This window comes from Amia ocellicauda, chromosome 10, assembly GCF_036373705.1.
Source record: "Amia ocellicauda isolate fAmiCal2 chromosome 10, fAmiCal2.hap1, whole genome shotgun sequence".
NCBI classification, from domain to species: Eukaryota; Metazoa; Chordata; class Actinopteri; order Amiiformes; family Amiidae; genus Amia; species Amia ocellicauda.
Genome location: NC_089859.1, coordinates 25,808,855 through 25,953,033, shown reverse-complemented (window position 1 = coordinate 25,953,033; position 144,179 = coordinate 25,808,855). Strand labels below are relative to the sequence as shown.

At 37.5% G+C, this 144,179-nt stretch overlaps 5 protein-coding genes across 8 annotated transcripts; 2 read left to right on the top strand and 3 right to left on the bottom strand.

The window, feature by feature from the left end:
• Window positions 1-5,777: 5,777 nt before the first annotated feature.
• On the bottom strand, window positions 5,778-21,942 carry lrrc3b (leucine rich repeat containing 3B). The gene is made up of 2 exons (XM_066715737.1): window positions 21,687-21,942; window positions 5,778-11,463 (listed from the first exon to the last, which is right to left on the bottom strand). Exon 2 carries the CDS (start codon window positions 11,298-11,300, stop codon window positions 10,530-10,532), a length of 771 nt encoding a protein of 256 aa, XP_066571834.1. The 5' UTR covers window positions 11,301-11,463; window positions 21,687-21,942; the 3' UTR covers window positions 5,778-10,529.
• Window positions 21,943-46,484: 24,542 nt separating this feature from the next.
• On the bottom strand, window positions 46,485-49,136 carry oxsm (3-oxoacyl-ACP synthase, mitochondrial). Its single transcript, XM_066715736.1, has 3 exons — window positions 49,046-49,136; window positions 47,357-48,392; window positions 46,485-47,082 (listed from the first exon to the last, which is right to left on the bottom strand). Exons 2-3 carry the CDS (start codon window positions 48,319-48,321, stop codon window positions 46,680-46,682), a joined length of 1,368 nt encoding a protein of 455 aa, XP_066571833.1. The 5' UTR covers window positions 48,322-48,392; window positions 49,046-49,136; the 3' UTR covers window positions 46,485-46,679.
• Window positions 49,137-49,356: 220 nt separating this feature from the next.
• On the top strand, window positions 49,357-57,519 carry ngly1 (N-glycanase 1). 2 transcript variants are annotated; one of them, XM_066715734.1, is made up of 12 exons: window positions 49,357-49,492; window positions 50,034-50,148; window positions 50,334-50,576; window positions 51,166-51,328; window positions 51,593-51,812; window positions 52,247-52,368; window positions 52,731-52,876; window positions 53,014-53,124; window positions 53,526-53,696; window positions 54,026-54,211; window positions 54,678-54,855; window positions 55,772-57,519. In XM_066715734.1, the coding sequence occupies exons 1-12, from the start codon at window positions 49,392-49,394 to the stop codon at window positions 55,945-55,947; spliced, it is 1,932 nt and encodes a 643-aa protein (XP_066571831.1). In that variant the 5' UTR covers window positions 49,357-49,391; the 3' UTR covers window positions 55,948-57,519. The 2 variants fall into 2 exon arrangements, with proteins under 2 accessions (XP_066571831.1, XP_066571832.1); XM_066715735.1 differs by lacking the exon at window positions 49,357-49,492 and adding an exon at window positions 49,500-49,639.
• Window positions 57,520-58,412: 893 nt separating this feature from the next.
• On the top strand, window positions 58,413-79,942 carry top2b (DNA topoisomerase II beta). Of its 3 annotated transcripts, none has more exons than XM_066715721.1 (37): window positions 58,413-58,947; window positions 62,739-62,933; window positions 63,402-63,492; window positions 64,012-64,075; window positions 64,734-64,879; window positions 64,986-65,083; window positions 65,673-65,885; window positions 66,120-66,293; window positions 66,437-66,538; window positions 66,651-66,788; window positions 66,895-67,033; window positions 67,352-67,509; window positions 67,873-67,998; window positions 68,117-68,227; window positions 68,347-68,452; window positions 68,595-68,704; window positions 69,124-69,216; window positions 69,768-69,882; window positions 70,136-70,257; window positions 70,363-70,511; window positions 70,823-71,054; window positions 71,225-71,359; window positions 71,499-71,699; window positions 72,070-72,265; window positions 72,608-72,699; window positions 72,820-72,975; window positions 74,167-74,250; window positions 74,501-74,698; window positions 74,826-74,970; window positions 75,366-75,401; window positions 76,804-76,962; window positions 77,195-77,375; window positions 77,629-77,708; window positions 77,793-77,891; window positions 78,226-78,348; window positions 78,722-78,816; window positions 79,427-79,942. In XM_066715721.1, exons 1-37 carry the CDS (start codon window positions 58,906-58,908, stop codon window positions 79,583-79,585), a joined length of 4,863 nt encoding a protein of 1,620 aa, XP_066571818.1. In that variant the 5' UTR covers window positions 58,413-58,905; the 3' UTR covers window positions 79,586-79,942. The 3 variants fall into 3 exon arrangements, with proteins under 3 accessions (XP_066571818.1, XP_066571820.1, XP_066571819.1); XM_066715723.1 differs by having other exon boundaries at window positions 79,364-79,441; XM_066715722.1 differs by lacking the exon at window positions 75,366-75,401.
• Window positions 79,943-81,541: 1,599 nt separating this feature from the next.
• On the bottom strand, window positions 81,542-141,253 carry LOC136760356 (retinoic acid receptor beta). The gene is made up of 8 exons (XM_066715720.1): window positions 140,545-141,253; window positions 130,287-130,435; window positions 116,714-116,855; window positions 103,545-103,705; window positions 91,283-91,459; window positions 86,844-87,048; window positions 85,162-85,320; window positions 81,542-84,626 (listed from the first exon to the last, which is right to left on the bottom strand). The coding sequence occupies exons 1-8, from the start codon at window positions 140,699-140,701 to the stop codon at window positions 84,409-84,411; spliced, it is 1,368 nt and encodes a 455-aa protein (XP_066571817.1). The 5' UTR covers window positions 140,702-141,253; the 3' UTR covers window positions 81,542-84,408.
• Window positions 141,254-144,179: the final 2,926 nt, after the last annotated feature.

Genomic DNA, 144,179 nt, shown 5'->3' with positions numbered 1-144,179 from the left:
CTTTTTATAACATAATATCTGCCTTCTTGAGTCATTCACTTGAACAGGGTCTGAGCAGGGAACAAAGTTTTTGGTTAGGACTGACCACAAGTGTGTAATCGAAATATTGAGGTTCCTCTTGCTCCAGGGGATTCTAATAGGTGGCATAGTTTTTGTCCTGTAAAAGTACCCTCACTGCTACAATAACTAAAACTGGTTTAAAATGTCTTTACTAATCTAAACCAAAATAGGGAAGAAAATATAATAATCCTAACTTAAAGCCCTAAAATTCTAAACTAAAACTACGCCCTCTCTCATCAATAAAGTGACTGTGCACACATGCCCCTGGGCTTGTCCCCACAGACAGCAACACCATGCACTACCACCTAGTGATAGATAAGAATGATATCGGGGCTCTGTGGGATTTTCTCTTCGCAAGCCGATTACCTTTTTACCTCGCCAGTTGTCTTGTACAGATGTCGTCCAACCAGACAGCGCTCTCACCACTACAGGTGAGTGCCTCCGCCTGGTGCCGTGATCTAAAGGACAGGAACAAAATGTGCACAACACGCAGTTTCTTTTCTTGTGCAAAACACGCAGTTTCTTGCGTGGAGGCAGCATGGAGAACTACAGGAGGCACAGGCAGCGGCAACTTTTCCACTTGTTATCTAACCCCATGGCATCTTCCACCACACGTCAGGGATTGTCATCTTCTGACCATGGGTTCACAGTTCTCACCAGCCATTCTCCACCTGCCCCAGGAATTGCCGTCTTCTGGTCACAGTTGTGCCATCCACTGTACCAGGGAAAGCCATCTTCGACACCACCACCACACACTGCCACCTCCTGTCTCATCCAAGTCCCATGCACTGTGCTCTGCTGCCTTCACCCTGGCTCCAGTTCAATCTGCAGCGTGACCCTGCTGCCTGCTGGAGGCGGGGCTCTCTCCGGCTGGGGGTCTTCAGGCGCAGAGGACAGAGACAATGCGACCCCGGGGGCTCCCGAGAAGGTGGTCAGGGATTCAGGAGCCCTGGAGCTGCCCATCTTCCGACTCATGCAGCCACAAGCTTACACTCTTTGAAACGCACCCACCTTTACTCTGCCATCTCCCATCCACTCTGCCCTCGGGCTGGTCGCCTCTCCTCTCTGCCCTCGCCTCATGCACTGCCCAGACCCATCTACTGCCCAGAGAGAGCCGCCACTGCGCCACTGCGCCACTGCGCCACTGCTGCGTGTCTCTGGTCTGTTCTTTCGTCTGCTTCCACCTTTCACTTTCTCTACTGGACCAACCAGCCTTTATCCACCTGGGGTTTCGGGGCACGATTGAGGAATTCCTCATTGAGGAATGACTGTGTGGTGTGTCCAAAGGAGGGCAGGTGATTTGCAGGGTGATGAAGCAATAACAAAAACACACATGCAATAATAAGGCAATTTTACAATTAAATGAGAAAGTAATTAAAGCAAACCAAGTGTAAGTGAATAATTGAAAACAAATGCAAAAGTAATATAATAGTGAAAACCCAGCTGTCACCATCTGTGACATATGGTCTATGTAAAGTTCCTTTCACTAGCTGTGTAAGACTCTAATTATGTATGATCTTCTTGTGGTATTTATTAAATACATTATGAATTAATGTCTAATTCATTGAGTGAGGAAAGAAATTATAAATGTAAGAAATTTTAAAACCACGTACGAGTATAAATATAACTAATTACTTGTATTCTAAAACACCAATGAACAGGAAACTACTGATAAGCATGTGACTTGAGTTTTATAAATCACCAATCCTCTGTGAAGACACTTGCATTTTCCCAAAACTTTGTAATCAGAATCAAATCAGATTTCATACATTAAGAAGAAGGAAGAAAAAAATAAAAAGAACAAAAGAAAGAACAAACAAAAGAAAGACAGAAAGAAAGAGACATGCCGCAGAGGTATTTATGCATGCAGGAAATAATAACAAAACATTTGCAGAGATCAATAAACTTTAATAAAGCAAATGGGTGTAAATTGTCTCTTCCGCTACACAATTACAGAGAAATTAAACTGGAGAGGAAATTAAAGGATAATATGATCATTAAAATAGAGTCACATTACTGTAGCATGACATTGTGACACACATAAACTGAACTTCTTTGGGAACCAAGGCAACAGCAAAAGCAAATGAGACGGTGGTGTCACCTGACTAGCAAATTGAGGCATACTGAAGATTGCTGAAAATGGCTTTAGATATGTGATGTAGGGAACACAATGATAACCTCTCAATGAAAGTGACAGCATTGCACATTCAATGCTTATAAAGGCACATTTTACCAATGTGCTGCAAATTAGTTCTTTAAATAGCCTCTATTCAAACTTCTGTCTGTCTATAGCACACAAACATATGTAGAGACATGCCACACAAATTATTACTACTATTATGGTTATTAATAGTAATAGATAGCTTTGTGAAGCATAATCTCAGAGAAATGCAACACTAGTGACTCCAAAAATGAGACTGCAAGTAGCAGGCTAAAAAGAACTGAAGGAAAGGTATATTTGTTGGTGTGGATGGACCAGAAGTTATTTGCTCTGACGCTGTTTTATCAGCTATGGTGGTTCTCCCAAGAAACATTTGGAAACAGTACTGTAATGACCCCTCATTACAAAGCCAATTCATACCCATGTGAATGTGGGGAATTAGTGTCATAGAAATCAGAGCGGCATACAAACTCAGACTCTCGACAAGTACAGGTGCTTTCAATTAAGTAGAGCAGTGTTTAAAAAGAGCCTGAACAAGGTCAGAGGAGAGACTAAGATCAGGCAAAGGAGGCTGAATTATTGGGTGGTTCTTTTATAGTGCTTTGTGTATTTATTGCTTGCCTTATGAGTGAGTGGTTTGGTTTATTTAGATCAATAAGTTCTCTTCGGAAGTGTGTGGTGGTTTTCTTATGATTTGGTGTGTATTGTGACTTATATTAAGTGAGGGTTAGAGACTGCCTCTGACCTTGCTGTTTTCCCCATAACCCAAGTATCACTTTCTATTTTTATATGGTGTTCAAATAAATTACTCTTTTATAAACTGTTCTCTGGCATTCTGTACTTTGTACCTAAATGTATAAAGTAAAATTGGTCTCCTTCTGTCTTGGTTTAATCCTGTAGTCCAGACCATACTGGGTATAAAAAGGTGCTGGCAGTGAACCCGATAGTTAACACACCCACTAGTGGGGGCGTAACAATACTGACATGCAAAATCATCTTGCTGCAATCAGGCTAATTCCCTGTTTATCACTAAGGATTACAACAAAGAATGCAACTGACCGGAAATTGACATTGCCTCACCGTTCGTCCTTTAAACCAAGAGAATTCCATCATCAGATAAACAACTTTCAAATTCAATGAGCGTTTCAGTCTTCAGAAATACGCTGTATGTTAAATATTCCATCTGCAAATGAATGCTGTATAAACTGGAGGCACAACATGAAAAGGACCAAATGACTGAATAATAAAGTGTATTGGCTCCAAGTAAAATAAGGGCAGAGTTTAAGTGATTTTGTGAAACAGTCTACCAAGGAAGCCCACATGAATATAATCACACTTGGCAAAACAGAAAACTAAACTTGAGTGTAAATTCAGATGAGAAACTGAGGTCGTTTTAAGCAGGTGACATCTTTTTGCTAGGAGACTGATGGAAACATGTAAAAACATAAAAAGGTAAAATAAAATCTCTGAATGGAAGAGATGGGTTGCTTTGAATGATAGCCTAGATGAGATCAATAGGCAGTTAGATATTGTGAAGCTAATACCAATTGAGGGCAGCTCTTTATAGTGGCCAAACCTATGACATAACCACTGCTCATTCATAAGCATTTACTGCACCAGTACTGTCTTGTTCTTGCTATTCTGATATTGTGCCTTTCATGCATTCATCAGTTTATAAATATGATATCTCTTCCCTGTTTATTTAACTTTGTGTTCACTTTAGCATTAATGTTTTATTACTAGTGGTCTTTCAGATAAATAAAGCTTTTTTTTTAACTATGGGAATATTTTGTCCTGAAGAATAACTCATAATAGCATAGCCACTGATTTATGAACGTATTATTGCTTTTCACCTATCTTTGATGAACAGCCTCTCTTGAAATGTATCATATTAGATTTAGTTTAACTACATCCATTCCTATGTTTACTTTTAATTTTAATTGATGTTGGATTAAGGCAGCATACTCTTCATGTAGAAACCCCTTCCTTAAGAAGTATCTTTATTAAATATCTACCGAATTCATGTAAAGAAAGTATCAGTGACTGCTGCTGTGTACACTCAGTTCTGATGAGGTATATAACCTCTGTGTTTGAGCTCTGATAAACACACACACCGGCGGGGATCTCTTTTGGTGGGAGTGTGATAGGATTTTCTCATTATGATCCTTGATCTTTGTAGGATGCTCATTTCCCCATCCAAGTTGAAGCCATGTGTTTCATGAGATGTTGATCTTTGGGTCTTGACATTGATTGGCAACTTTCATTTCCCCTAGGTTCCCATTACCACTGATTTCAGACGGTGGTCCTCTTGTGCAGGTATTTGTACTTGAACACCCATCTCTACCAGCCTTCCTGGTACAATACTTACATATCATGCCATGGTCTTAATATATTTTCATTAAGTTGTGAATGTAGAGTTTAGGATATTATGTTTGTCCAAGATTTCTGTCCTGAAATGTTAGGAGGCCTGTCATTTTACCTCAGAATCATCTAGCATAGATACAGGCCCCTCTAACATTTCTTCTTTTTCTTTTTTGTCCTTACAAATAACCTAATAATGAGGAGTACCCAGGATTCCAGCTGGGATTTAATTTAATTGACTATTACAAAAAGGCTATCACAAGGAAATCTATACCTACTGATATGGCACAGCCTGTCTGGGTGACTCAAATCACCTGCATGCTTGAAATGACTGTCCTTGATTGGCCAATCAATCAGTTGGCCTCCTGGGGCAGGAATTTTATAAAGGTATTTATTCACATATATTGTTTAAATCATAGTAAAATTCAACATGAATAGTAAATAATAGAGATGATGACAAAAACATAAGACAACTTCTTTCTGTTGAAAGATGAAAGTGAAATGTAAACACTGATTCTTCAAAAAATTGGACTGTAAGAATAAGAAAACAAAATACTTTGCAATCAGAATGCAATAGTTTTACAGTCAAATCTGTTATTCTTCAGCCTTAAATTAAGCAGCTGGAGATGACTTATAATTCGCTACTTCTGGAACATTACCCTGCAACCAAAGAATGTGCCCTTCTTCTGTCTGATAACTTATTCAGCCCTGCATTTCAAAGAAACTCCATGGTCTGTTATGGTTGATGTGTCATTCTTGTGATTAGAGTTCTTAAGCCTGCAGTAGTCAACCATACTTGGTAATTTCTGTTGATTCTTGATGACCGGGAAATAACTACTTTATAATTTTTGCAATGGCAGGCATGAATTCATTTCAGAAGACCAAAGGACAGTGGTCAGTTTGTGTGGTGACAAAACTACCTAACCATCCCCTCCTTTTCTGGTCTCTCCAGAACACTTCTTCTCAGAGAGGGTTATGTATATTTTCCTGCTTCCTGAATACCTACAGCATACAGGTGAAGGACTTAACTTTCCAATGAAACATATTTAGCAAAGTCAGTGATGACACCAGCAGAACAGAAGAAAGACAAGAAAAAACAAGCAGATGTGGGAGCAGTGCACTCACACACATAAAAAGCCCTACTGGCACTGAAACAAACCCAAATGTAAACAGTACATATCAGTATGGTAATCACTTTTCTTTATTTCTTTTGCTTTACAACATGCCTCATTAATGTACAATTTGTTAGCCTTTAATTCAGTGTTAAGGTCTTCGACACAAAAACAGTGAAACAAATGCCACACACTCGAGGAAGAGTTTCTATGTCTGGAGATCAAAAATGTTCATAAACAAACAAACAGACAAATAAATGTAACAAAACAAACATTGCTGCCATTTCAATAGGCACAGAAAACTGAGCCACACATTTACTTCAGCATAAGGCTGGCACCAGGAAAAACCTAATGATATGAAATTTCATTAACTTGCTATGCTAATTTAACAGCTTCCAGACATTGTATGTGTTTCCTGATAAGGCTGCAGCTGTTTTGTTTCTCATCTGAAAGGGAACTTTAGCAAGCTGTGCACTGCAGAACATCTCCTGTGAACTACTCCCGCTGTGTTGCTATAGATATTATCTCTTCTTTTTTCCCTTTTACCACGACGTTTGGCACCCATTTTCAAAATATATACTGCTGGCTTTATTCCCCTGTAATATTAGTGTATCTCTTTCCAAATCCCAGAATCACACTTAGTTGTGTAGTTGAACACTAGATTCCATTTTGAACACCAGCCCCTTCCTATCACAAACATGTGGCAAATAGCTGAAAAAACAAATCAATAAAAAGAAAAAAACATTGAGGAGAGTTGGACAAATCTAGGCACCTTGGTCCTTTCAGAAAATCAACAAAACAGACAGAAAAATATATTTTAAGAGCTTATACTTAAACTTCTGCTGGCTACTTCCTTTAAAATACTAAAACCTTTTTCTACCTTCTGTATTCAAACTGTATTCATGCTGGACATGCACATGCTTGGTCCCGGGGTGTATGGAATTACAATTTCTGCTAATTCAGATTGAAGTCCTTTCACACCAGAGGAGAGCTATTATTGGGTTTGTTGTGTTTATTTTTACATTTTACATACAGGTATAGTGTTACAGGACTGCCTGAGAAGTACTGAGAAAATGTTCAGTCATGTGCATGTTCAAAAGTAACATATAATAATGTCAGCAAAAAACAATACAATAGCTTTCCAATGTGTATGTTATTTTATCATTTATTTTTGTATTTGTCCAACCCATGCTAAAGATTTCTCTTGATTATTACTACACATGCTTCATTGCTATGTTCAACAAGAAGTGAGTGAAATATGTTACAAAGAAGCACTTCCATAAACCCACTGTGGGGTCACATATATTCCTTTTCATCAGCCAGAAGATATGTTTTACTACATCCATGTATGTTCCCAGGCTACTTCTATGGAACTCTGATATGTCGCCATTGGTTTTAAAAAAAATAAGACATTTAATTAATATTTAAACACAAACTTATTCTGAGGGTATGAAAAATAAAAGATAGAGGAAGAAAGAAAGAAAGAAAAGGTAAGAAACCAATGGAATAGACAACATTTATTTCAGGCACTTAAAATTAGCAATAGTTCTATGCTACTTTGTGCTTCTCTTTCAGTCTGCCTCGTGAACTGTCAAAATGAAATGTACGTATCCATTTTTCCTTATTTAGTGGTGCTTTTGAAAATCATGTTAACTGGCCAGAATTTCTACAGTTCACTGAACGAAAGGATCTATTGTCATTCCTACAATCTAACGTCATAATAAAGCTGGTATTCTTCCAAGTTCATTCCAAATGTTAATAAACAGCTTAACACTGTAAGTAGCATAATGCAATGATGACACCAATTACAGCAACTCCTTTATTCTTTTGAGTCTTTACTGACACTTCTTTAGAAAATATAATTGAACAAATTTATTTTCATTTCAGAGCTTGAACTATGTTCTGCCCTTGTAAGTCAATCAAATCAACACATTCCTATAAAGTCATGAACTGGAGCTTTCTTTAAGTTTGAGCTAAAAACCTCTTGGAAACTGCGCCCTTTGATACAATGTGGCTATATCTGCAGAAGATAAACACATAAAGCTGTCCTTAATAAAATAAAAATTCAAGACAGACTGTTGACTGCTAGCAGTAATTGTAAAGGGGAAAAAGATCCAACCACGTAGATAGAAATTTCAGAAACAATAAGCCTGTTTTGTTATTAAACAATTCTTAATTCAAAATAGACATTTATTGTTTCTGAAATTTCCATCTACTTGTGTAAACTGTAAGTTGCCCTGCATAAGGCTGTCTGTAAATTAATGAATACATAAATAAATAATACATTTCAATTTAAGATGACCTTTTATTTTACCAAGTAAAACAGAAGTAATTTGATCAAGTAGATGAAATTGTTGTATTGTAACCAAGAGTTTAAGGAATAGCAATTATTTGTAAACTCGTTGCTTTAGACTGTGCTTTACCATGAAGAGGGATGGCTTGTTTCTAGACTTAAACAGTAAACATGGGAGCCTGGCCATCCAACTGGTAAACCCCTAACAAGATCTTACAATAAGAAAAATAAGATGATTTTGGAACTGGAAGAACTGGAAGAACAAGGCTGCTGCAAGGAACAACAGCTGAATTTGTCATTAATAAAGCAGCTGAGACAAGATAGATGCCCCATACACACTGATAGCTGCAGTCTTCTTGTTTCAGATTATTCAGACATTAAATATGAAAGGACCAATGCTTTTACATTATTTTGTCCAGGACCTTAGCAGCAGGCCAGGCTAGGACATAATGTGAATCTCTCTTTGAGCTTCTAAAGACACGTTTACTCTTGTTTAAGTGGGAATGAACGTCAATACTCTGCAGCTATTGTATGCAGATGGGCTTTAACATTAAGCCAATTGTAATCGGAAATGACAGCTGAGTCTCTGTAATCAACTTTCAATACTGACTGCTAAAGTGGGTATATTTATATATGCAGGTATGTGTGTGTGTTTGTGTGTGTGTGTGTGTGTGCGTGTGTCTACATATACAGTAGCTACACACACACACAGGCAGATATTGTATATTTATATAAATCCAGTAATGAATAAAGGGCTGCCTTCCATTTAAGGGAGAGACTATTTTTAAAGGTTGGAAATGATATTAAATCATATTAACCCTTGGTATTTCTACTCCACTGTAAATTCTATTACATTTACTGGTCTCCAGCTCTGACAATGGATTGCTTTCAATTTTAGAATATTCTAGTCAAATAAAGTCTTAATTTATAGAAATTACAGGTAATTTTTTCTGGCTTTCCTCAGAGTTCCTCTAAGCTTTTTGCCAATCTGAGATTTTAGGGATAGGTACCTATTTCAGTAGCAGACACTCATCAAAGAAAATCTACTTTATCATTTGAAAGGTTTTTCTGATCAATACCCTTTACATCAGGTGTCACAGCAGTTTAAATTACTCCATATCGCTGAAACCCCAGACAAGTGAGAGAGGGCCGTTGTATCATCACTCTGCTCCTTCAGTCACCTCCACAAAACAGCATTAAAACATTTCTAAAACAAAAGCAAAACTCGTATCCCAGGCATTTATGTATGTATTTCTCTTATCTGCACTTAATCATTACATTTATAGATGCATAAAAGTAGCCTAGGCTGGTAATACTGCAAAGAAAGATGACAAAACACTTGTTTTTGAGAATTTGGAATACATTTGTAGGGCTAAAATCAGTCCATCATCTTCTCTCTTCCAGCAACAAATACAAATAAAACATATGGTGCAAGCTTTGCATATGGATCATCTTTTGTTTTTCAGCTGCCCACTCTTGGTAATTACAACAGTCTTGAGCCAAAAGTTCTCCTTAAGACACCTGTGTCAGCAAATGTATACACTAGAAAAACAGTGATTTGCGGTATCTAACCATTACAAACCTATAAAGAAATTCCTGACCCTACTCTACATTGTCTGTTTCTACCATATTTAGACAAGGGACAGTTAACCAGGTAAAGTGATGTGAACATTTCAACTTCTTGGATATAGGGATTTAACCTGAGATTCATTTCACCAGCTTGGTTCTCCATCTTGATATTGATCAACCATTCAGGTAGTATCACCCTACTGGATCCACCTTTGTCAAAGCTCCAGTCTAAATAACACACTAATGTATCTATAACTATATTAAGGTTCAGATGTGCATGATCTTATATTTTCTTTAGATCTCTGAAATGATATTTTATCTACACTACTTCATTCTGCCACCTTAAAAATGAATTGAATAACCACTATTATAATGACCTGAAATGCTAGACAGACAACACCATGCAAACACAATAGCTATCTTGTGAAATTATAAAAACTTATAAAATATAAAATATATTGTATTCTTCCACCAACTGGAGCAGTTCAGTCATTGGGCAAAGGTTTGCAGTATATGCTGCATATAAATATGTATTATTTTCTAAAAGAAAGGCATAATTCAGGGCAATGAACGTTTCTTTGCTGTTTCTTTCTCCTCACTGACAGTTCACATTAAAATGAAATACTTCTCAAAAATGCTTGCTATCTGTGAACAATACGCAAACTTTTGTCCATGCCTGTATGTATCATTGAAAAAAGTGGATCGAGTTGAATACATCACCCCTACATTGACGTTACTTCTTTCTAATTTAATTTTTTGCACACTAGCATTGTTTACTTAAGTCTGTTGAACTATGTATAACTGTTTATGCAGAATTTCACAACATGAGAACAATCCGTAAAGTCAGCTTTTGTACTTTTTGTTCTCAAAAGAATGTGTTCAATTTCATACCACTTTCTCCAGTGCTCTACAATTTTTAATCTACAGTACCTCCATTCTTACTACCTTGTTGTGTATTTCAATGTGTACAATGTCATACAACGGTGCTTATGTCATCAGCTTCGTCTGGTTTCTTCTGCTTGCTTGGAAGGGACTTTAAATATTCAAGATGTCTCCTGGCGTCCTCCTGGTTTTGACGCACATAATACACCACGTAGGAGATCACCATAGTGAACCAGCCAAACATGGTGACCAGCATGGCGTAGTCAGTAGTCCTTTTGGTCAGGTTGCAAAGGTCAGCGTCTGCCTTGAGGAATGCTCTCCCTGCATGATCTTGCAGCTCGGAAGTCTTGCATATGACCCTGCTGACAGATTCGTGGTTGTACATCATTTTCAGAACCTGCTGAAGCGTACAGTCACAGTGCCAGGGGTTGTTCTCAATAAGGGCCTTGGCCTTCAAGTTGACAAAAGCGTTCTTATGCACGGTTGTGATCTTGTTGTAGGACAGGTCCAGCATCTGCAGGCTCTCCTCCACCCCTTTGAAAGCCTGCTCGCCCACAGACCCAATCACGTTCCTGGAGAGGTTGAGCTCCCTGAGCTGGTGCAAGTCCTTAAAGATGCCATCAGGGATAGACGTTATCTGATTGGAGTCCAGGCTGAGCAGGGTAGTGTCAGGGGGGAGGTCCTTGGGGATCTCTTTGAGGTTGGCATTGCTACAGCTGACATTTAATCCACCGGAGTGGGAGCATGTACAACCCTTGGGACACATACTGGCAGAATGAAAGCACAGTATCATGAGGACAAAGCTCTGGAACAGCAGACACATGGAGAGCGAGCGCGTTAACCACAGGTCCACCAGATTCATGCTGGGCTGTCGGCATAATCACACCACTGCCTCCCCTTGTTGGCCCAACAGCAGGGTTCAAGCACGACACATACTGCAGGCTGGACTGCACTGTCCTCCCAGACAGTCACAAGAAACGATGTCCCACTGAGTTACTCTCATTGTTGGTATTGGTTACTCCAGCCTGAAAAACAAAGACACTGTTATTTAAAGAATGAGGAATTTATTGCAGATAAGTCAGTCCTGCCCTGTGAATTCTTTAAACTAGGGTGTTTGGATTATCAACTTTATTTTATTTCCACATCCATGATATAGGGAAATACAGTGTCCTCACAAATGCAATAAGCTACAGATGATACAGAGGATTTGCAATATTACAGTCAGAACTGGTTCAAGAATCACCACGTGTTTGAGCATCATTGATTATCCCAAAACAATGCAGATCCTTAAAAAGACATGCTAATTGGAGGCGGTGATGGAAGAATTATGGCACAAAAAAACTTCTCTAAGGTGAAAAATTAATAATGCCGCAATCATTGCTTGGTTGTTTACAGTCTGTTAATCAACAGGATAATTATTTTAACGTCATTAACCACTTCAGTTTCTGCTCTGCATGAAAAACAGATGTGGAACTTTGACAGCATTTAAGAAACTACAGTGCTCTCACTAACACTCGAGTGAATAACATGTTATATACTCTGTAAGGCCTGTATTACCCAAATGCTGGAGGTGTATTTCTTTGGAGTGATGTAAACAAATATATATTTTTGAAATGCTTTTAAACCCCAGACATCCCAAACAAATTATTTTCTAATTTATACATTTCTGAAGGATATCTCTATGATCCATTAGCATGTTTAACCCAGGTAGGAAAAGTCCAGAGAATAATGTGATTCTTTAAAATCTGCATTGTAAAGACTATACTGCTCTGGCGCACGGTGTGAGTGAATGTGTGTGTATGTGAGTTTAATTGTGTCTGTATGAGATTATGTGTGTCTGTGTATGTGTGTGTGTGTGTGTGTATGTGTGTTCCATCATGGCTGCCAAGCACGGTACCTAGCATATTAATTAGTTTTTTGTTATTACATCCTCACTAAATAATTGGGATCATCCTAGGTTTTTGCTTCAGCAGTCAGTTTCATAGCCCACTAAATATTGCTCCATCTTTAAGCCATTCTTTTTTTCTGTGCAATGCCTCATTCAGGACTATATATTCCAACACAATATAAATAATGTGAACTTCATGTCAAATGCTGCTATTTATACCATTTCATAACCCCCTCCTTCTCACTTTGCCAGTTTTCTCCTTGAATGGTTTTACCTGTATATAGCTGTTTCTCTCTATGTCTTCCCCTTTATAATGCCAAATACATTTTATTTCCAATTTCAATGCCTGTCCCAGACATGGCGGTATAATGAGAAACTGAAAATGAATGAAATGAAAGACTGTAATTGTATCTATTTCCTGGTAGTTCTTATTTACTGCATTACATGGCCTTGTTGCAATAGGGCACAGCTCAAGAAAAACACCTTAGAAACCATTAACCTTTTTATTCATTAACGTGTTTACCCATCCTTACCATACACCATGAATAAATAATTGGAGTCAGAGCAAAATGAATAATATCTTCTATTCTGGGAAGCAAAATAAAATACTGTAATCTATAATTCTCTTTAACACTAAGCCATTGTTCCAAAGATCTAGCTTTCTTTACTTTTACTTTACTTTTTATTTTACATTTGATCTAATGCACACCCTTATTTATCTATAATATGGTTGATTTGAGTTGCTTTTACTCAACAATGCCTACAAAATATTAGTTCGTCCCTGATAATGTCTTGATGTTTGTTTGTATGCAGGAGCACTCTAGTAATTATAATGGATGCTGTTATTACGTATCTCTGTTTACAATGCACTGAAAAGGCAGGGCCCGACTAAATAACATGGGTTATCTTTCAGTTTCGGGTGTTGGGAAATGACCTTTCACCTTGGAAACACTTCAATAAGCCTTATTTCAAAGTCGCAGATAAACCCCTGTGTGCAGTCTGTCACTTGGCCCGCCTCCTGCTCCAGCCCAAGTACAGATAACATAAAACGTTTACATTCCAGGATAAAACTTACACCCCGGACAGTAAAAAAAAAAAGGGGGCACCAGTAACGTAAACAAAGTAGCTCATTAGCCTTCTGTGTACAACAAAGACAACGAAAAGCACTCAGCTTTGAGCACATTTTTTATTAATAAATGATATAAACCAAAAAAGTTATAATAATTCAAGCATCAAAAGAATGGAGCTTACCAGTTGACACAATAATGAAGAACAGACAAATCTGTCAGACAGTTTGAACAAGGCAGGAGCTAAGTCATCAAATGAATCCGAATATCTATGCTTTCATATGCAGTTACACATTATATTATTTATACCTGTATATCTTTACTCTGTTGTTGAAGGCCTTAAACTAATACTGTTCCTAATAAGAATTTATTTATAATAATGGCATGTGTTGTTTGGCAGTTAAGCTTCCTGGTTATATTATATTTTAAGTAATTGTCTGCAGTATTTTCATTATTATAATGGTTACAACATCATTTGTTTATAACATACTGATTTCCTTGGTCCCTTGGGGTACATTATACGTGGAATGCACCTGTATTTCAAACCTGAAATACGATTTCATAATGCTGTATATGTATATAACTCCATCCTTTTAAATAATTTCATCCATCCAAAGTAATGGCACCAGAAAGCAAAAACACATTGTTGACAGGATCTATTTGAAAATAAAATCTTGAGAGCTATTTAAAGCATTCTTCTTAATGAATTAATGATGTGTGAAATGGCTACTTTGTAGTTGTAACATCTGGCAACAACAAAAAAATATTTCCACAAAGGTCTTGATCATCCCTGAAGCCATTTTCTCTTGACCACAGAAGAGCTTCAGTTTAAAGTGGAATGGCATTTTTTTTCAGAATGTCATATCTAAGCAATAATTATCATTGATAGTCTACAGTACAAACCTAATCTGAAATGCATAAGTGTGTAACACTTCACTAAGACCCTACAATTTATCAGAAAACCTCTGACTCACTCTAGCTTTAAATTGAATTTTACGAGCATGACAGAGATGTTATTAAAAATGGATGAGAAACAAATCAGAAAACAAACAGCAAAAAGGGTTCTCAAGCTTAATCTTGACCCATTTTGAGAGCTTTTTTTTTTTAATTGGATACTCTGATGAAAAACAACTCCATATAATGTTGAAACAGGCACAAGTGTTTTAAAATAGCAACTAATATGCACCCTTGTGTTATCTGAACATCGGCTACTGTTAACAGAACATATTACTGTATTGCAAATTGTTGATCTGACCATGCAATTGTGTTGCACCTTTGGGAATATGATATGGTGCTGTTTTCAACACTTGTTTGGGAAATATAAGATCTTCAGAAACATCTAAAATTACTGTACACATTTTGTAGGTATGGAATTATTACAGGCTTGTTGTCTGGTGAGATTCCCAGTGCAGAGTTAAGATATTTTGTTTTGTGTGTTTGTATGTGTGTTTTCACTGCATATACACTCTGTTTATCACAGTGTTTCTTGTAAAACATAAATAATGTCAAATCTGCATATCTGAGAAGGCTGTGCTCCAGCCACACATGGTATTGACAGAACACAAGTGAGAGCTGAAATGAGTCATAAGACAGATCTAGACACTTTCTGGTAAGCAGACCGGGATGTGCATTATTTTATTCTGTAACTCTACACTTAATTAAGCACTATCGTATCTCTCTTTGCTGCTGTACACTTCCCTGGCGTGATGCTTCCACTTTTTACAGGGCTTCTTGATTTGATCCTTTGCTGAAAGTCTAACTATCCATCTGCTCTCTCAAAATTCCTTTTATTCGCCAAGGCTACATAGCCTCACCAGACGTCCAAAAAAATCAATTTCCCGACGCCAAAGCAGATTCTCCTAGAATTTACACAGCCGTGCTTCTTTATGAAGACACCAGGCAATTTTTCTACCACTCTTCCTCCACACAATGTCTATTTTCATTAACAGTCTCATTCAGCTTAAAAGTAGAGATGGGAACATCTGAATTGTTTCAGGCTCAAACCCCTGAGGAAAGCTTAGCACAGACTGGGCCCTGTGTTGTGCTGTTTACCCACCTCCAGCTCAGGTGCAGAAGCCATCACCTTTACTGAGCAACGAGGCTGAAAGAATGAGTCATCGTGTCTGGGAACATGAAAGGTCAAGCTGCCACCCCATCTGAGCCAATAGAAGCATTTAAATGAACAAGAAAGCAGCCGACTAGTCCCGGTGCTTTAGAAAGGCATATTCAGGCATGTCAGTAAACATACACAGTCGAAGCAGCTTCTTAAGGATGATAACAGTCATCTGTTATTTATTAACCTTTGGGAGATCTTGTTTTTTAAATTGGGGATAAAGGGTGACTCTTTCAAGTGGTCTGGAGTCATGCTGGAGAATGTTGTTCAATCCTGACAGAATCCTATTATCCACAGGAAATTGCACTTTGTGTTTTTGTAAGTGTAAGGTACTGGAAGGTGCAATTACACACACATATATATGTATATGTACATGTTTGTGTTTATTTATCAATTTGACTGTGGATTCCAGAGACCTTGCCACAATTTTAGATACAAAAAATGTAACCCAGAGTTTCAGATACCCAGTGAATGAATAAATCAAAATGGAGATGTGTTTCAATAAGTCACTAACTAGCTTCAATGAGATACAGATAATCAACTGAGGGGGACTGTTACTTCAGAAAAAAGTATGGATAAAGATATCAGCTTTTTTTACAATTTACTTTTATTTAAACTGTCTTTAATGAAAAGTCTAAGCAGAACTAATGAGTGGGTAATTGGTAATGATAGTTGGTAAATTAGCTGATTAGCAAAGTGACTGAGAAACATAACCTGTCATTGAGCTTATATAACTGTTTTATTTGAATTTTTTGCAATAGTTTTTATCCATATTGATTCCAAAGTGATTATTTAAGGGAATATGCTATAATCTATTACAAATAGTATCCAGTCTCGATAAATACTACACACCAGCTCATATAGCTCCTGTAAAATGTGGTCACTGGGCATATGAAAATGTAGTGCCATGACGCAGAGCTAAATAAATGTGCAACGCAACATAAAGCACAACTGAGCAAAGCAGACACAGCAGTGTTTCATAGTGTTTGATAGTTCAAAAACATAATTTTTGAAACCCCATCTGCATCTATTACAGTGTTAATAGTTGATCTGAATCTGTGATTTGGTGTTGGCCAGTTTGAATTCCCAGTTGCAGGTCAGAACTGGTCTGATTGAGAATGGAGCACTGGTTTTGTCTGGAGTGTAGTGGGCAAGGGCATCCCAAGCTGTCTGCACATCAGTGTGATAATAAATAATAGCATAGTCAATTAAATGTATCAGTTGATACCAGGAAATAGTTTGTATTGTACAGTTAGTCTAGAAAGTTTTTCGTTTCATCTACCACACTATTTCACACCCAAATCTGATGCCACATTTCTGCCAATGTAACTCTAGCATTATCTTTACTCTGTGATAAAACATACAAAAAGACACACAATGCCAGCATGCTGAGGTCAATTTAGTGAAATGGCTCCTGGGAATGATTTTTGGCCCGTGTGGCCTTGTAACTGCACTTCAGAAAATCAGACCCATTGCAACAATCTCTTATCACAAAGTTCCCCATTGGGAGACTTAAGACTTAAGACTCTGGGAGCTACAGCCTCCATTATTCAAACATGCCAAATACATGAGTCATGACAACAAAGCAGTTGGGAAAATTGTACTGAGGATAACAGCATCCAAAAATGAGCTAAAATGGAAGACTTTATTAGTCAGACTATACTGAACATAACTATATTAAAATCTAATATTTAAAAAGGATAGAACAGTTAAGTAACAGTTAAATACTTTGGAAGCAATTACATTTTACTGTACTAAGATATTATATGTATTAGAATACAGAGTAGAGTTGAGAAGGATTCTGTGCTTAAGTTATTCAGTGATCCAGTGAGAACATGACCTATTATATTCCATTGAATTATTTGTTATTTTTATGAAGAGAATTTCTCCATATAGTTATATAGATATCTTCAAAAGAGACTGAAAGGAGAGGATATTTTACTGACACGCTCTGTCTTAGATCATCACCGATTCCAGGTGGACACGGGTTCTTGTAGGCCTGGTTCCTGTCAGTTTTTTTCATTTGGATCTGAAAGCTTGAGGCAGATAATAATAGAAAACATAATAATAGTTAAATGTTTAATAGTTTTTGATTACTTCCTGCATCCTAATGTATTTTTATCATACACAGAATGCATAACTGATAATATATGGAGGATAAACACAAAACACGTACTTAAAAAACAATACTTTTCTTTTTTGTAAAAATGATATCAAAAATTAGTTTGAAGAATTTACAGAAACATTCTTTATTAAACCTGCTTGGAAGTGCAGACTGAACTGAAATGACCCATTGTCTAGAGGGTTATATTGTCTTTATTTCTAGTCTGCTTAAAAACTCATTCTTAAACCTAATTTGTTTTTATTGCAGCCAACTCAATAGGGAGTTGTCTTTCGAGCGGAGGATACTACCAAAAGGAGGATGGGACATTGTCGTTACCATAGGAACTCAGTGCATGCATTTGTCTAACAAAGCTGCCTATAGGCCGGCGTGCCTGTCACTCAAGCACACCCCCATCTGCCTGCTTAACTAGTGACACTTGGGACTTCAATCTTCTGACTCATGAGAAACAACCTCTCCGGTCCCAATGAGTATATTATAGTGCAACACGGTGCAATTCAGTGCATTGTGGTGCAGCTTAGTGCAGGAGCCCTCTGAGAGAGTGTGAAACCACCCCTGAGGGCCACTGATGATGTGTCTCGTGGATGGAGTGCCGTTTGAACACCCTGGCGCCCACACTGGCCGACGTGGATTGTCACCTGCCTGCAAACTCCACTGAATTGCCTGATATTCACTGCCTATCAATATTAATATATCCTTAATATTTTGTTTTATAGATAATATTTATAGATTATTTTAGGTAGAGTTGTCCCAGACTAGTGCCAATCAAGCTCTATGAGAGCACCCATGAATGTTGTTTTTTGGGGGGCATCTTGGTTTTCCCAGTGGAGGCACTGGATTGTAAAGAGGTCCCCTGATGGGAAAAGTGTGGCAGCCCCTGCACTATTCAAGTCATTTTCCTAGTACAACTAATAGTAAGGTCAGCACAGATTCCATGTCCTAGAAATGACCGCCTGCACACTTAATTTTGTGTTGAGTTATAAGAATACAATGTTATTCATGCATATCTTTTTTTAAATTCTGCAACATCAGAAGAAACACTGAAAGCGCACTCAGCCTGGTATGAAAAATCCCCAGCTGTCACTGCTGACACCATGACAAAGCAGCCCTTCCCTAATCCACACAGCTGTTTCTGGATGGGAAGGGAAAAGGCTCCCCACCATTAGTCCACAGATTGATTTCACTTATTCTTGTTGTGTCCTGTTATCGTAAATGCAGCTAATGTTTAAGCACTATCTGCTGTTTCTATAATAAATACAAATGTATCACTTTAAATTGTTACCCTTTAAAACAGATCTATGTCTTTTACACATCCCAAACGTGCAGAGTGGTCTCCCTGCTGTTTTCAAAATATTGACACCAATACTTTCATATATCAAGAATCCTGTTTCTGTTAATATCGCTGAATTCTGGATACTTGCTTAAAACTAATTAAGGACACTTAGCTGACATTAAGCTATTTAAAAATCACCTCCAACAAGAGTGAAAAAGACATCAGCAAGATCACAATTTAGTCAATGTGGACTAAAACAACGGCGAACCACGACGTTAATGATGCAGCATATTTAAAGGCAAACAAAACGCAATGCAACAGGACGGCATTTCCCAAAGCAGACCACTGCAGCAACTGTTCTTAAAGAGAATGAAAAACTGATACAAACCGGCTTTCTTGCACTGCATTCAACACACCCGTCATACAATAAGGACAGCCCATGTTCTTCATCCAACACTTTTTTTAAATCTAGATACAAATACCGAATGTCTAATTTTGACATTCTCTCCCACTCTGTGGAATACTGCTCCTGGTAATCCGATCAGGCCTACTTTTACTATCTCCTTTCATCTGGAACAGAAATAGTTCAGTAATCTAAAAGTGCGCTTCTTCCAGGATTTCTCTCTCTCGCCCGTCCCCTCACCCTTTCTGTGCAGGTCCTCCTCCAAAATCCGAGCTAGCATTCCTTCTTCTCTCTTTTCGCACATGCTCTTACCTCCCTTCTTTCCTCCCCTCTCACTTCCAGACAAGGCATTGCTCAGATCGTCCTCTGTTTCCCATCCTATTATTCTGACATTTCTTCATGAATACAAAACTTCCCCTCAGCCATCTATTCCTTGATACACTGACATCACCTTCAACTCAACCGTTCTCAATCTGCCCTGCTGCACACATCCGTCTTTCTCCTCCTTCTTTCTTACCTCTCGAGGTAATTAAATACAAGTCAAGAATTAAGAGTGATTACAAGCAGTCTTTTCAAGTGTGTTTAAGATCCGACACGAAGAAGAGAAAATACAGGTGACTGTATTCTAGTCTTACCTCGAAAGAATCTTGCAGAAATACAGGCAAGGTCACAGTTATCCAAAATTGTCAATAAAACATGAAGCTTTTGAAACCCAGTTTAGTTTTGCATACTTAGCCATAATGGAATATAGTATAATTATCTCGAGTGGAAATTAAAGTCTTCTTTTAGCCTTTCCTCTGGTGGACATCTAGAGCTCTAATCTGGGGGAAAACAAGGCTAAATCATTCCCTTGCCTCAAGAAGGTAATTTCACTCTCTCTGTTGAATTGTATCAATACCGGACGCCTTCATTTTCAATTTGTGTGGACAAAACTGCAAGGGCTAGCATTACAGGCAGTTTTGAAAGCTAATTATGACAAGGACTGAACCAAAATAAAAATGTATTTTAGTGCTTCAGCATTTCAGCTACCAGCAGTTGCCTTTTCTTTAAGTAAAATAGTCTTGCAGCTCAAGGATATACATACGATCGTAATAATTAGTTACTTACATCATAGAAATCTTAAAAACTGTAATTCATTTTTCAACAAGCACCATTTTCTGTTCTGTGTTGTATGTTGTGGTGTTAGTCTGAAATCCTGATTCAATATGTTTTGTGTTTTTTTTAGGTTTTTTTTTGAGGATGAACCAGTAGTTTTTTCCCCCCAAGTTTTTCTTGTTACGATTACTTCTCAGAAGAAAAAAAAACATAGTCTTTATGAGAACATAAGATGGTGATTCTGTGGGTAATAATTCAACATAATTTTCAGCTGGCTAAACATACGTTTCTTTCTTTTTCCTGCAATGGTTGATTGCTTCGTGGCTAAGCTTACACAATAAAACTCAAAACACTCTCTTGGATGTAATTTCAACATGTATACTTCAACCAGGAACTGATGACTGCAATCCTTTCTGTACCATATGTGATTAATGCAGGTTTAATAATACATGTCATCGTTTTTCATTCAAATATTATTCTAAAGTGCTTTCTAGCCTGCAATTATGATGCAGAAGAGACAAGAACAAAATTATTTCCAGCAGTTACTCCATTCTGACAGATAATGATCTGCTGTCACTTAATATTTAGCACAGAGTTGAACTCCCCATGGTTTTTGCTGCTTTCTCTGTGTTAATGAATGCAATGGGTCTCCAAACCTGCCCCCAAACAGCTGCTGTTATGCTTTATGTAAACACATTGACATCACCAAACAACCCTACAGCAGCACCATGAATGAAACATAAAAAACTGTGCAATTATATTCACATAGCCTACAAATGTATAAGATCTAGTTATTATATTTATGTATGTATATACACACATACACAAAACATTTTGCTTGATTCCATTATAATAAAGATTTGTAAAAAAAAAGGATAAATTAGTAAAAAAACAAAATGCACTTAGCAAATACCTCCATCTATATGTATTAAAATGCAAAATTATAAACGTGCACAACAAATATGGAGATGAGACAGTCATTTACATATGCACAGACACTGAAATGACATATTATAAGTTTCCTTTTGCGATGTTCTTGAATTAGAGAGACGTGACAAATACAAAACCACACCAACCAAATGCATTCAAAATAACAAGTGATATTGAAATATACCCAATGCACGTGCAGGTGAAACCCTCTCTTGCATTGACTTAGAAATGCATGCTTTTGGTGGGGAACATGGACGAAATGCATAATTGGCAGACTGCAACAAGCAAGCCTGAGCACAGGCAGCCCTGGCACCGGGTACACAGTCCAGAGCAACAGGCGTCATCTGTTTTTCTTACCTGCATCGAGAGCAGCATCCGCACGCACCCATAGCAACGCTGAGCTCCTCAATGGGGATTATGCACTGAGCCAGGCGGACTTACAGTCTTTGTCATCATGCATTTTGCTGCAGGTGGTGTCATCCTGAGGCGGTGGGTAACTGTATCCTCTGAAACGCCAAGAAGAGTGAGTAAGAAAGAGAGAGAGGGAGAAGGGAGGAGTCCGGCTGTGCTTCTCCGGGTGTGCTGGTGGAAATGCATGCATGCACAGCCCTGGGATGTCGGCTGAGTGTCTGACTGGAGTCACACCGAATTGAATGCTCTTGCCTCAGCTGGCCTGCCCCTCCCATCGCACCCCCTGTGCCAGAGCCATTGGGATCAGAGTGGGGGGATCCTGTCGGGTTGCATGAAGTATTCTCCCAAATAAGCGTGCATGCAAATATGCTCCACAAGTAAGGCATGCACGGTGTTGAATTATATCTCTTAATTAAAACACAGGCTATTTGATATACTGAACATACATTTAAAAATCGTTGCATGTGTCCTAATTACAGGTACATAGTTTGCAGAAGACAAATTATATCAGATTAATTTAAATGATGTCTCCATTTTCATTTTGAATTAATTTAAAAACACAAACAGAACATGTTGAAATCATGATGATGATGATGATGATGATGATGATGATGATAATTTACTAAACTGAATTAAGCTGTACAGAAACTCTTGAAGTTCAAAGAAAATAATGGCCTTCTGTAGTAGGTGTATGGCATTTTAGAGTAACTATTGACTCGGTAGTACACATAGTGGTAGGAGGATAAGATACATGTAAATCCCATGGACAAAATATAAAGAGCTCTGTTTAGACCAATTAATTGGTGTAGAGTTACAGTAAGTGTATACAGTGTATGTAAGTAACTTTGGTAAGTACAGATACAGTGAGGGAAAAAAGTATTTGATCCCCTGCTGATTTTGTACGTTTGCCCACTGACAAAGAAATGATCAGTCTATAATTTTAATGGTAGGTGTATTTTAACAGTGAGAGACAGAATAACAACAAAAAAATCCAGAAAAACGCATTTCAAAAAAGTTATACATTGATTTGCATGTTAAGGAGGGAAATAAGTATTTGATCCCCTATCAATCAGCACGATTTCTGGCTCCCAGGTGTCTTTTATACAGGTAACGAGATGAGATTAGGATCACTCTCTTAAAGGGAGAGCTCCTAATCTCAGCTCGTTACCTGTATAAAAGACACCTGTCCACAGAAGCAATCAATCAATCAGATTCCAAACTCTCCACCATGGCCAAAACCAAAGAGCTGTCCAAGGATGTCAGGGACAAGATTGTAGACCTACACAAGGCTGGAATGGGCTACAAGACCATCGCCAAGCAGCTTGGTGAGAAGGTGACAGCAGTTGGTGCAATTATTCGCAAATGGACGAAACACAAAATAACTGTCAGTCTCCCTCAGTCTGGGGCTCCATGCAAGATCTCACCTTGTGGAGTTTCAATGATCATGAGAACGGTGAGGAATCAGCCCAGAACTACACGGGAGGATCTTGTTAATGATCTCAAGGCAGCTGGGACCATAGTCACCAAGAAAACAATTGGTAACACACTATGCCATGAAGTACTGAAATCCTGCAATGTCCCCCTGCTCAAGAAAGCACATGTACAGGCCCGTCTGAAGTTTGCCAATGAACATCTGAATGATTCAGAGGAGAACTGGGTGAAAGTGTTGTGGTCAGATGAGACCAAAATCGAGCTCTTTGGCATCAACTCAACTAACTGTGTTTGGAGGAGGAGGAATGACCCCAAGAACACCATCCCCACCGTCAAACATGGAGGTGGAAACATTATGCTTTGGGGGTGTTTTTCTGCTAAGGGGACAGGACAACTGCACCGCATCAAAGGGACGATGGACGGGGCCATGTACCGTCAAATCTTGGGTGAGAACCTCTTGGAGAGTTTGGAATCTGATTGATTGATTGCTTCTGTGGACAGGTGTCTTTTATACAGGTAACGAGCTGAGATTAGGAGCACTCCCTTTAAGAGAGTGCTCCTAATCTCATCTCGTTACCTGTATAAAAGACACCTGGGAGCCAGAAATCTTGCTGATTGATAGGGGATCAAATACTTATTTCCCTCCTTAACATGCAAATCAATGTATAACTTCTTTGAAATGCGTTTTTCTGGATTTTTTTGTTGTTATTCTGTCTCTCACTGTTAAAATACACCTACCATTAAAATTATAGACTGATCATTTCTTTGTCAGTGGGCAAACGTACAAAATCAGCAGGGGATCAAATACTTTTTTCCCTCACTGTATTATATTATATAGTATCCCAATGTCACCCTCATATCACAAAATGTAAAAGCAATATTGTACAATTACAGTCCACTAGAAGGGGTGTTGAAATGGAAGGTGGAGAAAGAAATAAGAAAACTGCACAACAAATCTATTGTCAGTAACAAACATCCCTCTTGAGAATAAATGGAAAAAAAAAAAAATTCTGGCAAAACTCAACAGACAACTTCTATTTTGTGCAGTCTTTTCATCAGTTCTTCAACTGAGATGAGTTTGCTGTAGAAACCTGTCTTCACATTTCGACTGTAGGTGATGGATACATTTCCTCTCACTATAAAACACATCCTGTGACACTACATTATAACAAGAGATTACTCTGCAGTAATGTATATCTATGTGTTAATGAAAACACCGCATGTGTCAATACAGTAATCTGTAATCATTTGTCCCCTCAAAAGTGTGCATAATCAAGTGTAAGTACACAGTAATAGTTATGAACCATTCCTTAACTCTCATTTACCGCTCTCTGCTCATTTGAATAAAATTATACTTGCAAGAAAATGTATCTGAACTACAGTAGGACTAGAAGCTCAATTCTTTTGCAAGTTATTTTGCAAGCATAAAATCCTTTTAATATAGACAGTTTTTACATCCTGTGCATGCAAGGCAGCATCTGTATCACTTTCATCTGTGGCACATCTTCAACATGAAAACAAAGCTTACTGGTCATTTCTCAGATTTCAAACAAACACAAAATCCAAAAACAACATTCAAAATGCAAATGAATAGTCAGTTTTGGATTGCTAGTACAATTGCTAAATGTGTTGGTGTGTTTATCCAACACACTTGGTATTCTTTTTATATTTGTTTGCTGTAACTGCTTTTCAAACCTCTTGCTTTCATGTTGGCTTCACCGTTTTCATTGAAATTGTAGAATTATCCATATTTTTTTAACAGGCTTTAAAAGCCCCATGATAAATACTTTCACTGAAATGCATTAAGTGGTGACACATTGCCTTTAAAGCGATCTCACTCATTGTCCGAGATATCTCCTCAAGCACTGTTTTTGCAGTATGAGATGTGTCATCCTCCTTTGACATGCATGAAGAAAGATGATTAGAAAAATCTGAAAAAAGGGCAAGTTTGCATTTTCAGTGCTTTGTGTCACAATGGGGGCATTATTAATGTACTACATTGAGGGAAAGGTCTGTTACAATAAACCAAAGGCACTTTATCTATTTCTTTTCATTCGTATTTCTTTTATTATTCTCCAGGAAGGTGTCAAAGGAGGAGGAGCACACCACTCTCCCTACAGTGCCTGACATCTTGCACACAGTTTGATGTACTTGAGTTAATTGCACAAATACGTGCAAAGGGAGTTATTTCTGGAAATACAAAGTAGAGGTTTATTATTTAAGCAGCCGAAGCAACACCAAGGGAAGTGAAATGCTATCTGTTCAGAATGCTGCTTCTGGCTTTTTGAGAACAACAGTAAACTGCATGTTGAATTTCTGTAATTCCCTGGAAAATATTGCAAAAGCTGACATTCTTATTTTCACAGTGTATGAATTATTTCCACAGCCTTCTCCACAGTTAATTAAATGCAATTTATGAGGAGCAGATACAGTCGTGTTTGATACACTAGCTTTGCTTTCACTGCATCTGTCTGTTTTATTGTTTAGTTTATTATATATATTTATGGCAGCAACATGCTTGTTTTTTTATTTTTATTCTGGTTGACTTGTGATAAAACTTATATGAGCATAAGCATTGCAAATTATTAATTTCTTATTTTTGTACATATTCTTGCACTGATTGAGAAACAATAGACTAGCTAATTATGCAAATAGTAGGGTTGGTTCTGCTTCACAGCTTTAAATTAGTGTATCTATCATTGAAGAAAATAACAAAATATAATTTTAATTCAAAAAAGCAGACACTAATAAGCTGATATCAGTTCAGCCGCTCTTGAAATCAGTCACAATATCTCCAGAGAGCTCAGATTGCACTAGGATACTACTGAGGTTTTGAGTTTCCTAAAAACATAAAATAAAGCAATTTGATTAGTATGTTGCTCGCTTTACACAAAACCCAAGAGGAGCACTGTAGTAAATGTAGGAATGTACAACTGTATGGCAAGCCAAATTATCATTTAGAGATATCTCTAAATCATTTAAAGATATCTGCACATATTTCAAGAGATCTTCAAATAATTCCAGATATCTTCAAATAATTTAGAGATATCTGCAAATCATTTAGAGAGATCTTCAAATGACATCCTGTATGTAGCCCAAGATTATCACTTCCTGTTAACTTGTTCATTCATTACTATGTAACTGAATAAGGAAACAGGAAGTGATAATCTCAGCCAAACTACAGGAAGTCATTTGAAGATATCTCTAAATGATTTGCAGATATCTCTAAATGATTTTGAGATATCTGCAAATCATTTAGATATATCCTTAGAAAGCACCTTATTTAGATATCTCTAAACCATTTGCAGATATCTCTAAATCATTTATAGATATCTTTAAATATTTGAAGATATCTTTAAATGTATTTAGAGATATCTCTAAATGATAATTTGGCTTGCCATAACAACTGACTGAATGCTGCCAGTTCTTGAGAGTGTCCTTGCCTTACATCTCTCTATCGCCCCCTGTGGTCTGGGTGCTGTAGTTCAATCTGTCACAGCCACATTACTATTATGCCTGAGAAATGCTATTTGCCTCATAGCCTTGCAGTGTGAAAAGACATGGCCAGTCTCTCCTTTTGCTAATATGAGTATATGGAGAAGTGCTGAGTGTTTAATTAAATAAGTGGTTAGAAGAACATATACAAATAATAATAATAATAATAATAATACTAATAATACTAATTAGTGAAAGTAAATAGAAAAGGAAAAAACACATAACTACTTTATTTTTTACTTTAGTCAAAAATCACCAAGACTACATTACATAGAAATACCTGATGGTGAGTATGTATTTTGCTAGATAGTTCTTGCTTTTACTCCAATCTATCAAGGATTCAATCAATGCCATCCTTTACAGGCTATTTAATCAGGGCTGAAGGGTTTTTAAATAAGTAATGTGATTTCAGAGTTATTTTTAGAAAGACTTGCCTTTCCTTGATTGTTTGATAAGTTGGCTTCGGGATTTTAACCACAAGCAGTTCCTATATCAAAAGTAGTATATTTACTCTTGTCAGTAACATAATAAGAATATGATCAATCATCACTGTTTTGAAATCCAGACTACTATTCGGCAAAACATTTGGAGGATTGGGACTGACTTCAAGGACTATTTCAATACACAGAAGAGGGATACTATTACCAACGTTTCAAAAGCATTCATAGCATTGAGGAAGTGGAGCGTGCGCGCCTGTTTTTTATTTTGTGTGTGTGTCTAGATTAACCTGGAAAAGGACTATTGGGAATGTGTTACACAAACTGTATTTATCAAGCGCCGAAGGGAATTCTACTTCGAAATCTGCCAGAGCCTGATAACCAAGGCAAGATTAATCAGTGTTTAAATTGAATAGGGCTCTTTTTTTAACACAGTGCATTGTAATGCAATTTGTCTTCATCGACTGTTGTTAGAAAATCCCCTTTTAAACAAAGAAAAATCGAAGAAGCTTAAATTAGAATGAATAAAAATAGACCGCCATATGTATGGTAATTAGGGCTAGAGGAAAGCCTGATTATACAGTTATTATACTTTATGATTTCATCTTTGGGGCTTCTTCATTTTCAGTATTTACGTGACAATTAGCTTCACATTAAAGCATGTTAAAAAGAGATCCTAAATATGTCTACTAAAGTACATATTAACATAAGTAAACAAAGCTGTGAAATGTGTAATTTCTCCCTGAAGTAAGATGCAATGTTGTACAATATTGAAATGTATTACTTTAATACCAAAAACTGCATGTGATATCATTCCAATTTACATAATATATACCATATGTACTGCTTTACAAACTGGATACATGGATATTGATTGTAAAAATCAAGTTTCCTAGTTTTGTTTTATACTATCAGTCACAGATGGTGTCACCACTAAGAATGAACACTTTATAAACCAGTAAATTGAAGCAATTTTATAAAATGTTATTAAAAATATTTAATTTTATAATGTTGTCTGTCAGACATATACTAATATGTCAGTAGTTATTTTATTTTTCATGTAAGCGTCATGTAAGATTTTGAGATTTGTATTGGTATTCAGTAAGTTAGTTAGCTTTTCTGTTGGGTGTTTTAAGAAGATGGTGGAGACATGCTGAAGAAAGTGGCATCTGAAAGGTCACCTTACGTGGAAATCTGATAACTATTGATTGGGGAAGACCACTGCTGTATATCCCATGTCCTGGTCCGACCCAAACAATCAATTGTAACTGACATTGTTACAAACTAACTTGAAAAGTGTTTTTTTTTTTTTCTAACTCAGGTCATTGGATGCATCCAACTATGTACATAATCCTTAATGTAACAGTGAGCTTTGAAGTGCTTTTAAAAACTTAAGCAAAACATCAACCTAATTAGTGAGCGATGATAAACCATAGACCAAAATGCAAGAAAATCATTAAATGCTCTCCATAAAGATTCATAATTAAATTAGGATTATAGCTCCAGCTTTATCTAGTCACCCTTTTCCTCTGTGAATAATGTACAATTTTGCTGGTTAATTACATTAATGCTTTGTATCGGAAAAGTTGAAATATCTTATTCTATGTCTTGCTGCGTATCAGGACTGGAAACTGTCATCACAAAAATGCTAAAGAGCATTAAAGCTCTGGAGCTTTAATAAGTTCTAAAGATGAGTATTTTCCTGTGGGCAATTTCAGAAATGGGATGCTGCAAAATCAATGCAATTCATTCCCCCCAATTCTGGGAGAAACTGATTTGACTTTATCATGCCAAAGGACAGTTTCTCACTTCATTTTCTTAAAATGATTGAAAGAAAATCAATGATTAACTTAGGAATGTGGATTTTCACTTTCAGCTGTACCCACAACAACAAAGATTTTGTTTCAGGTGGGAGAATTTCAATGTTTGCTCAGCACTGTAATACACATATATACACTCTTGTCATTCTCTCTCATTGAAGAGGATTTCACATTTTGAAATCTACCCTGTTGTCTGTACTGGTGTCATCACAAACCTAATCATTGGGTTACTTGTACCTGAATACAAACAGTCGATTCCAAACAAACTAGACATACCAGAGCCCAGATTAAGCTACTCTTTTCTCATGAATCATCAGTTTCCCTGAATCCAGTTGCATTACTATAGAACCGCTTTTAAAGTACTGCACTTAAACTGGTTGGCTTTATTAATGGTACAACTTAATTATACACTTTTCCAGGGTCCTTTAGAAGACTGTACATATAATACACTTTTTCCTTACCTCTTCTTCTTATACAATCTCCTCCGGAAAGACTGAATTCTTTATAATGTTTCAATAACAAAATGTTAATTTGCATTCATTCTGAAGCTACTGGACAATTGCAATTGTTGTACAATATTGAATGCAAAGCCATTTAATTCAAGTTAACTGAAGTTAATTCAAGTTAATTGGATTAGATTTGTATTTTTCTCTTCTTCTCCCCGTTGGTATTAACCTGGTTTGAGCTCTGATTGAGTTATATGTGCTGACTGGCATAGGTTCAGCCCTGCCTCTGGAAAAAGTAACCTAATAAATGTCCTGCTAGTAGTCAAATCTGATCATGCTGAACTATAACAGTTTAATCTTTAAGCCTTTCATAAACCATTCAGTAGACAATAGATAATCAGGGTATGATATAATAAAGAACATTAAGAAAATAAATCCTGGTTTCTGCCTAAAACTAATATAGAAGGAACAAAACAGACTACTGTACCCCAGAGCATTTCTTTTATGAATTTTGTAAGGCAGAAACACAAACCTAATACCTGAAGCAAAGAAAGCAAGAAGACATTGAAAAGGGGGGGAGCGTTATTATCACACTGCAACGTTTCCATGATTCCTTCTTGTAGATTAAAATCTGATCTGCTCTCAGAAGCCATGTGACATCATTTGTAATGTCAGGCAGATGTCTAAAGGTGTCACAGATAGCCCATTAATGGCTCTGAATCTTTCTGTATTTTACCAGTAGTGCTGCAAATTTCTCTGACAGCTGCAATCTTGTAGTCTTTTGTGCAGGTGTCAGCATTCCAGGAACCAGGCAGGAGCTGACCTTTGGAATTCGACCTTTCTCTATCAAAGAGCACACCATGGCTGTGGATCCGAGACATCTGAGTCGGTGACACCTTCAGATGTCTATGTGCTGTGTAATGTCCTCCATTAGAAGTTCTCCCTTGTCACATGTCTTAAGTTGCCGCTTCTGCAAGTAATTCCAATTCAAAGGTCACCTATTCACCTCCTACACTGATTGTATCGGAACTCAGTTTGGTCGAGTGGCACTTTTATATTCCAGTATGACAACTTTGGTTTCAAATTAGTACAGATACAATCAATTCATATATATATATATATATATTACAAAACTGCACTCTACATATATACTTCAAATAGATAACAACTAGACAGTCATGTCTGGACATATCTGAAGCTCTCATTGACTTTGGTTTTCAAGTGATGAAGAGGTGTTAAAGAGCTATTTTTTAATGACATACAGTAAATACATTTTTTATTGTCACTTATTGCCCTGACACAGGAAATGTTGAATGCCTTGTGTTATAAACTATTTATAACTATATCTAGTTGTGGTCCAAGTAACATTTCTGTAAGCTTTTCATAAACTTGCCAACATCATATAAACATCTTTATGAAACTGATTGAAAACAAAAAATAAAATAATGAAACAGTAGGTCATTAATGTAAAATATGTGACTAGAGCATGCATAATCAGTTCAGGGGAGGGAAAAAAAAGACTTTTTAGATCTCATTACCTTTCAGCTTAACCTTTGGCAAGGAATACATTGCTTGGCAGCAACACTGAACTCTAATTAATACATTAGAATTCTTAGTGGGTCTGTTCTATATCACTGAGATACCAAGTATATAATCATTGATTTAATTCCCAGCATAAAAGAACAGAACACCTGAGCTGACATCGAATGGTTGCTTTTAAACAGTTTATGAAAACTGATGGGAATTTCATCCTATGCTCACATCTTTAACATTAAAGAAGAAGCACCTGTCTCAAAGGAGAGATAGGTGCAGGGTATCTGTTAAATTAGGAGGGGTACAACCCTCTAGGGTTTCATAATTTCTCACAAGCGTATTATTTAGAGAGTAATTGAATTGAAATAATTAAGAAAACCTGAATTTATGACATTCCATAAGAGTCTGCTTTGAATATATACCTGAAAAAATGGCTCAGAATAAATGTGGTGTACAGAACACAATATAAGACAAGCTCTGACCACAGCTGGATCAGGGATACCTTAAGTGGGTTCAGCCGGCCGCTGCAATTCCCTGCGGAACTCTACTTCCACCGACTGTGTTGCTTCCTTACGGCTGGCAAGACATGCAAGAGACACCAGTGCTGCTTAGCGGACACCTCATTACTCTGGCTTTATACGCCTCATATATCATTCTGCTACAGCAGTATTGTGTGTAACATAAGTGTCTTACATAATAAAGGTCTTGAAAAAAAAAACGAGACACATACATCATGATGTAATAGAAACCCGTTATTTGTGTCGCTGGGAGCACAGCAAGATTATATTTTTTATCCCATCAGCCAGATCCAAAAATGCCATAATAACTGAGTTTTGTGCATATTTGTTTTCCTTAGCATTCTTATAATTCATGTTGCATTTCTCCTCTGAATAAGCCAACCACTAAAAAGATAAATACATGAATTTCTGATAGTCAAATGTTGCCTTGAGCATTCCTGTGTGACTAAACAAACTCTCTCTCTCTCTCACACACACATACACAGATTTTTACATATATTCTGGGGCTACATTTTCTACCAGGCTTGACTTGACTTGTTTGTCAGAGTGAGTCCAGTCCTTTATTTTCCTGTACATGCTGTCTGTTTCATTGGCTCGCCTCATACCCCTATTGTGCAACATATTATTCTCCGCAGGAACTCTCTCTCTGCGTGGAAACCGATGGTGCAGTTACACTCATTGCACAAACTGTACAAATGCTTCATTTCCGTTCTCCGTTGTCTCTGAGGGAGTGAGTGTGTGAGCTCTGTCACTCTCACCAAGCAAATAATGGCAAGATCAAGGGCTGCAATGCTCTGTGAGTTTGAAGCAGACCTGTGGGACGGAAATAAGATGACCTTCCAAGTGTGTTAAAATCATGTTTTCCGGACGATCAGCCAGCCCTCCACTGCTCAGTGTTTGCCCAGTTGTACAGTATGGCATGTCTCCGGGTTCCTACATGTTGCTGCAGAGCTGCCCCCAGTGAGTCTAAAAGGCTGGGCAGAATCAGTGCCTGGCCCAGTGACCTGACAATACATGTATATGTGCAATGACACTCCAAATTATGGTGTTAATATGAAAATCAAAGGAGATACAATGACAATCAACTCAAGTAAATGAAAAGTCTGGTTAGACACAAAAACGTTATATATATATACTACTATGACTTATCACCATGGTGCATTAAAGGCTTCTGATTCAGGTTTCACTCAGAAAGAGATTTCCTGTCTGCTGAGGTATTCCAGTTTTTAGGTGACTCACACCCAGAGAATTCCTTGGTGATGGTCATTATTACATTATTATGTAAATAACAGACAAGGGTGTGAGGTTATTGCAGAGTTTTTCCTCCTCAAAGGAAAATGTAATATTAGGCCAAGATTATTATCTTTTACTTCAAATACACCACAGGCTTCAATTAGACATTTAGCCTTCTTCAGGCTTGGGCTGCTACACGATATTCTTTTTTTTTATGACACTCATTTTTACGTTCAACAGGGAAGCTCAGTCTTTATTTGTATGAGTAATACTCTTATGATGCCAGACAGATTTATTCCTGACCAAAAAAGCTCATTATTTATTGCTATGTACACATCACTGATGTATAAAAGGATAAATGCGGGAACTGGGCTTGTATATTTAATGAGTCAAGCAAAATTGCAATCTAGTTCTGTTATAAATGATCAGTTTATTTCTCATGAATACTCTTTTTCCTCACATGCTCTATAATAAATATAAGTCATCACTGGGATTTACCATAAGAAAATAATGTACAATACATATTATTTGCTTTATTTCTGCACTGCACTGCATTTCACAATACTGTTATCATTTTTGTGGGAGATGATGGCTTATTATTGTTATGAAACAGAGAAACCGGTAAAGAATGTCCTCTGTTTCATGGATTTTACTCTGTCTCAAGAAAATAATTAATTCCTCTCAGGGTTTATTCAGGCTTAGAGTACCTGTCTCTGAGATGTAAAAAAAATGTAACATCATTGGTCTCGGAGTGCATGAGCCTGGAACGAAGGGCTTAGAAAATTAACTTCCTGCTTAACTGTCAGGCCTGTAGGAATTTCATTATTAACTCAATTCTTACCCTGAGTATGAGTTCAAATTAATAAAGCAAAGATGTAGATGTAGAGAACAAAAGTGGGACTGGAAGGTAGACTGATAGCTGAAATGTAAAGTAAAACTGATTTGAAAGTCATACTTGAGTGGATCCAGTAATACCTGATAACCAAGAAGAACATTATTTCAGCCCCATATTAAATGACAGTGTGATTGGCATGAAACAAAAAATGTACAATATTGGCAGTTACCCACAATCCCTTTGGAAAACATAGTAAACCACCTTTTTTGGAGACCAATGTGCCATGGCACACTGGTTGGGAAAGCATGACCTATTGCTAACTGTATTGATGGCTGCCCCAGGATTTCTTGTGAACTCAGTAACTCAGTGCACTGATTTTATTTTGTACTATAACCGATTCAAGAAGCCGCCAGACATTTTCCACAAGCAAACTGTGTGTGTATGTCACTTGTAAAGACAGCAATTGTACATAATCCTACCATTCTTTCAAAGTCTGACTAAGAAATATGCAGTATAAAATATGTATTATTGTATCTCTAAATGATAGACGAAATACCATTTAAGTCTGATTTGGCATCAGAAACTATTGTATTCCCCAGGTAGAGAGCTGCTTCTTATTGAAAATGCCAACACACATACAGACCATATGGTGGACTTCATTAGCCATACAAAAGTCTATGATAGGTTAAACTATTTAAATTTGAAACAATCTATTTATACATTTCAGTCGCTATGGGAGATGATGAGTTGATGTGAACATATGACATTTGGATAGATTTTCAATAACATTTTACTTTTTTGTATGCAAGTATATGTTTAGCTCAGTAAGTGACCTGTAGCAGCATGTGATCCAGATACTTTTTTGCCTAGTGTAACCAAATGTAGGCTAATACTATGCATCTGTTACAAGTCAATTAAGATTATGACATTAACATTTTAATCATGCTCAAGCAAGATGAAGCATGCATTAACCTAGAAATCTATTTCTCTCTATGTCGCATAGCCAAAACAAAAATGTATTTATTCTTGGTTTATAATTGTTGTAAATGGCATACTTATTCATTATCTTTAATGAGGTCATGTCACGTATGTACATCACTAATCACAGGCGGCTTTTGTCATCATTCATGCATTATATTGTGATAAGGTAGGAAACCTATTATATTTGTTAATAAATCTGTTATTATATTTTATTAGCATTATTGACATATCTCCCAACTTTTTCATTGTGCTCTGGCTTCTTTCTTGGTTGCTAGTATACAATAATACAGCAGATTTATTTTTATAGTTTTGCGTCAATAAAGTTTTTGTTTTATTATCAGCACCTCAGGGTGCATCAGCACCTCAGGCATTGACTGAAACACACATTTCACACATTTTGTTGAGCTGAAGGAAGTAAATTGAAACAAACCACTTTCCTTCAAATGTGCTTGAAAAAGTAATAATAAACTCCCTCCATCTGGAGTTTACTGAAGTTCTGTTTAACTCTGACTTTTGTATCTAATAAAGATGCAGTTGTCTTGGGCTCTAAGTGGTTTTTGCACTTCTGCCATCCATTTTACCACCTTTTCCTGCAGAAATCTGAGGATCAATAATTTGATTGTTCATTTACAAGTTAGAGTACTTTCTTATAACCTTCCAATATATGTGGCTTCTTGTTTATTCAGTGTAAACAAATAATTTACTAATTTGTCTTAAGTTATTGTAAGGTGTCTATTAATAGAGAATGTTTGCTTGATTTACATTTTTTATTTTTTAGAGTGCATACATCTTAAAATCTCAAGGCCACCCATAGAGCAAGCAGGATACACAAGCAGTTGGTTTCTCTCTTCTTTCTTTTAAAGAGTCTCTGCAACAGACAGTGCCCTTGCTTAATCATCATATCTTCTAAAGTCGCGGGCATTGAGCAGCATTGTGAAATTGTGCTTGGCAGTGGGCTCTGGAGCACTTTGAAATTCACAACAAAGCCTGTATGCTTGGATGGTAGATCAAATTACTTTTCTCTATGCTGTACAGTTGTCAGCTCCTCACAGTTGCAACAGATCTTATTATAATATTGTTTTGTAAACTAAGCAAAACCTGAGGCTTCAAACCCAGGTAGGTGGTCATAAAACTGCAATATATCCGAAAACCTCTTTTGAAGACAGGACTTCCATGTATTTCTTAAAGCTACACTTCATAAATGTTGTTTTATAGGTGATTCCATTGTGATATATTGACGTTGCTGCCATTACAGTGGTGTGATTAGTTGTTAGAAATGCTCATGTTGCATTGCCATCATCAGAAATTAAATCAATGGGTATAATTGTATCAAGTTTATCATTTTTATCTGAGGTTACAGAAATATATTTGATTATATGATGATAATGCACAAGTAGTTTGAGCAAAAGTTTTAGCCCTTTAACCCTTTTTGAATGAGAAGCAGAACAGCAGGAAAAAAATGAATAAGAAATGTTGGATAATAGTATTCAGTGAATAAAAGCTTTTAGAACATCCCTGTGATTTTTTTGTTAGGGCGTTGTTGATGTCATTCACAACTGCACAGTCTAACAATGTCACTTTTGCCTTTAAAGGTCACATTATGAGACAAGATACGTCAATCTACTGTCAAGAGACACAAGTGTGGTTTTCACTGGAAGGAGACTGACAACCTTAGGTCTCAGGATCCAAAGGTTAGTTAGGATGCTGAAGACAGGACTCCACTAGCTCTTTAACAGAAGCTGAACGTGAACAAGCCTGAATTACAATGAACATTTCATTTGAATTGATAGAAATTTTTGTCAAAGCTCTCTCACAATTTTATACAAAATCAATCATCATAGGTTCTTGGGAATTACAAGCTTTCAAACCGTCAAATTGTGGATTGTTATACAGGTTGATTATAATTTTCCATTTTATATAGAAGAATTTCCTGTTTAATATTCACACACAGCCACTGAGACAGTGTTCATTATGTAACATTTGTTTTTTCATTCCACTTTGATTAGAAAAACAATGTTTTAAAAAGATGATTTATGTCTCTTTGTATCAAATGTAAAATCAGAAATGGAATATGATGGGATAGGTTAAAGGCATACTGGGCTACCTCTGATTATGATTTGTATTGATGAACAGCACTAATATTGTGAATTTTCAAAGGCTTTACTTTGATCATTGATGCAGAAAATTCAACTTTGCTAGAATCTGTGGAGTAAGCATATCCAATCTGCTCAATCCCAAACTGCTGAGATAACAAAAATACATATGTATTTAAATAAATATATGTTCACAGTTTTAATATAAAAATTAGAAAAGGGCATGGAGGGGGTTGCTGTAAAAATGCTAATTCATCAGGGTCTTGAATGACCTCCCACTTAGGTCCATTAATTTTCCCTGCAGAAACCCTGATGGTGGAAAAAAAAAGCCGTCTTTTCATCTGACAAAGAACCTCCAGTCTCTGCTAATGTAGTATTTCACATCACAAAGCCCACAGAATGAGAAATTGCAATAAGTCTCTTTTGTTTAGAAAGTAATTGAATAGTGAAAATCTGGATTTGATAAAGTGCAAACTATTGTCACGGAAAAACAGCTCAGCTACTCCTTCCTAACTGCAGAGATACCGATTCACTGATACTGATAATATTTCTTTCACTGAATGAGATCAGATATATAGGTTTTTCTTCTCTGTTTGTTTTGTTCTGTATTTTGAAAGCTTAGTTAATGAAAAAACTGTTTAAAAAAGTACAAATAATAAATAAAAGAAACATGCATTTGCTAAGAACATGCTGGTAAAGTTATTCACTTCACATGAACTGATTATTAATAATTCAGGGATTTTTTAACCTTCAGTGTAGATTTACAGGAGGGTTTATGGATGGACTGTATACTACTGATTGCAGAAAGAAATCAAATGACACTGAGATTATTATTTGCATTTTACTTATATTGCAGTCGTTAATTAATTAGGAGTTTGTAATAACTCCTAGTTACCGTGCTACTTTTTTTAGTGAATGCCACCTCGGTTATCTGAAAAAGAGTGTAGTATCCAAAGGGGGTGAGACATTGTTGTTTCCATGGGGAAAAAGAGCATCACTAGGGAGGGTCTGTCTGGGTGGCCCTCAGGACAGCCTATGGGCCACTTTGTTAGACAATTGTGTTCACTAAGTTCCCCTGGAAACAACAATGTCCCCAACCTCTTTGGATAGTATTCTCAAATTGAAAGATAACAGTATATTATGCTATCATTACATTTGATATCAGTGATATGGAGTACAAACTGGATGATATTTTGTCATTATCAAAGTGAAATTCTTACAGTGGTGTCCATTTGAACTTGGCAACAGAGGCATTTATTCCAGGTCTTTGCACTGAACAACTGAGCTGATTCACTGAGTTAGCATTTCCCTTGCTCATCCAATTAACGACCTAAGTGACCCCTGTGTGAAAATGGATCACTTTTACATTCACCTTAAATCTGCTGCTATAATAGTGGTGTATTCCTTTTATGCATAACCGAATCTGCTCTTGTATTCAAAATCCAGATAGTGTGTCTGTCTTTGCAAAATCAGTTCATTATTTCGATTTGAAAAGTTGGGTTGACCAGTATTTAAGCATCTTTAAATGTGTGAAACACCTCCTATAATGTAACAAAGGGCTACAAGAAAAGCATTCTGCATTACAATCTTTGACCCTGCATATCTTGATATTTATGTTACCCAGGGACATTGAGTCCATTAAACCCCAAATGATAGATATCAGTATGACTGACAGTAGTACAAAGAACATTAATTTATTTTCACTGTGATCAAAACTAGGAACCTTTCTCCCGGCCCACTTTATATTCTGTTTAAATAGTACTGACAACACCGGGCTTTCTCACATTCATTGTACAAACACGGGGAAACGAGCTGCTATTCTCAGGTTGGTTTGCTCATCTTACGTTTTTATTTAAAAAACAGAATAAGGCAAGTTATATTTCTAAATGTATGAATAATTACATTCCATCACTGCATCTATAAGATTGTTCAACTGACAACTAATTATATTTTTTCTTTAAATGTATAGAAAAGTCATATTTCTTCCTTCACTAAATATGCCTTTATATACACTGTAAACTATTTGTATACAGTGTACTTTTTCCCTTCTTCTTTCTATTTATTTTTTTAACCCATATGATATTCTGGAAAGGCATACTATACTCAGCTCCCAGTATGTTAAAGGTCAACAGGATACATTATTTATAGGCAGTTAATCACTTAAAGTTCATACAACATCTTCAATGTATCGTGTTCGAATACTGTTTATTTCAGAACAAAAAGCTGTACTTAAGGAAAGTGAGTGCACTGTAGTCTAAAGGTTAAAGAGGATCTCAGTGTAAAAAGGGAAAACCACTCTAAAGCACTCACACAGCCTTTTAGTGACTTTCATGCTATGATTATTCATAATAGAGACAATTGAATCAAGCAAACTCATGCAGTTAGGGTTAAAGTCCTCGGTACACTTAAGCTACAATTCTATTCTATTAACAGTTGTATAACAATAAGTCAGTTTTCTATTGACTTCACTGAATCAGATTTAGATTTGTTAGGATCTTGAAATTGTGGTTTTAGCCTAGGCTGGGTTTCGGGTTGTTGTTTAGCCTTAAAATGCAACAGCTAACCAAGTGATCAATTAATTATAGGGGATAGTCCCCCTTTTCTACACTGTAATTCAGTATCAGAGTTCGACTTAGAGATTCTAAATATTTAGGTATTAGGCTAATTAACTGCTGTATCTGTATTAACTGAAAACTTAAGAAAAAGTTAATATATCGTGTATATACATTAAAAGAGATTACATTAAGAATACATTAAGAGCTTTTACTTTCCTATCAATTCCTAATTAAATAGTTTGAAATTAAATATACAGACAAATGAGAAGTTTGCATGCTGTTGGATTTTTTTTTATTTTATTTGCTTTTTTATGACCAATTATTTTGCCCCAACCACTGTATTTAAAAAACAAAACTATACATGTAATATTATTATTTACAAGGGACAGAATAAATGCTTAGGCAGTCATACCCCGCTCACCAGCACTTACAGTAACTCTAGGAATGAGGGAATTCTATTACAAGATGATTCAGGTGTTTCGTGGCCAGTACTGCTATATCCACCTAGTGTATTTTAGCTCCTAACTTAATAAGAATGAGAAGAAGGAATGTCAATGGTGGGAAATGAAGTTCTAATTTTAGATCGGATGACAGACATTAAACTCCCTTATGGGACACTGAATATCAAAGTGAATATCTGCTGACATTGTTTCCATGGTGAAAATAATTCATCCTGGGTGTACCCTAATTGGAAAGCAAAGATGAAAAATGTATTAAAGGCAGTGATAAAAAAATCAAAAGTCCTGCTCTCTTTTCGTTCTATTGATCGGCATGAGATGCAAGAAATACTTCAAAGAGCCGGAATTTAAGAAGGCTGTAATGAGGATCAATGTGAAAGCCAGCTCTTAAATTATTGTTAAGGGTAAACAGGGCTCAAGAAGAGAAGGTGATGCTGAGAGCTAAATAGCACAGCATGTTTTTAGCTGAGTAAATTGACAGCCTAGCAGGAAAAGATCCTGCTATTATAGTGTCAGCTGTATATGGTATTGCATGTGAGAAAGAAACAACATATACATGTCAGATTAAACTCATGTTTGGATTTTTACAAATCAAAATAAACTGTAGCTCTGGGAATGTAAAAGTCCAGCCTTCAAATAGCAGATCTAAATGTTGTGGTTAAGATAATTAAATCCGATCTCTCTGCCTAGATGACATTAAAGCGGCATCTCATCTTTTACACCTCTGACAACAGACCTAAAGCCCCAGTGCTTAAGCAGCCTTATGGTCTCCAAGGGTCTTTATTTCTTTCTGTAGAGAATAAATATGGTTTGCCTTATTTTTTTCTTATTATTATTATTGTTTGTATTTTCATATAATATTGTATTATATTATATTGTATTTCCCGCTATTGTATTATATTGTGTCGTGTTTCCCTGTCATCCGCTGAATTTTGTGTTTGAAGTAATGTATCCAACAAATAATAATAAGGTAAATTAATATGCAACAAAATAAAAAATACAAGAATGTTGTATAATATATGGGTATGAGGGTCTGACCAGTGTGGAGATTAAGCACTTCAACATACTGTCCCAGGACATTATTACAATTATAGATTTTTGTGTGCATTACATGTGTGTAATCACATCAGAGCAACACCATCAGCTCCTCATAAACATGGCACAGCAGAGAACACAAAGGTGTTGCTGTTGTCATTTATTTGATTAGAAAAGGAATAACAAAGGGTAAAAAAAATACTTATAAATAAATAAAATTGTATACCCCCAATGCACAGAAGAAAACAAGGGAACAATTTACTATTTTTAACATTAACAGTTTTAAGTCCCTAGAAATAATATGGGTCAAACCGCTGAAATGAAAGTAAGGTATTTTAAAAGTTATTATCTGTAAAACAGAACTAAATGTTGTGTTTGTACACAGCTCGTCACACTTCCCAAGGAAGTAAGAAGTTGTTTAATAGTGTTTTGGAACATTTTTTTACTGCACCCTTGTTATACAAGAACAAGTTGAAATATATTAGCAAGGGTCACTCATTCTTGTATTGCCTTAAAACTCTAATATTAAGCAGTGTCATTTTCTTGAAATATCATGTTGTGATTTTTTTTTTAATCCAATTTCCATGGGAAGGAATATTCTTACATATCTAAAATACAAGGCACCCTGGGAGACTCATTGTTCCATTCCACATATTATAAATTTAAAAAAGGAATTAATAATTGATTTATTCATTAGTTGAAGATGACATTCTCAAGGTTTCATCTTCACTCCTTTTCTAAAATTGGCCTTAAGAATATATCCAGATCAGATTATCAGCTTCTCCTTCCATGATTCATCTTGTTGGGGCTTAAAAATAATAATAAAAAAAGATTAAGAACGGGAAAATGAATTAATCTTCAACTTTAATAATAAATTTACATTTACCTTTATTACTTATTAATTATGTATATATTACAGTACATCTACAGTACTCTAAAGACTCAATCTATTCTTCTTATGCTACATTTTAGTCCAACAATATCAACAACAACTGTAGAGAAATTCATGACAATTTGCAGGGTAGTTTGGGCTAATGGAAACACATGTCTGCAGCTGAATGAAGCCAACTGGTCATTGGTTTGGTCACCATATTGGAATTCTTACAGATTCTGGAGAAATATTCATCTCTGAAACTGTTATTGCAGAGTTTGCGAACAAGCTATATTAGCTATGTTAGCAATCGTCCAATGTTTATTCAAAGGAAGCTGTACGGTTGATGATCTTCTACTAATTTAAGTTGTTGGGTCAATTGTGCAAATACACAATAAAGTATATCTTCATTTTATTTATTCCCAAAATACACAAATTATGTAATCACAGCTTTACAAATCATAGGTTCAAGACTAATCTGTTCCCCTTGCTGGCAGCTGGCATGCTAAATCATTGTTAATCTGGTATCATAAATGGTTCAGCAGTGCTTTGTGCCCTCTATATCTTGATACTAAGCAATTATTACAATTCTACAACTAGAAATTATGCAAATTCTTAACTTGCATTTGCTTTCCATATTATAAGAAGTGGCTCAGATTTCAGAAAGTGAATGGTCCCCAGATTACACGATTTTTTTTACGCTTACTTTCGTTTAACACACCACACATCATTAGCACAATGGTATGTTTTTGTTTTAGGATAGAGTTTGTGTCTAAATCTCAGAGTCTTTCTTGATCATCTTACCCACAAGTTAAAAGTTAAGTAAAAAATAGTAACTAATACATTTATAAAGAAAATATGTTTTCACACTACAAACAAAGCCTGTTTGTGCACAGCTGCAAACAACAAGGCCGTGGCCACGCTGAATACAATGTTAATGACAGCACTTGTGAACATTTGAAAATACATGGAAGAACCAATTATCATCACAAAAGAAGTCATTAATGCTTAAGTGTTCTGAACTCTGAAATATTTTCAGATTTCAGTCTTATGTACTTCTTCCATAAATACAATAACACAGGAAGGAAGAAAATACAACGTTCCTGCTGGACCACTACAGGAAGAAAGTAGTCCAAATATTTTGTCATTCTAAAGGTCATCAAAGGACTTTCCTCCCTATTTAATTATTCACGTCGTCCCAAGACCTCCCCACACACATCTCCCAAAGGACTGAGACCAAACGTGAACAGCAATGGTATCGTTATGAAAAGCACAGATTAAATTCACGAGTGGCAATAGATAGGAGGCTGAGGGTTAAATCCCCATCTCTTCCAGTCAGAGTTTCTGATTCCAATTACTTTGTGTTACCCGAGATAATGGGCAATTGCCTTTACTTAACCTCTTCCATTTCATATTATGGTCAAATCATAATTGGATGAATCATGCAAAATGTTTAAGGACCTGTACAAAATGTAACGCTTTCTGCTGTGGAATATTAGCATGTACATAATTAGACATTTCAAAATGTATAGTATCCAGTTTACATCATCATCATCATCCAGATGGTCATTTACATAATTTATACCAGGGTAAAAGTGGTTATTTTCAATATTTAGTTAAGGTGATATAGGCTTCAGTTTGAAATTTAATTCAGTTCTTATCACACTCACACCCTGATTTTAGAATTGTAGACAAAAAAGTCTAGATATCTTCCTCAAAGTGATGTTTAGCTCAGTGAGAGCACTGATTATAATATCTGATAATCAATTAGAAATGCAGACATATTTAGTAGATACACAAGTATAATAATAATACTTTAAATTCCTAAAGTCTAAGTGTATATATAACACTTTAGATGTTATATATTACTACATTGAATCTGAGTATCTTGCATGTCACCAATATTTTTTCCTTCTCTGGATTCCTGAAGGAGACATTCCCCCCAGTTGGCACCCCCCACTGTCCTCCACTTCACTGGGTTTTGCACATTTGAATTCTCCATTATTCTGCAGTATGTTGATCCCCACATAAATCACGACAAACAATTCATGTTGTGTAATTAGAAGCACATTCATAAACACATTTATGAGAGAGAAAAAAGGGGAAAATTCAGATTCTTCCATTCATTAACCAAACTTGCATTCTTAACGTAAACCGCATATTCCAGAAAAATCGAGCAGGATTTTTCGTCATGAAAATTATTGCATCTTACTGATGGCTTTAATAATTGTTTCCTTTCTTTTTTCCAGGCAAATTAATTATTGTGGTTTTCATTTTAGCCTCCCATCTTCATTTTTCCTCCCCCTTCCCACAACTTGGTATGTGTTGATCAGCCTTTAGAAAAAAAAACATTTTTCAGGGTGTTCTTCAAGTAGTTCAGTTATACATTGAATTATGAACTTACTCCTTTTCACATCCCGGGGTGACCCCTGAGATTTTGAGTCATTGTGGATTTTAACTCTTGGCGAACTCACCCCTGCTTGAGACCAGACATCAGGATTTCAACCTGGGATGAAAGGATCACTGCGGGGTGAAAAATGCAATGGGGAGTCCAATGTGAATGAACAGGCCTGGGTGAACCTGGGGTTGAGTCAACTCTAGGTACCTCTCGTGCAAACTTGGCAGCCTCAGGGTTAGATGGTGCAGTATGGAAGGAGCTTTATTTTCTTAACCTTTTTTCAACACATCAAGGCTTGAAGGTCCCCGAACACACCCAGGAGGGTGTTCAGTCAACTTTAAGAAAACTAACTGCACACCGCCACTTTCTCCTATTATCTTCTAGACACTGATGCATGTTTCCTTGCAAAAGCAATACATTATAAAAGGATATGAGTGTGAATTGTCCAGGGTCAGCATTCAGCAGTGTTTGCACAGTGTAGACAGTAGACAGAGTCCACAGTAGTTTTAAGAGAGCTCATGAGACAGTGATGAAAACATGGATAGACAGGCTAGAGAGGGAACACACATTTTCACATATATTTTCAATTTTTTGGCAGTTTTTTTACAATGGGAAAATGGGTCAATCCCTATATTTTGTAATAATAAACAAAATAAAAATATGATAATAGCTCATATTTTGAGAAATACATAAGAACATAAGAACATTTACAAACGAGAGGAGGCCATTTGACCCATCGTGCTCGTTTGGTGTTCATTAATATCTGAGTGATCCAAGGATCCTATCCAGTCTATTTTTAAATGTTCCCAAACTTTCAGCTTCTAAATAGTCCAGTCATGATAATAATGTACTGCATGTGTACGTTTAAAGTACCTTATCCTTTGCCCACTTCAGACTGGTCATCCACAGCCTGTGCTGAACCCTGGCATCAACTTGGCCACTTAAGCAATGCCAGCTTTATTGGGTCACAAAGAGAACAAAACACTTATGAAAGTAATGCTAAAAACATTTTTTAATGTTTCATTAAGGAGTTACCAAGGTTAGAGAAGTCATTTTGGAAATAACTGCAGCAGTATAAATATTAAATCATATTTTTAACCTGGTTTCGAATTGCAAATTGTAACTTGATGGCTTTCTTTTACATGTAGAAGAAAGATGCCTCTGACAAAATCAAAAGCTTTGTGATTAGCAGGTGGGAAAAATGTTTTGTTTAATCTAAGCCTTAGATTTTGTAAAGTGTAGGAAGACTTAAGTCATATATATGCATACTGCCATTAACACAGAATTTTATTTGTTAACTATTGGATGTATCATGTGAATACTAATCAATGATACAGGGTACTCCTTCTCATCTACAATTTATTAAGATTGAGGATTGACAGCTGAAATCACTAGAAACACAGTTAACATCAACCCCCTCCTTGACCTAATGTGTCCTCAAATTTAATTAATTCAAATTACACTAACACCGTACAAGCTTCTATTATAAACCAAATCTAACTGGTGTTCCCAGTGGTACAAAGCATTTTTGTTAAATAGATAAGATTCATGTTGGACAAATGTGCATTTACATAAAACTTAATATAATCAAGAAGTCAAGTTCATAATCTACTTTATTTAAGAAATAAGCAATTCTGTTTGCAGATAGAAACTAATACAAAATGCAATAGAGGAATGCTATTTTGGGGTGAATTTACAGTAATCTTGAATAATGAATAAAATCACAATCTTCCAAAATGTATCTATGAAATTATTAACATTTCCTTAATCTAAATTAAAAATCAAGCTGTAAAATCTAAATTGACAAGACTTGATAAAACTGATCTCACAAACAATAGATCATACTTGACAGTTGAAGTATGACTTCCCCATATAAAATCTTATAAAAGCAGTAATGAAATCAAATATAGCCTCCTTCTCGAGTGAAAGCATTATGCACTTGAAAATGTACTGTTAAAATGCAGCAAATTGTTGAATTTCACAAACCTCTGCGGTTAAAAGTCCAACACCAATCCAGTGATCTTATTGTGAGTCAGCGCCCTCTGCCGTTCAACTGCTGTAACGTACATCTTCACAACTGCTTCTGAGAACAAATCATTGCAAGAATAAACCATGCCATGGGATATGACAAAAAAAATAGTTTCTCAAAACTAGAATTTGTATACCCGCCTACTGAACTGAATCAGGGTGACTGTAACTCTTCTGAAAGTTATTTCTCCTGGGTGTATTCTTAACTAATTCTTGCATGTGTCCATTAACTTCCTATAATTAACAATATGTTTTATGGTCAAGCAATGTAACATATTGTATAAACACAGTTTGCTGGTATTGGGAAGTTCAACAAAAACTATTGTTTTGAGTAATAAGTGGTAAATACAATCAGTATTTAAAATGAAACAAAAAGCAATTTCCCCTGCTGGTCAGAAGAGACTATTGTACACTCCTGTTCCTCATCTGCAAATGGGTTTTCCTACCTCCTGAGACAGAGGAATGGTTTTTATTTGAATCATGCTGTTTACTCTTGATTATAAAAAACTAGATGATATATAGGTTAGTCTTATATTCAACATCTTCAGCCTTTTCTAAAACCAGTCAAAATACACAATAATTGTTGAATGATTGGGTTTATTATAATATTACATTCTATTACCTTTTTATACAATTTTACAGAAGCAGAAACAGTACAAACACGTGTTATCCATTCACATATATTAATCAAACCCTTCTTAATATGTATTTAAAGCTATAAACAGTTCAAAATCCCGCAGGGGGACAGAAAAATACTTTTAATTAATGACATTCAGAGGCTGCCAAGACAGAGTGTTGCATTGGTGCCCCCAAATCCAAAGGAATTTGAAAGCGCGATGCGTCTGCCTGTTGTCCTCCACTCCTGGGCTTTACAAGGGACATAATTCAGGTCAAAGCCAGGGTCTGTTCTATCAAGGTTCAGGGTTGGTGGCAATGTGCCGTAATAACAAGCCAGGGCAGTGACGGCAGCTTCCAAGGCCCCGGCTGCTCCCAGCAGGTGTCCGGTTGCTCCCTTGGTGGAGGAGACGGCCAGAGAATGAGCATGGTCCTGGAAGAGTCTCTTGATAGCCGTGTTCTCAGCAGCGTCCCCCAGTGGCGTTGATGTGGCGTGTGCATTTATATATGTCACATCTTCCGGTGTTAAACCAGCATCTTTGATGGCTGCAGACATGCACCTGCAAAACACAGTTGCAATCAAGGTATGAATGGTTCTTAAAAATATCCTTGATTTGCCGTCGGCTAAACTACAACCCAGATACCTAGTTCACACAATTAGCTCATGCTATCGGGCATTCCCGAGTTGTTGATCTCTATTGTTAGGATGCTCTCATTGGACAAAACACTTTAGGGATGTATGGGAAATATATTGTATTTAGAGCTTGATTCATGTAATCATACACACAATTAAACATATCAGAACAAGCAAAAGACCCTTGGTTGGGAGAATACCTGCACGGCCCATCTCCATCAGCAGTGGGGGCAGTTATATGACTGGCATCACCGGAGAGTCCGTAGCCAAGCACTTCAGCATACATCCGGGCTCCCCTGTCCAGAGCGTGGTGATAGTCCTCCAGCACCAGCACTGCCGCGCCCTCTCCCATCACAAACCCCTCGCGCTCAGGGTGGAAGGGCCGCGATGCAAGTTTAGGAGCTGTATTCCAGCTGGTGGTCAGTGCTCGAGCCCTTGCAAAGCCAGAAATGGACAGGGGGCTGATACAGGCCTCAGTGCCGCCCGCAATCATCACCACGGCATCCCCGTGTTTGATAAACCTGGCTGCGTCTCCAATGGCATGGGCTCCTGTGGTGCATGCCGTTGACACTGCATGGTTGGGGCCTTTTATCTTGTATTTGATGCTGATGTGACCTGCAGCCATGTTGACCAGGATCCTGGGTACAAAAAATGGACTGACTTTGCTGTAGCCCTTGGTTTCAAACAGCATGGAGGTCTTTGCAATTTCATCCAGTGACACCATCCCCATGCCCACTGCCACTCCAGTATTTAACTGTTCCTGTGCACTCAGGGGGTACCACCCTGAGTCTTTCAAAGCCAACTCGGCAGCACCAAGGGCCATAACAGTGGCTGGGGACATGCTGTTCATCTCTCCTCTAGACACGAACGTCTCCGCCTTGAACTCCCCTTCGGCCTCTCCCCTGGGCACGCAGGCTGCCACTTTGCAAGGGACATTTCTGTAGTCTTCAGAATCCAATCTAATAAGTCCACTCTCACCTTTTATCAAGCGTTCCCAGGGCAAAAGGGTTCCTATTCCAAGGGGAGAAACAAGGCCTATTCCAGTAATGACAACTCTTCTTTGAGTCTTCCCTTGAGAGACACTTCTGTAGTGTATTAAACAGGAACTGGCACGGATGCAGTTTGTAAGGCGCAATCGGTTAAGCTTTTGCCATTTCACCAACATTTTGCGAAGGTTTGTGTGTGATTAGGCTACTTCTTAAATACTTGGTGGGACTCACCGACAACAGACGTCTGCTGTAATATAAGAGAAAGTTGTTAACTTCAGAGGATTAAAACATTCATGAGTTATTTTTAAATGCTACTTTTAATTCCTAAAGCTCTCTTTTCATGAAAATGTTTAAAACTGGATACAATGATAGAAACATGCCATAAGTTCATTAATAAACAACAAAAATATGACGTTGTCAATTTTGGAGTGTCTTTTTAATGTGTTTAACATGTTTTAAAGATTATGGGGGCAATATGTTTTTCATGAATAAAGAACATATCTACTACTGTTGGAAAAAGTTTGAAAACACTATTATATGGGACAACTTAAAGCTTAATATTTTATTCAATTGTTGATTAAATATAATCCTGTCACGTGGTTCTACTGTAGTTTTAACAAATGAAAACTTTCTGTTGCTGCACTGTGTAGATCGCCATGATGGTTGGGGTTAAAATGTCATAGTTACAATGTTGCCAACTTAACTTCTTCAACAATATATGTGCCAAGACTGCAAGGGTTAGAAAAATATTAAGCTACTGAAATGGGGAAAATTGCTGTGTATGATGTTGTTCATTAAACTCCAGATTGAACAAAATAGAATAGCGAAAACACGGTAACATTTACCCGCGGAGGTTATATAAGCCTATATTATATATATAAAAAAACATATTTTACTTACACACATTAAAACATATTCAATATTTACATCTTCCCCGTTCATTAGAGACGTGAACTCTTCTAACACAAGCTCCACTATTGACATTTATATATATATAGGTATACGAAATGTTGCCTGTTTAGGCATGACCTCGAAATAGGTTTGAAACCCATTTTTTATAACTGAAACATGAACGTATATAATTTAACAAGAAAACTATATAGAAGGTTATTATTTCAACACCTTTAAAAAAATAATAATGATAAATGCGTGAGCTTATGGGTCAGGCAGTGCATAGGCAGCCTCCCGTGTAAAGCAGGGACACTATTTTGCTGAGGGTCCCGTGTGACAGAGGTCTGAGGGGAACATGGCTGTTTCACAGGGAGTCAGTGCGTTATGCGAAAATCCCAATGACGTCTTTTTAGATGCATCCAAATTATTGTTGACATACGCGGACAATATACTCAGGTAATCATAAATAGTTTCCAAGACAGCGGGGGTCTTATTTATGTCTTTCAGATTTAATTTTAGATATGGCCTGTCATCTTAGCCCAGTACCAAACTTTGATCTTTGGGAATACGAGGGTCCAGGCAGAGGTGCATGATAATTATTTTGTATGTATACATTTTCTTAAATATTATTTGATTCTCATGTTTCTGTGACGTTTTGCTGTCTGGTCAAACCCAGCGTAGACCACATTGGAAATGCCCCCACTTGTTTCAATCCACGAGATATCAATTACAATAAAAAATAAATAATAAGTTGATTTAAAAATAAAAACACATTCTTCAGAAACAATTGCGTACTGTTGTTGTCGCTACCCTGACGTAGTATTTAGTTGTACATAGGCCAGTGATTTGGAGAAGTACATGTCTTCCTGCTTTGATTGAGATCTTTAGGCATGTATGTTTGTATGACAGGCTAATACTACCGATAATTGATGATTATTGGAAATTAAATAAAGAAAGAATGTGTGATTTATTTCTCCTAACCATATGATAAGAGCAGAAATCCCAATGAGGACAAATACAGATCGATTCGCATTGGCAATCCCACGTTTTCTACCAGACTGCTGCCCATCAAGGGGGCCGTGGAGTGCCTGTTCGAGATGGGCTTTCAGGAGGTAACCGTGCCCTTCAGTTTGCCTGTATATAGACATCAATCAGGGAAACCTGTTGTAACTGCTTATGCATTCTTATATTAATCTACATTTCAGCAAAAAGCATGTTATGTTCTTTTAACACCATTCTCAAATGAAATGTATAGTAGTTAACATTATTGAAAAAATGGACTTATCTTTAATCACAGGCGGAAACGCACCTGGTATTTCCAAAGACTGCCTCTGTGGAACAGCTGCGTTGCATCCGAGAGTCCATTGCTGCGGAGAGGGACCAAAGGCTGAGCGGAGGGCCCTCGGTCTCACCCCAGACCCCGAGCCCCAACAGTATTCTCAGCCAGCCAGCCACGGCTCCTATCCCCAGCCTCCCCGTGGCCTCGCACACACCGGCAGCTCCACAGACCCTACCTCCTGCATCGCAGCCTGCGCCTGTGGTAAAGCACTACACCCTGTACAGTCACTAAGCTGGCTGAAATTAAGTTTTGTAATATATACAATACAGCGCAATATATGCTTTAAAGCAGAGGCACGCCTGTGATAATGAATTGGTTTCATCTGTGGCCCTCAATCATCCCTGTTGGCCACAAGATACTCTCAGCCTGTAATGTGTATTTGTTAACTGTTTCTGAAACTTTTTTTAGTATAATCATTACACGCTGTATCAAAATGTTGAGAAAACTGACTGCTTCCTCTAGTATTTGTCTTCTCAGCTTTATTTGATTTTTGATCAACTTGTTTCACTTCATTCTTTTTGTTACCTTGTGCTTAAACAGGTTGATCTGAACAACAGTGTGTCTTGTCTGTGACTGCATGCTGATTGGTTGTCCCTGTATGGCTGGGGGGGATGTGCTTGTGGAAGTTTGACTGAGTTAGTGTTACAGACTGCTCTAGTCTTGTCATGTGACAGGAAGAAGAATGAAAAATCAAACCAGGAAACTGAAAAGAAACACCAGACCAGACAAACCTTCATTGCGCCACTGAATCGTGTTATTTATATTCATTTTTTGTACATTTTCTGTTTAGGAATCCAGCATGGCCTTTTTTAGGACCCTTCAATCAAACTTCCAGCATGTGATGGTTTATGAAAACCCTGCTCTTCAGCAGAAGGCTCTCTCTTGCATACCTGTTCTCCAGCTCCAAACAGCAGCCCAGGAAAAACTGCAACAAGCTAAAGAGGCAGATCCAGGTAAAATATAACTAATCAGCATATATAACTAGAAATTAACTTTAACCCTTTATATTAAGATAAATTATAAATGCATGTCTGTGCATTGAACATTGAGAAATCTTTCAAAAGAAGATCTCAACAGATGTTCCTCCATAATAAAAAGTCCTTTCATTTTATATATTTTTTCTATAGGTCCAGATAATGCTTTTCTGTGTTATCATTACGCTTTATCTCTAAATAAGATGTTTTGTGTCCTCTTTATGGCTTGGTGGCATTGTACAGGGTGTAAAATGAATGCTGAAGACCTGTTGTTGCTCGAGTTGTTGCGCTGGTTCAAGGGAGAGTTCTTTTCCTGGGTCAACTGCCTGCCCTGCAGTCGCTGTGGTGGGCAGACCCAGTCCTCGGGCGGGCTGTCTCCTTCCACAGAGGACCTGCGGTGGGGTGCCAGTCGCGTGGAGAATCACTTCTGCGGACAGTGCCAGCTCATAAACAGATTCCCAAGGTATCTAATATCCCCAGACACCATTCAGCGCATTTTTTAAATGTAGCTAATTCATATTAGTTAGTGTTCGGTGTAATAAAACAGGAGACGGCTTTCCTTGCTCCAGCAGGATTGCACACATGAAAAATAACCACTGCCAAAAGTATATTGTACTGGTATTCTGTTGGCATTTTCTTTTTTTGCATGTGTGTGTGTTTCATGTTTATGACCGCACAATTATAAATTAAGTATTACTTACTGATTACTTAGTAAGATCTCTTGTCCAGTCCAGTGGAGGGAAGCAGGGATAGAATGGCCAGTTTGTCCGCAGATAAAACGCGGTCCCCTTTGTCCTGTATGCCTGTGTTAATGCAGGGAGGGAGTTTAAACTGCTTGGCTGTTTTTCATGCTCTTAGTTGATGACTGCTGTGCTTTGATCATTTGGAAACATTCAGGTTTAATAACCCAGAGAAGCTGCTGGAGACACGTCGTGGGCGCTGTGGGGAGTGGGCCAACTGCTTCACCCTGTGCTGCAGAGCGCTGGGATTGGAGGCACGATACATATGGGACAGCACAGGTAAGCATCACTGCTTATGTGGCCCGCTCTTTCCATGCTGTGAATACCCTGTAAGAAGCGTGTTTAAAATATTATTGATTTAAGGTGATATCAGTAAGTGTCTATGTTCTAATATCAGAATTGACAAATCAAGCATAGATCTGTCAAAGTAATGGAACTGAAAATCCTAGGCGTATTTCATCTGTTATTTTTTGGCCGTTTAATTTTGTTAGTCTCTGGTTTAGGGATCGTTAATTTGTGTGAGTGTTTGTGTTCCAGATTATTTTATTTACCCTTGACTGCATTCCGTCAACTAGCTATCAGAAACCTGAAATGTTCTCTTTGTTTTGGTGGTTCTAATTTCTGAATGTGTTTTAAAACAGATCACGTCTGGACAGAGGTTTTTTCTACCTCCCAGAACAGGTGGCTGCATTGTGACCCTTGTGAAAATGTGTGTGACAAACCTCTTCTGTATGAGATTGGATGGGGGAAGAAACTCTCATACATCATTGCTTTCTCCAAGGATGAGGTACCAAGGCCTTATTTCCTCTGTGATTTGTGGAGTCTGACTACATGTTCATTCATTGAAACCATGATCTTACAAAATACGTCAACATAATATGAACTTGCATCGACACTCACATTTTTACTTTTGTGGTTTTCTAGGTGGTTGATATAACTTGGAGGTATTCTTGTAAGCATGAAGATGTTCTTCACAGACGGACACAAGTCCAGGAGGGATGGCTGCGACAGACAATCAATGGACTGAGCTCTGTGGTAGGGGCTCTACTCTAAAATCAAAATTACTGTTAATATCTCATCCAGTAAAGGCCAAGATGGGTCTTGCATCCAGCTGATTAGTTTCAGTCGTATTTATTATTTTCACCAAGATCATCTTGTACATTATATGCACATAATTGGCTGAAATGCATTTATCCTAGGGGTTACTTGACTTGAAGGATCCTGTCAATCAACACGCAATGCACATATCTGAGGGCATACATTATGGTTATCTGTAACAGTGTGGCACAGTGTTACTTATTTATAGGTATTGTTGGTATATTTTAATGGGGATGGTGTTTGTTTCTTACTAGTTTATCTGTCTGGAATCCCTTCTAAGACCTGATATTTTATGACCTTGGTGAATATGTAATTAAGTGCTTATTGTGTAATTACAGAGACAGCAATCTCTTACCCCAGAGAGAAGGAAAGAGCTACTGGAAAGATTACTGGTGGAGCTTGTGGAGTTTATTTCCCCAAAAACCCCTAAACCAGGGGATCTAGGAGGTCGCACCTCTGGCTCTTTGGCCTGGCGTGTGGCACGGGGAGAAACTGGCAGCCAAACATCTGTAAGAACCCTTTCACCTTTTATAATATATTGTTGGTCAGACTTGATTGTTGTGATGATTCAGTTCATAGAAATGAATAACTGCCTTGGATAGACTCGAGTAAGAGTTTAGCTTTATTATGAAATACAAGAACCCGTTCTAACTAAATCAAGGTGGTTTTCTATTGCTTTCTCTTCACTTAATTTTACACCCACTGAGTATGTAATCAAAAGCATTGTCTCTCTGTTGACCACATGACTTGTTGTAATGTCTTTGCTTGTATTCAGGCCTGAATAGACCTGAAGTTTTCACCTTCAACCCCTCTCTGATTCATGCATTTGCATTTTCAGAAACCTGGGCTTGTTTTCACTCCTTCTGAAAATGAGAAGCTCCAGAAGCGGTTCCACCTTCAATATAATGTTACAAAAGATCAATACTGTCGGGTTTCTAACAACGAGGAGGAAATTAAAGGTTGGGAGAAGGGTGCCTGGAAGAAGGAATCTGTTTTTAGGAAAGTTGAGAATGACTGGCAAATGGTAAGGGTATTAATTTGCCTCAATCTGATATTTAAATTGAATTTGGTTTCAATCACTTGGGTTTTAGTTTATGTAGGGGTTTTGCATGATGGGCATCTCCTATCACTTTATAAAGATTACAGAAGTAAGGATCAGATAATTACAAAAAATATACAATTCTATCATTATTGTTGAGATTAACTCATAGACGGAGCTTTTTATTTTTTTAATTGTTTATATATCTGAAGTATTACAAAACATAATGGGTTACAACAGAAAGCCATTAACAGAGAATGTATTTTCAAGGATTAGGTTAATGTTATAGTTAAAGAGCTGATTGCACAGACCCATATTAGCACTAGTCTTGAAAAGTGCAATAGAAAGTAGTATAGTCCAAAACAAGTGCTAATCAAGGTCTGTGAAACCAGTTGATAGAGTAGCAAAAATCAACGATTTCAGTAACCTCTTTACTTACTTGTTTCTTCAGGTTTATATCGCTTGTATAGAGGGGTCATCTTCAGGTAGAATCACCTGGAAGTTCGACTGTAGTCTGGCAGGACTGAAAATGAAAACTGTTTCGGTAAAAGCCAGCAGTGAGACTTTTCATTCTGGCAAAGTGACTTGGAGGATACACTCAAATGAAGAGACAACAGAGTTTTTAGGAGGTATGTACATTTCATTTTTATAAAGGATTATAATATTGTCTTTAAGTGTTTGTTTTTGTCAGCATTACTTAACATCACATTTTCTAATTCCCAGTAAATCACAGCTTCTTATCCGCTCAATACCTTGTCATTACAATAGTCCTTAAATTTAAGACATCATAAGTCTGCTTGTAAAATGTTTTTTTTTGTTAAATTCCTACTACCTCCCCACAATAAATTTTACATGTAATACTTTTTTTTAATTAAGTTAAAATATATTATCTCTGTTCAGTATGTGCATATTATAAAATCCAGCTTAAACATGGGAGAAAGGGTCTTATTGAGCATATTTATATTGGTTAATTTAATTAAATTGTATTATAGTTCAGTGTTGGTTTCAGTCTCTTTAATTCTAAAATACAATCATGGGTTAAATACAGTAAGTAATTTTATGAAAATACAAATTTTGTAGGGCATGATTTATAGAGAAAGGGCTATAATATATTCCAATAATTGCCTCAATTCTTTCTAACAATGGCCTTGTCATTTCTATATATTCACTGTTGTGGCAGGTGATTATAGTGTAATATGTAGTTGTTTAATTTCCATAGATCTTTCTACTTTAATGTCTGCATTTGGGCCACAACCAACAAAACCCTAGTTTGTCATTAATAAGAGCTTATCCTCCTGTCATGTAATTGATTTTAGGAATGATGAAGTATTGTAGCGACAGTTCTTCTGGGAAAAGCTGTCTTTTGAACCAAAACATTTCAATATTAAGTGTCCAGTTTGGCATAAGTGTTCATTGTACATTCATTTTTGGGTTGAGTGCAGTAATCTTTTCTCTTTTTTTTTTTTTTTTCTGCTGGGACTCGTGATTGTAATGAATTAAAACAAGCTGACTAAATTATTGAAGTTTTCCTGTTCTTTCCTTCAGACAATACACTGCATTCATTCCAGAATGTATCCGGCGCTACTGACCTTGTTTTGGAAGCCATTTTAAGTGGTGGAGAAGGTGATACGTCATGGCAGCATGCACAGCTTTTCAGACAAAGTCTCAAAGAAGTTGAAGAATCCTCACTAGAGATTATTATTACCATGGTCGATGCTTGATACCTTATCTGCATGTGAATTATTTTTTTTTCCTCTATTATATAACACTATTTTGTACCTCAGCAACTTGTTTTGCGACTAAAGAGAATCAGTGGAGTTCTTCTTATAGCTAGTGTGATGTTTTGAGAAAATAGAACTAACTTTGGTGCTACATTTTAATGGCCACAAGTTTACAATATTTTTATCCCTATAATGGTTACGGTTTGGTTTTATCTGACTAAAAATTGACTTTCTTTCCATTTTTGATGCATTTTATGTGCGTTTTAACTTGTGATTGAATAAATGAAAAACGTGAATTATGTCAAGGTTGTTATACAGAAAGTGATGCATTACTTTTAATGGTTGATTAGCTCTTGCTCTGGTGATATATTGGTTGTGGCTATGGAGAGGTGAAGTGTTCCTAATTTTCTTCTTAAATTTGGGGATTTCATGGCCCTCATGCCTGAATGGTTAAAACTGAAAAGCACAAATGGAGAAATCTAGAGAAATTGTATTAAATAGAAATGCAGATAAGACTTCTAGACATTACGATATGGAAATAGAGCAATATTTAATTTTCCCTTTTAATACTGTTGGACATGAGCAAAAATAAAAAGCCAAGAAGCCAAATTCATGCATTAGTTATGCAAATGTAATGGGGCTCATTGTGTATAAGTTTGTTAAGGTGATGTAATCCCTCTCTGAATGAAGTCAAGTGTTCAAATCCCCTACATCAGGGAACCGGTCTTAGCCGGTGTAGCAGGTTTGTCTCTCTGCTGCGCACCCGGGCTGTATGGACCCGGGCGCATGGAGGTGTGCCTGAGAGATAGCGGTTCAAATCCAAGCACAGTTTCATGGTGTCATGACTCGGATCGATGAGATTGAGACCATTCAGCTCCTGAGGAAGAGTTTAGAGCAGGAGATTGTTTCGGGGTTCTTAGTGTATGAATTTGTTATGGTGATGTAATCCCTCTCCAAATGAAGAAGAGAGTACAGATCCCCCTTGTAAGGGGACTGGTCCTTTGGTGTAGCGGTTTTGTTGCTGTGCTGGGGAGGCGGTGCGGAGCAGGGAGCGCAAAGGTGTGACTGAGAGACTGGTTTGAACCCGGGGGGGCTCTGACCACACATGCTACACAATAGAAGAACTCACACTTTTTATTTCTCTCATTCCCTGGATCTTTGAAGTCTGTTTGATCATACAGGGGGGTGATGTCTGACACGCAATGGATTTTTTTATTTTTAATGGAAGAAAGTTCATAAACTTTTTGCCTAAAAACTTGAATTAAATGTTCCAGCATGTTTTCATTTTATTTTTTCAACATAAACTTCTGGATGAATTGTCATATTCTATAGGGTGAAAGTGGTGTTCTTCTGTCTGAAATATTTACTTATGCTAAGTCGATGGAAAGGTGTATTTTTTTTTTTTATTATTTGTTTGTATATGGATTGCAGAACGGACATCTGCGTGCCATTACTTCATTTAATGGTGATAGTTCTATGTACCAATTATATAATATAATAATGAAACAATAAATATACATTTAACAATGTAGAATGGCTGTATTGTGAACTTAATAAACAAACAAAACAAAACATGGGATCCTATGAGTTTTACGTTTCAGAATTAAAGTTTAGATTTTATAATTGCAAATCCATCATATGGTTATATTGGGATATTCATGGGACTACAGTGCATGCATCTACATTATTATTCAGAATGTATAACTGAAGTTATTAAACTGCTTATTCAAAGTTGTATTATGTCTGCGGGGCTCATTGTGTTCATGAGCTCATTTCATTGACACAATCCCTCTGTAGGGATTCAGTAGTGTTAACAGTTCATGCATCAGGAGATTAGTGTTTTGGTGTAGTGAGTTTGTCGCTCTACTTGGGGTCAGGGTGTCTCCACGAAATATAATAATATAGAAGAGAGGGTAACCAGAGAGGTTCATGCACCCACAGACGAGGAGACACATAATAATCGTAATGGTCTACTTCCAGGAATTATGATGGTAACTCCATGCCTTTCTGTATCTTAGAAATGGGGTCATTGGGCTTCTGACATACATACAGCTTATGTATTTATACTAAATACACACTATCGTCAACAGTAACATACCTGCTTTTACACTACTGTTACTAACCTATTTACCCACACATAATGTCACTTATGCATACTACTCCTCATCTAAATTGTACTACAAATGCTTAAACTAAAATACAGACTTTCACTGATACTAACCTGCCTATTGCCATGCAGAACCATACACAAAGTGCTGCCAAATCTTCTGATACTTTAAATTCAAGTTCTTATTGTCAGTGTTAAACAATCATTTCAGTCTGTGGTGGAATCAGTCCTCTCTCCTCTCTGAGATGGTTTTGTTGTTGCTATCAGAGTGTACGTCACGGTGGCACATTTGATTTTTCTGATTGGTGGCTGTGCCGGCTGGAGGGGACGGCGCTGTGTGATTGGTCCGTTTCACTCGCAGGGGCTCGTCGCCGTGCGGATGGTGGTGCCGGACGGAGGAAGCGGCGGTGTTATTGTTTCTGAAGGAAAACCGGAGTGTGGGAAGAGTTAATGTTGTACAGACCTTTTATTTAGGCATTGTTACTTTTTTTTTATTTTCTACTTCATTAAAATGCTATGAACTTATTAAATTAACTGTTTTTATACAGTATTTATACATGTTTTAAGAAACGAAATAGGATTATATTATAGGCCTTAACCAGCCGCCGGTAGTCGATTTTAACAATAGCCGTGCTAGTGTCTCTTCATCCCGGGCAGCTTTTTTTTGGTTTTCATCGGACATTTTAATACTTCCAAGAGGCGATCTGTGAATAGAAACGATATACATAGCGATGCAAATGGGTCCACTTTTCTAATGCGTTTTCTGATTTTATGTACCGTTTTTAAAAGAAACAATCTGGAGTGAATTTTTTAAATTCAGCCCAGAATATTTAGGAAAACACAAAAGGAAGATGTCTAACGGAGGAGCAGGAAGCGGGGGTTTGACTTGGGTGGTAAGTTCAAAAAAGGATAGTTTAATTCTACCTTTTCAATATGTTTTCGGATATTTTAACAAGCACCATCATGAATATTGCAGGTTTGGGTCTTGTTTGCAATCCCGCTGCAGACAAATGCCCCTTACCCAGGCGCCGGGTTAGGTAGTGTGTTTCATTACATGGCTATAGATTGAATATGAACGTGAATATGGACGTGTTTGCGAAAAAGTTTTGCTGTGTCCGATCTTTATCTTACAGGGAAAGGAAAAGGTGTTTTAATTGAATTAAGTGTTTTAAATCAAGCTGGCATGTTCTGGGCTGCAGCGCTGAAGTAGCTGGCTGCCCAAAAAGTTCTTTGTGCCCTGTGCACGGTATTGTGTTTGGGTCCATTTCACTTCTGTCACTAGAAAGTAATAAGGTCCCGGGTGTCACAAGTTGGTACTTATCCAGGGTATTTAAATTTTAAAGCGATGGTTATGATTTCATTCATTGTTAGCTGCCCCATAGCCACACAGGCGCAGCAGCAGCCTCGGCACAGTTATTGCCACTAGTGGTGTAAACAATAGAGCATCTGGCCTGGAGACGCACATTGTATTGAAGAGGCAGAGCAACATTTTGGTTTGCAGTCCCAGCACTTAAATCGGGCATTTTAATCCCGCATTTATTTATTTATGTTTAAGGCTGGGGCAAACCTTTCACCCGGTTCAGTGTCCTAGATTGGACATTGGGAAATGTCTGCCATGCCAACTATTTTAATGATCTTAATCAAGATTTATCTTTATACACATTTTGCAAAGCAGCTTTAAGTATTTATTAATATTAAATGCATGAGGAGGAATAACGTTTTGGCAATCATTTATTGGGGAAAATATTGATTTTTAATGGAAGTTTCCAATGCCCAAATCAAGGTTTTGCAATTGGTAAAATATATATTTAACAAAACACACACATTTGCATATAATGTAAAACATGAAACAAAAGTGAGTAATTAAAAAGAACTTGCACATACAGTAACACGATTGAAGGGAAAGCTGTGATTATAATGAATAAGTTCATCTAAAGTTTTTAATTACTTATTGTAGAATAAATGGAATGGCTCCAATTCAAATACATTTTTGCTTTCATATCCCACCCTTGAAATTGAGGCTTTGTTTTGTTGCTCATCCATGTAAAAATATTAGTTTATCTTTCGATCTTATTTGATTTGTTCTCAATGTCATTCTCTTATGTTGTCATGTTTTCTGTTAGATGTGTAAATGTGTCTTGCTTGTACCATAAACATGAAACTTTTTGTAAGGGATCGAGTATATTTGTTTGGGTGTTGGTTTGAGATCGGTGTAGGTACCTGTCTCAATAAATTCAATTTTTTTTTTTTTTTCTAATCAAAACATAAACCTAGGCAGGATAGTGTGTATGACTAAACCCCCACATAAAGCATTTCTCCCTATACAACGTCTAGATATGATTTGATTCTGTATTTGAAAGCTGAATTAATAAACTGTTCTGGAGTTTACCTGAGTGCAGTCATGTAATTTATTGTGAGTGTATTATTTGTGCTGGATTTGTATGTCACCAGCTGCAGACATTTTTCTTACTATTTATGGTTCTTTCTTTGGCAAAATAATTGAAATTACACGTTACAACAAAAGTTTAGAAAATAGTTTAAATATGTGATAGCGTGAGAGCCTGGCTCAATTCTTGACGTCTACTTTTTTCAGGGAATGTTCAGCCTCAGGATGAAGATAATATTATGGGAAAATACACCCATTCTTTTAAAAACACGGGGCAATAGTATAATGGCATATGTATTTCCCAAATTACACATTCACTTCACATTCAAGCTGCTCCAAAGAATAATAGCTTTGTTTTACCAACCGTCTTTCATTAATAAACTAGTCTAAAGCACAAAATAGATTTAATAAAAAGAATTTAATGAGCTGGAAGATAAGAGGCTAGAAATGTCTTGTGGAATGAACAAGCCAAAATTGGTTGTTTCTTAGAATTGTACAGATGATGAAAAGAAATCTGAACTAGAGGACAATAACTGTGCATAAAGCTAAAGACCTGCATTTAAATGTTCTGCAATGGAGAAATTGTGACTCTTGATTCTAATCATGGCAATTGTATATAACTGTTGTGATATACAGGGAAAGGAAATGCATGATTTCTTCATATTGTTGTTACTGGTGATAATGTGATTTCTCAGAATGAATGGCAGAAGCTAGTTTAACATAGATGGCACATGTCTCACTTTGCAACTGAATAACTGCAGCTGCCTAGTCAATTTCAGGTTTTGTTTTACCCTGGATTGCTGTAGCCATTCCAGTGATGGCCATGTATGTTTTCTGTATTTTTTTTCTACAAATGTAACTTACTCCGAGTAACCTGTACTATCCATTCTGATAATGATACCGAAATGCATTTAGAAGGGAAGAAAGTTAATTCTGGAGGGAAGACTCATTAATTAAATATATTGAATGGTAACATACAGGATAACCTGAACTTTTGTATTTGTTTAAATAGAATGGGTTCCCCTAGACAGCATGCCATAACTATCAACTTCCACGTATCGTGTTCTTTATAAGCATGGAGAGGCTGAGAATTTCCCAGATTTAATTTCGGAGGTCAAATTTTATCCCAAGGTCAAATATTGTAACTGGAAGGTGTTACTTTATGTATCATTTGTTTTGTCTCTCTTGAAGTCTCTAGAAAAAATTGAGGTTGAGTAGAGGTTAGTTAGGGAGTGTTATCAACCAGATGTTGACCTCAGACAGGGTATGGTATTACTGGATGGTTGATGTATCATGGATTGACACCCCAGAGCTGCAGCTATGACTATACCATTGTCTGAATGCCGGTATTTGTAGTTACAGCCGTGGTCTTTTTCCCTTTTACTTGCTAACTATTAACAATACATGTCAACCATTTCACTTGACTGATTTGTACTTCTTTCACTTAATTAAACAGGTGCACAAGTGAAAACATTTTTTTTATATAAATGCATATCAATATGATGTGTCCTGTAAGTACCCAATAAATGGCTGTTTATTCCCAAATAAAATAAACCCAATTTATTCATGCCCACCATTGAAGTTATGCAGAACACAGGACTTTCATGTGTACTAAGAAATTGGGAGTGTAGTAATACCATTTTTAAAGTCTCTGATTGGGTACTTGTAAGACAATATCTAGAAAAAGTACTACTTTGTGATATATAACAAGATCAAACTTCCAAGCTGGTTTGGTGACCAACATCATAGCCTAGCCTGAAGTTGTTACTTCCCTAAGGACTAATACACAGGGAGCATGTTGACATAAGATTATTGGTCATGGCTCATTATCTTCATCAATTATGCTTTCATCTTTAATGAGGCTTGTTTCTGTAAATGCTGAATGAATTAATAAGAAACATTGATTTTGTCCACAACTGAAAACTGCCTTTTTTCCTTCATGTAATGCTTTCAAACCAAACAGGCAAAAATGAATTTGTTTTTGGTTGTTTACCCTCCTAATTGGTTTCTGAATGTCAACAAATATTTTAGGCAGTGTTGGACTAGAACAGCATGCTAACATAGTTTTCTGATAGAATCATTAACTGCCCATCTGGATGAAATGTACATTTTGAAGTATCCCCTGTAACACTGAAATATTTAGTTGGTGCTGCTCTCCATGGTGCCACCCTGTGTGGCTTTGGATCTAGGCAGTCAGAAGTGGGCAGGAGTTGGCATTGCCCTTGTGTTAGTTGATTTGTGATTGTACAACACCATGATGTATTTCTTTAACGGTTTCTAAACTATGTTTCTTAACAGACCCTCTTTGATAAGAACAATGCTGCCAAAAAGGAGGAAGCAAATGCCAAGGGCGATGGTGCCAAGAGTGAGGTTTCCAAGAAGGAGAGCTCCAAAAAGATGTCCGTGGAGCGAGTTTATCAGAAGAAAACCCAGCTGGAGCACATCCTACTCCGTCCAGATACTTACATTGGCTCTGTTGAACCTGTAACCCAGGTTAGTTACCCTTAGTCAACAGCCTAGTCAACACAGGGAATTATTTCTGTCAATTTCTACATTGATGTTGGGGGGAAATAAAATGAAACTTTGAAAAAAAATAGATGAAAATAAACAGTGTTACATCCAGCCTATTTTATGAAATTCAGCAGTTCTTAAATAACCCTGAGGCGGTATTTTCTCTAATTTGTTACTGTATGACCAGCACCATAATGGTAAAGAACACATGGTTGCATGGCAGAGATATTCTTATATTGGGATTGTCATGAAGTTAGGTTCGTAGCAAAGGAGGCCTTGATTTGTGATTTTCATTCAATTCTCTGTTGTGTTCAGTTGTGTTTTAGTTGCATTAGTCTAAAATCAGAATGTTCTATGTCAGGAATTTTGATAACTCTCAGCTTTTCATATCATTCACAAAAATAGAATAATCTGTATGATCTAACTTAAACACTTTTTAATGTTTTTCAGCAAATGTGGGTTTTTGATGAAGATATTGGAATGAATTTAAGGGAAATAACATATGTCCCTGGCTTGTACAAAATCTTTGATGAAATTCTTGGTATGTTTGTACATTTTCATAACATATTTGCTGTTACACTAGGTTTATGGATCTTGATTTAGTGTGGTAATATTTGTGGATAAATTACATATATAATGTAGAAGGATCTGAAGTTCTAGCACACTAGTCATGTTTTGAGTGTCAGTTTGCAAGTGTAGCTGGAGATAATTAGTATATTAATGAAACATGTTTGTGAAGATTGTTTCCCTTATAACATTTGCAGCTCTGATAAACCCCTCACCTCTTATTGTTTCTTCTCATGAGATGTTTATTATCTGGAATATATATTTTATCCATGTTCAAAAATAATCTAAGAATAAACATCAAAAAATGGACAGGCACACAAACAATTGGGTGGGAATCCACAATTCTAAAAAATAAAAGGACTATGAATTAAATTGCCAGGTGGAGGGGGCACCAGAGAACACTATGTAGGCATCATGGAATGGAAAGTCTTGTGGATTTTAGTGCAACAATGTGTGTTCTATTTCCAGATGTCTTTTTTTTTCTTTTCTGTAGTGAATGCAGCTGACAATAAGCAGAGGGACAAGAACATGTCCTCTATTAAAATAACCATTGACCCGTAAGTAGATCTTGCATCCCATCACAATCATGCTGCTCCGAATCTGCATGAATGGCCAGAACAGTCGAAATTCCACCCTTGCTAGTTGTAGAATTTTCTCTGTTATTGTTTCTGTATATGTTTCCACATTCGGGTTCATTCTATAAATGGCCAATTGATATTTCACTTGTGTTCATTAAGAGCTATCCTATATTACCAATCTGGACGCCCTGCTGAGTATATCAGGGAGAAGTGTTAGCACTATGATGAAAAGGTGTTAATCTTATTTGTAGTAATGCAGTTAGTCACAACAGAATTGCTAATGAAGCTTTTAGTATGGGCTGTCGATTCCCTGAAATATTAAAGAAGTCATGTAATGTAGTTTGAAGAATTCCAAAGTCCTGGGAGTAAAAGTCAAATGGAATATGCTGAGAAAGGCTATAGTAAGTCTCAACTATTAAATGTTATTTTATTGGGAGAGCCTAAGCTGTGATATGATGGAGATACCTGTAAATACTGTGTTCTCCGAGGACTTCTTACAGTGATTGCACTACATTTCATCATTTTATTTTCTCCTTCAGTTTTTTTTTGGTCCCATCTCTCCTGCTTTGCCTGATTTATACACAAGGTAATGTATAATTTATTACTTCAGATTTTATTTGTGTGCCTTGTTTTTCAGTGAAGCGAACCTTATCAGCATATGGAACAATGGCAAAGGAATTCCAGTGGTGGAGCACAAAGATGAGAAAATGTATGTTCCAGCTTTGATCTTTGGACAGCTCTTAACATCGAGTAATTACGATGATGAGGAAAAGAAAGTGACAGGTGAGAGAGCTGTTTGGAATTGGAATTTAAATTGATCTCATTAAAGATATACATGTATCAATTTCAATATTAATTTTAAGTCTTTCTGTCATTTATTTCCTTTCAGGTGGTAGGAATGGTTATGGTGCTAAACTCTGCAATATTTTCAGCACAAAATTTACAGTTGAAACTGCATGCAAGGAATACAAACACAGCTTCAAACAGGTTTGGATTTTTAACATTACATTTGTTTCCCATGGTTAGATTTTAAATCATGCATGATGTAAACTTATGATCATAGAGTTTGACCCAATGTTTTCATTTTCAGATTTGCTGCTGCATCAGACTAATGTTTGACAAACTATTTAAAATGTGTGTTGATTATTTTTAACAGAAATGTGGCATTTTAGTGTGGTTCATTACAGTTACTTATTATTTATTAAAAATTCCTACAAATAAAATACAACTTTTAAACATTTTTCAAGGTTATTGTTGATGTAACAGGTTGAAGGTAAGTGGATTTATAATATCTCACACAAGGTTGTGATATGAAACTTGGTTTGGGCACAATTCCTTCACGTGTTTTGGCACTTTTTTATGAAGGCTTTTGATTTGTTTACTGCACTTCAAAAGTGGGTATTAAATAGGCTGAGTTTCTTGGGTGAAGCACGTCTCACTTTTTCTAAAATCATTCTTGTGATTCTTGGAACTTTGGTATTTGACAAACTCTGTGTTCCGAGTTTATTTAAATCTTTTCCATTGAAAAATGTATTTCTCGCTCACCTGTACTCATTCATCTTTTGTTCTTTTCAAGACCTGGATGAACAACATGACAAAGACAAGTGATCCAAAAATTAAATCATTCGATGGGGATGACTTCACATGCATTACCTTCCAGCCAGACTTGGCAAAGTTCAAAATGGACAAGTTGGATAAGGATATTGTTGCCCTTCTCACAAGGAGAGCTTATGACATAGCAGGGTCTTGCAGAGGGGTCAAAGTTCTTCTTAATGGAAAGAAACTGCCAGTAAGTTTCTCTTAAAATTACACCTGAAAATCATGTTTCACAGCCTTTACACTGTTTGCTTACAAAAATAAACAATAAAAAACACATATACACTCGTGTGGTCATGATTTCATGTTTACGCTGTCATTTATTGCCCAGTGTGCTATTGCCATTTGCAGTAATTACATGTTTTTCAGTTTCCCGCAACCACACACTCAGTATTCTTACTTGCAGTGTTTCGATCCTTCTTTTCAGGTTAATGGCTTCCGCAGCTACGTAGATCTGTACGTAAAGGACAAGCTGGATGAGACTGGTGTTGCACTGAAGGTGGTTAATGAGTCTGTGAATGAGAGATGGGAAGTTTGCCTCACTATGAGTGAAAAGGGCTTTCAGCAAATCAGCTTTGTGAATAGTATTGCCACCACAAAGGTAGGTGAAACTGCCAGTGAGACAGATTTCAGTTTTGATTTATTACAATACTGTGTTGTCTGCTCTCCTGTCTGTAAAATGCTACACTTTAATCCTTAAACTTCCAGTATGAGTCAAATTGTTTCCACTTTGTTTCTTTCTAGGGTGGCAGGCACATTGATTATGTAGTTGATCAGATAGTTGCAAAGCTGATCGAAGTGGTGAAAAAGAAGAACAAAGCAGGGGTTTCGGTGAAGCCATTTCAGGTTTGCTGCTGCTTCCTTTTGTTTTTTGTGAAATTGTTTTGTGTGATGAATTTATGTACATACATTATTGTAAATTAAAATGTGAGGTTGATTAATCTTCTATTTTCAACAGGTTAAGAATCATATATGGGTTTTTGTTAATGCACTAATTGAGAACCCAACATTTGATTCCCAAACGAAGGAAAACATGACACTCCAAACCAAAAACTTTGGATCCAAATGTGTACTTTCAGAGAAATTCATTAGAGCGGTAGGTACTTGGCTTCAAAATGATCTACTTTAAATTGTCTTATTATTGATTTATCATAATAATAATAATAAAAGGATTTTGTAACCTTTTTATTTTTTGAACCTAGGCAACCAACTGTGGTGTTGTCGAAAGCATACTCAACTGGGTGAAATTCAAAGCACAGACACAACTCAATAAGAAATGTTCATCGGTGAAGTACAGCAAAATTAAGGGAATCCCAAAATTGGATGATGCAAACGATGCTGGTAATGCTCAATGTCATGAAACAGTTATCCCAGTGTAGCTGTTTATTCAGAAATAAATTCCCCATTGAGCATGTTCCATAGTTTAAGAATTTTCCACTAGATCTTTAGTAGATTTGTAATATCAACTTTTCAACAATTACAAAGAGCAGTATTGACTAATTTGAAGTTTTGGTACATCTCTTTCAATAAATATAAATAAATATTAAAACCTTTCTGCATTACTTTAATTTATTCATTGAGTATCATTAGTTTCTCTAATCATATGTCTAATACAACTCCAATGTCCAATATTTTCTAAATCTTTTGTTTCTCTTACAGGTGGCAAACATTCCTCCGACTGCACTCTCATTTTGACTGAGGGAGATTCGGCCAAGTCCCTGGCTGTCTCAGGTCTCGGAGTCATTGGTCGAGATCGCTATGGAGTCTTCCCACTCAGGGGTAAAATCCTCAATGTGCGAGAAGCATCACACAAACAGGTACGTTGAAGCATGTTTTACTGTACCTTTGAACTAATAGCTAATACTATTTTTAGTTGTGTAGAAATGTTGATATGAAGTTCTGTTTCCATTTCATGATCAGAATTATTTTCTGTTAAATCAATGGATTGGAAACATTCAGCCCAGTTTAAAAAAAAAAAAAAACTATTATTTTACGTTTACTGTTAAAGTAGATTAAAATGAGAAATGGGTAAATAATATATACTGATTTAAATTGTTGTTTTTATTTTATTATGCAAGTAACTATTCTGTTAAATAAGCTGTCATGTGGATTTAAATCCATTCACCATTAATGAGATGCAAATGTAACTGAGTTAATTGCTTATTGTTGCTTTCATTTAGATCATGGAGAATGCCGAAATCAACAACATTATAAAAATTGTGGGTCTGCAGTATAAGAAGAGCTACGATGATGCGGAGTCGCTCCGTACCTTGCGCTACGGCAAGATTATGATCATGACTGATCAGGTTGGGCAGCTATTTCAAATCGTTCGAGGTTTAAGTCTGCCCTGTTATGAATGATGCAGAATAATCTATATCAGTTCGTTAAACGCGACCACTGTGTTGATATTTTATTCAATTTTAGGATCAAGATGGATCCCACATCAAAGGTTTACTCATCAACTTCTTTCACCACAACTGGCCATCTCTGCTGAGGCACAGTTTTCTGGAGGAGTTCATCACGCCCATCGTAAAGGTGTGGTCTTGTGGCATCAAATTAACAACAAAACATGCTGTCTTAGCAAGTATGTTTGACAGAAATTTTGCGTTACATTTTTTGTATTTTGCCTGTTTTAATCCTTTTCCTCGTTGCAGGTTCACAAGAACAAACAAGAATTTGCATTTTACAGCATTCCAGAGTTTGATGAATGGAAGAAGCAGACTGAAAACTACAAAACCTGGCACATAAAGTACTACAAAGGTCTGTGTAAAGTATGATTACATTGATTGTCCTCATTTCTTCTTGCTTGGTCTGAGGCCTCCTTGGTCTATGTAGCTGGTTTATTCTCAATATCAATATCAATGTCTGATTGCCGATAACTATACATTTGTTTGTTTTGTAGGTTTGGGTACCAGCACAAGTAAAGAAGCAAAAGAGTATTTTGCTGATATGGAAAGACACAGGATCATGTTTAGATACGCTGGCTCAGAAGACGATGCTGCCATTACCCTGGTAATGTTGATTTGCTATACATTGCGATATTGTTGAATAAAGTCCAATTGTCAATATTAACATTTTAATCGAAAACATAGCAGGGGACATGTTCTGCTGGTATGGTATTGCAGATCTTTCTCATCAAAATATTCCACTTGCTGCTTGATTTTTGTCCATGGGATCCATATGATTCTCCAGCACACATTCTGTAGCATTTTTGCATTCATTCCAATGATGCTAAAATGACATGAACTTTCCTGTAAATGCAACGTGTCACTGAAGCAGTGATTTGATTTACCTATGTGTGTGTTCTGTAGTGCTCTAACCTGTGAATTACTGAGACAGGTTAAATAGGAATTACATGTGTACTGGGCTTTCTGTACTGCATTTAAATGATGACCTTTATTATTAATTGTTCTTATACTGTGGCATTACAGGCATTTAGTAAAAAGAAAACTGACGACAGGAAAGAGTGGCTCACAAATTTCATGGAAGACAGACGGCAAAGGAGGCTACATGGCTTACCAGAGGTCAGTGCTAGAGAATCAGAAACCCCTTCAAACCACAAACCGAAGTGGTTGTGACTGGTTATAATACTTGTGTTTTGGATGTTGAGTATGGAGTAATGACACTGTTAATGTAAGGTTATGAGAATAATTATTTTTAAGATGTCTGCACTTATAGATGGTGATGTAAATACCTGGATGCAGTCTGGCATTCTTCACAATTGAATGCTGTGACGGCTGGCTTTGTGGTTGTTGTCCGGTCCAGGTTCCATTTCCAGTAAGGGGGTTCCCCAAAAGAGTCAAAAATTCAAGTGCCAGGTGGTCAGCAATCAGAAAAACATCAGTTGCTTCTTAACTCGCTCACTCTCATAGCTCTAAACCTCTCCTAGTCTCCCTCCTTGAGTTTCCCTTGAGGTACTTTGCAATTCAGTTGCAGGGTCACTGCCTTTTTTATAGGATGGACGCTGTTATTTTCTGCAGCTGTGTGTCTCCTGTCTGAGCTGCCAGGGGTGTGTTACAACACCCCGTGCTTTGTCACTATGTATATATTAACATGCTTCTTTGCGTCTTTTTAGCAATATCTGTATGGCACACAAACAAAGCACCTGACCTACAACGACTTCATCAACAAAGAACTGATTCTGTTTTCAAACTCCGACAACGAGCGGTCCATTCCTTCCCTTGTTGATGGTAGGTGATATTGGTTTTGTTTCTGTGGCCATCAGGGTGATTTGAAGTTAAATAATAACACACTTTTTTTAAAGTAACGTATAGAAAAGTTAAATGACTACGGTATCTAAAACTGATGAAATTCAACAAAAATATTTTCCAGTTCATCCATTTTATGGCTGTGATGCAGGACATAAAGAGTAGTCCACCCCCTTACAGAGAAAGTGCTGATTACATAGTTTTATTTATTTATTTATTTATTTATTAATTAAAGGCTTGAAACCTGGTCAGAGGAAGGTTCTGTTTACTTGCATGAAGAGAAATGACAAGCGAGAGGTGAAGGTTGCTCAGCTGGCTGGGTCAGTGGCTGAGATGTCGGCGTATCATCACGGTGAGGTGGGTATAATGTGATGTTGCTTCCTTCATTTTGAATATAAAATGATGCCCTGGATATGGACAGACAGATTTATTTGTGTTTTTTGTGTGTGATTTTAAACACAGCAAGCTCTGATGATGACCATTGTGAACTTGGCCCAAAACTTCGTCGGGAGCAACAATGTGAACATCCTGCAGCCCCTCGGCCAGTTCGGTACCAGAATCAATGGGGGCAAGGATGCTGCCAGTCCCCGTTATATCTTCACATTGCTAAGGTGAAAAAGATTTGAGTATTTAATCAGTCGGACAGTTTTGTAGTAGTTTTGTCTTTCTGACTCAATTAGTATCATCTCTTTTCAAAGGAAGACATGAAAGATATGCTTTATTGAACAGGATATCATGTAGAATAGGAAATGCCTGTAAGTGATTCTGCAGCAGAGATGCTGGTTTCAAAACAGGAAAGTGGTTCTTCATCTTCATAGAGGCAAGATTCCAGAATAATTGGTTGCTCATTCAAAACACGGGTCTTTAGACTTTAACAGTGCTGTGGGTGTTTATTATATATATATTTTTTCCCTCCACGCAGTCCTTTGGCAAAGTTGCTGTTTCCAGCAGTGGATTCTAACTTGCTAAAGTTCTTATATGATGATAACCAGAAGGTTGAGCCAGAGTGGTACATTCCCATCATCCCAATGGTTCTGGTAAACGGAGCAGAAGGTATCGGAACAGGATGGGCTTGCAAAATCCCAAATTATGACCCCCGAGAGATTGTGAACAACATCAATCGAATGCTCAGTCACCAGGATCCACTGCCCATGGTAACGTCTTAATATCATTACCATCTTTCTCCTTAACAAGCAATAAATGGGTCGTATCACTGTGACAGTATCAAATTGTCAACCAGTGAAATGTAGTTTATGATGTAGTTTATTGTTCGTTTTTACATTGTAAATTGTGACTTTAATGTCAAATACTTTGCCTTTAACAGCTTCCGAGTTACAAGAACTTCAAAGGTACCATTGATGAGCTGGGTCAGAACCAGTACATGGTGAGTGGCGAGATCTCTGTCCTGGACAAGAACACAGTTGAGATCACTGAACTGCCAGTCAGGACGTGGACACAGGTATGTTCCCTTTTTTCCTGTTTTCTGTCCAAATGGCTGTTAAAAACTTGTAATTCAAATTGTTCATTTCAGACTTTGGCAGGATCTAATATATATTATACTATTTATTTTCTGATAATATTTTTGTTCCTGTTCTTAGGCTTACAAAGAGCAGGTGCTTGAGCCAATGCTTACAGGCACAGAAAAGACTCCTGCTTTGATTACCGACTATAAGGAGTATCACACTGATGCCACGGTTAAATTTGTGGTGAGAATGACAGAGGACAAACTGATGCAAGCAGAGGCCGCCGGACTGCACAAAGTCTTCAAGCTTCAGTCCAGTCTAACCTGCAACTCCATGGCAAGTGCTTTTAACTCTAAAAAAATCCCCAAATAAAATCCACCCTCAATAAGAATACACTTTTTCTTTAAATAAGCATTATCAATTTATATCTTTAGAAGTGTGCATAGTTTTCATAAATATCCCAAGTCTAAAGCAGTTTGGGGAAAAATAAACATTGTGGCCTATTAGTCTTCATCAGCGTTTCATTTCTTGCAGACTGTGAATGATTTATAGGATTTGCATTGATTTAAAGACCCCAAAAAAGACTAAATATATTGTATTTTCATGCCTGTCTCTGTTATTTGAAAGAATAACAATAATCCTATTGCACTAAAATGGAAAACACTCCAACAATATGAGCTGTCATTGTTTTCTGTTTGCCTGACAGGTCCTCTTTGACCACATGGGCTGTATGAAGAAGTATGAGACGGTGCAGGACATCCTGAAGGAATTCTTTGAGCTTCGGTTACATTACTATAAACTGCGGAAAGACTGGCTGGTGGGAATGCTGGGTGCAGAGTCTGCCAAACTGTCCAATCAGGCGCGCTTTGTCCTGGAGAAGATCGAGGGGAAAATATCTATTGGTAAATACGGATTTATTTTGCATCAATGACCATACATTTTGAAATATATTTCCTTCACATATACTTCCTGTCCAAACACAACCTAAGGGCAGCATAAAAACAGATACCAGACCAATTAAATGATGTGTTTTAGAAAGTAAATAGAAATATACATTGCAGTCTGCTTTACTATTTGTCACATTTTAATTGTATGTTGATCGCTCTTTAATGTGAAGTGGTTTGAAGTTTCATAGTAAGTGTCACTCTTTTAGGCAGCACATTACTCTTTAATTCCATGCAGTGTATATTAGAATCTGTTTATTTTTCTCTCTATTGTTAATCAGTGTATCCTGTATTTTTTAGAGAATAAATCAAAGCGAGATCTGATCCGATTGCTTGTCCAGAGGGGGTACGAATCTGATCCTGTAGCGGCCTGGAACAAGGCTCAAGAAAAGGTTTGCTTTTATTATTGCTATAATGATTATTCTTAGTAGTCGTACATTTATTGTCAGTAAAAGAGCACGTAAAGCAGCTGCTTTACTGTCTGCTTTCTGTTCTTGTTTGTGATTGAGCAGTTGCTGGAAGAGGATGTTGCGGATGAAGACGACGATACCAGCTCCATCGACTCTGGCTCGTCCACCGGCCCTAATTTCAATTATATCCTCGGCATGCCGTTGTGGTGCCTGACTAAAGAGAAAGTGGAAGATCTCCTAAAGCAGAGGGATGCTAAGGTACAGCTTTCTGTTGCCTTGTTATTGTGTGTTATCATAGATGGTGTGCAGTGAAAATGATATAGGACATCACAGTTCTCTGGATTTAACTTTTCCACAATTAGGAGAAAAACAACAACCTTGAATTGTTGTACACTGATCAGCCATAACATTATGACCACCTGCCTAATATTGTGTAGGTCCCCCTTTTGCCACCAAAACAGCACTGACCCGTCAAGGCATGGACTCCACTAGACCTCTGAAGGTGTGCTGTGGTATCTGGCACCAAGCCGTTAGCAGCAGATCCTTTAAGTCCTGTAAGTTGCAAGGTGGGGCCTTCATGGATCACACTTGTTTGTCCAGCACATCCCACAGATGCTCGATTGGATTGAGATCTGGGGAATTTGGAGGCCAAGTCAACACCTTGAATTCGTGATTCATCAGACCAGGCCACCTTCTACCATTGCTCCGTGGCCCAGTTCTGATGCTCACGTGTCCATTGTAGGCGCTTTCGGCAGTGGACAGGGGTCAGCATGGGCACCCTGACTGGTCTGTGGCTACGCAGCCCCATACGCAACAAACTGCGATGCACTGCGTGTTCTGACACCTTTCTATCAGAACCAGCATTCACTTTTTCAGCAATTTGAGCTACAGTAGCTCGTCTGTTGGATCGGACCACACGGGCCAGCCTTCGCTCCCCACGTGCATCAGTGAGCTTTGGCTGCCCATGACCCTGTCGCCGGTTCACCGCTTTTCCTTCCTTGGACCACTTTTGATAGGTACTGACCACTGCAGACCGGGAACACCCCACAAGAGCTGCAGTTTTGGAGATGCTCTGACTCAGTCGTCTAGCCATCACAATTTGGCCCTTGTCAAAGTCGCTCAGATCCTTACGCTTGCCCATTTTTCCTGCTTCTAACACATCAAATGTTCACTTGCTGCCTAATATATCCCACCCACTGACAGGTGCCATGATAACGAGATTATCAGTGTTATTCACTTCACCTGTCAGTGGTCATAATGTTATGGCTGATCGGTGTATATCACTTGTTCAGCTGTGGCGTTGCAATAATAAATATGGAGCATGATCCAAACCGTGCTTTGGCATTGACCAACAGATTGTGTTTCAGTTTTGATTTTGGTTGACCACTCCAAAACTGTCAGATCAATTAGCATGAGTTGGTTAGATTTCATATTTCATTTCTGTTGTAGAAAGGTGAACTACAAGACCTCCAAAGAAAATCCTCAGAGGATCTGTGGAAAGAAGACCTGGCGGTGTTCATAGAGGAGCTTGACGTAAGTGCCATCCGTTCACACAGTGCGTTTCCCTCTCCCTAAAACAAACGCATCTGCTTTGTTCAACCGTTATGATGGATACACTTCCTGCATGGCGGATTGGTTAAGAAACCCTGGAGATTCAGGTAACTCATGTTTAGCATACCAACACTTGTCTCTAGAAGATGAGCAGCTGAAATGACTTCTCCTTCCTTCTGTTCATGAACTGTGATGCATAACCGGCTGTTCTCCCTTCTCCTATGTTTGTCAGAGGGTGGAAGCTCAAGAAAAGGAGGACCTGATGTCTGGAAAATCTACCAAGATGGTGAAAGGCAAAGTAGGCAAGCCGAAGGTGAAGAAATTTCATCTGGAGGAGACGCTGCCCTCACCTTATGGCCGCAGGGTTGTGCCTCAGATCACTCAGGCGATGAAAGCAGATGCTTCCAAGAAGATGACAAAAAAGAAAAAGGTAGGTTGTGCTCTATAATGTGCTGTCAAATGATAGCCTCTATAATACGCACTTCAGTGAATACTTCTTGTATAATCTGTTTTGCCACATGCAGTGTGATGGAGTTGATCTGTGTGCCTCTGTGCAGGGTGATGCGGATATAGCTGTGAAGATGGAGTTCGACGATGACCTGGGAGTGATGGCAGAGGAAACCACGGGAGAGAATTCGATCAAAATTGAGTCGGCGGTCAAAGTGAAAGCTCCTCGTGTGAAGAAAGAAAAAAAAGAACCAGGTGAGCATTTCTTGAAAGGAGCAGTTTGGCCTCATTGCAGTCCATCCCACCCTCGTGAAATTCAATCACATGAGTCGAGAGCAAAACCTGAAGCTCTAGAAGAGGGTGTAGAGGATGTGTTTTTTTCCCACATTTAATTTTGGTGTAGAACTTTTTAAAAGGCGTTTATAGAGAAATGGACATCGTTAATAAAAAAACATGTATGTATCTCAGGCGTTCTTAAGATTTGGGACAAAACATGTCCAGCCATACCATATGTTTTTTAAAGTAAAAATGTTATTAGAAATTGGAAAATGTGATCAAGTCTTTACTCTAAGTGACATGCATATATGCTTACAACTGATCAGGTTATGGAAGTATTTTACAATTTTTCCCTATCAAACTTGTCTCCCAAGAAATCCCCTGCACAACACAACAGACCACAAATCAAGGTATTTAAAAAAAGGGTTACAGATTGTAAAATCTCTCAAAAAGTATGAATTACTGAAACTTTGGTTTGTTAAAAACATGGCCATAGTAATGTGTGACAGTCTAATTTCTGCTCAATTAAGGCCTCCAACAAAAAGTGTACAGGGTTTGTGTCAACAAACAAACAAAATAAAAAAGTTATACATCAGGATCGTTCTGAGCACCCCATTCACACATCCTGTTGCCTTTGAGTGCAAAAGAACTGCAGGTGGTCTTATAAGAGTTAAATATTTTGATTTCAAAAAAATATACTGATTTCATCATGGTCCCAACCATAAGCTGTCAACTATGTCAGCCATAACCGTTAAGATTTGATATTGATTTATGAACAAAATGTGTTTTTTTGATTAGGCTGTAGTACCAATTAGTAGACTGGAAACAATTTAAATGGTTGCTCCCTGTTCTGCTTTAATGTGGTGATGTCAACACCTTCAGATTTCAGTTGACTAACACATTAGTTTCCTCTAATAATCAACTTATCAGCAAAAAGGTTACTTACAAAGCATGTAATAGAAGGGAATAAGAATAATTTACATTATTCATATAAAGTCTTAATGTTAGAACACCCTTTGTGCATGAAAACAATATTTGATATACATACTGTACCCTGAAGAGTAATGATACATTTAATTCTTATCTAGTTCTCATTCTGCAGTTATTAGGATCAAATGTTTTGATCAATAAAATGACGAAATTCGAAGTTATAAGTTGCAGACTTTTCTTGAATCAATTAAAGTACTTAGCATTGAAAGTTTAATTTGAATGAGTAGAAAAGTTATGTGCATGGTTGGATGGCTTGTTCATGTGCTCTGATGTGAACTCTGTTGGACAGATATCAACTCCGTCAGTTTGGTAAATTAATAATATGGAAAATACATTAAGATTTTTCCCAGAAACAGGGTTGATATACAAAATACTTAACACACCCAGTGCTTTTCCTTTGTTTTTAAAGTGTTTTTTTTGTGTGTGTCATTTATCTTAAAAAGAGAGTAGGTTTTGAACACCAGTTGGTGATGGAGGATTTAATATAACTATAGGTATAAAAAGAAATATATATAACACACTTATCATATTTCCAAACATTAACTATAATCAAATAATGAATCAAACTTCTCTTGGGTTGTTTATATCAGAATCAAAATTTAGTTTGATAGTGTCTGACGGAGTTGACCAAATATTGGTCCTCAATTTCACACACACACATTCAAAAGTCAGGAGGTTGTTCCTTATGCTCAATTGGTAGCTCATAGTCTGGTCTTTCAAAAAATCTGTTTATCATTTACCTTACATGAAAAAAAGAAATAGTGAACAAAAAATCTGTTTTGTCCCGCTTCTCAAGAATGCCTGATCTGCTGTTTCTTGCAGGCACTCCTAGAGCAAAGAGAGCACCATCAGTCAAAGGAACTGCCAAAAAAGTGAAGAAGAGGAACCCGTGGTCAGAGGACGAGTCCAAATCGGACAGTGACCTAGAGGAGACCGAACCCGTGGTCATCCCACGCGACACCAAGTCACAGCGATCATCAGGTTTCTCTCGCTTTGCAATACGCTGTAGGGTTAGGGTTAGTATTGAGGACATGGGAAAGAATTGAGGCTTGCTGACCACAACAGACAACAGCAGCTCTCTGGGTGTATGTTCAGCACAGCAATGCAGGCACTGGGGTTGTACTCTGCATGTTTTACTTTAACAGTATGAGCTCTGTCCTCCCGTGTCCCTATTCATGGTTTAACTCTCTCCATGCTCTGCTATTCTTCGTAGCCGGGAAGCCCAAATATACCTTTGATTTCTCTGAGGAAGAGGAGGATCCGGAGGAGGAGGATGACGACGATATCAGAGCCATTTCACCGCCGATCAGGAGTTACAAAGACGTCTCCTGCGTCACAAGGGAGAGAGATGAGGATGACGACTTCCCTTCGGCTAAATCCATGCCTTTAGCAGAGTGAGTGTTTGAATTGTTCTCTTTGATCTGCGGTATTTAAATTCTGTATGACTGCGTTTGAGTGGAGCCCAGTGAACATCTCTGCATAGCGTCGAGCTGACGGAGTGAAGTGATTTTGTGAGAAATGCTAATATGCTGCCTTCTGTGCATCTCTTTTTGTCACACCTGTGGTGGATCTCTTACACAGCATGTAGATAGTCTGATTATGGAAGATGTCTATAGAGTAATAACGACTTTTTTATTTTTTAAATAGATCCCCTTCACCAGCAAAGAAAAAACCGGAACCAGAGAGTATTTTCTCCACAAAATACTCTGAAAAAAGTAATGACAGCGGTAAGTCGCCTGATGTCTTTTCTTTGACGTGTGTCCTCTGAGTTTGTGATCTGTTGTCTCAAAGGCATTGTTCCTCTCCCTCAGATGCACTGAAGTTTGACAGTGACGAGGAGGAGAGCGCTCCCATCTTTTCGTCGATATCCAGCCCCACGGCCTTTGAAAAGCCCGCTCCAGCAAAGAAAGGTAATCCTGACTAACCGATTGTCAGGTCTGTGTGCAGAACTGCTTCTCCCTGTAAGGCCTCCTCTTCTGTATCTATACATCTGTTTACGCCCACAAATATCGATTAGCTCAGTTCAGCAATTCCATCCCCCTACCAGTTCAGTTAAAAAAAGTTTTGAGGTTAGATACATACATAATTAACTGATAAAATTATTCACATTAAAGAAATATGTAGCAAAGCAGCACTACACTGTTTTCTAACTCATGTCATAGCATGAGTTCATCAACAGCAGGTTTGGTGCCCAATACCAGAATATTAAGCCAGCTGAAATGCATTCTTTGTTTTGTTTCGCAGCCAAGAAGCCTTCAGATGGACCTCCTAAACCTAAAAAAACTCCAAAGCCCAAGAAGGTTGAGACGCTGACCTGGGATTCGGACTCAGAGGTCAGCGTGCCAAAGAAGCCTGCTGCGCCCAAAGGTACGGCACTGACTTTGAGTGAGCCAAGGTCTCTGGCACCTGGTGGAATATGTGTTTACTGCATCTCGTTTGCCGATTGAGATGGTTGTGATATAATAAAGATTTCATATATAGGAATACCTTAACAATTGAAGGCTTTCTTAAAGTTGAAATCGAATAACTTTTTGCCATATGGGAGTTTATATACTTTTATACCTGGTGGCTGTGCAGAAACCAATCCCTACCAATATACAGTGTCCTTCAGCTAATATCGAGAGTTGAACTCCCTTTAACCATATGAAGGAATTGGCATGTCTTCTTCGGAAAACACGTTCCCTAAGAGCAGGTGTGTGCGTGTCCGAGTGCGCTGATTGGCTGCCTGCTTGTTTCTCAGGTAAAGGCCGAGGGAGGAAAAGGAAACAGTCGGGCTCCGAGGAGGAAGATGAATACAGTCCTGCGAAAAAAACTGGAAAGACTCCCGCCAATAGGGTGAGTTCTAGAGCGGCCGAGATCGAACTCCTTCCTCTCTGTGTCGAAGGCCGTGATGGACTGCTTTATATAGGATCTCCAGTGCAAACCCTTCAGCAATGAATGCAAGTGCTAGACAAGGATATCGTTCGCTGGCAGTGTAGTTCAGATTTCTCAGTGCATCACATTTCTTTCTCTTTCCATCCTGTGGCTTAGGGAGGTTTGATGGAGAATGGAAAAACACAACAAATAGAGCAGTGGTTAGAAAAGGATTAATTGGGGACATCCAGAAAATTAGTCTGAAATCATTTCTCTCTCTAGAAGTGTACTCTTGATTGTACAGGGTAACTATGGATACATAATCATTATATTTAATCAGCCATGGTAACTCACCACACAGTGCTGGAGAGGATAAGTTTCGTGGGGAACCGCTCTGTCGTCCTTTCAAACAGTGCTCTAGGTGTGGTTTCCCTTTCTTGTGTCATCCCGCGGTGCCACTCGGTGTCTGTCTGTCTCTGTATGAATACACATGTTCACACACACATTTTGGGTTCTCTTGCATGCTAAGACTTTTGAATGAGTGCCAATGCCAGAGCGGTGCTCAGTCATAGTTTTATGCATTTTTCCTTAGAAATCAAAGAAAGCCGCTTCAGAAGAGGAAGACTTTGACACAAACAACTTCGGCCGATCAGACACCGCCTCTCGAGAGCGGCCCGGCCGAGCCAAGAAAGAAGTCAAATATTTTGCAGAGTCCGATGAAGACGACGAGGACGCGTTTGAAATGTTTTAGTAGGTGTTAGAAGCACCAAAACATTTTTCAACAACACCTTCTCTTGTGGAATATCTCCTGTCTTTTGTCTTGCAGACTTTTGTACATTTTGCTTTTTTTGTTTGTTTTTCTTTTTTTGTTTTATTTGCTTTTTTGTGATGATGTTGAATGGTTTTTACTGTGTAGGTGTTTTACACTTTTTATTATACATATACAGTTTTGTTTTTTTTATCATTGAAATGTTATGTATTTGTCCAGGCGGCTTTTAGAAGTTGTTTAGATTGCTGTGCTAAAGCACATATTTTAATTGTTAAAATTAAGAAAATGAAATGTAAACCTTTTTTGAAATGAACCTGGAAGTAAACCTTATGAACTGTACATCATTTGGGACTTATTCTTTTCTCGTATTTTAATATAAATGAATGTGTCTTCTGGGTTTGCTCATTGGATAAATCTGTGCTTCGATATTTTAATATAATATGAGCCCAAATTTAAGATGAACCTTACAGAGGCTTAGTTTAGCTTGATAATATACATTTATTTTGTTTTATGATTTGTAAGCCTGCTTGATAGCGGGTTCGGGACACAGGAAACGCGCCCAAAGAAACGTTCGGGCTCACACTTTCCCCGGCCCGTCGCAACGCTGCCACTCACACGGGTTCGTTGCTCAGTGATGCATGATTAACGGTGCAAATATTGTGCAGTTCAAAGATGTGTCAGTGTAAAGGAAATTAAGATTTAACTAACCCCCCATTTATGTATTCAAGGTACAGTTTGCTTTGCGATGCCCAGTTGGATGAGAACAAAGTTTCAGATAAACCACGGAGCTTCATATGAATCCGTCCCCTGCATTGTTTTTGATACACGTTTGGATGGGTACTTTGCTGAGCGCAGTCTGATGACGCCCGCGGTGACTGACAGGCCAATGCTCCTCACCTGGTAAATCCCAAAGAGCCGCCTCAGAGACGCACAAGTCAGGACCCTCATCAGGCTGTGCACGCGTCCGCAGTTCAGGCAGGGTTTTCTCGAGGTTTTTAGCTGTGGTTTCCAAGGCCCCAGCGTGCAGTGGCTCAGGAAAAGTGTCTGAAAAGGTCATTAGTCATCCGCAATTAGATGTTCTGTATTGTGCAGATGAACTCTAGAAGAGCGTTGCGGTAGTGTAGGAGAATCTCATTTGCTCATTGTTTGTGTAGACTTTAACACATTCACTGGGGCGAGGCAAGGCAGGATAAACATTTAAATTTTTTCCAGTTTTAAGCTGAAAAAGTAGAAAAGTAACAAATGATACTGTCCTTAGGCTCTGTGTATGTGAGCCGCTACATACACGTCCAACAAGCCATGCAATCATACTGGTATAAATCCCTCATAAGCACTTCATTTAAATCCATAGCCTACCTCTAATGCATAGGAAAGGAAAGGTTCAGGGCCTCATTTCAACATGTCAATGAATCGATATTTGAATGCGGCCCAGCAATAAGACGTGGAGTGGAAGCGTGTTCGTTTCAAAGCGCGGCGCTGAAGGAGAGCACCGTCTGCCGAGGTGTGGCCACAGAGGTTTGCCAAGACTGGAGATGTAGAAAGGCCATCCACGGTCAGAGCGATGCTGGCAGTGATGTCAAAGACCCAGCAACCCAGCTACACCGAGGCGGACTTTAGGGCCACAGCGGGAGAAGAGAGCCGAGGAGTGAACTACCTGAGACGGACTGAGACCTTTTCTCCTTCGTGAATGAAATGGTGGAACAGACTGCAATACGGTTGTCAAAGTGTAGCTATGTAAAGCACATCTGCTCACAGCTTTTTGAGCAGGTGATCTCATGTCATGCTTCTCCTTACAGGAATAGTCTGAAACCCAGCTTGGTCACATTCCCTAAACGTGTTGCTCCCGGTCCCAGTTTTGCATTTTGATAACAGTCGTAAAATTAACTAATATTTGCACTCACTACTTCTAATTGTCACAGTTAAATTGGCATACATCAGTATTTTAAAATAAATATATTTTATTATTTTGCCAGGAGATTCCATGGTAAAGGTAAACAGTATATGAACATAAAAAGCATTGTTAATGTACAAACAAGAGCCAGTGAAAATACATTACAGAGATAGCAAATACAAAATAATATTCCAACAGCAGGGTTTCAATGAACGGGCTCAGTCGGAACCGAATGAAAAGGTAGAGATGTCCGTGTGTACGGTCTGTTCCTGCGCCTGCGTTAGTGTTTTTAATGAATCCTAAGGTAACTGAATTTGAAAGTTTCTATTAACGCAACGCTACAACACTTCTGGATAGCGATTCACTTATTCAGCCAATTTACATACATTTTCGGACTGGCTCAACCCAAAAAAAAACGACTGTCTGCTGCCGAACAGGAACGCGATTTTGCAGCGCTTGTGATGCGTCTGATATGTGGGATTCAGGGAGACACTTTCAACCTGAACAGGCCGCCGCGCTGCACTTCAGCGATGCGATTCAGTATCTCGGATTTGAAACAATACAACTAAATGGAGGAATGACATCACGAATCACAGGTATTACGATTTCGGTGACTTCAGCCTTTGTCTGTATGTGACGTAAGAGTGTTGAATATGAAGTTCATGTTTAAAAGTATTCTTTCTTTCATAATATTGTATTATAAGTATATATTTAGACATATTACTTAAGATACATAATAACTGACTGCATTTACAAACAATACATATAAGGTCCTCACCCTTTTGATGATATGTGTATTAGGGCTTATTATATCAGAGCATTCACATCATGTTTTGCTGTAGAAATCTGTATTTGATTTAGAACTACTTTGGTTTAATCTCCGACATGAATACAAAAGACCCGTTAAAAATTGTGCAGAAAATGCACAAATTCTGGGAAATGCAATGATAAAAACTTTTGAGCAGAATTGGCAGTTTTAGATACAAGCACCTGCTGTTTCTTTAACAACAAGAACAACAACAACAACAACAAACGTGAGCGCCGCCCTGTTCCCGGATGGACAGTCCCAGCCTGGTCGGTCTTATCTCAATAGAAACATTTACTCCGAATATATATATATTACATTTGCTGGGTATTTACAAATTGATGAGTTTTTAAATAGAGAAACTATATTTACACACTAGCGAAATTAAAAGTTAGAATACGGATAGAAAAACAAACACATTTAAATACAAGCAAACCATTAGCCAGCATACCCGTCAGTGGGAATGGGGACAGAGGTCAGACATTCAGGCCGTGACAGGGATGCGGGTGGGCAGTTGCTCATTGTCCTCCCAGTGAGATATCACGACGGACTGTGGGGGAAATGGGGTGACCTAGACTGTGCTGCTGCTGCTGCTGTTATTCTTGTTGTGGCACAGTGCTCTGAGCCCCAGGCCGCAGGGTTGCAGATATTTTCCAAGCTTCCTTTTTCATTTTTAAACCAGTTTCTGCTCAATTGAAACGTGACATCGCTGGGACTGACTGAGTGAATCTTTTAGTCAGAAAGTTAGAATTCTTTTTAAGGCATTTATAGATTGGCGGGATGACAGGTTACCTAAATGTGTCTTTAACTCATCCCAGCACCTATCAGTCATCCAAACTCTTCACTTAAAAGTATTGGGGAAACGCATGAACAGTAAACCATGATGATGCTGTAACTGATATTATTTATAGAGTAGGGGTATTGGAAATGAACCAGTCAAATTAAACCACACTGATGCGCAATCTCTTAAACATTGAACTTAACAAAATAATTTGCAAGCTTTGAGTTTCTGATAAGTGCTATGAAGATTGCAAAAAACAAAGTTCAGTCTTGTAGAGGTCGGTTTCCTTTAGTGTATCGAGGAGCAAGAAACCACCTACTCACATTCAATCACATCTGTGTAGTGTTTTCTGGTTTAAATCAGCCTAACTACAGCAGTCACACACTGAAACACGTTGTTAACTGTTGCTAACATGACAGGCATCAACACTGCCTCACTGAGGGAACTGACTTTCTATCTGACGTGTAAAATAATGACCGCAGCGGTCAATAAACCTGTCTTCTCCAGTGGGACCATGACTGATATTTAAATCTGACTGATACTGCCAAACAACACTGATGGGAGAATTTAAAAAAAGGTGAAAAGTGATTTTAGATTACATTGGTCCATTCAAATCCACTCAGAATCTGTGCAAAGCCAGCTGGAAATAATTGAAATGGTCTCCTTATTGAAAATCCCTCCCTTGACAGCACCAGCACTTGTTGAGCAGAGCTGCAGATTATGCCGACAGAAGGGATAGAACACATTCTGCCACTTCTCTCGTCTTTTCTTTTTGTTCAATTGGAAAATAAGACCAAAACCCAATTTTAAATATATGACCAGATATAAAATAGACTTCCTTACTAAGCCAGAACATTCTATATAACCATTGTTTAGGACTTAATAAGCCAATTTTAACGTTGATGTATTGCCTTAAACATGGTCATATTTAAGACAATGGAAAAGCACCACAAAGTCATTAGAGAAACAAAGTTTAACCATATAATGGTATGTACAATGTATGCCAACCAGAAATATAGAGTAAAACCCACTTACCGAGCTCTGAACCCATCATGCAATGAATTTACATAATGTAAACCTGAAGTTTTAAACCATTTTTAGGGGTCTGAGCCACGGAGCTCTGAAATTCAAGGGTACAGTTTGAAGTCCAAAAAAAAAGGTTAAGAGCTTAATAAGACTTATACACAATGCATCGGTCCTTTCAGGCCTTAGTGTTGTAAAAAAAAAAAAAAAAAGTAAAGCAAAGACAGAGCATCTTTGAAAACTTTTCCGGCCTTGTCTTCCCCCTGTATTGTGCAAAGGAATGTCTGAAAGAGTTTTTCGGTGCCCTATTTGTCGTCCTTGTCATCCTTGTCGTCCTTGTCGGGCTGGCTGGCGGTGCCACTGTCCTCTGAGGTGGGGGAGGAGCCGGGGCTGTCGCCGGTCTTGTCTGGACTCTCCTCGGCTCCTTGTGCGTCCTGCCCCTCTGAATTCTCCAGCATCTCCTGGATTAGTGGGGGCATCGACCCCGGGATTTCCATTTTGAGAGTGATCACGCGCTCTGCCCCTACAAACAGGAAAACACACTTTTTGAAGTCTGGCCTCTGGATCCTCCAGGCTTGTTTTTTTAATTGACCTCACTATCCTGTTCTCAATTTTCTATGAGTGTCTTTTGTATTCTGTGAGGTATGAAATTATAGGATATACAGGAGCATGTCACATTAAAGTACTGCCAGATCATCTCCAGTCAGTGAAAATGCCGAACTACAGCAGGTTGACAGGAGTGTGGCAGTTCACTGAAACGGTTCCTCACGCCGAGTTTTATTCTAGTCTAAACGGAGCCAAGCGTGAAGCCCCTGTGCGTGTCTATGCCAGGGGGAAGACTGCCCCCTCACTAAACTAAAACAGCAACTACATATTTTAAGCATCTGGACATCAGTATTTCATGTGGTTAATGCTTGCACTGCTGTGCGGACATCCACCTCTCTCTGCACTGCTGGCAGGCAATTGCGTTACTGGGAATTCAAGGGGACGGGATGATGTGGGAGATCTTGCTAATATAACCCCTGGCTGACTGTTTCTTTGCCGGGACCAGTTCTTACCTTTCGCACTGATGCTGCGCAGATCTGTAATTTTCATTAAAATCTTTGGAAACATATGCGGTTTACTCGGTCTCCGTTTCCTTATGTAGATCTTTAAAGCCTCGAGGAGCGGCTCCTGCAACTTATCGACTTTTGCTGGTTCCTCCAGGTCTTGCCGGTCTGTGGATGAGATCACACCACTGTCACACAAAATAAATAAGGCTGGGAAAGAGCAACTTTGATTTGTGAAACTGTGACTTTCCATAAGATTATCCAAATGTGTAGGATGACTTTCATCAGAATATTCATGTGGATTTGATTTACAACAGAACTTTAAGAGCTTGACAAGGAATGACAAATGCCGTTATATTGCATTGCTATGCCAGTATGGTGTTTAATCTGAAATCGATTAAGTGGTTGCAATTATTAAAATTGCCAGAAGATGGCAGTGCTCACATATAAAACTGCTGTTTTCCAAGAGCTATCTTTGAGCATATATTCACAGTAATATATATTATATATATACATACACACACACACACACACACACAAATGTATTTTTTTCAATTTTCAATTTTGAGATAAGCACAGAACTATGTCTTATCTGAAACAGTTACACTCCTATTACCACAATAGGTCAATACTAGATGACACAGATGAGTTTAAATTCAGGTAGAGCATAAAACAGTTCCAGTTGAATCAGGTGTCCATAACTATCTTATTCCAGCTGGTTTTTAATATTTTCTTTCCAACAAAAGATTTTCAGGCTGCATATCTGCTCAATTCTTCTGCTCATTTCTTTGTAAATGTTTTTCTTTCATTTCCAGAGATGTAATGTGGAATTAAAGTCAGAAAGTCAGCAGCAACTTGAGTTATGGATAGAAAAAAAAAAGTCCTTTTCTCATCCAGTTGCTTTCCTCTTTCTATTTCAACCCACTTTGTATTTTTTATTTTATTTGCTTTTATAGCCACTGGTACTTCTGTACATTTTGACTGTAGTCTGTACTTAATAAAAAGTAAAGCATTGTGGTTTCTTGCAAATATCCTCACAGAATACCAGTCCTCCTGAAGGAAAACTATAGCTATACAACCATTAGATTATATCTCCTTCCTTAGAGGCAGGCCATAATATAGTCTTATCAGGTTTAAGAGCTGTATCCAAGTGAATACAATGCCAATAAAATGTATCTGTTATTTATTTTCAAAGGAACAGACAAGGAATTTGAAAGGTTATGTCCACGGAGCCAAATCGTTACTTGTTTTAAAAATGGCCTTCAGAGAAAGTAACATAGCAAAGAAGGGCGTGTTAATTCATTTATTACATTAAATAAGACAAGATAATGTTAGCTGGATGAACGATGCTTCACTCAGGTTTATTTATTCCCAGCTGACACATAAGTATTGAGCTGGTCTGTGTTCAAGAATGCAGGCACATGTGTTACAGCAGGCTCATCAACAGTCTGAATGGGAGAAACCTGGACTGAAATGTACATGTGATGTTAGACAGCTTATTTCTGAATATACAGCACTGAGGTCACTTGTTTGTATCATCTGGGTCTGCAAACTCAACACAAGAACAAAACCCTTTAGGCATGTTCTAAAATGTGATCTGTTGTTTCGTCCCCCTCAACTAGCAGCCCTGCCTTGTCCGCCCCTGTGTGCGTGTCCTGCCGGGACCCTGTGTGAGCTGGAGAGAGCCGCACCTCCGGAGATGAGACAGATGGCACTGAGGAGGCCGGTCTCCGTGTCGTCCATCTCTAAAGGCAGGAGCTGATTGGCAAACGTGAAGACGAGGTCGGTGAGAGGGCCGAACCCCGCGTTGTGCATTTGCGTTCGGTTCAGTGTAAGGCCGTCGGAGAAGGTCATGGTGTCCTGGTCCGGCGTGTATCTCGTGCAGATCCGGAGAATCTAGATTGAGGTGCGAGAAAAACAACGGCACTGCATTAATACTCCTGATGTACAAGCATACATGATTTTTATATCACACACTCACACTTACAAAAGCTTGAAAGTTTGAAAATGAAAATGTATTCCTCAGAATATATATAAATACAGAAAGTCTACACCCCCTTGAACTTTATTCACATTTTGTTGTGTCATGCCTCCGAGTTTCATGTATTTAAATGACGATTTTTTCCACTTGGAGATATATACTCTCTCTCTCTCTCTCTCTCTATATATATATATATATATATATATATATATATATGCATGTACACACACGCAGGGCATTGGAACCATCTGCTGCCTAATGAAGACTGCCTTCACTTCTGAAGCAGTTTGTGATCATTACATGCAGCCTAAAGGTCCTTGCCTGTTCTTCCAAGAAGCAGACCAGTTAGGTCTAATCCTGTAGTTGGCCGCATCACTTTCATCTCTGCATGGTAACAGGCTTCTAAATGAGTGGGAGGCAAATGCATCTCTGTGGCAAATTAACCACAGTAACAGGCATATTGAGCTTCTTTTGAAGACAGCAACCCACACAGCAGCTATACAATAGCAGTGCTTTTAAAAGCATCAGGGAAGAAATGGACCGTGCTTCTGTATGGACTGCTTCCCTCAAGACAGACATCCCCCAAATAAAGATCTGAACATGTTGGGGGACAAGTACAAATATAAAGATCACAATGGAAGAGAGGGCAGCATGCTGAAACACACATGTTAACTGGATTAGTCCCCACCATATAACATTATTATTTTAATACATAATGCACTCTAGTGGGTTTTAAATTAATTTGAGTGGACATTTGACAACACATTTAATTCACTTTGGCAGTCTGCCATGGAAGCCATGAGTACTGAAGTCTACAGTATGGAGTATATGTTTTCAAGAAACCCACAGAGAAGGAATAATAAATAATCCTTTTATTAGTATCTTTCTCCCTTTAAACGTGATTTGAATAATGATGTTCACAAATAATTCACTTTATATCGATATCCATCTGAAATAAATATCAACATCAAACCTGCCTATATTGGGGACTAAAAATCAACCCCAGCCGGTATTAGACAGAAGCAAGCCATGTTTGGGGGACTTGGCAACTGTATGGTTTACTACTGAAACAGCCCTCGATTGGTATACAGAGGGGAAGTCTGCAAGTGCCTTTGAATAACACATCCATTGAATACAATTTCACAGACAATGCAAAGATGCCTTATTGCAGATTACCCCCACAGTATCTGCATTCTAGTAATTGTGTAGTTCAATCCATGAGGAATTACCAGTAATTATCATACAGCCGACAGCATTTACAAAAGTACAATTTCTTCAGTGGTTTCATCTATATCCCATGTCAAGGACGCATGCTACCCACTCCTCCAGCGATACCTATTAGAAAGACCGAGATTCATCACCAAATCAGTTCTTACTTACATTGAGGAAATTTAAAAACAAATTCAATTAACTGTGAAGTGGAATATTACCTAATCTACAGTAATATGTTTGTAATTAGATTCCACAATCCATTGAGTAACTATTTGATGCTAATTTTGATTTTATGTTAGCCTAATTGAAATCGTACCGCGTGATTATGTAGCCTTTTTTCAAGATGACACCTTGGAGCTTGGCGCACTGGGTTGAAAAACGAGATATTAACACAGAATAAACCTGTTCACTGTGCACCACGAGGCTTTCCCTCAGCCCTTATTGTTGGATTGTTGCTTTGATTCTGCACTGGAACTAGAGGTCAGCAACATGATAGGTAAAAAGCAATTCTGAAAATCTTCATTTGCCACTTATGGCAAATGGAAAAGGGTTTCACTGGAGTTCGGTACACTGCGTGTCCAGCTCTCTCGGTGTTTGCCATGACCGCAAGAAATTGAAAAAAATTAGAGGGCACGACCAGAAATCTTGCATTCCAACGCACAATTAGTTGTTCATGATAAACCACTCAAATGATCAATCATCTGGTATAAAGATGGCATAATATCTCAAGTGCATTAGCTACTGAACCAACACAAAATGTAATGGAGGTTTGAAAAGACTGAAGCGGGGAGCATCTGCGGGCAGACTGTTGCACAGATCCTTGATACAAAATGGAACTAAACTCTCAGTCAAGTATATTCCATTTGGAATCGAGCTTCATCTGGCCACTGGATTGGATACTAAGAATCTGCTAACAGATGGGCCAGTTATCAATGAAGTTCCCATACTTATCGATTACTCAAACAATATTGGTACATTATTTCCATTCTTGTTAAGACCTCTATGAGTAAAATTACTTCAAGAAAATACTTGTCTGAATATGATTTAAAAATGTTAAAATGATATTATCACTGCTTGCAAAGTTACTCTGCACAGAAGTGTGACACACATGACAGGAAGCTGCACAGGATTTGGAATGTGCAATCTATACAAAAGGGAACGTGATTAACTTTACATCATCATCATATATATATATATTAGGACTAGACATACGAGTAAATGCAAGTATCTCTTTAACAGAAAAGTGACCTCAGCAAAGTCAGCATACTGGCAATTCAGTATTTATGAAGTTACAAACACAGTTTACATCCAATGGAAACTACACAGCATTTAAAGCATTTATAATATGATTTGACACATTTAAAAAAACAGTTAATGCATAATTTAGCTATTTTACAGAAACATAAAAACACACAAATAGCACAGCACTGGCCTCTAAGCTGGACAGGTCTTGTATCTCAACACACTGAGGCAGGGGCAGAGGTTCTAGTTTATATAAGTCGTATTTGAATGAGCTAAACGCTCCTGGAGTCGGCCAAGTTTGAGCTCAGCTGAACAGAGCACATGATTCTTGGTTATTTAAAGCTGGCATTGCTTTTGGATGTTTTTAATGTGTTTTGGGTCACAGTACATTTACTTTTTAAACTTTTAAAACGGAAAAGGTGCTGCATACTGAAATACAAATCTGTTTACTTGACTTTATACAAAAAGCGAATTCCATTTCCCAAACGTTTTGAAAGGTATCTGTTCGAAAGTGTAATAGACAAACCACCCCAAACAACTCATATTGATGTAGAGAACCGCACTAAGATTGTTCTCAAACAGCACAACCAAGTGATTCTTCACTTTGTCAGGTCCTGTAAATCATAATGGCTTTTATCTCTTTGTGTGGAAGAGTTAGTCAAGTGTTGCTTATCATAACACTAGTAACATTGACAAGCATATAATTAGTTATAAATTGGTTCTGCTATACAGATGGGACCACACACACAACAAAAAGGAAAGCACATCTACTTCTAAGTGCTGAAAGGGGAACAGGAAAAATAGTTTCTTGGGAAAATAAATTGCTCAACTTTTTGTTTGATCACTGCAAGCTGTAGGAATCCCTACCATCTTATTTATCAGTCAGACAAATGCGTTTTATAGTACTTCAGAAAGGTCTAAAAGTCCTTCTATTAAATAAAGTACTGTTAGTACTGCAACTGTCTGATGGAGCACAATTATATTGTGATGCCACTGAGAGATTTCACATTTTATTTTGCGTACACCACTTTCAACACACAAACTATTTCTTTACATGATCAAAAGTTCAATACTTCAATGTGTATCTGATGATTATTGTATATATATACACATATACATAGACATCATTTTCTGGACACATACCCCTTACAGAGGGGCAGTGTAGTATGTTAGGTGTTTTAAAATGATCTGTAACAGGCATTTTCAAACAAATTCCGAATGGCTTGCATTTAATTTTATTATTTGATATATGAACCAGAATGTTGATGTAACAGATTTATGTAATCTTCTTTATTGGACTATTTCATAATAGAGATTTGTATGGTGTAATTAGCTAATTAAACGTACACAGAAAAACTAAGGTGTAATTTTCACAGGACTGTTGAACTGCCTGCTCAGTTCAGTTCCATTTTCGCGCAGTTCTGAGTCGGTTCAGTGGAAAGTTCAGTTTCTGAGTTCTTGTTACAGAGTTGTCAGTGAGCTGTCCACAGAAATGAAGCAGTGAGAGAGAGACAGTCAAATTGCTGCAGTTCAGAGATGGTAAAAAGTGAATAATGCACATTAGTTGAAAATAAGTTGAAAAGATAGTCAGTTCAAAAACTCACTGACTTAAAAGCCACTAATCCTTATGGACCCAGAAATGTGAACCTAGGCACTGATATCATGGCAGTTTGTAAATAGCTGAACAGCACCTACCAGAATGTCTAGGCAGGCAGCTTTGAGAAGAGTGATTTGGTCAGCGATAGTCAATCCTGTGAAACCAGGCACTCTTTTTGCAAATTCCACAATTTTGATAATGCACTTTGTGGCCAGTTCGCTGAATTTGTCCCACAATCCGAGGTCTAGTCGTACGCGATGATCTGCACTGGAATTCTAGGAAGAAAAACATGAAAGAGAGGGTGAGACTAACTTCATTTAAAGGGAGAATAAATCCAAGATTCATGTTCTTCACATTTCAAAAATGGAAAAGACAAACTCCATTATCATGTGTGTATAAATATATAAACTTAGGATCCTATTCACTGACAGATGTGTTTCCTCAGAGGAGGGTGGAGTGGGACAAATACACAATTCAAACATACCCGTTCTCTAATTTCCTTCCTATTAGGCTGTTCCTAACTGCCTAACTGATAGTTAACAGGGTATCTTTTTATCCCAAGCACTCCACAAATCTGGCCTGTATGATACTCAAGAAAGCCCACCTTGAATCACATTTGAAGTATGCAAAAAAACACAGGATATTCTGTAGTCATATGGCAAAACGTTTTGTGGTCTGACTAAACTAAAATTGAACTTTTCAGCCTAAATGCAAAAAGTGTTATGTTTGGAGTGAACCCAACAGATCACCCAAAGAACACCATCCCTATTATGAAGCATGGTGGTGGCAGCAGCATGTTATGGGGATGTTTCTCATCAGCAGGGACTGGGACACTTGTCAGTATAGAAGGGACAATGAATGGAGCAAAGTACAGAAAAGTCCTTGAGGGAAAACCTGTTACCTTCTGCAAGAAAGGTGAAATTGGGATTGAAGTCCACCTTTCAGCATGAAGATGACCCGAAGCGCACAGACAAAACTACACTAGTGGCAAAGGAACAAAAAGCTAAATGTCCTTGAGTGGCCCAGTCAGAGCCCTGACATAAATCCAATCAAAAATGTTTGGCATGACTTGAAGATTGATATCCATCAACACTCCCCAAAAAACCTGACAGAGATAATGATCAAATATTGACAAATCTAGGTGCAAAGTTGAAAGAGACCTATCTCAATAGACAATAGACAGCTGTAATTGCTGCCAAATGTGCCTTGATCAAGTATAAACTCAGGGGAGTGGAGACTTATCCAATTATGAGATTTCAGTTTTGTAATTTTAACAATTTTATCACAAATCAAAACTTGTTCCCCTCAACCGTGTGGAGTGTGGTGTGTAGATTAGTGGACAAAAATAATAATTGAAAGTGTATGAAACTGAGACACTGACACAACAAAATGTGAAAAAGAGTTCAAGGGAGTGTAGATTTTCTATAGGGACTGTATGTGTTAAATACCATGCTGAATTGTCTTTCTTGACAGGTAAATAGCAGCATTTTGATGTCAAAATACTACGAAAGTGAAGGCATCCAGACTGAGGCTCCCTGTAGAAACAGTGATAAGACAATCTCTCTCACTACAAGAGAGTCTGTGATCATGATAAAAAAACAAAAAAGTGAGATGGAGCACCCATTAAGAGATATGAGATATGAGATATGTAAACATTGTTGTCACTTCATCATGGTTTCCTTTTAATGATCTAAATCAACACAGCAAATCTAGAGTTCAATTAGTGCACTTTAAAATGCGACTGAATGAAACAGACACACCTGCACAATCACTCTGGGAAGCAGTAAAGTACTGTTTCACACACCTCATGAAAGCAGTGAGGAGCATGAGAATAATACAACCCTACAACCATCTGATTTGCTTTTATGGATCAAAATTACTTTTGAAACATAACATAGTGATATTAGTATCACTGTTGTGGACCAAGGGTCAGATGTAAAAAACAAAAAAAACAGGAACAGTGTAGAAAAATACGGCTACCAAAAATTATGATTTGTCACTTGTGAAAAAAACAGACAAAGAATCGAGGTTTCAAAACAAAACAATCCAGAAAAGAACCAACAAACCAGGAAAGGAAAACTCCCATATCAAGATACTTAACACCACAGAGCTACCTAGACTCAGATTTGCCATTGTCTACATATTCAACATATATGCACTCTGTCAAGTGCTCTCCACTCCAGCATACCTCCTCTCTCCCACTAACACCTTGATCCAGCTTTTATACTATGGTCAACTTAGTCCTGGCCTCTAGACCCAACCATTAGAAAATAGGGGTGACAAAAAGAAACATGAAATCATGAAACCCCAAACATACATTTCCAAAATAGGTTTACATGAAAATAACTTAAAACTTATAATTAAAGGTGGTGTTTGATTATAAAACAAATCTAAACTATAAACCAAGGAAATAACACTCCAAACAATAGCCCTAACCCCCTCCCCATGTCAGCAATAAGGTGACTCGGGTCTCTAAAGTACCTTACCAAGATGGTCTCTGTAACCTTCCCCTACTTTCCCCAAGATGGCCACTCCCCACCCCAGGTAAGCCTTGTTTGTTCAGAAGGTTTTTCAAACATCTTAGCAAAGGGATGGGCCTTGCTCCATCACAATCACAATTAAACTTAATTCAAATATAATTATATATATAATATATATATATTTTTTTTTAATTATTTTTTTATTAAGTTAGGCTTGGAGATCTCAAGGTAAATATTTATTTACTGCAACCGACTGGTTTAAGTCGTATTTACACCTTCACCAGCACACACTATTGTCTCTGGGGCAGGCCGGCAAAAGAGTTAGTAAAGGTGTGTAGTCACTATTTAATTATCAAAATCAAAATGACTGGTGCATTTGGTCAGTGACTAAGTGTTGGTGCTTTGGTCGGTCTGCAACTAGAGACCACATAGACACAGAACTCTTTGCAAGTAAACTGTAACTTCAACAGCTCGTTCCTATAAGGTGTCATTCTTTTTGCATGAAATTAACTTTCACAAAGATCTGAACCACACAGGTATACTTATCTTCTTGTTGCAAGCCTTATTTTTTCATAATATCATATGCATAACATCTGTTATTTCTCATTGCAACTCTTGTTTTAGTGTACTTTGGGAGACAAATTGTAGTGAGGTCTTCAGGGATATCAGCATCCAATTTGTGCCAATGAGGCCCTACACCAATCCCGGTGATTATGAACCGTTGCAAGTACTCTTGAAATCTTCAGTCTTAAGGGTATTGTACTCATTTACCTTTAAAGCTTGACATTTCAACAGGACTGTAAACCAACTTATATTATTCTATGCCACATTAGGATACACAGTGTTATTTATACTCAGCATTAGGAAGAAGTGAGTTTACTATGACATAACCCAACAATTAATTATTTGCCACTTCCACTGTTTAAAAAACAAACAGAAGCAAACTGAGCTGTCAACGCCACAAAACCACTGTTTACCTCCTTCATTTTATGTCTGAATTATTCAGAGAAATTTTAGGAGTTCTGGATTGCCAGAACTACACAATTATGTTTTTTTTGTCTAAGCATTTGTTGGTTGTTTATTTGATTTTGAACAGTTTACACCAAATAGCCCATACGTGACGCCTCATTTAACTTCCGTTGGGATCCTGCAAGTATTTAAATTCACAGCTGGGTCAGACACACACAACGAAATTATGTCTAGCTCCGGGCCAGGCTACACAGTCACCATGCTCAGATTAGAATATATTTTCTGGTTTGCAGACACAGTCCGAAACCTGCAACCTTTTGTGCATTATGTATTTAACTGAAGAAAAATGAGATGTTGTGTGTACTATGTGTGCACTATGTGTGCAATTTGTATAATATGCACAATATTCTTGGAAACATGCCTTATGATTAATGGTGAGAGAGTCAATTAAAATGCTGTAGTTCAGTGAAGGTAAAAATTGAAGAATACAGAACAGAAGTTAGAAAAGATAGTCAGTTCAAAAACTCACTGACTTAAAAGCACAGGGTGTTGTATTTGTTAATCCTTTATTGTTACTTTTAACTGCGAACGTTTGTCTGACCACCAATTCTTACAGACTTTGTAAATCATGTCCGAGAATCGTGACATTTTCCTTATTTAACTTATGTTCCAAATGTACGACAAAGCAAATTGACAAAAAAAAAAAGGGGGACATTATATTTTTTCTATTAATTTGACTGTTTACGTTTTGATTAAATTAAAGATGGATTGAGAATGTTATAGCATATAAAATAATATATACCATGGCAATGGTGAGTTTATATAGATGTTTAGTCATAAAGTCATACACATTTCAGTAAATGTTACTGTGTGGATTTGAAAGTACCATATGGTCATGACATCCTAAATCGGTGCATGCTCTATTGCTAGACAAGACTAACTGGCTTTGAAAGATGTCTGTATTTCAACATCTGAGATGTGTGGTTGTCAGTGGATCATAATCATATGCTAATCATACAGCAAGACCTCACTGGAAGGAGTAAAGGTGACAAGGGTTGCAATCCTCCTTCACATTTTGTACAGTTATTTAAAACCAGATTGCTGATATAGTAAATAACATGAATGTTCACCAAATAATGAAGAATAAAATAGTACAATTATTGCATTTGACCTTCCTCAGAAAGAAATAAGTGTTTCCCATAGTTATATAATATACAGTAGGTAAAATAAATCAAACATGGCTTACCAACTATTCAAAACAGAGAAGGAACAAGAGCTGTTGGATTTTGATCTTTTCCCAATGGAACTCATCTGTACAAGATTGCCTTTTAGAGATATATCACCACTTGACTAAATAAATTCATTCACAGCATTTAAAGTGGATGTTGTAGAGACGATCTGTTTTTGGTCTCAGGAGAACATTAGTTGGGTGAAGCACTAAACATTATCTTCAGTTAAGTGAAAAACATTGTAGAGCTGCACTTAAATCACTGTGAATGAGCTTTACAAGCTCCCGTGCAGTACTGCAATTACAGGATTTGTCTCAAATGGACTGAATGAAACAATACAAACTAAGCCCCTTGTTCAATGAGTCTAAATTTGGATGCTAAAAACAGCAAGTCTTAATCCTTAAAGTACTGTGAAGAGGCCCCAAGGAACTGTAGGTTCCTGGGTGTATATCTGATTTCTCTTTAATCTCAGCCAATTATTATTTGAAACCAATCATTTCATAAAGTAAGACAAGGCAGCTGCAGGGGAGTGAAACTGAGCCTTTACATATTCCTTCTAACAAATAAATCGGAAGTGTTTTTTCAAATCAATACACTTAATAAGACTAAAATGAAATGTTTATATCTTATTAATACATATAAGTTCTAAGCTGTAATAATAATATTCAACCAGTTTGTTTCTAATTTAAGTAAAATGTTAAGTTTGTTAGTGCCATGTACAGGTCTTAAACTTCATCAAGTTCAAGTACTGCTTTATAAAACATTTCTGTTGGTGATATATTTACCATATATAAATACATACTGGTTTATGCAGAGGGTAATAGCAAAACCCATGTGAACAGATTGCCTGCATTGTACTCAAGATTATGCCGTGTTTCAGGTTATAATAAGATTGCAGAAGACCACCAGACAGATGCTGAATTCAACACAAATGTAGTAAACAGTTTCTCTGTGGGAATCTAGATTTCTCTGTGTAGGAGTGATACATAGTCCAGATAAGGCTATGAGAAGGTTCAGATTCAGGCCACTTCCAATATATGTCTTTAAAATCAAATAAATAAAAATACTCCATAATAATCCATAGATACTTTTCATGTTGGTGTCTCATGTTATGAGAAATGTTCCTGGAAATCTGTTTTTTACTTCCCATCACTATGAATTTGGATTTTTTTTAGTTCAAACTTTCACAAACTCCAAAGCACATTTTCTACTCAGTGACAGACTTGTAAATCACTTCAGACTAGGATTTCAATATTTCATAACATAATTGGTACCCTAACTTAATCTGCTGAAAGTTAAGCTCCTCTTCTTTTAAACAAAGTAATTTAAAAGGAATGTCAAGAAGCAATCATTCCTTAAATGATAGAGTACTCTCCAGAGACTGAGATCACTGTAGCTGGCCAGAAGTTATTGCACATAGCCAAGCATTATAATTTAACTCTTATAGCACCTAATTTCTGCTATACTGATCTTTCTATTAACTCTTAATTTAAAATGTATATATTTCTTCTTCGTATATTACCAAAGTATGCAAAGTATGGAAAAAATATTGAAAAAATAAACTTGCCATGTGCATTAAATACATTTACAATTATTTTAAGCACATATAAACAATATAAGGCTGCAAGCTTTACATTGTGAAGAGCTTTGATAGGATAATAAATTAATAAAAATACATTTTATACAGTGTCATGCAAAACCATCCAGCAATGTCAACATCTGAAATCAGTCAGACAATGTCAGCTGTCCTGAACTGTATGCTTGTTATAAGATACAAAGTACATTCCTCTGGTCAAATTATTCTCATGCAGACTGTACTTCATATCAGGCTTTATAAGATTCACGGCTTGGGATAAATTAATAACATAAAATAAAAAAGGCAAGATTCAGAGGAGCTGAAAATCTCTTCCTGGATTACATTTTACGACCAGAAAGATTTCATAGAGTTACAGAGCTGTTTCTGGTGGCTGATGTTAAAACCAAGAGGTTGTACCCATTCCCCAAGCAGTCAACATTCAATTAATGGCTTGTTAAATACAAGTTCAGCTGAAATTGAAATGGAATGAAAAATAATAATAAAGAGTTATGTCTGAGATGCTACAGGACAATATGCAGCCCCATTTCCTTAACCTGGACATCTCAGGACCCACTTTTGTAAAGAAATAGGCAATTTATAACACCATCCACAGTGACATATCAACAGACACTCCTTTTTATGTGTACATTTGATTTTTTCAATGATTGTAGCATTGCTCTGGCCTGTCATGAACTTTGAAAATGGGCTGCTGTCACAGCTAATACAGGAGCAGCCAGCAGTGATGCTTGGTTCGGTGGTTTAAGGTTTCACACTATATATGAAAGGAATTAAAACATTCATTATACATATCTTAGCCATTTTACTGATGTGCAGTTACTCACTGTTGCACTGCTGAGAAAAACAAATACAAACACATCGTTTCTTGTGGAATCCCAACAGCTCCAAGCTATTGAAGCAGTGTTATATCTCCCTCTACCTCAATGTCTAAAGTGCTTTCATACTGGCTAGTTATTTGTTAGGAGATAAGGGAAATATTAATAGTATCTCAAAATGACATAAATGAATACAATAAAAGACTATTTAGCCATATGACAAAACAGTGACTGACAGCATTCATCCATTCTGGTATGTCCATGCCATTTAAAGGAGATACAAGTTCTAATAACTGATCGGAGCCTTCTTTTATTGAGCATTATTTTATTTAGCTTAAGCATAACAGTTTTAGGATTTTTCTATCATTGTTGAGTAGGCTTCACTGGACTAGCTATCTAACAGTTTCTATTAATAAACAAACATGGGTTTAATTCATTTATAGCACTTTAAGAATAAGTGCCACTATCTTTTTCTTTTTGGGGGGATTATTTCTTAGGTTGTTACTAAATGTTGTATATTCTTCACTTATATCCCAGAGGGGAAAGACAATGAATTACATTTTATCATCTAAACTTATTACCTGGTTTTCAACATGTCAGAGTGAAGCATAAATTGAAGCAGAAACCATTACCTAAGAATTATTGTCACATTTAAAAAACAAATCTCATTGTAAATGATTATGGCAGCCATCTGTGCATAAAGTAGTTTTAAGACATTCCGTTCATTTTTTTCCTCTCTCTGTCAGTGTTAATAGCAGTAAATAAATCTATTTAATTTGTTTTCACTCACTACAATTTATGAGGCTGAAGTTCAGTCACAGTAAGCACAGAAAACTAATACAAACCCCAAATGTACCACTGTACACTTCCATCCAGTTTTTATATTTCAGAACTGGGTTTTTATCAGTAATCAAAGGATGATTAATGAGTTGCGCATAAACAAATTTAAACGGCCATACCCACCCCAGATTTTGAACGTAATTAGAAAAACGAAAGGGGTGTCTGCTAGTAATTTGCTAGTAATGGAGTGTTATAATATGAAATCATGCATTCTCACCTAATTGGGACGGTGGATTAAAATAAGAATAGAAGATTAAAAACAAATGATAACAGAAACGGACTGAAGAATTAAGCTGTATTAAGAATTAATGTAGTATAATCAGCAGAGGCCAATCAGGTGAGCTCCAGGGACTGCCTTCACAGGCCTATAGAGCAGCCCAGTGGGCACAGAGCGCAGTGGCAGGTTTTCACTCTTGTCACCAGATGGCTGCTATCAGGCCCATGGCCCAGCCTGCTGCTGCAGCCCCCAGGGATCACAACGTGCTTGGCCGCAACGGCAATTCCTGTTATTTTGCAGAGGGCCCACATTGATTGTTTTGACTAAATCTAACAAGGGCAGGAATAAGGAGCTACTGCCCATAGAGCACGTAGCCTTCCAGACTTTTTTTTTGTGTGGATACTTAAATGCCAGAATTTCTAAAGTGAGTTATTCAGTGTGGTTTCTTTTAATTAATACATAAACACATAATGAAAACATTTATGATCACAGATTGCAAATGAAAAACAAAACAAAGGAATAAATAATATCTTACATAATAATCTTACATCTTAATAATAATTACAAATGAGTAGACCAACGCCAAGTATAGCCATTTTTGGTGCAGTGAGATCCAACACAAACAAGATCAAATACTGCATCAAATTTGAGCTGTAAAAGATCATTACAAACTGTACTTTGGTGCTTATCATATACATCAGTTCTGTGGGGAGAAGGGGGAGATTGTTTTGTTCGTGTTCTGGCCACTTCCCCTGAGCATTTTTAACGATGACTTTATCTCAAGGAGCACAGACAGTGAATTGCTCCCTCACACCCCAGAAGGGTGGTCCATCCCGTGCAGACGGGGGTTGTTCCAGGGTGTGTGAGCTCACGACTCCTGAGTATATCATACTCTTGGCAGGCGAGTGTAGGCTGCGGCTCATACGCCTCAATGTGGGGCCGGGCTCAAATCATTACAATCATCTGTCTTGTATTCTGAGCCAATAGTGGCAACTGTATAAAAACCCTCATGAAATAACTTCCTGCAACATGTAACCTTAATTATCTAGCAGACTTAATGAAGCCTAAACTCATCAGAAAATAATTAACTGAACATTACATTTGATATGTTTTTTTTTTTCTCTCTAGGTTATTGCTAAATCATTACAAAGAGACCCCTGTCACAAACAAAGGGTACAGCCTGATGGGGAAAGATGAGATGAGAAAAATATCCTGCCAACATCTGTCTTTTGTTAGCGTGTTTCATTCTCTTAGGGTCTTGTCATTGTGCAAATGTAGGTTGATTTTATAGCTTTGCTGATACAATAACATGTATAATAAGTAAGTACTCTCTCTTATCTTAACAATTGTAATTATTACTTTCACCAGTACTATAAAAATCCACATAAATACATAAAAAATTTTTTTAAAGAAAATGCTGAAAAGGAACCGAGTTTATATCCAGTACAATGTTGTCTTCAGTCAGCCAGTGGCAATAATTAATTGTTATGGAAGATAAATCTCTGGAAGTCAAAACAAAAGCAAACATCTGCTGTTCTTTGTTGTTTTTGTGCAAACAATTGCATACACACCTAAACCAGTTGCCAATTTTCCCCTGATTCACCTGTCAAAGAACACGTGCCTCATATTGAGTTAGCCAAAGAGGTTTGCTTCAGTTGTCAACATCTGTATACTGTGTCACAGGGAGCTGTGTAAAGACTGGCAGCTAGAGTATCATTTGGGGACATTCCTATTTGCATTGACAATGAGCTCTTGTGCTGGAATGACCACTTAACCCTGGATCCTAACCTGCACTCCAGCCCAGCACTGAGCCCAGCAAGAGTCATGAGTAATGGCGAGATCAGCTTCAGGAGCATGTGTAAGCCCAGTGAATGATAATATACAAGAGCTCTGCCTACATTTTCCTCTATATATCCCCATGTAATCTGGTAAATAAAATGGATCAAACTGGAAAGGAATACAGATCATGTTTTATATTTATTTGTTCGGTATTGAAAAACTAATAAACTATATCTGGCACAACTACAAGTGGGGTTCTTTGAATCCTATTCCAAACATGTTGTTACATTTATCAAATGAACTGGTGTCGAGTGTTTTTAATGTCACAAATAATTGAAAATGCCGTCAGGGTTCAGTGAATTTATAGCAGAGAACAGAGCTCTGAGCTGGTGGTTAATGGTTCAAGTGCAGCACTAGCCAGTAGTGGCTGGGAATCTACTCTGGTGTTGCCAAGTAGCTTGACCCTGAAACACACTGCTTCAAAATAAGGTTATGTTTTCACCAATGTATTGATTTAAGGACAATATTTTCTGCTTTAGAGAAGTGTTGGGATCAAGAAGAAAGCCTGAGGCATACAGTAGGTGATTTCCTGTAGTACCTTGATATGGTGCAAGGCCTCTTCTTCCCCTATGGGGTCATCTTACATCTTCATGCTTCATTATTTTCCATGGAAGCGCTGTACTTGTTTGGCAATTCTCTTTTTATATACCTGCAAAAGTTGTGCTTTTGCGGGGAAGCCTGTGTATGTGCTCCCATTGTAGGTGTTTTATATACACTCACCTAAAGGATTATTAGGAACACCATACTAATACTGTGTTTGACCCCCTTTCGCCTTCAGAACTGCCTTAATTCTACGTGGCATTGATTCAACAAGGTGCTGAAAGCATTCTTTAGAAATGTTGGCCCATATTGATAGGATAGCATCTTGCAGTTGATGGAGATTTGTGGGATGCACATCCAGGGCACGAAGCTCCCGTTCCACCACATCCCAAAGATGCTCGATTGGGTTGAGATCTGGTGACTGTGGGGGCAAGTTTAGTACAGTGAACTCATTGTCATGTTCAAGAAACCAATTTGAAATGATTCGACCTTTGTGACATGGTGCATTATCCTGCTGGAAGTAGCCATCAGAGGATGGGTACATGGTGGTCATAAAGGGATGGACATGGTCAGAAACAATGCTCAGGTAGGCCATGGCATTTAAACGATGCCCAATTGGCACTAAGGGGCCTAAAGTGTGCCAAGAAAACATCCCTCACACCATTACACCACCACCACCAGCCTGCACAGTGGTAACAAGGCATGATGGATCCATGTTCTCATTCTGTTTACGCCAAATTCTGACTCTACCATCTGAATGTCTCAACAGAAATCGAGACTCATCAGACCAGGCAACATTTTTCCAGTCTTCAACTGTCCAATTTTGGTGAGCTTGTGCAAATTGTAGCCTCTTTTTCCTATTTGTAGTGGAGATGAGTGGTACCCGGTGGGGTCTTCTGCTGTTGTAGCCCATCCGCCTCAAGATTGTACGTGTTGTGGCTTCACAAATGCTTTGCTGCATACCTCGGTTGTAACGAGTGGTTATTTCAGTCAAAGTTGCTCTTCTATCAGCTTGAATCAGTCGGCCCATTCTCCTCTGTCCTGTATGCATCAACAAGGCATTTTCGCCCACGGGACTGCCGCATACTGGATGTTTTTCCCTTTTCACACCATTCTTTGTAAACCCTAGAAATGGTTGTGCGTGAAAATCCCAGTAACTGAGCAGATTGTGAAATACTCAGACCGGCCCGTCTGGCACCAACAACCATGCCACGCTCAAAATTGCTTAAATCACCTTTCTTTCCCATTCAGACATTCAGTTTGGAGTTCAGGAGATTGTCTTGACCAGGACCACACCCATAAATGCATTGAAGCAACTGCCATGTGATTGGTTGGTTAGATAATTGCATTAATGAGAAATTGAACAGGTGCTCCTAATAATCCTTTAGGTGAGTGTATATCACTTCTAAATTCCAACCCTCTCCTTCTGAAGGGATACCTAATTAAAATGAGGGGTACCTAATTTTCTTTTAGCATATTCACATTTCACTCTTTCATCAGCAAACCTGAAGGAGACATATTCTGGCCTTAGATATCATACTGTGTGCTGGGGTGGATTTTGATACGTCCCAACACAACAAATGACCGTGAAAAATGTCCCATCTCTTCCACTGACACTGTGAGTCACATGACATTAATGCTTCTTTCCGATCACAGCTTCCCAAAACAGTTGTATGTTAACTATTGTTATTACAATGATAATGCTGCTCAAGGTATAATTTGTAAAACTAAAGAGAGAAGGGTCTCTGTGCTCGATATCTTGGCGATCCAGCACAGAGAGCCAGTGCAGATAAAGGAGCAGAGCACAGTTCTGGCACTCACGGCCATTGGCACTTACCGTGGTGTATTTGCCCAGCTGGCAGAGGGAAGGGAACGTTTCCTGATGAGCTTTCTGGATCTTCTCGATGAGATCCTCTAACTCGGCTGTCAGCTCGTAGCTCTCTGTGCACTCTGGCTTTGGAGTTTCTTTCTTTTTTTTATTCCGGTCGTTTCGAACGGCTGAAACAATCAAGGCACAAAGATCAGTGTAAAATAAAACGCCAGCCTCACCGCACACAGAAGTCATTCAATTATTCCCACCACAGATGATACAGTGAGCCGGTACTGTATTTTTCAAACAACCAAATCCGTGCAATCTATGGAGGACATTTTCTGTTGATTTCATTTTGATTAGTGCCAAAAGATATTGTTCAGAAATTACACACCCTGCAAAATTAACTTGTTAAAATCCACACGAGTTGTGGAGGAATTGAATGCCATTGTCCTTGACTGATGTCAGTGTAAAATGACAATTTCAAAATTAGCCAGGATTTCAAAATCTGTTGCAGCATTGTTGTACAGTAACTGAAATCCTAATCTTATAATGAGTCTGGAAATTCTGATTTCTTGTTGTTTGACAGTGGAATTCTTTGCACATTTAACAAAGAATGTTGTCAGGAGCTTGTCATTTTCTTTCTCTTTTTTATTTAAAGTGAAATCTCTTAGCACTACACAACAAAATAAATAAATCTTTAAAATCTTTAAATATAGAAAATGAATTTACAAATTGACTTAATGTCCTTTTATTCAGTAAACAAGACAGTGTGTTAATTCCTAAGCAATAATTTACTAGACTGAAATGAAAATGTTGGAAGCAAACAAATTAACAAAAAATGAAAATTAAATTAAACGGATGTGAAGAGGAATCTCTAATTATTTTGTATTTTATTTTGTCTGGTTACATGTTACAAATACTGCAAATACAGTCGTCGCTTCTATTATTTTTTTAATATTCCAGTGAAGTAAAATTTGTCATTATGATAACATTAAATAATAAAATTAAAACAATTGTCATCATAATAAAACAAATCTGTTTTTCATGGAGCAAGGCTGGCATGTGAATACACTCGTTCGTGCTGCTTCACTCACATTTCACAAACAAACCCTTGAAATAAATCACAGCGGGATGCATGCCCAGAATACTTATTTAAACAATGAATATGCCTACATGCCATAATTGAAATGTATAACATTAAAATTAGAAAGCATTAAATTAATGTGACAAAATATGAATTTAAAAGCAAACAGTACAATGATGGTTTTCATTTTTCTAAAACAGTATCCCTTATGTACTACTTTTGCAGGTACATAATTTCAATATTGATGTTTTTTTTGTTTTTTTTACATTAGGAATACAGAGATGGTCTCAGAGCAAAACAATAGTCCTTATGCACTGAAACACTACTTCAGTAGTATACTAAATCTCTTTCCCTAAGAAGATGGAGAAGGAAAGACCTCTTTGCCAAATAGCAAGAATAGCATGAAGCTCAATAGACCGTCTTTCAGCATTACGGTTCATATTTACATATTGACATTGACAGCATTTAGGGACACTTTTTTTTTGCCATGATAATGCTGCTGACTATTGTTCCTACAGCTATTTGTAAGGTCAAACTTTGCCTTCAGGCCACTGTGAAAGTGTCTCATAGTCATGCTGATGTGATAATTCAATGTAACATGTAATTATATATATATATATATATATATATATATATATATATTATACACAAACACTATATGAGCAAAATAACTAAATATGGTGTATTTCAGTTCTGTAAGTGGTGATGCTAGATGTAAGAACATGACAGGTGATGTTAAGATTATGTTACAGCAAGCCTCTAACGCAAGGGTGAGTGACAATGACAGAAGACTCTCTTATCTTATTGTAGTTGTCAGAGACCTAATGAACATTAGTCAAAGGCCACTCTTACCTCTCCATGAGCAGACACAGTGAATGTGATGATTTAACTAGGCCTGAAAGGGGATCTTCTTTCCCCACCACTCACACAGTTGTGCTGCAATCTTTTCTGAGCTTCTTAAGTTCAGCCATCTGGCTTTGTTTGAAAGATGCATCTAATTCCCAGCTTGTATAAAGGTGATTGTCTGGTGTGTATATACACCTGTACACATGTTTGCAACTGTTTAAGTATGCATTTGATTAATCACAATAGCATTTTAAATTACCTTCACATATACAATAATTAGGAATTCATTACTTTTCAGGTGTATTTCTACCCTCCCTACCTGCCTTTAAAGCAGTCATTAGCATCATTAATCCACTCTCGCTTGCCAATTAAATCATGGAGATCTGATAACAAATTACTCATATATTAAGAATTCCTTTCTATTCTCCTGAAACTGCAGGCATGCTGTCCTGGCAAACTCTTCAAGTGATAAGAAAGACTTGTTGAGGGCAAATCTCATTAGTTGAGTTGTTTTTGGTATTTTAAAAAACAAACTCGGTTAACAAGATGTGCTGTCAATGAGTTGAGTAGTTAATTAATTGTAACAGGTGTAACACTCTGCATCACCTGATTACAGTTTAGTTGATGTCATTTTAATGGAAAGCAATTATTAATACATGTGTGGTTCATGATTAAATCCCTGTGATTTAAGTGAGAAACTGACATGGATTAAAAACACTAATTACAGCTTAAAAGGCAGATAGGGAGAGCAGAAAAAACTTTGAAAGTGGGAAACCCCCCAAAATAATATTCAATACAGATTATAAATGTCTAAACTTTAACATAAATCCTTAAATGTATAATTATTTGAAGCAGATCATGCTTTTATTCTAGATTGAAAATATATATCTTCGGTAGCTGCTATACAGTGAGGGAAAAAGTATTTGATCCCCTGCTGATTTTGTACATTTGCCCACTGACATGATCAGTCTATAATTGTAATGGTAGGTGTATTTTAACAGTGAGAGACAGAATAACAACAAACAAATCCAGAAAAACGCATTTCAAAAAAGTTATACATTGATTTGCATGTTAATGAGGGAAATAAGTATTTGACCCCTTCCACTTAGTACTTGGTGGCAAAACCCTTGTTGGCAATCACAGAGGTCAGACGTTTCTTGTAGTTGGCCACCAGGTTTCTCAGGAGGGATTTTGTCCCACTCCTCTTTGCAGATCCTCTCCAAGTCATTAAGGTTTCGAGGATGACGTTTGGCAACTCGAACCTTCAGCTCCCTTCACAGATTTTCTATGGGATTAAGGTCTGGAGACTGGCTAGGCCACTCCAGGACCTTAATGTGCTTCTTCTTGAGCCACTCCTTTGTTGCCTTGGCTGTGTCTTTTGGGTCATTGTCATGCTGGAATACCCATCCACGACCCATTTTCAATGCCCTGGCTGAGGGAAGGAGGTTCTCACCCAAGATTTGACGGTACATGGCCCCGTCCATCGTCCCTTTGATGCGGTGCAGTTGTCCTGTCCCCTTAGCAGAAAAACACCCCCAAAGCATAATGTTTCCACCTCCATGTTTGACGGTGGGGATGATGTTCTTGGGGTCATTCCTCCTCCTCCAAACACGGCGAGTTGAGTTGATGCCAAAGAGCTCGATTTTGGTCTCATCTGACCACAAAACTTTCACCCAATTCTCCTCTGAATCATTCAGATGTTCATTGTCAAACTTCAGACGGGCCTGTACATGTGCTTTCTTGAGCAGGGGGACCTTGCGGGAGCTGCAGGATTTCAGTCCTTCACAGCGTAGTGTGTTACCAATTGTTTTCTTGGTGACTATGGTCCCAGCTGCCTTGAGATCATTAACAACATCCTCCCGTGTAGTTCTGGGCTGATTCCTCACCGTTCTCATGATCATTGAAACTCCACGAGGTGAGATCTTGCATGGAGCCCCAGACCGAGGGAGACTGACAGTTATTTTGTGTTTCTTCCATTTGCGAATAATCGCACCAGCTGTTGTCACCTTCTCACCAAGCTGCTTGGCGATGGTCTTGTAGCCCATTCCAGCCTTGTGTAGGTCTACAATCTTGTCCCTGACATCCTTGGACAGCTCTTTGGTCTTGGCCATGGTGGAGAGTTTGGAATCTGATTGATTGATTGCTTCTGTGGACAGGTGTCTTTTATACAGGTAACAAGCTGAGATTAGGAGCACTCTCTTAAAGGGAGTGATCCTAATTTCAGCTCGTTACCTTTATAAAAGACACCTGGGAGCCAGAAATCTTGCTGATTGATAGGGGATCAAATACTTATTTCACTCATTAATGTGCAAATCAATTTATAACTTTTTTGAAATGCGTTTTTCTGGATTTTTTTGTTGTTATTCTGTCTCTCACTGTTAAAATACACCTACCATTAAAATTATAGACTGATCATTTCTTTCTTTCTCAGCAGGGGATCAAATACTTTTTTCCCTCACTGTACAAACAATCTGTACCTATCTTCTAGTTCTGGATTTTCCACTGCATAACTGCACAGTGTTTAATCTCACATGCTAAAATGTCCTTTTTCAGAAAACTGAAAACAGAAGAATGTTGTTGTTGATGGCAGCAAAGCAAGAAGGCTTTTTCAGTACTTTTCTAATTGCGTGTGACAGAACTGGACATGCTGGACAGACCAGACTGGAGAAAGTGTAGTTGGATCTCATATTTTCAGGATGACATTTTCCTTTTGAGTGCCTTGCTCAAATGTCATTCTGTTCTATTACAGTGACTGATTTATGCCCCTAGGGTCATTGAGATAGAGCACTGCTCAAACCTTGCTACCAGAACCTATATTCTTGTTTTCCATACCTCTTCAATAGAAAAAAACACAATCTTCTATCACCTACTTCAACAGACATCCAAAACATATTCAATTATTGTTAAATATCGAAGCCAAAATCAACACACAAAATAGGATTAGATTAAATGTGATGACCTGCATTTTCGGATGCTGTGCAACTGGATGCTTTTGTTTGGCTGCTGTACTTCAGGCACTCCAAAAAGATAAATAAATGGGCAGAGACAATTATACAATCATGCATTTTTAGATTTATCTCATGAGTAATAGAGTATATTTGTCATTGTGCAGTTAATAAGCAATTGTTTATTCAGCATTGTAGCAAAAAAGATTTGTTTTTTAATAGTTTTAGAATTTAGTTTTTTTTTTTTTTTAATATAACAAAAAATATATATGCGTACAGATGTGAAACACAAAACATTCAGTGTGTACCATCTCTCTGTGCCTGAAGGGATTCAGGCCTAAGATTTCTGAGCTGGATTCTTCTAGGTCTGAGGTAGCTTGCCCCAGGCTTGTTCATATTTAACTCTGGTTATACAAGTTAGAAGTGGCTCATAAATGTATTATGACTTGATTGATGCACTGTGCATATATGTTTTATCCTGTTATTGAGGTTAGTGGAATGCCAAGTTTCTCTTGGAAGAGCAGAAAAATAAAGAGAATTCAGATACAATTCACATGATATTTATGAACACTGAAATGCTGACGATGAGCTGGGAGTTGACAGTAGAAAGGAAATAAGGATATAAGCTAAGATTGATGAATGCTAAATTCTGTTTTAATACACCATGCCTCTGTTGACTGCACATTTTACACATTATGAGAGTGAATTCATCTCCTCTGGAAAGAAGGGCAAATTCATAGCAGGTTAATGCATTTTGAACACAAGCTTCTTTGATAGGAAGCCACAGAGTTTGGAATTAAAGAGGATTGGATTATGTTGTCCCCATGCTACTCCTAGATTTCTCCACTGCTGGACTAGATTTCATAAAAAATAACAACTTTACAATACACATCTTGCAAAAAGATTTAGTTTGACTGTACAGTTAGGAACTGCATGTCTGAAAAACTTCACATGGTGCAGTACAAGCTTTCTAAATGAGCTGATTCGCCAATTCACTTATCTTCAATAAAAGACTCCATCCTTGGATTTCTTAATTAGGTCAAATAGTAAGTCTGACAAAAATAAATCTGTGTAAGATCAGTCAATAAGATAAGTATTTTTGCATTTATATCCCCCCACAAAGCTCGTTATTGTGTTAAAACATATTCTGAGACTGGGAGATGCTGTGAGTAAACCACAGCTTTGTGACAGAAATGATTTGTAGTGCAGCACCGCAAGACAATAAAACCCATTGTATTCGTAACAAGCTGGGCTGTTTATCTCAATCTTAAGATTTTAGCGCATGACCCCATGAGATATTGGGAGATTTTCAGTCACTCAGTATAGTTTTATGCCAAGATTTTAATCGGAAATTGAAGCTTGTTTCCACCATCAGTAAAAGAGAGAAAAAAGGAATCAGAATACATTCATATAAACTATCAGCCTCCAAAGCCTTATCATGTATGCCAATGGGCAAGTACAAAACAGTACTTCAGAGTGCATAGTGAAATATAGCTGACAGTGATTATCTATTTCACGGTTTAGAGTTGTTCTCAGGGCCTGCATGCCTTCTCAAGCCTGTATCTATTACTATTACAAGTTACTTCTCTACAGTAACATCAGGTCTGCATAACTCATTGCTTTCAATCTATTAAGCCTTTACAGAAATAGAAAACACCAACAGTTATAGTTTATTTTAGTGTTTCCAGTACAATGTTACCAATATAAACTTGACAACCAATAAAAATCAAAAAGAACAACAGGTTCTGTAACTGACCTTTACCCCATAAACCCTATTCACCCTCACAGGGTGAGCTTGATAGGAGAGAAGAAGAGATCAACCAGCCTGTGCTAAGAGATGTTTATGAACACTGAAAAAAAAAAAAAAAAAAGATGGCGGTTATACTATTTCAGTTAGGTGATGTGCTACAGCCCCTAGAGCATAGCAGCTGTAACTGAAAACAGGAAGATGTGTTGATGAGAAAAGCGTGATGTCAAATGCCAGCCTATGTGCTCTGTTGTGCTGGTGTTTGCTTTTGCTTTTGAGATTTGAGGCGAGTACACTTTCATACCAATCCCATTTACTCTGATTATTCCTTTCTCAGGTGTATTTCAGTAGGATTGCCCACGAAACACTGGATAATAATTAGTATTGTTAGTAACTGTTATCCTTTTAGCCATCTGTCTTTATATTAGCTACCGTTAGTCGACTGCAGTGAGAAAATAGGTCAGAGCTTTTCTGTGGCACTGATGACATGTTTCTGACTCCATGAGAACTGTCTGTGACGTGCACAACCAAGCCGATGAACCGATGTCAATGTGGGCATGTGAGGAACATCGCACTACACCCAAGGACAGAGGCAGAAATACATTTGGATTCAGCTTATAATAACTTTCTTTTTAAAGTTAGATTCCCCATACAGAAAAATATATACCCCCCGCCACACACACACACACTATATATATAGTTTAACCAAACTAGAAGGCATTCACATCAAAGACTTCCCCCCACAGAATGGCGGAGGTTCGTCCTCCCTTAGGCGTAGCTTGTAGGAGTGCTCGATAATACTTCCCCTCTCTAGTCACTTGCAGCACAGTACCCTTTATGAATGAGTAATATGCTTTTCATTATATCTTATAAAATACATATTAAATGAGCCTCATACATATTCAATACCCTGCCTATCACTGGGGAAAAAATATACTAGGAAAAAAAAAACAGAACTGCAATAAAAAGGCTTATTAAGATATCATCTTGTAAATTATCTAGAATGAGGGGAAAATGGCCTCGCTTCATTTGCTCAGTGGCACCACAGAATTACATCCTTTCCACTGTATAATGTGATCTCAAACACTGAGAGGCTGCACTGTGGTGAAACGTGTGCATACTGAATATCGCCTGTTCATGGGACAGTGCAGATGCGAAACAACAAATATTATATATATATATATGTATATATTTGATTCAAAACAAAAAATACCAAACAAAGAAAATAGGATGTATATGCTTTTAAAAATACCCTGGATTTGTATCACTAGGGCCTGTTATGCCTGGGAGAATGGGAAGAAAGCTTGGAGATGTGCCTTATGTGGTAGTGGTTCTCTCATTATGCCAGTATTGTATTATGTGCTTAAAGAGAGAAATGTGTGATTTAAATAGTTCATATATATATATATATATATATATATATATTGCAGCACATGGTCACTCCAAGAAAACCACACATTACAGCCTTTTGACAGATATAAAGCCAATAAGTCCCGTGGTTCTTGGTACATTACCTAAATTAAAAATAATAATAAACCACTTAAAGGGTTGAATTTTACCGCACCACACTTTGTGGTACTTCTGCAAATCTAGTAAAAAAAAAACAACAACAACAGATCCCTCAGTATGCTGCTGCTTCTCTTGATATTGTTTCAGAGGTTTTATAGGTCATAATGAGAAGATGGTTTGGTCGTTCTGTTCTACATAACTGGCAACTAGAGCTGCCTAACAAACTCTTTTTATTTGAAACAGTCAGGTATTTGAATTCTGTCTTATATGCTGGGAACAGTGGGAAAAATAATATCCACAAGGTTTTGTATCCCTCCCCTGCATGAGCATAAAAGTCTAATTGGTGAGGAGAATGAATAAACAATTTGGCTACTTCCAATGTCCTCCCCTCTGTGTTGAATATGCAAATGTAATCCAAACTTGATTCAAATTCAACATTATATTTAACATCTGTATGCATTCATTTTCCAAAGCGAAAATTTAAGGCAGTATTTAATTATTTTGCCATTCGTACTCATCTGGGCATGTGACAATTGGCTTCAGGCACACTTTGAAAGGGTAGGCACAGTTCCATTTCTGAGGTAAGACCGGCCTGTAGAAAACTTTCTCAGCTGTGCGGTCTCCAGAATCAGACTCCATCAGGAGCCTTGGACATCGCAACAGTTGTATTCTTAGGCATTGTCAACTGCTTTGCGGTGTTTATAGGACACTCCCCTCTCTTTCCTCTGTATTAAGACTTTCAACTAATGCTCCCATCACCAGAGCATTGTTCAAAAGTCATTCTGAGGAAGGCTTTCATCTCCAAGTGGCTAGACTCCTGTTGGGACTTCATGGGTTAAACTCTTTGAAAACCTCTGTTGAACCACCACTCTCTGTTTTTGGCAGAGGACTAACTTCACTGTCATGTCTCGGTCTTCCCACCTGCACTACTGCCGAGATCCACTGAATGGCCTCCCATTACACTCCATCAACGCACCCCACCTGGATCAGCATTTAGCAGCCAGAATCCTAACTGCTAGAAATTAGCATAAACATTGTACCCTACGTCTGGTTTGTCAGCCCTGGCTGTATGTCAGGTGTTGAATTGCTTGGAAAATATTCTTATAAGCTATTATGTCTCTCACAACACTAATCTTGATTACCTCTTTGATCTGATGACTCTGTACATTTCTTTGTGAACAACTGAGATTTTCTGTTTGTGGTCTGCTCATTACTCCTGTACCTAACATTTGTCTTACCTATGCAATTTGTAAACTGTTCTATGGTGTTTTTACTGTGCCCTGTTGTAGCATGACTGATAAAGTACTCTGGGATTGTGTCCATGAAGAGGCATTGGATTAAACACAAAGTGAGTGATGGAAGATTACACCCAGCCTGCTGCTGCTGGTCAACGTGTGGTGCCAAGGAACAGCTCATCAGTTTTCTTCGCATTTTATAAATTTGAAATTACTAAGCAAACTGGAAAGGCTATTATTGAATTTTTCAATGCAGCTTTCTTCCATCTTTTCACAGCTCACAAGCATCTCTTCAAAATGACAGCAATTAAAAACAGCTCTATAGAAGAATGTACTTTGCAATGCGTATCTTGAACAACATCAAAGCAAAAATGAATTTCAGTTCTGGCACAATTAATGTTAAGGACTAGTATTTATCGGAGGAAGGAAAAGTAGCGAAAGGAATTGCAGTGAATGTAAGATCTTCCTTTGTCTGACCCTTCTTTCTATTGCAAATTAAATTGAATTAATAAAGAAATAAGACTAAATAATCCCCCTAAGTGGCATACATTTTCATGCAGACAACCGACTCTCCATCAATTGAAAACCCTTTTTATGTTAGACAATGCACTTGATTAATTTGTTATTTATTTACGTTGTATCATCTTGACTGTGAAAATATTCATTTAGTGAATTCCATTTGTTAAAACAAAGCTCTGGTGTATTATGAGCCTTATGTATAATTCCTAATGTAGCCTAATGATCAGTTTCCTGAAAGAAGCTGAGTCCACAATCAGGCATTGTTTCTACTGTGGTTCATTATTGTAAGCATTAAAGGGGTATCTGCCTGTTGGAGTATGTTGGTGGTATAAACTAAAAACTATTAAAGTTCATAATATACAAACAATTTGATTTCTAATACTGAACATAATGAAAGTATCTGTCAAGCTGGTTTTAACTTTGAACTTACAGTTGTGTAAAACTGTCACAGTCTTTCATATTTAAAATGTACATCTTATGTTTTCCTGGGATTCTTTGGCTTTTTTTTTTGTACCCATCTGTTCTATGTAAAGAGTATGGATGCAATCTTGTTTATAATTGTTGTGTTTTTTTTGTTTTGTTAATCAACTTTTGCAGCTGCTTTTGGCATGCAAGTCGTGCTCAGTAAAATGTTAGTTTCAATTTTAAAGTGACAAACCAGACTGGCTTATGGACCCAGGGGAACAGGACATAACATTATGTTGCCATTTGAGTTACACACAACTGTGATAAATACATGAAATAAAGTGGATTTGCAGAACTCCTACTGATGTATTGTTACTACGCAACGCAGAAAGAATAAAACATGTAAAAATCGAATAAAATTAAAAGCTGTGCTTTGGTAGTGAAAGGTACGGCAGTGAAGCAGTGTCATTCTGAGGTTATCAATGTGCATAAAGCCCTTTTGAGAAATTAATATACCATAATTAGGGATAAGAATAAACAGAAATTGTAAGAGATTCCCTGCTGTTGTTTTTACCCAACAGTATGAGAAAATGCATTGCATTCAGTGATATCCAAAGCCAGCTTGTCATTGTGCACATCAATATAAATTGTTATAGTCTAAACTATTATAAATTCAACAGAACAGAACACTCTCCACAAAGTCCTGCTAAAAAGCATAAAACACTTTTGGATGTGAGCCCATCAAGACGAGAGAATATCGGAAGGTGCTGTAGCTGTAACTACAGGAATAACCAGCTACAGCTTCTGATGTATTATTTCTCAGTTTTGTTTCAGGCTTATTATCTGCTGCTCAATGATCAAAGAAAATGGACAATATTCACATTGAAGAAGTAATGTATTTAAATGAATCTTTGCTTGGAGGAAACACTTGCGTGGGGAAACTCATTAAGGTTGTGAGTCACTTCTTCTTGAAAAAACAAATTATCAAACAAAAACATCAGAAGGCATTATATGATCATAGCTTTGAGGCTTCAATATGATTGGATCAGAAAGGGTGTGTAGCCACCATTTTACTGGTGCATGCTTTTACTTTTGATTAAAAGCACCTTGGGCTGGTCATACTATCACTGTACACGATTCTGGCCCACGACCGTTGAACATTCAATATCTGGCAGTATTCTCTGCCAGATAGTATTCTCAGCAGGAGACAAATATTATATACTTAGGAATACATGTCTGAATGCCAAATGTTATAATTTTATCGACACTTGTTTATTTATTTTTATTCCAACTCATATTTTAAAAATCTAACTAACAGATGTCTAAATAGTTCTTATAAAGAACTAAACATGATAAGTAAATTAAAGACCTGCCCTTCTTGTAAATTATTTTAAATTGAAAGTACATTGCTTGAAAGAAATAAGAACAATGAAAAATTGGCAGTATTCTTCAAATGCCCTTTGAGTACATAAAACAAATCACTAAAAAGCAAATCATTACAAAAACTAAGCTCAGGAACTCCCAGGAATTAATTAAAAATTACAAAGCTTTATATAATGCTTGTACCTGTACTTTAATTAAAATAATTTAGTTTTTCCTTCCAAATTCCACGATCAAAGACAGTTTATTTATTATTATGGCTTAGGAGCAAAATCAAAGGCCTGTTTTTGGTAGAAATTCCTTTATGGAGATTTTCAAATAATTGCTTAATGCAAGCACACAATTAAAACGATATTCACGCAGGCCTTAAAATGTGTGCATTACTCCATGGTTCATAGAAATTAAAGCCCAGAATAATTAAAATCTCTGACCGGCCAGTTTCAAATTGCAATACTAGTATGTGAAAGCATACTAGTTCCCATTAGGAAGAAGCAAGAAGCCTCTTGCAAACAAAGCAACATCAACAAGTGCCCGATTTGTATATTGTGGTTGATGGATGGGGACAAATGTATAATTTGATCCTTGGGGAAAAAATAATGAATTCTGACACAATCAGCTGATTACAATTTTCTGATGTTATGTAAATAAAAAAGATATAGATTTTTATTTTGTATCTAAGACATCCTACTCTAGTTTTTTCATTCAGACTCCTGTAGAAAATGCATCTGGTACATTCTGCACCTTAAGCTAAATAACCTAACTAATAACAGATACACAGATAAGTGTGACTCTGCATGTTTTAAAATAAGGCACTGAGAAAATTATGTGATCGAGACGACTACTGATGGTATATGACCGTCTAGTTCTCTTCAGGGGCCATTTTCACATCAGATAATAGCAGAGTTGCTATATCACCATAACTGGCAGGTGATGAGATTAAAGTCAAACCTATTGACTTAACTAAGGTATTGCTGTTTTCTGGGAGCCTAACTAGCAGGCTATCTGTTGAAAGCATGGCGCTTCGGAAACAAAACTGCAAAAGGGGCCAGTGTGAGCTGAGAAACAGGGTGCTGACCCAGTTGTTCACATGTCTACAGTAAAACTCTAATGCTTTAAAACATCAGCCCTTGAATCACTAAGCCAGCTATTATACTACCACTGAGCTGCAGCAAACACTAACATCAACAGAACAGTCCATAAGCTATGAAAGAAAGACATTATTTATTACGGGTCTTATGAGGAGTTGTCACAAGACATGTTTATAACAAACACAATGTGCCATCACACTGCTGGGACCCTGTAGCTGTTACCAGTAAGTTATATTTTTGCAGGAGGAATGACACTGGTAAACAGTAAACTGAAAGGTTTCAAATTGTCAGATAAAGATGAATGAAAAGAGGAATGATGCAACAATTGTTTTTGTTTCCTGGCCCTTTGCCATGGTTTGTTTAAACTGGGTGCAGGCGTTTTCACTGGGTGATGTACAGCTAGTTTCAATAAGAGATCCACAAGTCTGCACTTACATTCTTTGGACATTCCCACTTCAAAGCAGCGCTGCAGCCGACAGTACTGGCAACGATTCCTTGTGACCTTATTGATAACACAGTTCTTATCTCTGTGACACGTGTAAACCATGTTCTTCTGAATACTTCTGCGGAAAAAGCCCTGCAAGACATGAAAAAAAAAAGAAAAAAAAAAAAAAAAAGAAGAGGACAAACCTGTTAAATACTTTGTGTAGGTTTAAATCCACATAAATCCTTCACAATCCTTTCCATTTTAAGAAACAGACACTATATATATGTATGTATTTTTTATTATTAAAGTGTTTTAGTTTTCTCATATTTGCCAGAGCATGTTTGGACCCAGAGATGTGCTCTCCAGAGACTTGTGGTACAGGCCAAAAAGTGATATAATGGAACACTTTGTTCAAAATGCTGAGTGGTCTTTTAACTTGAGCCATAGACTAAATTGCATCCCAGACCTTTGCACAACAGCAACATTGGATTAATTACGGAGCATTCAGGCCCTCTAGAAGCTGCTGGTGTAAAGAAACAGCGAAGGCACATAATGGATCAACACATCTGTTGTGCAAGATTATGTGCCAGTGAATTTCCAAAGCAGCCATGATGACAGGCAGCTAACTTTTGTTTTTTGATACTGAAAACGTTTTGTTTCCTAACTGTTATGTATAGTCTACACACAAACACATGAGTGTGAATAACTTATTGCTTAATCAAAGAGCAGATGTGTGCCAACAGCCACAAAAATGGCTATGGAATGCCTGTTTTAAAATGTAAAATGTAATTATGTAAAATATGGAACTGCTCTGGTATTTAAATCCTTGACAAAATGCAAATGAAATGTGATAAAACCCCTTGACTTACAGAGAATAACATTCAGTACTAACATGCATAGACTGATGAACAAACAAATATATTAATTTGTTAAAACTAGAGAGATAAAGTTTGTGCACACAGAGAAACCATTCATCTCTGCTGGAGAGACCTAAGCCAAACCTCATGGTTAATCACCTTCCAGCATACTTAAACAAAAGCAATTGCCACACATGACTGCATATCATTTTTGATAGTTTATATATTTAATTATACTCAGGTGCAATTTCACTGCAAATCAGTAGGAGTTACCAACCGACTTCTTCTGAAAACTCTGTTGAAAGGTCTGAAAAAAGGTTGCTATGTAGAGTACAGTAGGTTTTTGAAGAACGTTTTTTGCTATAATACTGTACATTTTATAAGAATTTTATAAGAGACTTATACCATGTGCAATGGCTATAAAGTCTCATTAATTGGAAGGAAACAAAACATGTGCTATTGCCTTGGATTTCAACAAGTTGCAGAAGCATTAAGACCTGATTTCTTTTATAGAGGATACTATAAAATGTACAATGAAAGAGGCCCTCTCTTCAACCTCAAGCAAATATTTTTATTTTCAAATCCAGCTGAATTGAAACAGTAGTTACTACCGTAAAACAAGGCATAACACATTCCTTCATTTTGCCTATCCAAATAAGTTTGTGGTTTATTACTGCCATTGGCCATAATAACATTATATTGTGCTGATTTCAGTAAAAACAATGAGATTAAACATTCCCCCAGTAGTGCTACAGATTAACAGAGTTACTTTTAGCTACCTATTGCAATATTTGAGCCACTGATCAGTTAAACAATTTCCATATTTTCAAATAAGATGTGGTCACAGTTATTTTCATGCAAAGGTATTGGGAAAAGATTGATCTACTTCTTTGGGTTTACACCAAAGCAGGGCCCTGTACCATCTTATAATAAACAGTTTAAGTTTTATTTTGCGTTCTTATCTATATTTAAATAATTCGCATATCAGATTGGCACTCAGGTACCCAGGGCATAGGGTAGATGGTTGCACAGTGCTTATGAGGGGAGCACAGCTAATTAAAACATATATCTTCCAACTGGTTGACAAGTGACATTGTGTAAAAAAAAAAAAAAAAAGTTACAGTGCATTGTCACATCACAGCTATGAATTAGCCCAGCAGCTCATTCACAGAACACTTGCAATATGTTTGAGCACAGTTGGGCTGCCACAGCCCCAGACAGCACTGAGTTTTCTAATTGCAATGTAACAAGTTCATGACCAAAAGTCATTTCCATCAGATGACTGCTCAGTCACTAAGAGTAATGGCTGTCTGTCTCACATCCAAATGAACGCAGCATTCAGTCTGAAAGCTGGTATTACCCAAGGAAAAAAAAAAAAAAAAGACAGTTCTGTAAAATGGACGAGACGAGGGAAAACGCGTGGCTCCTCTGAAACACCCCAACAGAAAGAGCATTTTAAGGAATGCTCCAAAGAAGAGTAAACAAAAGGTGACATGATTGCTAATTTAACCATCACAAAGACAGACACCATTCTATGTGGCCATATTGGAAAATTTCATACAGATGAAGGTAAACAGACTTCAAAGTGAACTACTGTAAGCACAACAAAATGTTAGAACAGGCTGGAAGATTGGCATGCCATGATGAATCATACTTTTCAAGTAGTGTGTGTTAATATAAATATATATAAGTATTTATACCAAAATGAAAGGTTCTGATAAAGAAAGCTGAAAAACCTGTTGCACAAAATATAGCTGACACACATATCCTTATCTGTTAGCTTACACTTGTGAACTATGTAGGGACTGAGGCATACCGCTCGGCAGAAGGGCTCACAAGTATTTTGGTGAAATTGAGCAATTCCACAATTGAAAGGGAGGCTGTGCAGAAGAACTGTCAATATAAATAGTAATGTGACTCCTACTGTCAGACAGCATGTGATCCTCAGAAATCAACGGTCCTGTGAAAGGGGGCTTTATAGCAAACAAACACAATCCCAAACCTACACACACAAACCTCCGTGAATCAACAAATCACACCTAAGGCCTGGACAGGCTTTAATCCAGCCACACATAAAATCTTGCTAATTACGCTTCAGTATTAATTTATACCATATCTTTACACATTTATTCTCCGCATCTTATTTTCACTATGCACCACATATTGCATATTTCATAAACTCTGCAGTGTGGTTTTGGAAGTTTTGTCTCCCTTAATGCTTACATAAAACAATATACTTCTATGTTACATCTTCCTGTTGTGCCCTGTTTGTCTGGAACGCGCCCAGCGCTAGGTTGTGGTTGTGATCGTGGACAGGGCTCTCTTGTGAATGGGATGGCCCACTTCATCAAGCGTATCCTTTAACACTGCGGTCACTGAATTTTAGCCATGAAGTAAACCGAGTCCTCCTGCCTTTGAATCGAATCCTCTTCCTCCAGCAGATTTCTCCCTATAAACAATATCTTAATTGGGATCATTATCTTTCATCTTGTTATCTTAATGGGGGATAGATAGGGTGTCACTCATAGCCACACCACGATGGGCGTTCTCATTTACAGATTAAAAAATGAAAGTGCCATCCATAAATTATTCAAATCCCATTGTATCGGGTTGTGTTCTCTAAGCATTCACCACTGGCGATAAAGGCATCAGATTATTTTTCACTCTTAATTGTGTTGATATCTTATCTCTCCTGTGGAAAGTGGAGAGGGATACTCGAAACCCCACAGGATCACAACGAAGGGGAGCAATTAAGCAGGCCTATTATTTACACCTTGAGTTTGCTACAGAGGAGAGGTAATTCTATTACAAGAGGATGAAAAAAAAAGTTGCTGTTCACTTTTGTATGAGATGTGTATTACTCTGTTGAACATGGGAGAGGTGACTACAAGGTTAGACAGCATTCAAAGGAACTCCCTATACAGAGTAAATAAGAGCCCAAGAAAGAACCAAAGTGTACAAAGAGAGGCTTTGTAATGGCTGAATGTGAAACCTCTGCAGATAAAACACACAAGCAAAAGGCAGTCTGAAAGGCACTGTTAAATAACTCTTTTTAATGCAAAACAAGACGAACCGCCAGGTCTCAAGCCCTCCTGACTATTAGGGATCTGCCGATTCTGCAGTTTGACACACAAGGCAGACTGTTTATCTGTTTTCTGTTTATTGCAGCTGAGATGACTAGGTGCCCAGAACGCAGCCCTTTACAGGGTAAACCTGGACTTTTCAAAGGTGACTCAGTCTCAGATTCATGTGAAGATTATAAAAAGTGTTAGGTTTCCAATAAACCTCACAAAAGTGTTACTCTGTGGGTAGTGCTTCAATTCAGTCCTGTAAATAATGTCCAAATTGAGTTTTTGCTTTTCTTTTAAACTAATGCTTAGAGACTAATGCACACTATGTATGTACCAGCCCAATCACTGGTCTGATGATAGGGAACACACAGTGCCAAAAAGCCTAGGGATAGAAGAATATGTAAATTAGAGAAGATTCCGTGATGCTCTCCAAACTGCTCAAAATGAGATCAATAATAAATAACTCCAAAAGTATATCTCTGTGCTCTCTTCACAAAAGCAAACGAGTGCCTCCTGACGGGCCTTTAAAACACCTTCGCTTTATGTTTTCAAGAGCACTTCTGAGGTACAGGAATGTCAGCTCTCGATGTGTAAGCACACAGTGTTAGAGGCTTAAAAGCCTCATGGGCTTTTTCTCTTTTTATGTTGTATTTCAAAATTCCTTTTCATCAATACGATCTGCCACCGCACTGACGCAATGCAGGGCTAAATCACACTTCAAGGGAAAGATGGTTTCAGTCATTAAGAGTACTGTCACAAAGTGGACTATAGAGCTGTTCACTTCAAGGTCACAGGGCTTCCCTTGTGTGGGTTAATACAGCATCACCCTTGGAAATGGTTAAAAATAAATGGATTAGCGAGTCTATTACTGGTAACAATAGCTGTGGAGTCTTTGCAGTCATTTCCGCCATCTTTAACACAGCACAGCACAGGTACCCAAAACCACGGGTGAGAGGATAATCCACTCGACGCACCCATGACAACCTGGATTCATCACCATTCAACAAACACCCTGTGCTGTGTGTCGACTGGCCTCACAGTAAGAGAAAGTGAGGCGCCCAGCTGGAGTCCGGCCTCCAGGACCCGCTGCCTGCCAGGCTGACGCATTCTTGCATGGGCCCATCTGGAGCCCCCCCCCGCCCCCACACTGTCACTGTGGCTGAGACCATCGGAAATCCATGTCATTCGTCATGAATGTCATAAATACAAAAAAAAAAAAAACTAAAAACAAATTGAGTAGCCAAGATATTGTAAATTAATCCAATTTAAGTATACTTAGAATATACATGTTTTTTGTTTTTAGGAAACAGCTGGGATAGGCTTGAATCATCTCAATCCAGTTTGTGCCAGTTTTCTGCATTATACAAAACCGCCTAATCAGCGCCATTTCAGGAAGCCTCTTTCTGCCTTTAAATCCCATTACCTCAAGGACAAGATGAAGTCCCATTAGTTAGGTACCCATCCAGAATTATATGCAATTGCTGATGAAGTACTTTACATGCAGCAAAATTAATTTCCTTCTTACACAATTACCGCTTTTCAAATATAGTGTTAATTCAGGGCCTAGCAAAATACATCAAAACAAAACAAAAAACTAATGACAGAGCAAACAAAAACAGAAATACCAGAAATATATAGCCTAGTGTTTCTAATTATATGGGGAAAAACAATTTGTATAGAATAGCAAACAAATTATTGAAATTACTGCATTGACAGCAATACTGGAATTGTGAGGTATGTCATTAAAACAAACTGAAATACTGTTGAATTGCACTCAGTACTGTTCAACTGTGTCAGATTAAAAATATATGTATAAAATGTCTTAATATGACAGTTTTATTGCTGTTGTTTTGTTTATATATCCACAGATACACCCGACTGAAGCCCAGCATGCTAAAACTGCTTATATATTTTTTCTTTTTGTAATCTTGAGTAATAACTATACTTAAAAACCTAATTTGTGTCACTCTCCTTATTATGGCTTTGAAATTGCAATTGTAAATATGTTTTTACCCACCTACACTACCAGCCCCTTCAAGGGGTTATGAAAGAATTTTCCTTTTTGAAAATTCCATGTATTTTTCAACATGGATTTCAATACTCTGTAGTCCCATTTCTACAAACTCTAAACAGGATAACCCAAAAATATGTAACAAAATTGCTAGGCATTTAGAACCATTTTGTTACTTTGGGAACAATATTAAAATACAAAGGGAAAAATATACGTCTGATGTATTTGCTCTATATTTATGTAATCTTTTATAGATAAAACATACAGGACTGCGCTTTCAGGTGTAAAATATAATTTGGCTCTGAATTCAGGAGGGGTCCTCACATTGTATTCCCAAAGCCTGTATTCTGTCTGAAATAAATAAGCCACAAAGAAAATGTGTGTCGTCTCCTCACCTACAGCCCGTGTGATTGTACAGAATGCGCTGTAAGGCCTGCACGTTATTTCACGGACGAACAAAGAAGTTACACAGCCCTGAGGCTGATACTCCAGCAGAGTATTCATATTTTATGAACCCAGACTTGGGGATTTTAGCTTTGAAAATGTTCATCAGGATGCATGGCCAATACTTATTGAAACAGCTATGGAATGAACAAAAAAACTAAAAAACACACCCGTAGAACAAGCACAAAGCAGCCCTGACTTTTCATATATTTGTCAAACAATGTGTATAACAAGTTAGGAGCTTTAGATCTATTTACCTTGTAGGGATTATTAGAGGATGAACAACCTAAAAGAACACACAAATAAACATATACACACACATATATTTTTTTCTTTTTTGCTTGTCTGCTATTTTATTGCCAAACATAAACAAATCACATTAAAGACTTACATTTACAACATCCTTCCTGCAAATTATACGTTAGCCAATTATGCTAACAGGGGTAGATCCAGAGACATGGACACTAGCTACTGTTTAGGTTTTAAAAGAGATGTAATTATATATATATCAAATATCATTTTAACAGAACAGTTTGCTGTCTCCATAATGAAATAAATTCAGAGGGAAGGAATCTATTTGAATTAAAGCAAAACTGATTTTAATAAAACAAAAGGCAGAAAGAGAGGGGGGGTACAGATGTTTTCCCTTTTATTTCACATTAGCGCAGCTTTAGTATGTAGGCTTAATATGGTTTCTAGATATGAAATCAAGGAGCAAAATGCCTCTGGTTCTCTTCAGCTGGTTTAATTAGGTGACCTGCCAGCTTGGGATGAAGTCTCAGATTCCAGCTGGGGGTGATCTAGAGGTCTCACCTGCAATTCATGCCAACTAAGCCTCGACACACTGATCCTGAAATTCAAGTAACTCATGGTTTGCTCTTGCATTTCCATTCCAAAACTGTAATGCACCACCAGGTGTTTATAATGGGTCTTGATTCATTTTCTCAAAACAAAATGCTCAAAATGGCATAATCCCCAGGCTGGAAATCTCTTTCGAAATGAGTTGTTTATTACAAACTATAGAAGAGCAACCATGAACATCTTCCATTTCAGAGAAGAAAAGTGTTTTTTTATTGTGCTTTTTTTAATCAAAGCGGATTTAGGAGTAATCTCTTGGAGGAAATGTGCCCATTTTACAGAGAACCTTTATCAGCTTTTCTGCACATATAAAACTAGGTTAATGAAAAAAAACATAATGGCACTATATGCGACAAAAACACAAGTGGACGCTTTTAAAGATAAATGAGCTGCTTGTCAAGAAACTGTCAGGAATTACAGTAAATTAAGTATGCATAGATCATGGTACACATGCCTCGTGCAATCGACAATCTCGACAATCTCCACCAGTTAGGCAATCTTTATTAAAAGCTTTTGTTTTGTACCTCAAAAGGAAGGCACATACATGACATATTATTCACCCCATGTACATATGCTCATTGTATATGCTCCTTACAATCTGAAGACTAGAAGTAAGCATGTGTGAAATACATAGACAATTATAGGCTAGGTGAATACATGAATGTACAATACAAAATACAAGACTTTTAATGTCAAAGCAAGAGTTATGTGTAATTGAATAAAGTACCCAAAATCAAGTATTCTGCAGAAAAATCTCAAGAAAGAGTATTAGTCTCTTGCTGTAATATTGCTTTTTGATATGGTTTCTAAATACATTGTGGCTGTTATGGTGTGCATTTCGTTTTCAGGTGATGATATTACCAGACTCAAATGCAAATCGTGACTGACATCTTCCAGCTTGTTACCATTTACTTCAGGGTTCAGGGTTCCTGCATTTCAAATATCAAAAACTGTATTTGACTTTTATTTTTATTTGTTTAAATTATGTATTTTTCATGCTTTTTTCACCATGTGGAACAAATGTAGACACAATTTGTTTTCAATAAAGTATCTCAGTTCTTACTGACGCTGGAATATTTGTTCACAGACTAATGCCAGAAAAGTGTCTGCAATAGTGAATGGGAGCCATGGTTGAATTAGGAGTTTTGTTTACAGCTGGTAGTTGGAACCCCAAACAAATAGCCACTATGAAACCTCAAGCAAGCACTTTGTTTTCTTGCAGAGGTCATACTTCAGAGGCATATATTTAGATATTAAGTATTTATAAGTTGCATTCTTCAGAAAATGTTTCTATTGAATCTGCTCATGCTTCCATCAGAAACAGTTTTCTTGTCGAAATATTGTGGTCTGACAGGACCCTGACCTTGAACTGGTTTGTGGATGAGAAGAAATATAGTGTTCTGATTTGGGAAAGAAAAAAAGCTGTAGTCAGAGTAGTGAAAAGAAGCATATTGTTTTTCAGCTGGGAAAATGTAGGTGCTTGTGGTAAATACATGCAATAATGGCACTGAATAATGAGTGGCTTCTATGCCCATCACATCCTCTGCATTGCTTCTAACTGACATCTGTCTTGATGTCTTACACCATTTGTGGTGATGAATGTGTGCTTAAGTATGATACAATGGCCCGTTACAATGAAATGAAAACCCCCAAATTGGACATTAAAAATATACCGAATATATCCTGATTAAAGAGAGACATTTAACACACTGCACTGGAATGGGATAAGCTAGTATTTTTTCATACCAGCTTTTGGTGAAGTAACCTGTTTAGGCTTGAAACAAACATGTTTTAAAATTCCAGCCCAGGGCCCAGATTTAGTTTTTGCTGTGAGGGTGGCCACATACAAATAACTGGTTCTGATATCCCACAAAAATGTATGATGAATAATGTGAGTGAATGGCTGCCTGGTTTGAACAAAATATGTAGAATGAAAATTAAACGAAATTACTAAACTCTCTCTTGGAAATTCAGAGGACTCCTAGAAGAAACAAGATGCTGAATTATTTATCATCTGTATGGCGTAGTCTCTTCTATTCCTGTGGCTTTTTGACGTAGGGTTAGGGAACCTGCCATCTTCAATGTCTGCTACTAGAGTGTCCTTAAATGCTTTTACAAGACAATCAGTAAATACGCGTTTTTGTCACTTATTTTTCTCAATCCTTTTTGAAGCTTTTCAAAACAGTTACATTTTTCAATGAGGATGAAATCTTTACAAAGCAGATTTAATAAGTGACCTATTTCAATGTTTGGGAGTTATATATAAATACACCAGATCCTCTTTTATTATAATCCTTTGTAAAAGATTACATTTGTGGATGAATGGTCACTTTTATATCTTGAGTCTGACATGTAATGTGCATATTCATCATTAAAGACTGAGATGATGTGTGCTCTCCTGATTTAACTAATAGGCACCAAACAATGTGCACTGTGTGAACTAAATGTAAGAAAGCTGTTCAAGTATTGCTAATATTGAGTATGTACCGGCATGTGCTGCTGAATGGTACAATACTGTGTGCTGCCAGATCTTTTGTGAAAATGTTATGTAGAAATTGAGTTTGTAAAGGAAGGGATTTTATGCTTTGCACATGCATTAATCCCCAGCCATACTGAAACCGTATTTAAAAATTAAAATCAGATATCAGAAAAACATGGGTCTATCAAAGAAAGAAGTATCTGAAGAATGACCTCACTCTCGTATCAAAGCAAATGTAATTAATCCAATTGGAAAGCAACACGCATATCAAAATGGTTGTCATAATACAATAATATGTACTATAACTGATTTTAATAATTTATCCTTTTCATTCTGTTTTACAAAAAAAACAAAGAACCATCCTAAACTCCATAAGATGCTAATTCATTCATAATCAGACACACACACACACACACACACACACCATTTTGATCATCATTGCTTTGAACAGATTTGTCACTTGGGGACTTGTTAGTAGTTTCTTACTTTATTGCACAATATAAAAGGCAATCCTTTTAGTTTGACAGCTGACTGTCACACTACTGCTGTATAGCACCTGTCTCTGAACAAAGAAGGCAGGAAAATATTCTCGTTGAGATCTCTCATATCCCTAGTCAAAGCAATATAATAACAATTTTAAATATGTGTTTCTCTCTCCTGTGGGGATTTATAAAAAGCACACACCTTACAGAACAGAATCGCCTTCCTGGATGACGGTGAACACTTTGTTCTTTTTTTTTTTTTTAATTAACTCAAACAACCACCTATAGCATTGACACATGTGTATGTATCCACACATTCATAATCCACAATTCTTGTTGTTTTAACTCAGTCATCTGCAGTTCTTGGAAGGTGTTCATGCTTTCTCATTTAATATACATACTTTCTACAGCTGTTCAATTAATGTAAAAGAAAAGGTTGCCCTCAGCTCGGCTGACAATAATGCATTTAACTGCAGGACAGGGATAGAAAAATAAAAACTTGTAATCCTGGGCTTCATCTTTTGAAGTTCATATTTTACCAAAAGCAAATCTATTCAATTTTTACTTATATTTTTCAAAGCTGTTTAGCAGTGAGCAGGGATTAAATCACTAAATTTAAATTCAGATTTGCAAAAACCCTTGATGCTGCACAACCTGAAGCCTACTTTTGTATCCACAGCTGATACTTGTTTATACTGAAACCAGATGTCTATTTTTTATTAAACTCGACTGCTGTCAGCAACTTTCTTAAGGGCACCACTTCTAAAAATTCATTGCATTCCAGGAGTTAAAAGACATGAGAAACAATACTGAAAATACAGGCTTATTTATAATCTTATCAATAAGGTACAATATAAGGTACAAGCTGCCAACAGCTCTTGTTTATGATGACCAGATACATTTAGTCTTGCCACCCTGCTAAAATACCAATGTGTTGTTTTAGTGTCTTTCGTAATGTACTCTCCCTTTCTATAAAAAAACATCCCGGTCAACTCTCCAGACCTAGGAGCTTATGCCAGGGAGCCTTGTATCTTTCAGTCTGTGGAGGAATTTCGCTTTTTCAGTGTTGAGTACAAGAAACAAGGTCCTAACAGACAGCAGAATCTGCCAAAGTAACAGTTTCTCTGCAAAGCGTACAATGCGCCCATTGTTCTGAAGGCAGCCCACAGCACTGACATGCTTTTCAGCTCTTGCTGCAAAGAAAAAGAAAGTCAGTACTCGGGAGATTCCTGTAGGAAACCTTCTACAATCTCTTTGCCACTTGGCCAACACTAGATCAGTTTGCAGCCTTTCCCCCCCACCCTTTTTTTACATGAAACAGCAGAACAAAACAATAGCGCATATAAACGAAATGTGTACAGCAATGTCTGACAGGTCTTCAAACCACACAATGGCATTGAACAGTTTCAGAGACACAGCATTAACTGGGTGATTTTTAAAGCTTTTTGCTCCATAAGTGATCCTGATTTTCTGAAGGTAACAGTAGATTAATAACATTGGGAATTTAGAAAGAGAAAAACAATTTAATTTCAAACACTTCATTAGAAAACACTTAATTTAAAGCTATTTTTGTATTTATTCCTTCCTTTGACATGATTTTTGGAGGGAGAGCAACTTAAAACTAACCTTTTGTGAAAAGAGACATCTATTTAGCACATTTTTTAAATATCTTAAAACAATTTAAATTTTCAGATTACTTTGTAAACACTAAGTGCACTTACTACTCATAGATAAGGTTGGACAAGATCTTGTTTTTTGTTCTCCATAATTATACTAGTAATTATCCTTTAAATTGCATGTCAGTCCAATAGCAGCCCATTTTCTCATGGGGTTCAATGATTTTTGAAAATGACTGTGGGATGCTGCAAAGATTAAGTTAAGTATACAAATTCATTAGATGTTAATTGTGGATCATATAAGGAAGATCACATTATGTAATGCGGTTCCAAAGGGGATGGGATATGCAGATACAGATACAGAGATTGTATTCACAGAGTCCTCTGTCAGTTAACAGTGTGCCTTTACAAAAAAGTCATAGCACTCTCCATCTTTTCTGGTGTGTTTAATGCATCTTAAACAATTGCAGTAGTAGTAGTAGTAATATTATTATTATTATTATTATTATTATTATTATTATTATTAATAATATTATTGACAAAAAATAGGGAAAAAATAAACTGCCCAGCATGCAACGCTCCATCCGAGATTCCGTTATGTCAAAATGGCTGTCGGAACACTAAGACTCAATTTATGGGGAGGCACTAATGTTTAAGTAGTGTTTTTCTCTGATCCGCATTATGAGTAAAGAACCTAATGCCAGCAGCTGTGTTTCCTGATGGACTAGAAGTGTCCTCTAGAGGAGTGTAATTGAGAGAATGGAGAGCCCCAGCTGAGCCGATCTGTCTTTCCCCAGCTCTGAAGACACAATTCCTCCAGTGTGGAGGATGCGGCGGCTGCTGCTTCTGCAGGCATGCCCCTTTCTTCAGAAACATCCTGATCTCTGTGAAGCGCACTCTACGCCTCCAACACAAGATGTCTTCATCGCTGAACGCCGGATGGCACGGTGCCTGTTTCTATTTCATTGTGGACTGTTGAGGCTAATTAGGGCCATACTAAAGAAACCTGGAGGAAATCCAGTACTTCCAGACAGAGACATGCTTGAGGTGCTCTGACAGGTTGAAGCTGACTGCACTCCCTCGGCAGCCTCAGTAATAGAAGTGATAGTATGGTCTGTCAAAGGGTGTCCATCTGTCATGGCTTTTCCAATTCACTACAATTTATAGTGTTTATATCAACCACAAAGTTTCTATGCTAGAATACACATGTCTGGGTTATGTTTTACACCACCATCTAAGAGTCTGCTGAATGTCCTTATGGTTACTTTGGAAAACCCAAAAGGTTTATTTCTGTCATGTGTCTTTCTTTGATATAAACACTGTTAAGAGTTTGACATTACAACAAGTGATACAAGTCAATTAGGTGAGTGTTTTGAAAACAGTGTTGTCCCAACTTTAACATGCAACAACTAAGGTAAAGTTTCTGTGGGTTAAACAGTTAGAAAAGCAGCATGTGGTCCTCAGACAAAAAGCCAAGCAAAAACAAGTAAAACTTCAACCTTTGAGTTAAATATACTAAAAAGTCTGTATTATTTCACATATTTTCACAGCACCAAATCACAGGACTATCCACAAAGTCCCCCTAAGCTTTGATATCTTGCCCAGGTACAATGGAAAACAAATATTCAGTGAGTAGCTGGTGTATTAATTCATAATATTTTCATGGCACAAAACCTCAACATTTTAGCATGAAACACAAAATGAAAGGAAAATAAACAAAGGCAAACAATGGAGAATTACAACTGACGGGCTGAACATCTTACCTTACATCCTTCACACGCGCTGACTCCATAGTGGTAGCCTGACGACTTGTCCTGACAGACGAAACAGGGCTTGTAAACTCGGGGTGGAGGAAGTGGGGAAGGGGGGCTCGGGACTAATTCCTCGGAACTGGTGCTCTGTGTTTCAATAGCTGCAAAACAAAAATGGGAGCTTTACTAGGAGAGTTCACAAGGACTGTTTGAGAGATGTCTTACAATCTACGGTACATGAAATGTGCTGTTGTCAGTTGTCAAATGTATTTTCCGTGTTATAAACATACATGTTTAATTGATGTGGCCAGTGTTAAAAGGTCTTTAAATAGATAACATGTAACAGATATACCATAGTTTATACCAATCTGAATGGCCACATAATCGTGTATAATAATATGCACATGTGATGAAGACAGCACATTTCCAAGCATTTTATTTACTTCCATCGGTAAATCTTCCCTGGTAAGACCCGATACATGGGGGGGCTTTTACAGAGTCATTCAGAGTCATTAAAAAGCTGCAAAACTCAAAAAGAGATGGGAAACAAAACATGACCATTTTAATATACGGAAAATCTTTCTATGAGATCAAAGTCTAATTTTACATTGTTTGTTATGATACCAAATACATTCCAATGAGGGGGAAAAACTAAATCTGGATCAAAAGGATGACTGCCCTTTTTATGGGATTTATTACTCAAGGGCAGAAAATAAAAAACTTTTGCATTTCCTTTTAGTTACTAATGAACAGCGGTTCCCACAAGCCTGTTGGCTAATGTTACGAACACTTTCTCCTCGGGTGCCGTGAAAAAGAAATTCAGCTTGTTACTTTCTGACATTTCACACAAGAATGCAGATTACTGACTTCCAGAGCGAAGGTCAATTAGTACGATATACCACTTAGTGTTGGCCTTTGTGCTGACACAGATCACTGCTGCAGTAACAATGTTTCACACAACTACTCCAGAAACACCACGTATAATTTAGATTTCAGTTTGTCGAAGAAAGCAAAACATATCGCTAAAATATACTTCTAAAGAGAAATACAAAAATCCCGGTTTACCAAAGTAGGGCCCCACTTCAGGTTTAAGGTGATCCTATCCAGTTGGCTGCCTTCAGTCCCTCCACAAAACACAGCCAGAGGCACCACAGAGTATTGATATAGCCTCAGCTGACACCATTCATTACTTCATTATCATAAATCTTAATTTCAACCTTCCAGATCGACACCAGGAAAAAAAGCACCAAGGGCAAATAACTGCACACTCTGCCGTTAAATACACCAAAACCCCCAAAAAAACATCTTATGTATTTCTATATTGGGAACTTTTCACGGATCAGGCTAATCCCTCTAATCTTTTTGTTCTATTTGGATCGTCGTGATTCAGGGTCCTTGTTTTGAATCTGTGTCACTAAGTCATTTAGAAGTAATCTGTAATTTGAAACATCAAAACTCAGAAAGTATTACTGCTTAATTTGTTTGGTATTTTAGGAGAAAATTGCCTTTTTGCATGTAATTAACGACAATATTTCTATATTTAAACGTTAACATTTTTTGTTTTGTTTTCAATTATCTTAGTTGTATGATGTTCTCTATAGAGGTGGACTTATACATTAGACACCTGATTAAGTGTATCTAGACGCTTGTATTCATTCGTCTTTAGTCTTCAGTCCTGCTGCCATTATCCCCCAGATCCTCCCCACTTTACCGTTATTATGTATGACTTCACTAATCACGAGTTTGGGGGACTGCCAAGTTGTTTTCTCTCATTTCAAAGATATATATATATACTGTAGTAAACCAGAGTAAATATTGTCATCAGACCATGACAAAGGTTACAGACGAAAGAGGGGCTTTCAGTCCATGATGCTTGCTTGGTGGTTAGCAACTTATTGATCCAAGGACCCCAACAGGAATCTTCCTGAATGATCCCAGTGAATCAGACTCCACAAGATGGCCAGGTCATTTGTTCCATTATACTTTGTGTTTCAGGGAAAGCCGGAAAAAAAATCCAAATGCCAGTAATCCCCTAATCCTTGTGCCTTATTGTTCCTCCTTCGGAAACATCAGAAGGTAATGAGATAAAATAACAGAAAAGGTCACACAACAGAGAGCAGAGAGACATTGCAGGTAAACAATGTTATTTTAGAGATCTGTGATTACATACAAATATGATATTTATGTATTATATGGTAAAAAACAGATATTCCTTTTGCCAGTATAAACACTGAGAAAAATTGGTGAATTAACAAGTAGACAGAAATATTCATGACACCATCACACCTGCATGCTAGATGCTTTATGTTGAGACATCATTTATTTTAAAATGCTTAGAATAATATTCCAGGTGTTGACTCCTAGAGCACAGCACAGAGCACAGTTCTCGGGCCTCTAGGTGTGTTAAAAAACTTGCCCATATTTCATATTTCCTACATATTACCATATTTGAAAGCACAGTACTCTCAGAATTAAAGACAAAGGCCAACATTACAGTCACCTTGGAAATAAGCCTACATTAAAGAAGGCTACAGTTTCGTGCTTCTCCGGAATGTTATATATGATGTGGACGAAATAAACGGTCTTTATTCATCAGCTGTAAAAGCACTTGTTGTCAGTTTTGGCTTAATACAATACTGGAATCTGTAATATAATAAAGTGTGGAAAATATGAATAAATGTAACTAATTAGCTTTGCGTTTCCTATGAGAAGTCACTGTCTTAAATAACTAATCACAGCAGGACCTACATACACATCATGTTTCAGAATAAAATAATTTTGGAATGACTGAGAAAAAAATTACACGAATACAAATGCTCTTTCAGTTTCTTTCAAGGCAATTTGGCATACAGTTAGACAGTGTCCAAAAAATGACGTCTTTCAAAAACACATTTCCAAGAAAATAAATAAATGCCGTACTCTGTATCCATAACAATGTGGTATAACCCTGAGTGTTGGAGTACATCCATAAACAATTAAGGAGCTCATTTTGTGGTTTATTTTATCTACTGATGCTTAACTGGCCACACAGTGCTAACAGAAAGGAAGATTATTTCAGCTATTTTAATTAGTTGCAGCTACTAAAATAATTAAAGCAGTGCTACAGCATAATCGGTTTTTATACATCCCGATATTCTTTAAAAAATTAATCGAGTATTCATATAGATTGTCATTGAAATTAGCGGAAAAAACTCTGTAGTGTATTTACTTAAAATCTGTATACATCACGGTTTGTAACTTTTATAATAGAGCACAGGAACAATACTACAAACTTAATTATTTACACAGTTTCATGCATTTGTTAAGACATTGTAATGTTACTTTAAAATTAAATCAGACTCCCCAAATATTTTAAAATATATATATTTTTTGTCTATGAATATTATTTCCATGTATCAACTTAAGGTTGATATAAACACATTCATTAAACTCAATCTCCACACATTAGAACAAAAATGTGTAACAAATAGCTCATTGTTAATATTTAATAAAAATGCATTCATCTAATGTTACCAAAAGGCTTGAAAATGTAATTAATTTATTTAATGAGAAAACAGACAAGTAGATGAATGTATTATTAAAGCAAGAAGTAATTTCCTCCTTGCAAGCATATTAGCAGGACCTTTCGTCTTTTATGTTAAGCTTTTCTCTTAACACAAGCTCCTATACAGCAAAAAATAAATGTCTGGTTTTATAATGTGTGTGTATATATAAAACACACACACACACACACACACACACACACAGATTACATTATTACAGCGTGTGTGTCTATGTGAGTGTGTGCGCACGGAGATAGACAGACAATAGATAAATACAAATAGAAAACAATGAACCCGTTTTTCTTGATGTTCTCTAACATTTGATGCTACAGAAACCTTATCCATTTTATGGGTTATTAAGCATCTGCAGAGGCAACTGCTGTGAAGTGTCTACTCTGCTGGTTAACACAAACACGAATGCCATTATATGAATAAAGGGGACTGACAGATAACAAAATGGGAAGCATTTTATGGAAAAAAGAAAAATTGCTCATCTCTATCCCCTTGAACTTTTAGCCTCACGCTGAACCTAAAACTGGGGTCAAACAGGAAAACACACCCATTAGCAACTATTCTCTAAATGGAGAAAAAAAAAAAAAAAATCAAAACATGTCACTTGATTCATTGACTATAATGCGTCTGAGCTGTATTTTGCTAAAACTACACAAAAGGTGTTACATGGGATAGAATATGGAAGGGAGGAGTTCCTGTCTGGTTTTTTAAAATAATCCCTGCAATTCGTATGCAGTACTTCTGCTTGTACAAACATACCAAAACAAACTTCCATTCAAACGTGTTCTTCTCTTCCACCGTGCATTCTTTTGACAACAAGGCAGCTTGACAAAAGGCACAGCGTTGTGTTCCACCTTGCATTCCAGTGCACTTCAAATTTGCAAGGGGATCAACCGTCGATCTTCTCTCAATTCTCAACATGTTTGGAATTGTTTTAAAAGGTCACATAGATGTACAAGATAAGATTTAGTATTGAAAAGGCAATGCACGAGTGCTGGAAGAGATCTGACTGTGAGGGCTATGCAGGTTGACATTTTTAGGAGAATTAACAGCCGCTGATTACAGAGAAACCAAAATACCGTAGTACAAAGGCAAACCGTCTGACTCTAGTACTGTAACTGTGCATCATGAGCCCCTTCATTAAAAAAAAAAAGACCTTGTAGATAGCCTTCATCGTAAAGAAAAAAATAAAAGAAAGCTGTATAGAGAATGGCATTTCCTGGAGTGCCCCAGGGGGAATTAGGATTGTGAACTATGGGGTCTCCAGTGAGAAGGAGCAATTTCAACTGATTAGGGGTACACAGAGCAATGTTGCACTTGGTCAAAACATTTCTGTTAGCCCTCATTTTTGTTGGCAGCTAATATAGTCAGGACTTTTTTTTTTTTTTTTTTTTTTTTTTTATGAATTCACTGCTGGAGTGCAAGGCGCATAGCTCACATACATGAGGCAGAGAGTCAAAGGAAACACCAAAGTTCAACTAAAGTACAAGTAATTAGAACCAGATTTACCACAGGCCGCTGTATACACTTCATGGTAGAAGTTATTTATAAGCTTTTAAATGTTGGGGAGAAAAAAAAAAAAAAAGTCACTGAAGCCATTTAATTTTACGTCTAGTCTGAAAAAGAAAAAGGAAAACACCGTCTGCTTTTCATCAGGTCCTGGTTAAAAGAGCACAACCGCTAGAGAATGCGCTGGAATACGGATTTTTCCCCCCTTTTCTCTTTCTTCTGTCCTTATCTGACAAGAGTTTATTTAATCAATGTTTGGAAAAATCAGGAACCATGCAACATCAAAAGTGAAAGCGTTGAAGAAGCAGTCCAAGGAATGACTGCAGCGCACTGGAGGAGTCTCTCCGGCGGCTCTGCCCTTCCACAGAGGAAAAGCGGTCTCTGCTGCTGGCAGCGTTGTGTTACTAACCCAGCCATGACCTCCGAGTGACAGGCCTGACCCGGTCATGCTGGAGCCTGGCTGTGCGCTGGCTACACACTGGAGCAGCCTCCTTGCTATTCTACACTGTAAATACAACAGGTGCAAGCCACTTTAAAGCCACAATAAAATACTGCAAGTAATGAAAACCACAATAAAATCTAAATTGGATTTTACTTTCCTCTGGAACATATTTCTTACAGGCACCTTTATGCAATAGATCTGATCCTTACTATGGCTTTTAAATCCTTCTAACTTGTTAAGGCATCTCTTCTTTTGAAATCATATAGGCTACTAAATATGGTGCAGAGCTATGTAGGAAAATGGAGGTGAATTTCGGATCTGCATGATAATATCAAGTTTCATACTGTGGGACTCTAGATTATTGGTTTCCCACTATTTTTCTTTATAATGTGATACACTTAGCACAGATTGTGGCCTTAATGCAAAAACATGTAATGCTTTTGATTTAATATGACTTATTTTATTTAAGCAATGAATGAAAAGTAAAAATCTAAATACATGATAGGAAGCCTTTCACCGCATTCTCTGTACTAATCCCTATTGGATGCTTTGGTAATTAGTGGCTATGAGTGCCTTTCTTCTTGTACCTTCTGGCAGAATGTAAGAGTCATGATACTTGTAATCAACAAGATTAAGTACTGCAGATCTCCTGATGGTCTCTTTCATTAAGAGATGTACAACATTTCTGGTTTCAGCTGCCGCTCACCCTTAAATTAGCTTGGCATGCAAGTCACGTTAATTACTTTTCATGTCACTTTCATAAGAGCTTAAGCCTAAAAAAGCAGTAATTAGCTGTGATCAAAAACTTATTATGGGTTTTAGTGTACAAATATCGAATTCTAATCTTGATGACGACTGCCTGGGGCCTTGTTTACTACAGGATGTTTACAGAGCAATGCTCAGGTCAATACTGATGATGAGGAAAGCACACCTCTGCAAACACACAGCAACACACACATTTGAGTTAACTGTTCCAAGCACTGTATCTAATTATGTTGCCTAAATGTTTTTTGGCTTCCCCGGTGTTCACTGTGAAAAATTAAACCCTGCATTAGCATATTTAGAACTGAAGGGATTTAACTCTCCAGGTAATTCAATTAAAAATGATCATATGTCTTCCAAATGCCTTGTGCTACTTTTGTATTGTACTAACCTTGAATGTGTACATCAAGATAATATATATATATATATACACACACACACACACACACACACACAATAAACTAATAAATGCAATTTATGCTAATAATGAGAGGCATCAAACAAAAATGCATAAGAATTCTTTATAATATTAAAAGCAATAAGGACATATAAATCACACATATACCTCAATGAATCAGCATAACTCGTAGAAATGATCTATACCATTTCATCTAGTCATATACAAAAACTATATCAAATGTATAAAATAAACGAAGATTGACAGATTAACATATACATATATACACATACACCCATAACGTATATAGTTTTTAAAACAGGGGATTCTATTGTTTTTCAGTGGTTCCCTTGTGAACAATTAAACCTCTCAGTAAGTAATCTGTAAGTACATTTATCTGATTTACTGTTATGGGCTACAGCATTCAGTTTCAATGGGGCAGTTAATATTGATCATGTAAACTACAGCAGGAAGAAAAACATTCTACACTTCCAGAGTCCAACGCACTAATATACTGAATCTGTTAGCTTTCTTGTACACCTATAATTGTGGTGTTATTTACAATCAATAGTAACAATTAGAATTTATGTAACATGTGCCATCAAGTGATCACCTAGGCTGCTTTCTAAAGGCTTAGATTCAAAGACAGCACCCCTGTAAAAATGTGTTTTTTTATTTTAATTATATTACTGTTAGTGTTATTATTAATTATGGAGATGACTGTGGAATAAATTACTGACAATAGCATATTAGAACTGAGAGTCGCCAAATAAATACCCCTGGCCTAAATGTGTATCACTAAAAGGCCATTATTGAATTGTTTTCCTAATTAATGTTCTCCTTCATTTGTATCTGTACAAACATGGAAAGACTGGTCTTACTTCCTTAGGCAATACTTTCAGCATTTAACCAAATTACAGAAGGTATTATAATAGCAGTTATGAATCAAATCTAAACCAGACTAAAAAGAAGGTACAATAACAACAGAAGTTGGGACAACAGTATAACAGCTACAAGACAACATTTTACATTGAATGTCATTGTGCCGTAAGGGGTGTTAATATAATATATTCAATCAATCAAGCACATGACAACTGATGCATAACACTTAAATAAAGATGTATATTAAATCAATAGTCAAATTAATAATTTAAGTTTGACATATATTCTTTTTTTCCCCCTCCTCCAAAAATGGGACAGATTTGAGACTGTATCAGGATGTGCAATGGTAAATATTTTGTATGTTTGAGGTGAACAAATGATACCTGTTCAATAGTGTGAACACATAGGAAGCATGATTGCTTTTGTTTGGGGTTTTAAACAGGCAGGTTACAGCAATGCATTTAAAAATAGTGTAAGGTTGAGAAAACTAAAACAGCCCGACTTCAGCATGGTGCTTCTTGTCTTGGACTGCAATACATTTTTCAGATCAAAACATCTGAAATAAGCTTTATTGGTTTTCTGTAATTTCTTAAATTTGAGCCACACTTAGAGGGGCTAAGTGGTTCCTAATGTTTTGTGATGCAGTATAGAGAATATTGTGCAATAAAAAAGTAATTTTGACTTGCCTTTAGGATTGTGTTAATACTTTGGATAGTTTTGTACCAAAATGAGAAAAATCAGGAACTAAATTTCATTTGCACCAATTTTCAGTCTAGATAATTAATACCCTCCAGGCTTCCATTAGACAAAAAAAAAAGACAAAAAAATTATATATATCTTTGATGTTTCAATGACCCCTGTAAGAGCAGCCTTTTAAAATTAAAGCATAAATTAAAAATAAGCTTATTTAGCCATGAAAGGAAAGATAGTCCCAAGTGTTCTCACACAAAAAGCCTCATTTATACAAAAAACAGTGAAGAAGGACTTCATCTACATTATCTTGTTCCACTTCATTGACTTGCAGATTTAATACAAACATTGCCTTATCTGCTCCATTTGCACATGTGCTTTAATGCAAATGATTCTCGGATTCATTTAAATGCAAATTAAATGCACTTACGTACAGTAATTAGTGCAAGTGATGCATTCCTTTAATGTTTAATATGATTTAATTACTCTTGGTTATTTAGCCAGTGTAGACAAACATGTAAATAAATGACCTGTGAAAACACTACTGGACTGGACACCAAAAAAAGATGAAAACGGTTATCTGACCAACAAGACCCTTTTTATTCTGGTATAAGTGCACCGTTTATGCAATAACATTGAAATACGTGTTACTGTGTTACTGTTGTCCATCACCTGCATACATTGACAACAACTAGAAGAACTTCAAATGAATGTCTCTTGAGTTATATAGGCAGTCGATCAGATAACCAAATTATTATATATGTAGGACTTTACAATAGTATGTCGCATCATTTATTTGACATATCTCACGACTGATACTAGTTGAAGAAATAAAGAGTCGGTTAGCCTGATTTTGGACTTATTTCACCCGATAAAAAACACTGGAGAAAAGCAACACACACAAAGTAATCAGGGACCCACAAAAGCCGTGTTGCAGTCTCCTCCCACATCCCAAAAGGCAAAGTCCCTACTTAGCGTTCACTGTATTGTTCACAATGTAGAAGATTTGTTGTATTTATTGTCGGGGTCACAAATAAATAAATAACACTAAAGACCTGGTAATTCGTCGCAAATATTAGAAATAACCTCTAACACCGCTATCACGCAGTTGTGGACGCTTAGCCCGCTCGCACTTTCTGAGAAGCAGCGCCTTATCGCCCAGGTGGCCTGTGTGTCAAAGCAAACCACGGAGCGAATAGATCAGGGGACTGTTTATTCAATGGACGCCTATTAGCTATAGAAAATGCGCTTTAAATATGTATTCCCATATTGCTTTCTGTATCTCGGTTGATACACACCGTTTCAGGTCAGATCTAATACAGACTCTGCGGTTTCAGGAATGTGTCGGGAATGTAGGCATGCATCTTCGCCGAAAGAGCTGTCAATAACTAATAGCCTTTAAAACGGCAAGTGCACAATGCAAAGGTTGAAGTCTCCCCATTGTAACCTCGTTGAAAAGTGGGCTGGCGATTGATCTAAATCAGTGCCAGAGCAGTGCAGCATCCTCTCTCTCTCCCGCCCGGAGACGCGGCGCTGCTGACCACTGGACCCAGCACGTCCAGCGGCCGATAAAGTGACAAGTCCAGAAGTGTCTCATAGGCATACACAGAAATCTGGGTTTTCTAGATATGACAAGTAACTTTCTCTTGGGGTCTTCCACTGCAATGACAATATATATACCTAAATGCATGCATACATACAGATGCTGAGGGGGTTTTTTATTTTGATTTGGGGCTTTAACAGTTGCACATATCTCGGTCTTAACTGGCATGTTTGAAATGTGCTTTTTTGCAGGTGGTTTATCAATGCATGCTCATCCAGAGCACTGCGTCTTTTGCAACACGCATCTTTTTTAAGACACTAAACACATCCCAACTTGCAATGACTGAACAGCACCAGAAATTAACTACAACATCGCGCTGCATTATTTTGCCAAGGAATCTCGCTCTAATGAGCTTATGACGACACACACACACACACACACACACACACACAAAGATGGGACATACAACAAGGGAACAAAATTGAACCTACACTGAGCGCTGCGGCGATGCTGCCAGTCTGTCTGTGCCAGTCCATTGAAGCATGCTTTCAGAGCTTTTTCTTGCAGCATGCACGACGAGGGGCTTGAAGTGTAGAAATCCAGCATTTGCCCAGGGCTCACTGCTAGCACATCCATACAATCAAACATGATGAGCCTCCGCACAACTGCCTCGCAAAAAAAGTGCTTTTCCTTTTAGGTGTGGAGGGAAATCGCATGCAAAAGTGGACCCAACTCCATCAAACTCTGCCCCCTTTTTGGCACGGAAGATCTTGGTCTTTTTCCCAGACTGGAATCATGAATTATGACAGACAACACAGCTAAAAGCCTGTAATTGATCCAAATGATCATTTACCATTTTCCAAAGCAGCCCAGAGACAGGAGGGAAAAAAGGGGGTGTCCGCAATCCTTCACAAGCGGCCGCCGGCGCGTTTGGGTGCGGAGATGCAGCGCGGCGCTCCCTGCGTGGCGCCCGGGACGAGCCGGATTGCGTGCACTGGAAAACGGCGTCTTATTGTGGTTTTAAAAACAAAATAGTCCACATGTTAAAGCCACAGCTCCCCTTCAAATGACGAATGGGCGATCCTGCCTCCATACAGCTCACTTCCTACTAGTTTTGTCACGGAGAATGAAAGATTGAATTGCCTAATATATGCGAGTGAACTTTCCGTGAACCCTGCCGAGGCTGCTAACCTTCAAATGACCCAACTGGCGTGACGTCACCAAGTCCCAGGATTCTCACAGTGCTTAAAACCAGCAGCAGCTCGGCGCGGCGGCAGGCTTGCACACAAGTAGCGGCTAGTAGTAGACTGGCTTTTTAAAAAAAACATTCAACTAACGATCTAAGTACTTTAAAGATTATATTAAAAGGATGCACTGGTTACAGATTGATTGCAATGTTATTCGTCGGGGGGGCTTGTAACGTGTATGCTTTTTCCGAGCTGTGTGATGCTCGTTTGCGTGGGTCCGGTGCATTTGTGCAATTATGTAACACGGCGGACGGCTGGGAGAAATCTTTCAAATCCTTCAAATCGTGATTTTAATGTGCAGAAGTCACAAAGGCATTGGCATACGATAACCGCGAAGGCACATGCTTTGTTTTGCAGGATTTCCTAAAGCGCGGGTGTGCGAATGTAGCTTTTAATTGTGTCGACATGTAAATGAAGTTTCCACTGCCGTCGCCCGGTACCCTGAGAATAAGCCTTTAAACATCAAGGAAAGCAGAGCACATGGTCACTGCTGACTGAGAAATATGCGGGCTGTTAAAACAAGAGACAAAGCCCTTTCTAGTGAGTTTGTACGGTGTGGGCATGTACTGACTGCTCAACATCCCTTCATGCCATTTTGCTGGGAAGAACAACACGGTTTTAGAGCTGCCGATATCTAGGATAACAGGGCCGCCTTTTGGGGATGTTTGGGGGAAGTTGAAACATAAGAAATGAACCCTTCTGCTTGGGTATTAAAGAGTTCAAAATAAAAACAATAATGCAAACCTTTATTAAAATGCTGATTATGGAAGACAAATTCCTTAATTGCGTTTGCAACTGTATGCACATCCAAGTTTTAATGCATATATCTGGATACAATATCAAATGATGTCTTAATCTTTGCTTTTTTGATGAAAAATCTGAATATAGCCATAATGTTAGATCTACACAATTGTGTTGTGAGCCTCAGAGAAACTCTTACAATTGCTATCAGCCTTGAAGAACTATTTTAGTGAGGAACATTTTTGAAAGCAGTTCAATAAAAGAAACCCAGAACCCTGTGTTTTTAGACACAGTTCAAATTCGAAGCAAATGAGTGGCATGTTTTACTGTTCCTTTTTTATAACAGTCATTAATACACTATTTATTTAAACATATTTCACATGAAGTATTGGTTTAGGTTTAGTCTAGCTGTCAGAATTATGTTGATAACAAACCCATCACTTACAAGTGGCTTTAGTGGGGTATGTTGCCCAGTGATGTAATGATATGGTTCATTTATGTCTACTGTACCTTCTGCTTTTAGTGAATTTCTAGTTCGTGTTCTCCAACAAAACTACATCTAAAAACACATCACATAAACAATCATGTGTATAGGTCTGTACAGTCCTTTGTGAATGTCCCTATATTCATGTCGTAGATTAACTGTGATCAAAAAGCCAAGTTGACCAAACTTTTGTTCTTGGAGGAGGCAAAAATATATATATACTTTATCTGGGTTGATTTCACGCATTACAGAAATAAATATTGTCTCTCTGTGGTGTGACTCGGCTTTTTCCTTAGTGAACAGGACAGCATGCTCCCAGAATTAGTGTCCATTAATCACTGTTCTCTACAGACAGAACAAAAAGATTCTTTCCTTTAATTCAATTAAACCTTGACTTGCATAAATTCAAAAAGATTTTACAGATGGGAACAATGAATAAGCTTGTTCGCAAAACAATTTAATGTGTTGTATTTCACTCACATCGCACTCCGAAGGAAGTCTTTCCATTCCTTAATGCCCGCAGCAGAACTCGCAGCACGACCAAATGGGGGCAATAAATTAAAGAGATGTGGAGATGTTTGTTGTGAACATGACAGATGGAGAAGTATTGGTGGGTGATCATTTGCACAGCTTCCAGCGTTCGGGGGAAGCCCTTGTTTGATAGCAGTTTGTTTGAGCTTTCCCTCCTTCTTTTCATTCAGGCATTTTTCATCCCAATAGCTCTACTTCAGACAGTACACACAACATGAAGTAGAGGACTGGGAGCCTGAACCCACCAAGACTATCTAAACATACCATTAACTGCTAGTGTAACCGCACATGTGCAAGACAGCTCCGTATATTTCAAATAACTTATGTCCTCAGCAAATAGCTTGCTGTTTTTAGGCCACTATTTTTTAAAAGCAATTTCCGAGTGACGGGAAGAGCTTAAGGCGGTTAATAAACGTAGCTTGAGGATAATTTATAGCATCACCGCTGTGCACGACTTCTTGAATCTTTTAAAAGGCACACCTTCTTGCAGAGGCTGGAGAGATAACACAGTTCCATGCTGTAAGATACTTATTCATACTTGGCTCAAGGGGACTGCAGTAAACCATGGTGGGAAAAAATGGGGGATTAGCTTAATGTAGTAAATGCTACTGTATTGGGTTGTATCAGAATTTTGTGATAAAAAAGAAATAAATCGTGTTTTCATTGTAATGTTTAATTGCATGCAAAGTTATTTAATGAGACACTAGTTATTTCCCCCCAAAATATATTTTTTATGTTTGAAAAGAAACTGATGCTCCAACGTGTAGGGAACCATTTTCATGTTTTTATTTATGTATTTATTTGTCAGTTACAGGATGAAGCTTCTTTTTTTTCATTAAACTATTCTCGAGGGACTTGATTTCAAATTATATTTTAAATATAATATATATTTAACAAAATGCTAGAAGGGAAATAGGAATAATGTATGAAAAAGCACTACATATATTTAAGAGTTCTGTATCACGTGTACATTTAAATACACACAGTAGAAAGTCTTTTTTTTTTTAAATGCCCTTCTCCATGAATCACTCTTGTAGTATGTTGAATTATCCTTGCCTAATTATACCTATAATAGTAACAAGCAGGGACCCTCATTGCTATACTCATTATTTGGGGTAGTTTT

Excerpts from the sequence above, each read along its gene's own strand:
- lrrc3b (XM_066715737.1), bottom strand. The coding sequence starts at position 11,300 with ATGAATCTGGTGGACCTGTGGTTAACGCGCTCGCTCTCCATGTGTCTG.
- oxsm (XM_066715736.1), bottom strand. The coding sequence starts at position 48,321 with ATGTTGGTGAAATGGCAAAAGCTTAACCGATTGCGCCTTACAAACTGC. Across the intron at positions 47,083-47,356 it reads GATGGAGATGGGCCGTGCAG|GTGCATGTCTGCAGCCATCA; the intron begins GTATTCTCCCAA and ends TGTGTTTTGCAG.
- ngly1 (XM_066715734.1), top strand. The coding sequence starts at position 49,392 with ATGGCTGTTTCACAGGGAGTCAGTGCGTTATGCGAAAATCCCAATGAC. Across the intron at positions 50,149-50,333 it reads TCGAGATGGGCTTTCAGGAG|GCGGAAACGCACCTGGTATT; the intron begins GTAACCGTGCCC and ends CTTTAATCACAG. Across the intron at positions 52,369-52,730 it reads ATACATATGGGACAGCACAG|ATCACGTCTGGACAGAGGTT; the intron begins GTAAGCATCACT and ends GTTTTAAAACAG.
- top2b (XM_066715721.1), top strand. The coding sequence starts at position 58,906 with ATGTCTAACGGAGGAGCAGGAAGCGGGGGTTTGACTTGGGTG. Across the intron at positions 67,034-67,351 it reads GGATGATGCAAACGATGCTG|GTGGCAAACATTCCTCCGAC; the intron begins GTAATGCTCAAT and ends TTTCTCTTACAG. Across the intron at positions 70,258-70,362 it reads CGGCGTATCATCACGGTGAG|CAAGCTCTGATGATGACCAT; the intron begins GTGGGTATAATG and ends TTTTAAACACAG.
- LOC136760356 (XM_066715720.1), bottom strand. The coding sequence starts at position 140,701 with ATGTTTGATTGTATGGATGTGCTAGCAGTGAGCCCTGGGCAAATGCTG. Across the intron at positions 103,706-116,713 it reads AGTGGGAATGTCCAAAGAAT|CCGTTCGAAACGACCGGAAT; the intron begins GTAAGTGCAGAC and ends TGATTGTTTCAG. Across the intron at positions 85,321-86,843 it reads CATCTGTCTCATCTCCGGAG|ACCGGCAAGACCTGGAGGAA; the intron begins GTGCGGCTCTCT and ends TCTCATCCACAG.